This window comes from Homo sapiens, chromosome X (assembly GCF_000001405.40).
Source record: "Homo sapiens chromosome X, GRCh38.p14 Primary Assembly".
Classification (NCBI taxonomy): Eukaryota; Metazoa; Chordata; class Mammalia; order Primates; family Hominidae; genus Homo; species Homo sapiens.
Window position 1 is genome coordinate 62114600 of NC_000023.11, and position 144179 is coordinate 62258778.

A 144179-nucleotide genomic window follows, 5' to 3' on the forward strand; every position below is an offset into this window, starting at 1 on the left:
TTCTGAGTGATGATTGCATTCAAGTCACATGGTTGAACCCTCCTTTTGATGGAGCAGTTTTGAAACTGTCTTTTTGTAGAATCTGTAAGTGGATACGTGGACCTCTTTGAAGATTTCTTTGGAAACGGGAATATTTCCACAGAAAAACTAAACTGAAGCATTCTCAGAAACCGCTTTGTGATGTTTGTGTTCGAGCCACAGAGTTTAACATTGCTTTTCATAGAGCAGTTTTGAAATATTCTTTTGGCAGAATCTGCAAGTGGACATTTGGAGCGCTTTCAGGCCTGTGGTGGAAAAGGCCTGAAAGCCTTTTCCTTTATCTTCACAGAAAGACGAGAGAGAAGCATTGTCAGAAACTTCTTTGTGATGATTGCATTCAAGTCACAGAGTTGAAGATTCCTTTTGAAACAGCAGTTTCGAAACACTCTTTCTGTGGGATCCGCAAGGGGATATTTGGACCTCTTTGAAGATTTCGTTGGAAACGGGATAATCTTCACCTAAAAGCTAAACGGAAGCATTCTCAGAAACTTCTTTGGGATGTTTGCATTCACCTCACAGAGTTGAACTTTCCCTTTGATAGCGCAGCTTTGACACACTTTTTCTACAATGTGCAAGTGGCTATTTAGCGGGCTTGGAGGACTGTGTTGGAAAAGGAAATATCTTCTCCTAAAAACGACATAGAAGCATTCTCAGAAACTGCTCTGTGATGATTGCATTCAACTCCCAGAGTTGAACATTCCTTTTGATAGAGCAGTTTGCAAACACTCTTTTTGTAGAATCTGCAAGTGGAGATTTGGACCGCTTTGAGGCCTGTGGTAGTGAAGGAAAGAACTTCATATAAAAACCAGACGGTAGCACTCTCAGAAAATTCTTTGTGACGATGGAGTTTAACTCAGGGAGCTGAACATTCGTTATGATGGAGCAGTTTCCAAACACACGTTTTGTAGAATCTGTGAGGGGATATTTGGACCTCTCTGAGGATTTCGTTGGAAACGGGATCAACTTCCCATAACTGAACGGAAGCAAACTCAGAACATTCTTTGTGATGTTTGTATTCAACTCACAGAGTTGAACCTTCCTTTGATAGTTCAGGTTTGCAACACCCTTGTAGTAGAATCTGCAAGTGTATATTTTGACCACTTTGTAGCCTTCGTTTGAAACGTCTATATCTTCACATCAAACCTAGACAGAAGCATTCTTAGAAAGTTTTCTGCGATGACTGCATTCAACTCACAGAGTTGAACAATCCTTCTGATGGAGCAGTTTTGAAACCCTCTTTCTTTGGAATCTGCAAGGGAATATGTGGACCTCTTTGAAGATTTCACTGGAAACGGGATCATCTTCACATAAAAACTAAATATAAGCATTCTCGGAAACTACTTTGTGATGTTTGTATTCAACTCCCAGAGTTGAACTTTCCTTTTGAAAGAGCAGCTATGAAACACTCTTTTTCGAGAATCTGCAAGTGGACGTTTGGAGGGCTTTGAGGCCTGTGGTGGAAAAGGAAATATCTTCACACAAAAACCAGATAGAAGCATTCTCAGAAACTACTTTGTGAGGATGGCATTCAACTCATGGAGTTGAACAATCCTATTGATAGAGCAGATTGGAATCACTCTTTTCATAGAATCTGCAAATGGAGATTTGGACTGCTTTGAGGCCTACGGTAGTACAGGAAGGAACTTCATATAAAAGGCAAACGGAAGCATTCTCAGAATATTCTTTGTGATGATGGAGTTTCACTCACAGAGCTGAACATGCCTTTTGATGGAGCAGTTTCCAAATACACTTTTGGTAGAATCAGCAGGTGGATATTTGGAGCTCTCTGAGGATTTCGTTGGAAACGGGAATAATTTCCCATAACTAAACACAAACACTCTGAGAAAGTTCTTCATGATGAATGCATTTAACTCGCAGAGATGAACCTGCCTTTGAGAGTTCAGGTTCGAAACACTCTTTCTGTAGAATCTGCAAGTGGATATTTGGACCACTGGGTGGCCTTCGTTCGAAACGGGTATATGTTCACGTAAAAACTAAAGAGAAGCATTCTCAGAAACTTCTGAGTGATGATTGCATTCAAGTCACACAGTTGAACCCTCCTTTTGATGGAGCAGTTTTGAAACTGTCTTTTTGTAGAATCTGTAAGTGGATACGTGGACCTCTTTGAAGATTTCTTTGGAAACGGGAATATTTCCACAGAAAAACTAAACTGAAGCATTCTCAGAAACCGCTTTGTGATGTTTGTGTTCGAGCCACAGAGTTTAACATTGCTTTTCATAGAGCAGTTTTGAAATATTCTTTTGGCAGAATCTGCAAGTGGACATTTGGAGTGCTTTCAGGCCTGTGGTGGAAAAGGCCTGAAAGCCTTTTCCTTTATCTTCACAGAAAGACGAGAGAGAAGCATTGTCAGAAACTTCTTTGTGATGATTGCATTCAACTCACAGAGTTGAAGATTCCTTTTGAAACAGCAGTTTCGAAACACTCTTTCTGTGGGATCCGCAAGGGGATATTTGGACCTCTTTGAAGATTTCGTTGGAAACGGGATAATCTTCACCTAAAAGCTAAACGGAAGCATTCTCAGAAACTTCTTTGGGATGTTTGCATTCACCTCACAGAGTTGAACTTTCCCTTTGATAGCGCAGCTTTGACACACTTTTTCTACAATGTGCAAGTGGCTATTTAGCGGGCTAGAGGACTGTGTTGGAAAAGGAAATATCTTCTCCTAAAAACGACATAGAAGCATTCTCAGAAACTGCTCTGTGATGATTGCATTCAACTCCCAGGGTTGAACATTCCTTTTGATAGAGCAGTTTGCAAACACTCTTTTTGTAGAATCTGCAAGTGGAGATTTGGACCGCTTTGAGGCCTATGGTAGTAAAGGAAAGAACTTCATATAAAAACCAGACGGTAGCACTCTCAGAAAATTCTTTGTGACGATGGAGTTTAACTCAGGGAGCTGAACATTCGTTATGATGGAGCAGTTTCCAAACACACGTTTTGTAGAATCTGCAAGGGGATATTTGGACCTCTCTGAGGATTTCGTTGGAAACGGGATCAACTTCCCATAACTGAACGGAAGCAAACTCAGAACATTCTTTGTGATGTTTGTATTCAACTCACAGAGTTGAACCTTCCTTTGATAGTTCAGGTTTGCAACACCCTTGTAGTAGAATCTGCAAGTGTATATTTTGACCACTTTGTAGCCTTCGTTTGAAAGTTCTATATCTTCACATGAAACCTAGACAGAAGCATTCTCAGAAAGTTTTCTGCGATGACTGCATTCAACTCACAGAGTTGAACAATCCTTCTGATGGAGCAGTTTTGAAACCCTCTTTCTTTGGAATCTGCAAGGGGATATGTGGACCTCTTTGAAGATTTCACTGGAAACGGGATCATCTTCACATAAAAACTAAACAGAAGCATTCTCGGAAACTACTTTGTGATGTTTGTATTCAACTCCCAGAGTTGAACTTTCCTTTTGAAAGAGCAGCTATGAAACACTCTTTTTCGAGAATCTGCAAGTGGACGTTTGGAGGGCTTTGAGGCCTGTGGTGGAAAAGGAAATATCTTCACATAAAAACTAGATAGAAGCATTCTCAGAAACTACTTTGGAAGATGGCATTCAACTCATGGAGTTGAACAATCCTATTGATAGAGCAGATTGGAATCACTCTTTTTGTAGAATCTGCAAATGGAGATTTGGACTGCTTTGAGGCCTACGGTCGTATAGGAAGGAACTTCATATAACAGGCAAACGGAAGCATTCTCAGAATATTCTTTGTGATGATGGAGTTTCACTCACAGAGCTGAACATGCCTTTTGATGGAGCAGTTTCCAAATACACTTTTGGTAGAATCTGCAGGTGGATATTTGGAGCTCTCTGAGGATTTCGTTGGAAACGGGAATAATTTCCCATAACTAAACACAAACACTCTGAGAAAGTTCTTCATGATGAATGCATTTAACTCGCAGAGATGAACCTGCCTTTGAGAGTTCAGGTTCGAAACACTCTTTCTGTAGAATCTGCAAGTGGATATTTGGACCACTGGGTGGCCTTCGATCGAAACGGGTATATGTTCACGTAAAAACTAAAGAGAAGCATTCTCAGAAACTTCTGAGTGATGATTGCATTCAAGTCACACAGTTGAACCCTCCTTTTGATGGAGCAGTTTTGAAACTGTCTTTTTGTAGAATCTGTAAGTGGATACGTGGACCTCTTTGAAGATTTCTTTGGAAACGGGAATATTTCCACAGAAAAACTAAACTGAAACATTCTCAGAAACCGCTTTGTGATGTTTGTGTTCCAGCCACAGAGTTTAACATTGCTTTTCATAGAGCAGTTTTGAAATATTCTTTTGGCAGAATCTGCAAGTGGACATTTGGAGCGCTTTCAGGCCTGTGGTGGCAAAGGCCTGAAAGCCTTTTCCTTTATCTTCACAGAAAGACGAGAGAGAAGCATTGTCAGAAACTTCTTTGTGATGATTGCATTCAACTCACAGAGTTGAAGATTCCTTTTGAAACAGCAGTTTCGAAACACTCTTTCTGTGGGATCCGCAAGGGGATATTTGGACCTCTTTGAAGGTTTCGTTGGAAACGGGATAATCTTCACCTAAAAGCTAAACGGAAGCATTCTCAGAAACTTCTTTGGGATGTTTGCATTCACCTCACAGAGTTGAACTTTCCCTTTGATAGCGCAGCTTCGACACACTTTTTCTACAATGTGCAAGTGGCTATTTAGCGGGCTTGGAGGACTGTGTTGGAAAAGGAAATATCTTCTCCTAAAAACGACATAGAAGCATTCTCAGAAACTGCTCTGTGATGATTGCATTCAACTCCCAGAGTTGAACATTCCTTTTGATAGAGCAGTTTGCAAACACTCTTTTTGTAGAATCTGCAAGTGGAGATTTGGACCGCTTTGAGGCCTGTGGTAGTGAAGGAAAGAACTTCATATAAAAACCAGACGGTAGCACTCTCAGTAAAATTCTTTGTGACGATAGAGTTTAACTCAGAGAGCTGAACATTCGTTATGATGGAGCAGTTTCCAAACACACATTTTGTAGAATCTGCAAAGGGATATTTGGACCTCTCTGAGGATTTCGTTGGAAATGGGATCAACTTCCCATAACTGAACGGAAGCAAACTCAGAACATTCTTTGTGATGTTTGTATTCAACTCACAGAGTTGAACCTTCCTTTGATAGTTCAGGTTTGCAACACCCTTGTAGTAGAATCTGCAAGTGTATATTTTGACCACTTTGTAGCCTTCGTTTGAAACGTCTATATCTTCACATCAAACCTAGACAGAAGCATTCTCAGAAAGTTTTCTGCGATGACTGCATTCAACTCACAGAGTTGAGCAATCCTTTTGATGGAGCAGTTTTGAAACCCTCTTTCTTTGGAATCTGCAAGGGGATATGTGGACCTCTTTCAAGATTTCACTGGAAACGGGATCATCTTCACTTAAGAACTAAACAGAAGCATTCTCGGAAACTACTTTGTGATGTTTGTATTCAACTCCCAGAGTTGAACTTTCCTTTTGAAAGAGCAGCTATGAAACACTCTTTTTCGAGAATCTGCAAGCGGACGTTTGGAGGGCTTTGAGGCCTGCGGTGGAAAAGGAAATATCTTCCCATAAAAACTAGATAGAAGCATTCTCAGAAACGACTTTGTGAGGATGGCATTCAACTCATGGAGTTGAACAATCCTATTGATAGAGCAGATTGGAATCACTCTTTTTGTAGAATCTGCAAATGGAGATTTGGACTGCTTTGAGGCCTACGGTAGTATAGGAAGGAACTTCATATAAAAGGCAAACGGAAGCATTCTCAGAATATCTTTGTGATGATGGAGTTTCACTCACAGAGCTGAACATGCCTTTTGATGGAGCAGTTTCCAAATACACTTTTGGTAGAATCTACAGGTGGATATTTGGACCTCTCTGAGGATTTCATTGGAAAGGGCAATAATTTCCCTTAACTATACACAAACACGCTGAGAAAGTTCTTCATGTTGAATGCATTGAACTCGCAGAGATCAACCTGCCTTTGAGAGTTCAGGTTCGAAAAACTCTTTCTGTAGAATCTGCAAGTGGATATTTGGACCACTGGGTGGCCTTCGTTCGAAACGGGTATATGTTCACGTAAAAACTAAACAGAAGCGTGCTCAGAAACTTCTGAGTGATGATTGCATTCAAGTCACACGGTTGAACCCTCCTTTTGATTGAGCAGTTTTGAAACTGTCTTTTTGTAGAATCTGTAAGTGGATACGTGGACCTCTTTGAAGATTTCTTTGGAAACGGGAATATTTCCACAGAAAAACTAAACTGAAGCATTCTCAGAAACCGCTTTGTGATGTTTGTGTTCGAGCCACAGAGTTTAACATTGCTTTTCATAGAGCAGTTTTGAAATATTCTTTTGGCAGAATCTGCAAGTGGACATTTGGAGTGCTTTCAGGCCTGTGGTGGAAAAGGCCTGAAAGCCTTTTCCTTTATCTTCACAGAAAGACGAGAGAGAAGCATTGTCAGAAACTTCTTTGTGATGATTGCATTCAACTCACAGAGTTGAAGATTCCTTTTGAAACAGCAGTTTCGAAACACTCTTTCTGTGGGATCCGCAAGGGGATATTTGGACCTCTTTGAAGATTTCGTTGGAAACGGGATAATCTTCACTTAAAGCTAAACGGAAGCATTCTCAGAAACTTCTTTGGGATGTTTGCATTCACCTCACAGAGTTGAACTTTCCCTTTGATAGCGCAGCTTCGACACACTTTTTCTACAATGTGCAAGTGGCTATTTAGCGGGCTTGGAGGACTGTGTTGGAAAAGGAAATATCTTCTCCTAAAAACGACATAGAAGCATTCTCAGAAACTGCTCTGTGATGATTGCATTCAACTCCCAGAGTTGAACATTCCTTTTGATAGAGCAGTTTGCAAACACTCTTTTTGTAGAATCTGCAAGTGGAGATTTGGACCGCTTTGAGGCCAGTGGTAGTGAAGGAAAGAACTTCATATAAAAACCAGACGGTAGCACTCTCAGAAAATTCTTTGTGACGATGGAGTTTAACTCAGGGAGCTGAACATTCGTTATGATGGAGCAGTTTCCAAACACACGTTTTGTAGAATCTGCAAGGGGATATTTGGACCTCTCTGAGGATTTCGTTGGAAACGGGATCAACTTCCCATAACTGAACGGAAGCAAACTCAGAACATTCTTTGTGATGTTTGTATTCAATTCACAGAGTTGAACCTTCCTTTGATAGTTCAGGTTTGCAACACCCTTGTAGTAGAATCTGCAAGTGTATATTTTGACCACTTTGTAGCCTTCGTTTGAAACGTCTATATCTTCACATCAAACCTAGACAGAAGCATTCTCAGAAAGTTTTCTGCGATGACTGCATTCAACTCACAGAGTTGAACAATCCTTCTGATGGAGCAGTTTTGAAACCCTCTTTCTTTGGAATCTGCAAGGGGATATGTGGACCTCTTTGAAGATTTCACTGGAAACCGGATCATCTTCACATAAAAACTAAACAGAAGCATTCTCGGAAACTACTTTGTGATGTTTGTATTCAACTGCCAGAGGTGAACTTTCCTTTTGAAAGAGCAGCTATGAAACACTCTTTTTCGAGAATCTGCAAGTGGACGTTTGGAGGGCTTTGAGGCCTGTGGTGGAAAAGGAAATATCTTCACATAAAAACTAGATAGAAGCATTCTCAGAAACGACTTTGTGAGGATGGCATTCAACTCATGGAGTTGAACAATCCTATTGATAGAGCAGATTGGAATCACTCTTTTTGTAGAATCTGCAAATGGAGATTTGGACTGCTTTGAGGCCTACGGTAGTATAGGAAGGAACTTCATATAAAAGGCAAATGGAAGCATTCTCAGAATATTCTTTGTGATGATGGAGTTTCACTCACAGAGCTGAACATGCCTTTTCATGGAGCAGTTTCCAAATACACTTTTGGTAGAATCTGCAGGTGGATATTTGGACCTCTCTGAGGATTTCGTTGGAAACGGGAATAATTTCCCATACCTAAACACAAATACGCTGAGAAAGTTCTTCATGATGAATGCATTGAACTCGCAGAGATGAACCTGCCTTTGAGAGTTCAGGTTCGAAACACTCTTTCTGTAGAATCTGCAAGTGGATATTTGGACCACTGGGTGGCCTTCGTTCGAAACGGGTATATGTTCACGTAAAAACTAAAGAGAAGCGTTCTCAGAAACTTCTGAGTGATGATTGCATTCAAGTCACACAGTTGAACCCTCCTTTTGATTGAGCAGTTTTGAAACCGTCTTTTTGTAGAATCTGTAAGTGGATGCGTGGACCTCTTTGAAGATTTCTTTGGAAACGGGAATATTTCCACAGAAAAACTAAACTGAAGCATTCTCAGAAACTGCTTTGTGATGTTTGTGTTCGAGCCACAGAGTTTAACATTGCTTTTCATAGAGCAGTTTTGAAATATTCTTTTGGCAGAATCTGCAAGTGGACATTTGGAGCACTTTCAGGCCTGTGGTGGAAAAGGCCTGAAAGCCTTTTCCTTTATCTTCACAGAAAGACGAGAGAGAAGCATTGTCAGAAACTTCTTTGTGATGATTGCATTCAACTCACAGAGTTGAAGATTCCTTTTGAAACAGCAGTTTCGAAACACTCTTTCTGTGGGATCCGCAAGGGGATATTTGGACCTCTTTGAAGATTTCGTTGCCAAACGGGATAATCTTCACTTAAAAGCAAAACGGAAGCATTCTCAGAAACTTCTTTGGGATGTTTGCATTCACCTCACAGAGTTGAACTTTCCCTTTGATAGCGCAGCTTCGACACACTTTTTCTACAATGTGCAAGTGGATATTTAGCGGGCTTGGAGGACTGTGTTGGAAAAGGAAATATCTTCTCCTAAAAACGACATAGAAGCATTCTCAGAAACTGCTCTGTGATGATTGCATTCAACTCCCAGAGTTGAACATTCCTTTTGATAGAGCAGTTTGCAAACACTCTTTTTGTAGAATCTGCAAGTGGAGATTTGGACCGCTTTGAGGCCTGTGGTAGTGAAGGAAAGAACTTCATATAAAAACCAGACGGTAGCACTCTCAGAAAATTCTTTGTGACGATGGAGTTTAACTCAGGGAGCTGAACATTCGTTATGATGGAGCAGTTTCCAAACACACGTATTGTAGAATCTGCGAGGGGATATTTGGACCTCTCTGAGGATTTCGTTGGAAACGGGATCAACTTCCCATAACTGAACGGAAGCAAACTCAGAACATTCTTTGTGATGTTTGTATTCAACTCACAGAGTTGAACCTTCCTTTGATAGTTCAGGTTTGCAACACCCTTGTAGTAGAATCTGCAAGTGTATATTTTGACCACTTTGTAGCCTTCGTTTGAAACGTCTATATCTTCACATCAAACCTAGACAGAAGCATTCTCAGAAAGTTTTCTGCGATGACTGCATTCAACTCACAGAGTTGAACAATCCTTTTGATGGAGCAGTTTTGAAACCCTCTTTCTTTGGAATCTGCAAGGGGATATGTGGACCTCTTTGAAGATTTCACTGGAAACGGGATCATCTTCACATAAGAACTAAACAGAAGCATTCTCGGAAACTACTTTGTGATGTTTGTATTCACCTCCCAGAGTTGAACTTTCCTTTTGAAAGAGCAGCTATGAAACACTCTTTTTCTAGAATCTGCAAGTGGACGTTTGGAGGGCTTTGAGGCCTGTGGTGGAAAAGGAAATATCTTCACATAAAAACTAGATAGAAGCATTCTCAGAAACTACTTTGTGAGGATGGCATTCAACTCATGGAGTTGAACAATCCTATTGATAGAGCAGATTGGAATCACTCTTTTTGTAGAATCTGCAAATGGAGATTTGGACTGCTTTGAGGCCTATGGTAGAATAGGAAGGAACTTCATATAAAAGGCAAACGGAAGCATTCTCAGAATATTCTTTGTGATGATGGAGTTTCACTCACAGAGCTGAACATGCCTTTTGATGGAGCAGTTTCCAAATACACTTTTGGTAGAATCTGCAGGTGGATATTTGGACATCTCTGAGGATTTCGTTGGAAACGGGAATAATTTCCCATAACTGAACACAAACACGCTGAGAAAGTTCTTCATGTTGAATGCATTGAACTCGCAGAGATGAACCTGCCTTTGAGAGTTCAGGTTCGAAACACTCTTTCTGTAGAATCTGCAAGTGGATATTTGGACCACTGGGTGGCCTTCGTTCGAAACGGGTATATGTTCACGTAAAAACTAAAGAGAAGCATTCTCAGAATCTTCTGAGTGATGATTGCTTTCAAGTCACACAGTTGAACCCTCCTTTTGATTGAGCAGTTTTGAAACTGTCTTTTTGTAGAATCTGTAAGTGGATACGTGGACCTCTTTGAAGATTTCTTTGGAAACGGGAATATTTCCACAGAAAAACTAAACTGAAGTATTCTCAGAAACTGCTTTGTGATGTTTGTGTTCGAGCCACAGAGTTTAACATTGCTTTTCATAGAGCAGTTTTGTAATATTCTTTTCGCAGTATCTGCAAGCGGATATTTGGAGCGCTTTCAGGCCTGTGGTGGAAAAGGCCTGAAAGCCTTTTCCTTTATCTTCACAGAAAGACGAGAGAGAAGCATTGTCAGAAACTTCTTTGTGATGATTGCATTCAACTCACAGAGTTGAAGATTCCTTTTGAAACAGCAGTTTCGAAACACTCTTTCTGTGGGATCCGCAAGGGGATATTTGGACCTCTTTGAAGGTTTCGTTGGAAACGGGATAATCTTCACCTAAAAGCTAAACGGAAGCATTCTCAGAAACTTCTTTGGGATGTTTGCATTCACCTCACAGAGTTGAACTTTCCCTTTGATAGCGCAGCTTTGACACACTTTTTCTACAATGTGCAAGTGGCTATTTAGCGGGCTTGGAGGACTGTGTTGGAAAAGGAAATATCTTCTCCTAAAAACGACATAGAAGCATTCTCAGAAACTGCTCTGTGATGATTGCATTCAACTCCCAGAGTTGAACATTCCTTTTGATAGAGCAGTTTGCAAACACTCTTTTTGTAGAATCTGCAAGTGGAGATTTGGACCGCTTTGAGGCCTGTGGTAGTGAAGGAAAGAACTTCATATAAAAACCAGACGGTAGCACTCTCAGAAAATTCTTTGTGACGATGGAGTTTAACTCAGGGAGCTGAACATTCGTTATGATGGAGCAGTTTCCAAACACACGTTTTGTAGAATCTGCGAGGGGATATTTGGACCTCTCTGAGGATTTCGTTGGAAACGGGATCAACTTCCCATAACTGAACGGAAGCAAACTCAGAACATTCTTTGTGACGTCTGTATTCAACTCACAGAGTTGAACCTTCCTTTGATAGTTCAGGTTTGCAACACCCTTGTAGTAGAATCTGCAAGTGTATATTTTGACCACTTTGTAGCCTTCGTTTGAAACGTCTATATCTTCACATCAAACCTAGACAGAAGCATTCTCAGAAAGTTTTCTGCCATGACTGCATTCAACTCACAGAGTTGAACAATCCTTCTGATGGAGCAGTTTTGAAACCCTCTTTCTTTGGAATCTGCAAGGGGATATGTGGACCTCTTTGAAGATTTCACTGGAAACGGGATCATCTTCACATAAAAACTAAACAGAAGCATTCTCGGAAACTACTTTGTGATGTTTGTATTCAACTCCCAGAGTTGAACTTTCCTTTTGAAAGAGCAGCTATGAAACACTCTTTTTCGAGAATCTGCAAGTGGACGTTTGGAGGGCTTTGAGGCCTGTGGTGGAAAAGGAAATATCTTCACATAAAAACTAGATAGAAGCATTCTCAGAAACTACTTTGTGAGGATGGCATTCAACTCATGGAGTTGAACAATCCTATTGATAGAGCAGATTGGAATCACTCTTTTTATAGAATCTGCAAATGGAGATTTGGACTGCTTTGAGGACTACGGTAGTACAGGAAGGAACTTCATATAAAAGGCAAACGGAAGCATTCTCAGAATATTCTTTGTGATGATGGAGTTTCACTCACAGAGCTGAACATGCCTTTTGATGGAGCAGTTTCCAAATACACTTTTGGTAGAATCTGCAGGTGGATATTTGGACCTCTCTGAGGATTTCGTTGGAAACGGGAATAATTTCCCATAACTAAACACAAACACTCTGAGAAAGTTCTTCATGATGAATGCATTTAACTCGCAGAGATGAACCTGCCTTTGAGAGTTCAGGTTCGAAACACTCTTTCTGTAGAATCTGCAAGTGGATATTTGGACCACTGGGTGGCCTTCGTTCGAAACGGGTATATGTTCACGTAAAAACTAAAGAGAAGCATTCTCAGAAACTTCTGAGTGATGATTGCATTCAAGTCACACAGTTGAACCCTCCTTCTGATGGAGCAGTTTTGAAACTGTCTTTTTGTAGAATCTGTAAGTGGATGCGTGGACCTCTTTGAAGATTTCTTTGGAAACGGGAATATTTCCACAGAAAAACTAAACTGAAGCATTCTCAGAAACTGCTTTGTGATGTTTGTGTTCGAGCCACAGAGTTTAACATTGCTTTTCATAGAGCAGTTTTGAAATATTCTTTTCGCAGAATTTGCAAGTGGACATTTGGAGCGTTTTCAGGCCTGTGGTGGCAAAGGCCTGAAAGCCTTTTCCTTTATCTTCACAGAAAGACGAGAGAGAAGCATTGTCAGAAACTTCTTTGTGATGATTGCATTCAACTCACAGAGTTGAAGATTCCTTTTGAAACAGCAGTTTCGAAACACTCTTTCTGTGGGATCCGCAAGGGGATATTTGGACCTCTTTGAAGGTTTCGTTGGAAACGGGATAATCTTCACCTAAAAGCTAAACGGAAGCATTCTCAGAAACTTCTTTGGGATGTTTGCATTCACCTCACAGAGTTGAACTTTCCCTTTGATAGCGCAGCTTTGACACACTTTTTCTACAATGTGCAAGTGGCTATTTAGCGGGCTTGGAGGACTGTGTTGGAAAAGGAAATATCTTCTCCTAAAAACGACATAGAAGCATTCTCAGGAACTGCTCTGTGATGATTGCATTCAACTCCCATAGTTGAACATTCCTTTTGATAGAGCAGTTTGCAAACACTCTTTTTGTAGAATCTGCAAGTGGAGATTTGGACCGCTTTGAGGCCTGTGGTAGTAAAGGAAAGAACTTCATATAAAAACTAGACGGTAGCACTCTCAGAAAATTCTTTGTGACGATGGAGTTTAACTCAGAGAGCTGAACATTCGTTATGATGGAGCAGTTTCCAAACACACGTTTTGCAGAATCTGCAAGGGGATATTTGGACCTCTCTGAGGATTTCGTTGCAAACGGGATCAACTTCCCATAACTGAACGGAAGCAAACTCAGAACATTCTTTGTGATGTTTGTATTCAACTCACATAGTTGAACCTTCCTTTGATAGTTCAGGTTTGCAACACCCTTGTAGTAGAATCTGCAAGTGTATATTTTGACCACTTTGTAGCCTTCGTTTGAAACGTCTATATCTTCACATCAAACCTAGACAGAAGCATTCTCAGAAAGTTTTCTGCGATGACTGCATTCCACTCACAGAGTTGAACAATCCTTCTGATGGAGCAGTTTTGAAACCCTCTTTCTTTGGAATCTGCAAGGGGATATGTGGACCTCTTTGAAGATTTCACTGGAAACGGGATCATCTTCACATAAAAACTAAACAGAAGCATTCTCGGAAACTACTTTGTGATGTTTGTATTCAACTCCCAGAGTTGAACTTTCCTTTTGAAAGAGCAGCTATGAAACACTCTTTTTCGAAAATCTGCAAGTGGACGTTTGGAGGGCTTTGAGGCCTGTGGTGGAAAAGGAAATATCTTCACACAAAAACCAGATAGAAGCATTCTCAGAAACTACTTTGTGAGGATGGCATTCAACTCATGGAGTTGAACAATCCTATTGATAGAGCAGATTGGAATCACTCTTTTTATAGAATCTGCAAATGGAGATTTGGACTGCTTTGAGGCCTACGGTAGTACAGGAAGGAACTTCATATAAAAGGCAAACGGAAGCATTCTCAGAATATTCTTTGTGATGATGGAGTTTCACTCACAGAGCTGAACATGCCTTTTGATGGAGCAGTTTCCAAATACACTTTTGGTAGAATCAGCAGGTGGATATTTGGAGCTCTCTGAGGATTTCGTTGGAAACGGGAATAATTTCCCATAACTAAACACAAACACTCTGAGAAAGTTCTTCATGATGAATGCATTTAACTCGCAGAGATGAACCTGCCTTTGAGAGTTCAGGTTCGAAACACTCTTTCTGTAGAATCTGCAAGTGGATATTTGGACCACTGGGTGGCCTTCGTTCGAAACGGGTATATGTTCACGTAAAAACTAAAGAGAAGCATTCTCAGAAACTTGTGAGTGATGATTGCATTCAAGTCACACAGATGAACCCTCCTTTTGATGGAGCAGTTTTGAAACTGTCTTTTTGTAGAATCTGTAAGTGGATACGTGGACCTCTTTGAAGATTTCTTTGGAAACGGGAATATTTCCACAGAAAAACTAAACTGAAGCATTCTCAGAAACCGCTTTGTGATGTTTGTGTTCGAGCCACAGAGTTTAACATTGCTTTTCATAGAGCAGTTTTGAAATATTCTTTTCGCAGAATCTGCAAGTGGACATTTGGAGCGCTTTCAGGCCTGTGGTGGAAAAGGCCTGAAAGCCTTTTCCTTTATCTTCACAGAAAGACGAGAGAGAAGCATTGTCAGAAACTTCTTTGTGATGATTGCATTCAACTCACAGAGTTGAAGATTCCTTTTGAAACAGCAGTTTCGAAACACTCTTTCTGTGGGATCCGCAAGGGGATATTTGGACCTCTTTGAAGGTTTCGTTGGAAACGGGATAATCTTCACCTAAAAGCTAAACGGAAGCATTCTCAGAAACTTCTTTGGGATGTTTGCATTCACCTCACAGAGTTGAACTTTCCCTTTGATAGCGCAGCTTTGACACACTTTTTCTACAATGTGCAAGTGGCTATTTAGCGGGCTTGGAGGACTGTGTTGGAAAAGGAAATATCTTCTCCTAAAAACGACATAGAAGCATTCTCAGAAACTGCTCTGTGATGATTGCATTCAACTCCCAGAGTTGAACATTCCTTTTGATAGAGCAGTTTGCAAACACTCTTTTTGTAGAATCTGCAAGTGGAGATTTGGACCGCTTTGAGGCCTGTGGTAGTGAAGGAAAGAACTTCATATAAAAACCAGACGGTAGCACTCTCAGAAAATTCTTTGTGACGATGGAGTTTAACTCAGGGAGCTGAACATTCGTTATGACGGAGCAGTTTCCAAACACACGTTTTGTAGAATCTGCGAGGGGATATTTGGACCTCTCTGAGGATTTCGTTGGAAACGGGATCAACTTCCCATAACTGAACGGAAGCAAACTCAGAACATTCTTTGTGACGTTTGTATTCAACTCACAGAGTTGAACCTTCCTTTGATAGTTCAGGTTTGCAACACCCTTGTAGTAGAATCTGCAAGTGTATATTTTGACCACTTTGTAGCCTTCGTTTGAAACGTCTATATCTTCACATCAAACCTAGACAGAAGCATTCTCAGAAAGTTTTCTGCGATGACTGCATTCAACTCACAGAGTTGAACAATCCTTCTGATGGAGCAGTTTTGAAACCCTCTTTCTTTGGAATCTGCAAGGGGATATGTGGACCTCTTTGAAGATTTCACTGGAAACGGGATCATCTTCACATAAAAACTAAACAGAAGCATTCTCAGAAACTACTTTGTGATGTTTGTATTCAACTCCCAGAGTTGAACTTTCCTTTTGAAAGAGCAGCTATGAAACACTCTTTTTCGAGAATCTGAAAGTGGACGTTTGGAGGGCTTTGAGGCCTGTGGTGGAAAAGGAAATATCTTCACATAAAAACTAGATAGAAGCATTCTCACAAACGAATTTGTGAGGATGGCATTCAAATCATGGAGTTCAACAATCCTATTGATAGAGCAGATTGGAATCACTCTTTTTGTAGAATCTGCAAATGGAGATTTGGACTGCTTTGAGGCCTACGGTAGTATAGGAAGGAACTTCATATAAAAGGCAAACGGAAGCATTCTCAGAATATTCTTTGTGATGATGGAGTTTCACTCACAGAGCTGAACATGCCTTTTGATGGAGCAGTTTCCAAATACACTTTTGGTAGAATCTGCAGGTGGATATTTGGACCTCTCTGAGGATTTCGTTGGAAACGGGAATAATTTCCCATAACTAAACACAAACACTCTGAGAAAGTTCTTCATGATGAATGCATTTAACTCGCAGAGATGAACCTGCCTTTGAGAGTTCATGTTCGAAACACTCTTTCTGGAGAATCTGCAAGTGGATATTTGGACCACTGGCTGGCCTTCGTTCGAAACGGGTATATGTTCACGTAAAAACTAAAGAGAAGCATTCTCAGAAACTTCTGAGTGATGATTGCATTCAAGTCACACAGTTGAACCCTCCTTTTGATGGAGCAGTTTTGAAACTGTCTTTTTGTAGAATCTGTAAGTGGATACGTGGACCTCTTTGAAGATTTCTTTGGAAACGGGAATATTTCCACAGAAAAACTAAACTGAAGCATTCTCAGAAACCGCTTTGTGATGTTTGTGTTCGAGCCGCAGAGTTTAACATTGCTTTTCATAGAGCAGTTTTGAAATATTCTTTTCGCAGAATCTGCAAGTGGACATTTGGAGCGCTTTCAGGCCTGTGGTGGCAAAGGCCTGAAAGCCTTTTCCTTTATCTTCACAGAAAGACGAGAGAGAAGCATTGTCAGAAACTTCTTTGTGATGATTGCATTCAACTCACAGAGTTGAAGATTCCTTTTGAAACAGCAGTTTCGAAACACTCTTTCTGTGGGATCCGCAAGGGGATATTTGGACCTCTTTGAAGGTTTCGTTGGAAACGGGATAATCTTCACCTAAAAGCTAAACGGAAGCATTCTCAGAAACTTCTTTGGGATGTTTGCATTCACCTCACAGAGTTGAACTTTCCCTTTGATAGCGCAGCTTCGACACACTTTTTCTACAATGTGCAAGTGGATATTTAGCGGGCTTGGAGGACTGTGTTGGAAAAGGAAATATCTTCTCCTAAAAACGACATAGAAGCATTCTCAGAAACTGCTCTGTGATGATTGCATTCAACTCCCAGAGTTGAACATTCCTTTTGATAGAGCAGTTTGCAAACACTCTTTTTGTAGAATCTGCAAGTGGAGATTTGGACCGCTTTGAGGCCTGTGGTAGTGAAGGAAAGAACTTCATATAAAAACCAGACGGTAGCACTCTCAGAAAATTCTTTGTGACGATGGAGTTTAACTCAGGGAGCTGAACATTCGTTATGATGGAGCAGTTTCCAAACACACGTTTTGTAGAATCTGTGAGGGGATATTTGGACCTCTCTGAGGATTTCGTTGGAAACGGGATCAACTTCCCATAACTGAACGGAAGCAAACTCAGAACATTCTTTGTGATGTTTGTATTCAATTCACAGAGTTGAACCTTCCTTTGATAGTTCAGGTTTGCAACACCCTTGTAGTAGAATCTGCAAGTGTATATTTTGACCACTTTGTAGCCTTCGTTTGAAACGTCTATATCTTCACATCAAACCTAGACAGAAGCATTCTCAGAAAGTTTTCTGCGATGACAGCATTCAACTCACAGAGTTGAACAATCCTTCTGATGGAGCAGTTTTGAAACCCTCTTTCTTTGGAATCTGCAAGGGGATATGTGGACCTCTTTGAAGATTTCACTGGAAACGGGATCATCTTCACATAAAAACTAAACAGAAGCATTCTCGGAAACTACTTTGTGATGTTTGTATTCAACTCCCAGAGTTGAACTTTCCTTTTGAAAGAGCAGCTATGAAACACTCTTTTTCGAGAATCTGCAAGTGGACGTTTGGAGGGCTTTGAGGCCTGTGGTGGAAAAGGAAATATCTTCACATAAAAACTAGATAGAAGCATTCTCAGAAACTACTTTGTGAGGATGGCATTCAACTCATGGAGTTGAACAATCCTATTGATAGAGCAGATTGGAATCACTCTTTTTGTAGAATCTGCAAATGGAGATTTGGACTGCTTTGAGGCCTACGGTCGTATAGGAAGGAACTTCATATAAAAGGTAAACGGAAGCATTCTCAGAATATTCGTTGTGATGATGGAGTTTCACTCACAGAGCTGAACATGCCTTTTGATGGAGCAGTTTCCAAATACACTTTTGGTAGAATCTGCAGGTGGATATTTGCAGCTCTCTGAGGATTTCGTTGGAAACGGGAATAATTTCCCATAACTAAACACAAACACTCTGAGAAAGTTCTTCATGATGAATGCATTTAACTCGCAGAGATGAACCTGCCTTTGAGAGTTCAGGTTCGAAACACTCTTTCTGTAGAATCTGCAAGTGGATATTTGGACCACTGGGTGGCCTTCGTTCGAAACGGGTATATGTTCACGTAAAAACTAAAGAGAAGCATTCTCAGAAACTTCTGAGTGATGATTGCATTCAAGTCACACAGTTGAACCCTCCTTTTGATGGAGCAGTTTTGAAACTGTCTTTTTGTAGAATCTGTAAGTGGATACGTGGACCTCTTTGAAGATTTCCTTTGGAAACGGGAATATTTCCACAGAAAAACTAAACTGAAGCATTCTCAGAAACCGCTTTGTGATGTTTGTGTTCGAGCCGCAGAGTTTAACATTGCTTTTCATAGAGCAGTTTTGAAATATTCTTTTCGCAGAATCTGCAAGTGGACATTTGGAGCGCTTTCAGGCCTGTGGTGGAAAAGGCCTGAAAGCCTTTTCCTTTATCTTCACAGAAAGACGAGAGAGAAGCATTGTCAGAAACTTCTTTGTGATGATTGCATTCAACTCACAGAGTTGAAGATTCCTTTTGAAACAGCAGTTTCGAAACACTCTTTCTGTGGGATCCGCAGGGGGATATTTGGACCTCTTTGAAGATTTCGTTGGAAACGGGATAATCTTCACCTAAAAGCTAAACGGAAGCATTCTCAGAAACTTCTTTGGGATGTTTGCATTCACCTCACAGAGTTGAACTTTCCCTTTGATAGCGCAGCTTCGACACACTTTTTCTACAATGTGCAAGTGGATATTTAGCGGGCTTCGAGGACTGTGTTGGAAAAGGAAGTATCTTCTCCTAAAAACGACATAGAAGCATTCTCAGAAACTGCTCTGTGATGATTGCATTCAACTCCCAGAGTTGAACATTCCTTTTGATAGAGCAGTTTGCAAACACTCTTTTTGTAGAATCTGCAAGTGGAGATTTGGACCGCCTTGAGGCCTGTGGTAGTAAAGGAAAGAACTTCATATAAAAACTAGACGGTAGCACTCTCAGAAAATTCTTTGTGACGATGGAGTTTAACTCAGGGAGCTGAACATTCGTTATGATGGAGCAGTTTCCAAACACACGTTTTGTAGAATCTGCAAGGGGATATTTGGACCTCTCTGAGGATTTCGCTGGAAACGGGATCAACTTCCCATAACTGAACGGAAGCAAACTCAGAACATTCTTTGTGATGTTTGTATTCAACTCACAGAGTTGAACCTTCCTTTGATAGTTCAGGTTTGCAACACCCTTGTAGTAGAATCTGCAAGTGTATATTTTGACCACTTTGTAGCCTTCGTTTGAAACGTCTATATCTTCACATCAAACCTAGACAGAAGCATTCTCAGAAAGTTTTCTGCGATGACTGCATTCAACTCACACAGTTGAACAATCCTTCTGATGGAGCAGTTTTGAAACCCTCTTTCTTTGGAATCTGCAAGGGGATATGTGGACCTCTTTGAAGATTTCACTGGAAACGGGATCATCTTCACATAAAAACTAAACAGAAGCATTCTCGGAAACTACTTTGTGATGTTTGTATTCAACTCCCAGAGTTGAACTTTCCTTTTGAAAGAGCAGCTATGAAACACTCTTTTTCGAGAATCTGCAAGTGGACGTTTGGAGGGCTTTGAGGCCTGTGGTGGAAAAGGAAATATCTTCACATAAAAACTAGATAGAAGCATTCTCAGAAACGACTTTGTGAGGATGGCATTCAACTCATGGAGTTGAACAATCCTATTGATAGAGCAGATTGGAATCACTCTTTTTGTAGAATCTGCAAAGGGAGATTTGGACTGCTTTGAGGCCTACGGTAGTATAGGAAGGAACTTCATATAAAAGGCAAACGGAAGCATTCTCAGAATATTCTTTGTGATGATGGAGTTTCACTCACAGAGCTGAACATGCCTTTTGATGGAGCAGTTTCCAAATACACTTTTGGTAGAATCTGCAGGTGGATATTTGGACCTCTCTGAGGATTTCGTTGGAAACGGGAATAATTTCCCATAACTAAACACAAACACGCTGAGAACGTTCTTCATGATGAATGCATTGAACTCGCAGAGATGAACCTGCCTTTGAGAGTTCAGGTTCGAAACACTCTTTCTGTAGAATCTGCAAGTGGATATTTGGACCACTGGCTGGCCTTCGTTCGAAACGGGTATATGTTCACGTAAAAACTAAAGAGAAGCATTCTCAGAAACTTCTGAGTGATGATTGCATTCAAGTCACACAGTTGAACCCTCCTTTTGATGGAGCAGTTTTGAAACTGTCTTTTTGTAGAATCTGTAAGTGGATGCGTGGACCTCTTTGAAGATTTCTTTGGAAACGGGAATATTTCCACAGAAAAACTAAACTGAAGCATTCTCAGAAACCGCTTTGTGATGTTTGTGTTCGAGCCGCAGAGTTTAACATTGCTTTTCATAGAGCAGTTTTGAAATATTCTTTTGGCAGAATCTGCAAGTGGACATTTGGAGCGCTTTCAGGCCTGTGGTGGCAAAGGCCTGAAAGCCTTTTCCTTTATCTTCACAGAAAGACGAGAGAGAAGCATTGTCAGAAACTTCTTTGTGATGATTGCATTCAACTCACAGAGTTGAAGATTCCTTTTGAAACAGCAGTTTCGAAACACTCTTTCTGTGGGATCCGCAAGGGGATATTTGGACCTCTTTGAAGGTTTCGTTGGAAACGGGATAATCTTCACCTAAAAGCTAAACGGAAGCATTCTCAGAAACTTCTTTGGGATGTTTGCATTCACCTCACAGAGTTGAACTTTCCCTTTGATAGCGCAGCTTTGACACACTTTTTCTACAATGTGCAAGTGGCTATTTAGCGGGCTTGGAGGACTGTGTTGGAAAAGGAAATATCTTCTCCTAAAAACGACATAGAAGCATTCTCAGAAACTGCTCTGTGATGATTGCATTCAACTCCCAGAGTTGAACATTCCTTTTGATAGAGCAGTTTGCAAACACTCTTTTTGTAGAATCTGCAAGTGGAGATTTGGACCGCTTTGAGGCCTGTGGTAGTGAAGGAAAGAGCTTCATATAAAAACCAGACGGTAGCACTCTCAGAAAATTCTTTGTGACGATGGAGTTTAACTCAGGGAGCTGAACATTCGTTATGATGGAGCAGTTTCCAAACACACGTTTTGTAGAATCTGCAAGGGGATATTTGGACCTCTCTGAGGATTTCGTTGGAAACGGGATCAACTTCCCATAACTGAACGGAAGCAAACTCAGAACATTCTTTGTGACGTTTGTATTCAACTCACAGAGTTGAACCTTCCTTTGATAGTTCAGGTTTGCAACACCCTTGTAGTAGAATCTGCAAGTGTATATTTTGACCACTTTGTAGCCTTCGTTTGAAACGTCTATATCTTCACATCAAACCTAGACAGAAGCATTCTCAGAAAGTTTTCTGCGATGACTGCATTCAACTCACAGAGTTGAACAATCCTATTGATGGAGCAGTTTTGAAACCCTCTTTCTTTGGAATCTGCAAGGGGATATGTGGACCTCTTTGAAGATTTCACTGGAAACGGGATCATCTTCACATAAAAACTAAACAGAAGCATTCTCGGAAACTACTTTGTGATGTTTGTATTCAACTCCCAGAGTTGAACTTTCCTTTTGAAAGAGCAGCTATGAAACACTCTTTTTCGAGAATCTACAAGTGGACGTTTGGAGGGCTTTGAGGCCTGTGGTGGAAAAGGAAATATCTTCACATAAAAACTAGATAGAAGCATTCTCAGAAACGACTTTGTGAGGATGGCATTCAACTCATGGAGTTGAACAATCCTATTGATAGAGCAGATTGGAATCACTCTTTTTGTAGAATCTGCAAATGGAGATTTGCACTGCTTTGAGGCCTACGGTCGTATAGGAAGGAACTTCATATAAAAGGCAAACGGAAGCATTCTCAGAATATTCTTTGTGATGATGGAGTTTCACTCACAGAGCTGAACATGCCTTTTGATGGAGCAGTTTCCAAATACACTTTTGGTAGAATCTGCAGGTGGATATTTGGAGCTCTCTGAGGATTTCGTTGGAAACGGGAATAATTTCCCATAACTAAACACAAACACGCTGAGAAAGTTCTTCATGATGAATGCATTTAACTCGCAGAGATGAACCTGCCTTTGAGAGTTCAGGTTCGAAACACTCTTTCTGTAGAATCTGCAAGTGGATATTTGGACCACTGGCTGGCTTTCGTTCGAAACGGGTATATGTTCACGTAAAAACTAAAGAGAAGCGTTCTCATAAACTTCTGAGTGATGATTGCATTCAAGTCACACAGTTGAACCCTCCTTTTGATTGAGCAGTTTTGAAACTGTCTTTTTGTAGAATCTGTAAGTGGATGCGTGGACCTCTTTGAAGATTTCTTTGGAAACGGGAATATTTCCACAGAAAAACTAAACTGAAGCATTCTCAGAAACCGCTTTGTGATGTTTGTGTTCGAGCCACAGAGTTTAACATTGCTTTTCATAGAGCAGTTTTGAAATATTCTTTTCGCAGAATCTGCAAGTGGACATTTGGAGCGCTTTCAGGCCTGTGGTGGAAAAGGCCTGAAAGCCTTTTCCTTTATCTTCACAGAAAGACGAGAGAGAAGCATTGTCAGAAACTTCTTTGTGATGATTGCATTCAACTCACAGAGTTGAAGATTCCTTTTGAAACAGCAGTTTCGAAACACTCTTTCTGTGGGATCCGCAAGGGGATATTTGGACCTCTTTGAAGGTTTCGTTGGAAACGGGATAATCTTCACCTAAAAGCTAAACGGAAGCATTCTCAGAAACTTCTTTGGGATGTTTGCATTCACCTCACAGAGTTGAACTTTCCCTTTGATAGCGCAGCTTTGACACACTTTTTCTACAATGTGCAAGTGGCTATTTAGCGGGCTTGGAGGACTGTGTTGGAAAAGGAAATATCTTCTCCTAAAAACGACATAGAAGCATTCTCAGAAACTGCTCTGTGATGATTGCATTCAACTCCCAGAGTTGAACATTCCTTTTGATAGAGCAGTTTGCAAACACTCTTTTTGTAGAATCTGCAAGTGGAGATTTGGACCGCTTTGAGGCCTGTGGTAGTGAAGGAAAGAACTTCATATAAAAACCAGACGGTAGCCCTCTCAGAAAATTGTTTGCGACGATTGAGTTTAACTGAGAGAGCTGAACATTCGTTTTGGTGGAGCAGGTTCCAAACACACTTTTTGTAGAATCTGCAAGGGGATATTTGGACCTCTCTGAAGATTTCGTTGGAAACGGGTTCAACTTCCCATAACTGAACCGAAGCAAACTCAGAACATTCTTTGTGATGTTTGTATTCAACTCACAGAGTTGAACCTTCCTTTGATAGTTCAGGTTTGCAACACCCTTGTAGTAGAATCTGCAAGTGTATATTTTGACCACTTTGTAGCCTTCGTTTGAAACGTCTATATCTTCACATCAAACCTAGACAGAAGCACTCTCAGAAAGTTTTCTGCGATGACTGCATTCAACTCACAGAGTTGAACAATCCTTCTGATGGAGCAGTTTTGAAACCCTCTTTCTTTGGAATCTGCAAGGGGATATGTGGACCTCTTTGAAGATTTCACTGGAAACGGGATCATCTTCACATAAAAACTAAACAGAAGCATTCTCGGAAACTACTTTGTGATGTTTGTATTCAACTCCCAGAGTTGAACTTTCCTTTTGAAAGAGCAGCTATGAAACACTCTTTTTCGAGAATCTGCAAGTGGACGTTTGGAGGGCTTTGAGGCCTGTGGTGGAAAAGGAAATATCTTCACATAAAAACTAGATAGAAGCATTCTCAGAAACGACTTTGTGAGGATGGCATTCAACTCATGGAGTTGAACAATCCTATTGATAGAGCAGATTGGAATCACTCTTTTTGTAGAATCTGCAAATGGAGATTTGGACTGCTTTGAGGCCTAAGGTAGTATAGGAAGGAACTTCATATAAAAGGCAAACGGAAGCATTCTCAGAATATTCTTTGTGATGATGGAGTTTCACTCACAGAGCTGAACATGCCTTTTGATGGAGCAGTTTCCAAATACACTTTTGGTAGAATCTGCAGGTGGATATTTGGAGCTCTCTGAGGATTTCGTTGGAAACGGGAATAATTTCCCATAACTAAACACAAACACTCTGAGAAAGTTCTTCATGATGAATGCATTTAACTCGCAGAGATGAACCTGCCTTTGAGAGTTCAGGTTCGAAACACTCTTTCTGTAGAATCTGCAAGTGGATATTTGGACCACTGGTTGGCCTTCGTTCGAAACGGGTATATGTTCACGTAAAAACTAAAGAGAAGCATTCTCAGAAACTTCTGAGTGATGATTACATTCAAGTCACACAGTTGAACCCTCCTTTTGATTGAGCAGTTTTGAAACTGTCTTTTTGTAAAATCTGTAAGTGGATACGTGGACCTCTTTGAATATTTCTTTGGAAACGGGAATATTTCCACAGAAAAACTAAACTGAAGCATTCTCAGAAACTGCTTTGTGATGTTTGTGTTCGAGCCACAGAGTTTAACATTGCTTTTCATAGAGCAGTTTTGAAATATTCTTTTGGCAGAATCTGCAAGTGGACATTTGGAGCGCTTTCAGGCCTGTGGTGGAAAAGGCCTGAAAGCCTTTTCCTTTATCTTCACAGAAAGACGAGAGAGAAGCATTGTCAGAAACTTCTTTGTGATGATTGCATTCAACTCACAGAGTTGAAGATTCCTTTTGAAACAGCAGTTTCGAAACACTCTTTCTGTGGGATCCGCAAGGGGATATTTGGACCTCTTTGAAGGTTTCGTTGGAAACGGGATAATCTTCACCTAAAAGCTAAACGGAAGCATTCTCAGAAACTTCTTTGGGATGTTTGCATTCACCTCACAGAGTTGAACTTTCCCTTTGATAGCGCAGCTTTGACACACTTTTTCTACAATGTGCAAGTGGCTATTTAGCGGGCTTGGAGGACTGTGTTGGAAAAGGAAATATCTTCTCCTAAAAACGACATAGAAGCATTCTCAGAAACTGCTCTGTGATGATTGCATTCAACTCCCAGAGTTGAACATTCCTTTTGATAGAGCAGTTTGCAAACACTCTTTTTGTAGAATCTGCAAGTGGAGATTTGGACCGCTTTGAGGCCTGTGGTAGTGAAGGAAAGAACTTCATATAAAAACCAGACGGTAGCACTCTCAGAAAATTCTTTGTGACGATGGAGTTTAACTCAGGGAGCTGAACATTCGTTATGATGGAGCAGTTTCCAAACACACGTTTTGTAGAATCTGCAAGGGGATATTTGGACCTCTCTGAGGATTTCGTTGGAAACGGGATCAACTTCCCATAACTGAACGGAAGCAAACTCAGAACATTCTTTGTGATGTTTGTATTCAACTCACAGAGTTGAACCTTCCTTTGATAGTTCAGGTTTGCAACACCCTTGTAGTAGAATCTGCAAGTGTATATTTTGACCACTTTGTAGCCTTCGTTTGAAACGTCTATATCTTCACCTCAAACCTAGACAGAAGCATTCTCAGAAAGTTTTCTGCGATGACTGCATTCAACTCACAGAGTTGAACAATCCTTTTGATGGAGCAGTTTTGAAACCCTCTTTCTTTGGAATCTGCAAGGGGATATGTGGACCTCTTTGAAGATTTCACTGGAAACGGGATCATCTTCACATAAGAACTAAACAGAAGCATTCTCGGAAACTACTTTGTGATGTTTGTATTCAACTCCCAGAGTTGAACTTTCCTTTTGAAAGAGCAGCTATGAAACACTCTTTTTCGAGAATCTGCAAGTGGACGTTTGGAGGGCTTTGAGGCCTGTGGTGGAAAAGGAAATATCTTCACATAAAAACTAGATAGAAGCATTCTCAGAAACTACTTTGTGAGGATGGCATTCAACTCATGGAGTTGAACAATCCTATTGATAGAGCAGATTGGAATCACTCTTTTTGTAGAATCTGCAAATGGAGATTTGGACTGCTTTGAGGCCTACGGTAGTACAGGAAGGAACTTCATATAAAAGGCAAACGGAAGCATTCTCAGAATATTCTTTGTGATGATGGAGTTTCACTCACAGAGCTGAACATGCCTTTTGATGGAGCAGTTTCCAACTACACTTTTGGTAGAAACTGCAGGTGGATATTTGGAGCTCTCTGAGGATTTCGTTGGAAACGGGAATAATTTCCCATAACTAAACACAAACACTCTGAGAAAGTTCTTCATGATGAATGCATTTAACTCGCAGAGATGAACCTGCCTTTGAGAGTTCAGGTTCGAAACACTCTTTCTGTATAATCTGCAAGTGGATATTTGGACCACTGGGTGGCCTTCGTTCGAAACGGGTATATGTTCACGTAAAAACTAAAGAGAAGCATTCTCAGAAACTTGTGAGTGATGATTGCATTCAAGTCACACAGTTGAACCCTCCTTTTGATGGAGCAGTTTTGAAACTGTCTTTTTGTAGAATCTGTAAGTGGATACGTGGACCTCTTTGAAGATTTCTTTGGAAACGGGAATATTTCCACAGAAAAACTAAACTGAAGCATTCTCAGAAACCGCTTTGTGATGTTTGTGTTCGAGCCACACAGTTTAACATTGCTTTTCATAGAGCAGTTTTGAAATATTCTTTTGGCAGAATCTGCAAGTGGACATTTGGAGCGCTTTCAGGCCTGTGGTGGAAAAGGCCTGAAAGCCTTTTCCTTTATCTTCACAGAAAGACGAGAGAGAAGCATTGTCAGAAACTTCTTTGTGATGATTGCATTCAACTCACAGAGTTGAAGATTCCTTTTGAAACAGCAGTTTCGAAACACTCTTTCTGTGGGATCCGCAAGGGGATATTTGGACCTCTTTGAAGGTTTCGTTGGAAACGGGATAATCTTCACCTAAAAGCTAAACGGAAGCATTCTCAGAAACTTCTTTGGGATGTTTGCATTCACCTCACAGAGTTGAACTTTCCCTTTGATAGCGCAGCTTCGACACACTTTTTCTACAATGTGCAAGTGGATATTTAGCGGGCTTGGAGGACTGTGTTGGAAAAGGAAATATCTTCTCCTAAAAACGACATAGAAGCATTCTCAGAAACTGCTCTGTGATGATTGCATTCAACTCCCAGAGTTGAACATTCCTTTTGATAGAGCAGTTTGCAAACACTCTTTTTGTAGAATCTGCAAGTGGAGATTTGGACCGCTTTGAGGCCTGTGGTAGTGAAGGAAAGAACTTCATATAAAAACCAGACGGTAGCACTCTCAGAAAATTCTTTGTGACGATGGAGTTTAACTCAGGGAGCTGAACATTCGTTATGATGGAGCAGTTTCCAAACACACGTTTTGTAGAATCTGCAAGGGGATATTTGGACCTCTCTGAGGATTTCGTTGGAAACGGGATCAACTTCCCATAACTGAACGGAAGCAAACTCAGAACATTCTTTGTGATGTTTGCATTCATCTCACAGAGTTGAACCTTCCTTTGATAGTTGAGGTTTGCAACACCCTTGTAGTAGAATCTGCAAGTGTATATTTTGACCACATTGTAGCCTTCGTTTGAAACGTCTATATCTTCACATCAAACCTAGACAGAAGCATCCTCAGAAAGTTTTCTGCGATGACTGCATTCAACTCACAGAGTTGAACAATCCTTTTGATGGAGCAGTTTTGAAACCCTCTTTCTTTGGAATCTGCAAGGGGATATGTGGACCTCTTTGAAGATTTCACTGGAAACGGGATCATCTTCACATAAGAACTAAACAGAAGCATTCTCGGAAACTACTTTGTGATGTTTGTATTCAACTCCCAGAGTTGAACTTTCCTTTTGAAAGAGCAGCTATGAAACACTCTTTTTCGAGAATCTGCAAGTGGACGTTTGGAGGGCTTTGAGGCCTGTGGTGGAAAAGGAAATATCTTCACATAAAAACTAGATAGAAGCATTCTCAGAAACTACTTTGTGAGGATGGCATTCAACTCATGGAGTTGAACAATCCTATTGATAGAGCAGATTGGAATCACTCTTTTTGTAGAATCTGCAAATGGAGATTTGGACTGCTTTGAGGCCTACGGTCATATAGGAAGGAAATTCATATAAAAGGCAAACGGAAGCATTCTCAGAATATTCTTTGTGATGATGGAGTTTCACTCACAGAGCTGAACATGCCTTTTGATGGAGCAGTTTCCAAATACACTTTTGGTAGAATCTGCAGGTGGATATTTGGAGCTCTCTGAGGATTTCGTTGGAAACGGGAATAATTTCCCATAACTAAACACAAACACTCTGAGAAAGTTCTTCATGATGAATGCATTTAACTCGCAGAGATGAACCTGCCTTTGAGAGTTCAGGTTCGAAACACTCTTTCTGTAGAATCTGCAAGTGGATATTTGGACCACTGGGTGGCCTTCGTTCGAAACGGGTATACGTTCACGTAAAAGCTAAAGAGAAGCATTCTCAGAAACTTGTGAGTGATGATTGCATTCAAGTCACACAGTGGAACCCTCCTTTTGATGGAGCAGTTTTGAAACTGTCTTTTTGTAGAATCTGTAAGTGGATACGTGGACCTCTTTGAAGATTTCTTTGGAAACGGGAATATTTCCACAGAAAAACTAAACTGAAGCATTCTCAGAAACCGCTTTGTGATGTTTGTGTTCGAGCCACAGAGTTTAACATTGCTTTTCATAGAGCAGTTTTGAAATATTCTTTTGGCAGAATCTGCAAGTGGACATTTGGAGCGCTTTCAGGCCTGTGGTGGAAAAGGCCTGAAAGCCTTTTCCTTTATCTTCACAGAAAGACGAGAGAGAAGCATTGTCAGAAACTTCTTTTTGATGATTGCATTCAACTCACAGAGTTGAAGATTCCTTTTGAAACAGCAGTTTCGAAACACTCTTTCTGTGGGATCCGCAAGGGGATATTTGGACCTCTTTGAAGGTTTCGTTGGAAACGGGATAATCTTCACCTAAAAGCTAAACGGAAGCACTCTCAGAAACTTCTTTGGGATGTTTGCATTCACCTCTCAGAGTTGAACTTTCCCTTTGATAGCGCAGCTTTGACACACTTTTTCTACAATGTGCAAGTGGCTATTTAGCGGGCTTGGAGGACTGTGTTGGAAAAGGAAATATCTTCTCCTAAAAACGACATAGAAGCATTCTCAGAAACTGCTCTGTGATGATTGCATTCAACTCCCAGAGTTGAACATTCCTTTTGATAGAGCAGTTTGCAAACACTCTTTTTGTAGAATCTGCAAGTGGAGATTTGGACCGCTTTGAGGCCTGTGGTAGTGAAGGAAAGAACTTCATATAAAAACCAGACGGTAGCACTCTCAGAAAATTCTTTGTGACGATGGAGTTTAACTCAGGGAGCTGAACATTCGTTATGATGGAGCAGTTTCCAAACACACGTTTTGTAGAATCTGCAAGGGGATATTTGGACCTCTCTGAGGATTTCGTTGGAAACGGGATCAACTTCCCATAACTGAACGGAAGCAAACTCAGAACATTCTTTGTGATGTTTGTATTCAACTCACAGAGTTGAACCTTCCTTTGATAGTTCAGGTTTGCAACACCCTTGTAGTAGAATCTGCAAGTGTATATTTTGACCACTTTGTAGCCTTCGTTTGAAACGTCTATATCTTCACCTCAAACCTAGACAGAAGCATTCTCAGAAAGTTTTCTGCGATGACTGCATTCAACTCACAGAGTTGAACAATCCTTTTGATGGAGCAGTTTTGAAACCCTCTTTCTTTGGAATCTGCAAGGGGATATGTGGACCTCTTTGAAGATTTCACTGGAAACGGGATCATCTTCACATAAGAACTAAACAGAAGCATTCTCGGAAACTACTTTGTGATGTTTGTATTCAACTCCCAGAGTTGAACTTTCCTTTTGAAAGAGCAGCTATGAAACACTCTTTTTCGAGAATCTGCAAGTGGACGTTTGGAGGGCTTTGAGGCCTGTGGTGGAAAAGGAAATATCTTCACATAAAAACTAGATAGAAGCATTCTCAGAAACTACTTTGTGAGGATGGCATTCAACTCACGGAGTTGAACAATCCTATTGATAGAGCAGATTGGAAACACTCTTTTTGTAGAATCTGTAAATGGAGATTTGGACTGCTTTGAGGCCTACGGTAGTATAGGAAGGAACTTCATATAAAAAGCAAACGGAAGCATTCTCAGAATATTCTTTGTGATGATGGAGTTTCACTCACAGAGCTGAACATGCCTTTTGATGGAGCAGTTTCCAAATACACTTTTGGTAGAATCTGCAGGTGGATATTTGGAGCTCTCTGAGGATTTCGTTGGAAACAGGAATAATTTCCCATAACTAAACACAAACACTCTGAGAAAGTTCTTCATGATGAATGCATTTAACTCGCAGAGATGAACCTGCCTTTGAGAGTTCAGGTTCGAAACACTCTTTCTGTAGAATCTGCAAGTGGATATTTGGACCACTGGGTGGCCTTCGTTCGAAACGGGTATATGTTCACGTAAAAACTAAAGAGAAGCATTCTCAGAAACTTCTGAGTGATGATTGCATTCAAGTCACACGGTTGAACCCTCCTTTTGATTGAGCAGTTTTGAAACTGTCTTTTTGTAGAATCTGTAAGTGGATACGTGGACCTGTTTGAAGATTTCTTTGGAAACGGGAATATTTCCACAGAAAAACTAAACTGAAGCATTCTCAGAAACTGCTTTGTGATGTTTGTGTTCGAGCCACAGAGTTTAACATTGCTTCTCATAGAGCAGTTTTGAAATATTCTTTTCGCAGAATCTGCAAGTGGACATTTGGAGCGCTTTCAGGCCTGTGGTGGAAAAGGCCTGAAAGCCTTTTCCTTTATCTTCACAGAAAGACGAGAGAGAAGCATTGTCAGAAACTTCTTTGTGATGATTGCATTCAACTCACAGAGTTGAAGATTCCTTTTGAAACAGCAGTTTCGAAACACTCTTTCTGTGGGATCCGCAAGGGGATATTTGGACCTCTTTGAAGATTTCGTTGGAAACGGGATAATCTTCACCTAAAATCTAAACGGAAGCATTCTCAGAAACTTCTTTGGGATGTTTGCATTCACCTCACAGAGTTGTACTTTCCCTTTGATAGCGCAGCTTTGACACACTTTTTCTACAATGTGCAAGTGGATTTTTAGCGGGCTTGGAGGAATGTGGTGGAAAAGGAAATATCTTCTCCTAAAAACCACATAGAAGCATTCTCAGAAACTGCTCTGTGATGATTGCATTCAACTCCCAGAGTTGAACATTCCTTTTGATAGAGCAGTTTGCAAACACTCTTTTTGTAGAATCTGCAAGTGGAGATTTGGACCGCTTTGAGGCCTGTGGTAGTAAAGGAAAGAACTTCATATAAAAACTAGACGGTAGCACTCTCAGAAAATTCTTTGTGACGATGGAGTTTAACTCAGAGAGCTGAACATTCGTTATGATGGAGCAGTTTCCAAACACACGTTTTGTAGAATCTGCAAGGGGATATTTGGACCTCTCTGAGGATTTCGTTGGAAAAGGGATCAACTTCCCATAAATGAACGGAAGCAAACTCAGAACATTCTTTGTGATGTTTGTATTCAACTCACAGAGTTGAACCTTCCTTTGATAGTTCAGGTTTGCATCACCCTTGTAGTAGAATCTGCAAGTGTATATTTTGACCACTTTGTAGCCTTCGTTTGAAACGTCTATATCTTCACATCAAACCTAGACAGAAGCATTCTCAGAAAGTTTTCTGCGATGACTGCATTCAACTCACAGAGTTGAACAATCCTTTTGATGGAGCAGTTTTGAAACCCTCTTTCTTTGGAATCTGCAAGGGGATATGTGGACCTCTTTGAAGATTTCACTGGAAACGGGATAATCTTCACATAAGAACTAAACAGAAGCATTCTCGGAAACTACTTTGTGATGTTTGTATTCAACTCCCAGAGTTGAACTTTCCTTTTGAAAGAGCAGCTATGAAACACTCTTTTTCGAGAGTCTGCAAGTGGACGTTTGGAGGGCTTTGAGGCCTGTGGTGGAAAAGGAAATATCTTCACATAAAAACTAGATAGAAGCATTCTCAGAAACTACTTTGTGAGGATGGCATTCAACTCATGGAGTTGAACAGTCCTATTGATAGAGCAGATTGGAATCACTCTTTTTGTAGAATCTGCAAATGGAGATTTGGACTGCTTTGAGGCCTACGGTAGTATAGGAAGGAACTTCATATAAAAGGCAAACGGAAGCATTCTCAGAATATTCTTTGTGATGATGGAGTTTCACTCACAGAGCTGAACATGCCTTTTGATGGAGCAGTTTCCAAATACACTTTTGGTAGAATCTGCAGGTGGATATTTGGAGCTCTCTGAGGATTTCGTTGGAAACGGGAATAATTTCCCATAACTAAACACAAACACTCTGAGAAAGTTCTTCATGATGAATGCATTGAACTCGCAGAGATGAACCTGTCTTTGAGTGTTCAGGTTCGAAACACCCTTTCTGTAGAATCTGCAAGTGGATATTTGGACCACTGGGTGGCCTTCGTTCGAAACGGGTATATGTTCACGTAAAAACTAAAGAGAAGCATTCTCAGAAACTTCTGAGTGATGATTGCATTCAAGTCACACGGTTGAACCCTCCTTTTGATTGAGCAGTTTTGAAACTGTCTTTTTGTAGAATCTGTAAGTGGATACGTGGACCTGTTTGAAGATTTCTTTGGAAACGGGAATATTTCCACAGAAAAACTAAACTGAAGCATTCTCAGAAACTGCTTTGTGATGTTTGTGTTCGAGCCGCAGAGTTTAACATTGCTTTTCATAGAGCAGTTTTGAAATATTCTTTTGGCAGAATCTGCAAGTGGACATTTGGAGCGCTTTCAGGCCTGTGGTGGAAATGGCCTGAAAGCCTTTTCCTTTATCTTCACAGAAAGACGAGAGAGAAGAATTGTCAGAAACTTCTTTGTGATGATTGCATTCAACTCACAGAGTTGAAGATTCCTTTTGAAACAGCAGTTTCGAAACACTCTTTCTGTGGGATCCGCAAGGGGATATTTGGACCTCTTTGAAGATTTCGTTGGAAACGGGATAATCTTCACTTAAAGCTAAACGGAAGCATTCTCAGAAACTTCTTTGGGATGTTTGCATTCACCTGACAGAGTTGAACTTTCCCTTTGATAGCGCAGCTTTGACACACTTTTTCTACAATGTGCAAGTGGCTATTTAGCGGGCTTGGAGGACTGTGTTGGAAAAGGAAATATCTTCTCCTAAAAACGACATAGAAGCATTCTCAGAAACTGCTCTGTGATGATTGCATTCAACTCCCAGAGTTGAACATTCCTTTTGATAGAGCAGTTTGCAAACACTCTTTTTGTAGAATCTGCAAGTGGAGATTTGGACCGCTTTGAGGCCTGTGGTAGTGAAGGAAAGAACTTCATATAAAAACCAGACGGTAGCACTCTCAGAAAATTCTTTGTGACGATGGAGTTTAACTCAGGGAGCTGAACATTCGTTATGATGGAGCAGTTTCCAAACACACGTTTTGTAGAATCTGCGAGGGGATATTTGGACCTCTCTGAGGATTTCGTTGGAAACGGGATCAACTTCCCATAACTGAACGGAAGCAAACTCAGAACATTCTTTGTGATGTTTGTATTCAACTCACAGAGTTGAACCATCCTTTGATAGTTCAGGTTTGTAACACCCTTGTAGTAGAATCTGCAAGTGTATATTTTGACCACTTTGTAGCCTTCGTTTGAAACGTCTATATCTTCACATCAAACCTAGACAGAAGCATTCTCAGAAAGTTTTCTGCGATGACTGCATTCAACTCACAGAGTTGAACAATCCTTCTGATGGAGCAGTTTTGAAACCCTCTTTCTTTGGAATCTGCAAGGGGATATGTGGACCTCTTTGAAGATTTCACTGGAAACGGGATCATCTTCACATAAAAACTAAACAGAAGCATTCTCGGAAACTATTTTGTGATGTTTGTATTCAACTCCCAGAGTTGAACTTTCCTTTTGAAAGAGCAGCTATGAAACACTCTTTTTCGAGAATCTGCAAGTGGACGTTTGGAGGGCTTTGAGGCCTGTGGTGGAAAAGGAAATATCTTCACACAAAAACCAGATAGAAGCATTCTCAGAAACTACTTTGTGAGGATGGCATTCAACTCATGGAGTTGAACAATCCTATTGATAGAGCAGATTGGAATCACTCTTTTTGTAGAATCTGCAAATGGAGATTTGGACTGCTTTGAGGCCTACGGTAGTACAGGAAGGAACTTCATATAAAAGGCAAACGGAAGCATTCTCAGAATATTCTTTGTGATGATGGAGTTTCACTCACAGAGCTGAACATGCCTTTTGATGGAGCAGTTTCCAAATACACTTTTGGTAGAATCTGCAGGTGGATATTTGGAGCTCTCTGAGGATTTCGTTGGAAACGGGAATAATTTCCCATAACTAAACACAAACACGCTGAGAAAGTTCTTCATGATGAATGCATTTAACTCGCAGAGATGAACCTGCCTTTGAGAGTTCAGGTTCAAAACACTCTTTCTGCAGAATCTGCAAGTGGATATTTGGACCACTGGCTGGCCTTCATTCGAAACGGGTATATGTTCACGGAAAAACTAAAGAGAAGCGTTCTCAGAAACTTCTGAGTGATGATTGCATTCAAGTCACACAGTTGAACCCTCCTTTTGATTGAGCAGTTTTGAAACTGTCTTTTTGTAGAATCTGTAAGTGTATGCGTCGACCTCTTTGAAGATTTCTTTGGAAACGGGAATATTTCCACAGAAAAACTAAACTGAAGCATTCTCAGAAACTGCTTTGTGATGTTTGTGTTCGAGCCGCAGAGTTTAACATTGCTTTTCATAGAGCAGTTTTGAAATATTCTTTTGGCAGAATCTGCAAGTGGACATTTGGAGCGCTTTCAGGCCTGTGGTGGAAAAGGCCTGAAAGCCTTTTCCTTTATCTTCACAGAAAGACGAGAGAGAAGCATTGTCAGAAACTTCTTTGTGATGATTGCATTCAACTCACAGAGTTGAAGATTCCTTTTGAAACAGCAGTTTCGAAACACTCTTTCTGTGGGATCCGCAAGGGGATATTTGGACCTCTTTGAAGGTTTCGTTGGAAACGGGATAATCTTCACCTAAAAGCTAAACGGAAGCATTCTCAGAAACTTCTTTGGGATGTTTGCATTCACCTCACAGAGTTGAACTTTCCCTTTGATAGCGCAGCTTTGACACACTTTTTCTACAATGTGCAAGTGGCTATTTAGCGGGCTTGGAGGATTGTGTTGGAAAAGGAAATATCTTCTCCTAAAAACGACATAGAAGCATTCTCAGAAACTGCTCTGTGATGATTGCATTCAACTCCCAGAGTTGAACATTCCTTTTGATAGAGCAGTTTGCAAACACTCTTTTTGTAGAATCTGCAAGTGGAGATTTGGACCGCTTTGAGGCCTGTGGTAGTGAAGGAAAGAACTTCATATAAAAACCAGACGGTAGCACTCTCAGAAAATTCTTTGTGACGATGGAGTTTAACTCAGGGAGCTGAACATTCGTTATGATGGAGCAGTTTCCAAACACACGTTTTGTAGAATCTGCAAGGGGATATTTGGACCTCTCTGAGGATTTCGTTGGAAACGGGATCAACTTCCCATAACTGAACGGAAGCAAACTCAGAACATTCTCTGTGATGTTTGTATTCAACTCACAGAGTTGAACCTTCCTTTGATAGTTCAGGTTTGCAACACTCTTGTAGTAGAATCTGCAAGTGTATATTTTGACCACTTTGTAGCCTTCGTTTGAAACGTCTATATCTTCACATCAAACCTAGACAGAAGCATTCTCAGAAAGTTTTCTGCGATGACTGCATTCAACTCACAGAGTTGAACAATCCTTCTGATGGAGCAGTTTTGAAACCCTCTTTCTTTGGAATCTGCAAGGGGATATGTGGACCTCTTTGAAGATTTCACTGGAAACGGGATCATCTTCACATAAAAACTAAACAGAAGCATTCAAGGAAACTACTTTGTGATGTTTGTATTCAACTGCCAGAGGTGAACTTTCCTTTTCAAAGAGCAGCTATGAAACACTCTTTTTCGAGAATCTGCAAGTGGACGTTTGGAGGGCTTTGAGGCCTGTGGTGGAAAAGGAAATATCTTCACATAAAAACTAGATAGAAGCATTCTCAGAAACTACTTTGTGAGGATGGCATTCAACTCATGGAGTTGAACAATCCTATTGATAGAGCAGATTGGAATCACTCTTTTTGTAGAATCTGCAAATGGAGATTTGGACTGCTTTGAGGCCTACGGTCGTATAGGAAGGAACTTCATATAAAAGGCAAACGGAAGCATTCTCAGAATATTCTTTGTGATGATGGAGTTTCACTCACAGAGCTGAACATGCCTTTTGATGGAGCAGTTTCCAAATACACTTTTGGTAGAATCTGCAGGTGGATATTTGGAGCTCTTTGAGGATTTCGTTGGAAACGGGAATAATTTCCCATAACTAAACACAAACACTCTGAGAAAGTTCTTCATGATGAATGCATTTAACTCGCAGAGATGAACCTGCCTTTGAGAGTTCAGGTTCGAAACACTCTTTCTGTATAATCTGCAAGTGGATATTTGGACCACTGGGTGGCCTTCGTTCGAAACGGGTATATGTTCACGTAAAAACTAAAGAGAAGCGTTCTCAGAAACTTCTGAGTGATGATTGCATTCAAGTCACACGGTTGAACCCTCCTTTTGATTGAGCAGTTTTGAAACTGTCTTTTTGTAGAATCTGTAAGTGGATGCGTGGACATCTTTGAACATGTCTTTCGAAACGGGAATATTTCCTCAGAAAAACTAAACTGAAGCATTCTCAGCAAACTGCTTTGTGATGTTTGTGTTCGAGCCACAGAGTTTAACATTGCTTTTCATAGAGCAGTTTTGAAATATTCTTTTGGCAGAATCTACAAGTGGACATTTGGAGCGCTTTCAGGCCTGTGGTGGAAAAGGCCTGAAAGCCTTTTCCTTTATCTTCACAGAAAGACGAGAGAGAAGCATTGTCAGAAACTTCTTTGTGATGATTGCATTCAACTCACAGAGTTGAAGATTCCTTTTGAAACAGCAGTTTCGAAACACTCTTTCTGTGGGATCCGCAAGGGGATATTTGGACCTCTTTGAAGGTTTCGTTGGAAACGGGATAATCTTCACCTAAAAGCTAAACGGAAGCATTCTCAGAAACTTCTTTGGGATGTTTGCATTCACCTCACAGAGTTGAACTTTCCCTTTGATAGCGCAGCTTCGACACACTTTTTCTACAATGTGCAAGTGGCTATTTAGCGGGCTTGGAGGACTGTGTTGGAAAAGGAAATATCTTCTCCTAAAAACGACATAGAAGCATTCTCAGAAACTGCTCTGTGATGATTGCATTCAACTCCCAGAGTTGAACATTCCTTTTGATAGAGCAGTTTGCAAACACTCTTTTTGTAGAATCTGCAAGTGGAGATTTGGACCGCTTTGAGGCCTGTGGTAGTGAAGGAAAGAACTTCATATAAAAACCAGACGGTAGCACTCTCAGAAAATTCTTTGTGACGATGGAGTTTAACTCAGGGAGCTGAACATTCGTTATGATGGAGCAGTTTCCAAACACACGTTTTGTAGAATCTGCGAGGGGATATTTGGACCTCTCTGAGGATTTCGTTGGAAACGGGATCAACTTCCCATAACTGAACGGAAGCAAACTCAGAACATTCTTTGTGATGTTTGTATTCAACTCACAGAGTTGAACCTTCCTTTGATAGTTCAGGTTTGCAACACCCTTGTAGTAGAATCTGCAAGTGTATATTTTGACCACTTTGTAGCCTTCGTTTGAAACATGCTATATCTTCACATCAAACCTAGACAGAAGCATTCTCAGAAAGTTTTCTGCGATGACTGCATTCAACTCACAGAGTTGAACAATCCTTTTGATGGAGCAGTTTTGAAACCCTCTTTCTTTGGAATCTGCAAGGGGATATGTGGACCTCTTTGAAGATTTCACTGGAAACGGGATCATCTTCACATAAGAACTAAACAGAAGCATTCTCGGAAACTACTTTGTGATGTTTGTATTCAACTCCCAGAGTTGAACTTTCCTTTTGAAAGAGCAGCTATGAAACACTCTTTTTCGAGAATCTGCAAGTGGACGTTTGGAGGGCTTTGAGGCCTGTGGTGGAAAAGGAAATATCTTCACATAAAAACTAGATAGAAGCATTCTCAGAAACGACTTTGTGAGGATGGCATTCAACTCATGGAGTTGAACAGTCCTATTGATAGAGCAGATTGGAATCACTCTTTTTGTAGAATCTGCAAATGGAGATTTGGACTGCTTTGAGGCCTACGGTAGTATAGGAAGGAACTTCATATAAAAGGCAAACGGAAGCATTCTCAGAATATTCTTTGTGATGATGGAGTTTCACTCACAGAGCTGAACATTCCTGTTGATGGAGCAGTTTCCAAATACACTTTTGGTAGAATCTGCAGGTGGATATTTGGAGCTCTCTGAGGATTTCGTTGGAAACGGGAATAATTTCCCATAACTAAACACAAACACGCTGAGAAAGTTCTTCATGATGAATGCATTTAACTCGCAGAGATGAACCTGCCTTTGAGAGTTCAGGTTCGAAACACTCTTTCTGTGGAATCTGCAAGTGGATATTTGGACCACTGGCTGGCCTTCATTCCAAACGGGTATATGTTCACGTAAAAACTAAAGAGAAGCGTTCTCAGAAACTTCTGAGTGATGATTGCATTCAAGTCACACAGTTGAACCCTCCTTTTGATTGAGCAGTTTTGAAACTGTCTTTTTGTAGAATCTGTAAGTGGATGCGTGGACCTCTTTTGAAGATTTCTTTGGAAACGGGAATATTTCCACAGAAAAACTAAACTGAAGTATTCTCAGAAACTGCTTTGTGATGTTTGTGTTCGAGCCACAGAGTTTAACATTGCTTTTCATAGAGCAGTTTTGTAATATTCTTTTCGCAGAATCTGCAAGCGGATATTTGGAGCGCTTTCAGGCCTGTGGTGGAAAAGGCCTGAAAGCCTTTTCCTTTATCTTCACAGAAAGACGAGAGAGAAGCATTGTCAGAAACTTCTTTGTGATGATTGCATTCAACTCACAGAGTTGAAGATTCCTTTTGAAACAGCAGTTTCGAAACACTCTTTCTGTGGGATCCGCAAGGGGATATTTGGACCTCTTTGAAGATTTCGTTGGAAACGGGATAATCTTCACCTAAAAGCTAAACGGAAGCATTCTCAGAAACTTCTTTGGGATGTTTGCATTCACCTCACAGAGTTGAACTTTCCCTTTGATAGCGCAGCTTTGACACACTTTTTCTACAATGTGCAAGTGGCTATTTAGCGGGCTTGGAGGACTGTGTTGGAAAAGGAAATATCTTCTCCTAAAAACGACATAGAAGCATTCTCAGCAAACTGCTCTGTGATGATTGCATTCAACTCCCAGGAGTTGAACATTCCTTTTGATAGAGCAGTTTGCAAACACTCTTTTTGTAGAATCTGCAAGTGGAGATTTGGACCGCTTTGAGGCCTGTGGTAGTAAAGGAAAGAACTTCATATAAAAACTAGACGGTAGCACTCTCAGAAAATTCTTTGTGACGATGGAGTTTAACTCAGGGAGCTGAACATTCGTTATGATGGAGCAGTTTCCAAACACACGTTTTGTAGAATCTGCAAGGGGATATTTGGACCTCTCTGAGGATTTCGTTGGAAACGGGATCAACTTCCCATAACTGAACGGAAGCAAACTCAGAACATTCTTTGTGATGTTTGTATTCAACTCACAGAGTTGAACCTTCCTTTGATAGTTCAGGTTTGCAACACCCTTGTAGTAGAATCTGCAAGTGTATATTTTGACCACTTTGTAGCCTTCGTTTGAAAGTTCTATATCTTCACATGAAACCTAGACAGAAGCATTCTCAGAAAGTTTTCTGCGATGACTGCATTCAACTCACAGAGTTGAACAATCCTTCTGATGGAGCAGTTTTGAAACCCTCTTTCTTTGGAATCTGCAAGGGGATATGTGGACCTCTTTGAAGATTTCACTGGAAACGGGATCATCTTCACATAAAAACTAAACAGAAGCATTCTCGGAAACTACTTTGTGATGTTTGTATTCAACTCCCAGAGTTGAACTTTCCTTTTGAAAGAGCAGCTATGAAACACTCTTTTTCGAGAATCTGCAAGTGGACGTTTGGAGGGCTTTGAGGCCTGTGGTGGAAAAGGAAATATCTTCACACAAAAACCAGATAGAAGCATTCTCAGAAACTACTTTGTGAGGATGGCATTCAACTCATGGAGTTGAACAATCCTATTGATAGAGCAGATTGGAATCACTCTTTTTATAGAATCTGCAAATGGAGATTTGGACTGCTTTGAGGCCTACGGTAGTACAGGAAGGAACTTCATATAAAAGGCAAACGGAAGCATTCTCAGAATATTCTTTGTGATGATGGAGTTTCACTCACAGAGCTGAACATGCCTTTTGATGGAGCAGTTTCCAAATACACTTTTGGTAGAATCTGCAGGTGGATATTTGGAGCTCTCTGAGGATTTCGTTGGAAACGGGGAATAATTTCCCATAACTAAACACAAACACTCTGAGAAAGTTCTTCATGATGAATGCATTTAACTCGCAGAGATGAACCTGCCTTTGAGAGTTCAGGTTCGAAACACTCTTTCTGTAGAATCTGCAAGTGGATATTTGGACCACTGGGTGGCCTTCGTTCGAAACGGGTATATGTTCACGTAAAAACTAAAGAGAAGCATTCTCAGAAACTTCTGAGTGATGATTGCATTCAAGTCACACAGTTGAACCCTCCTTTTGATGGAGCAGTTTTGAAACTGTCTTTTTGTAGAATCTGTAAGTGGATACGTGGACCTCTTTGAAGATTTCTTTGGAAACGGGAATATTTCCACAGAAAAACTAAACTGAAGTATTCTCAGAAACCGCTTTGTGATGTTTGTGATCGAGCCACAGAGTTTAACATTGCTTTTCATAGAGCAGTTTTGAAATATTCTTTTGGCAGAATCTGCAAGTGGACATTTGGAGCGCTTTCAGGCCTGTGGTGGAAAAGGCCTGAAAGCCTTTTCCTTTATCTTCACAGAAAGACGAGAGAGAAGCATTGTCAGAAACTTCTTTGTGATGATTGCATTCAACTCACAGAGTTGAAGATTCCTTTTGAAACAGCAGTTTCGAAACACTCTTTCTGTGGGATCCGCAAGGGGATATTTGGACCTCTTTGAAGGTTTCGTTGGAAACGGGATAATCTTCACCTAAAAGCTAAACGGAAGCATTCTCAGAAACTTCTTTGGGATGTTTGCATTCACCTCACAGAGTTGAACTTTCCCTTTGATAGCGCAGCTTTGACACACTTTTTCTACAATGTGCAAGTGGCTATTTAGCGGGCTTGGAGGACTGTGTTGGAAAAGGAAATATCTTCTCCTAAAAACGACATAGAAGGATTCTCAGAAACTGCTCTGTGATGATTGCATTCAACTCCCAGAGTTGAACATTCCTTTTGATAGAGCAGTTTGCAAACACTCTTTTTGTAGAATCTGCAAGTGGAGATTTGGACCGCTTTGAGGCCTGTGGTAGTGAAGGAAAGAACTTCATATAAAAACCAGACGGTAGCACTCTCAGAAAATTCTTTGTGACGATGGAGTTTAACTCAGGGAGCTGAACATTCGTTATGATGGAGCAGTTTCCAAACACACGTTTTGTAGAATCTGCAAGGGGATATTTGGACCTCTCTGAGGATTTCGTTGGAAACGGGATCAACTTCCCATAACTGAACGGAAGCAAACTCAGAACATTCTTTGTGATGTTTGTATTCAACTCACAGAGTTGAACCTTCCTTTGATAGTTCAGGTTTGCAACACCCTTGTAGTAGAATCTGCAAGTGTATATTTTGACCACTTTGTAGCCTTCATTTGAAACGTCTATACCTTCACATCAAACCTAGACAGAAGCATTCTCAGAAAGTTTTCTGCGATGACTGCATTCAACTCACAGAGTTGAACAATCCTTCTGATGGAGCAGTTTTGAAACCCTCTTTCTTTGGAATCTGCAAGGGGATATGTGGACCTCTTTGAAGATTTCACTGGAAACGGGATCATCTTCACATAAAAACTAAACAGAAGCATTCTCGGAAACTACTTTGTGATGTTTGTATTCAACTCCCAGAGTTGAACTTTCCTTTTGAAAGAGCAGCTATGAAACACTCTTTTTCGAGAATCTGCAAGTGGACGTTTGGAGGGCTTTGAGGCCTGTGGTGGAAAAGGAAATATCTTCACACAAAAACCAGATAGAAGCATTCTCAGAAACTACTTTGTGAGGATGGCATTCAACTCATGGAGTTGAACAATCCTATTGATAGAGCAGATTGGAATCACTCTTTTTATAGAATCTGCAAATGGAGATTTGGACTGCTTTGAGGCCTACGGTAGTACAGGAAGGAACTTCATATAAAAGGCAAACGGGAAGCATTCTCAGAATATTCTTTGTGATGATGGAGTTTCACTCACAGAGCTGAACATGCCTGTTGATGGAGCAGTTTCCAAATACACTTTTGGTAGAATCTGCAGGTGGACATTTGGACCTCTCTGAGGATTTCGTTGGGAACGGGAATAATTTCCCATAACTAAACACAAACACGCTGAGAAAGTTCTTCATGATGAATGCATTTAACTCGCAGAGATGAACCTGCCTTTGAGAGTTCAGGTTCAAAACACTCTTTCTGTAGAATCTGCAAGTGGATATTTGGACCACTGGCTGGCCTTCGTTCGAAACGGGTATATGTTCACGTAAAAACTAAAGAGAAGCATTCTCAGAAACTTCTGAGTGATGATTGCATTCAAGTCACACAGTTGAACCCTCCTTTTGATTGAGCAGTTTTGAAACTGTCTTTTTGTAGAATCTGTAAGTGGATACGTGGACCTCTTTGAAGATTTCTTTGGAAACGGGAATATTTCCACAGAAAAACTAAACTGAAGCATTCTCAGAAACTGCTTTGTGATGTTTGTGTTCGAGCCACAGAGTTTAACATTGCTTTTCATAGAGCAGTTTTGAAATATTCTTTTGGCAGAATCTGCAAGTGGACATTTGGAGCGCTTTCAGGCCTGTGGTGGAAAAGGCCTGAAAGCCTTTTCCTTTATCTTCACAGAAAGACGAGAGAGAAGCATTGTCAGAAACTTCTTTGTGATGATTGCATTCAACTCACAGAGTTGAAGATTCCTTTTGAAACAGCAGTTTCGAAACACTCTTTCTGTGGGATCCGCAAGGGGATATTTGGACCTCTTTGAAGATTTCGTTGGAAACGGGATAATCTTCACCTAAAAGCTAAACGGAAGCATTCTCAGAAACTTCTTTGGGATGTTTGCATTCACCTCACAGAGTTGAACTTTCCCTTTGATAGCGCAGCTTTGACACACTTTTTCTACAATGTGCAAGTGGATATTTAGCGGGCTTGGAGGACTGTGTTGGAAAAGGAAATATCTTCTCCTAAAAACGACATAGAAGCATTCTCAGAAACTGCTCTGTGATGATTGCATTCAACTCCCAGAGTTGAACATTCCTTTTGATAGAGCGGTTTGGAAACACTCTTTTTGTAGAATCTGCAAGTGGAGATTTGGACCGCTTTGAGGCCTGTGTTAGTAAAGGAAACAACTTCATATAAAAACTAGACGGTAGCACTCTCAGAAATCTCTCTGTGACGATGGAGTTTAACTCTGGGAGCTGAACATTCGTTATGATGGAGCAGTTTCCAAACACACGTTTTGTAGAATCTGCAAGGGGATATTTGGACCTCTCTGAGGATTTCGTTGGAAACGGGATCAACTTCCCATAACTGAACGGAAGCAAACTCAGAACATTCTCTGCGATGTTTGTATTCAACCCACAGAGTTGAACCTTCCTTTGATAGTTCAGGTTTGCAACACCCTTTTAGTACAATCTGCAAGTGTATATTTTGACCACTTTGTAGCCTTCGTTTGAAACGTCTATATCTTCACATCAAACCTAGACAGAAGCATTCTCAGAAAGTTTTCTGCGATGACTGCATTCAACTCACAGAGTTGTACAATCCTTTTGATGGAGCAGTTTTGAAACCCTCTTTCTTTGGAATCTGCAAGGGGATATGTGGACCTCTTTGAAGATTTCCCTGGAAACGGGATCATCTTCACATAAGAACTAAACAGAAGCATTCTCGGAAACTACTTTGTGATGTTTGTATTCAACTCCCAGAGTTGAACTTTCCTTTTGAAAGAGCAGCTATGAAACACTCTTTTTCGAGAATCTGCAAGTGGACGTTTGGAGGGCTTTGAGGCCTGTGGTGGAAAAGGAAATATCTTCACATAAAAACTAGATAGAAGCATTCTCAGAAACGACTTTGTGAGGATGGCATTCAACTCATGGAGTTGAACAATCCCATTGAGAGAGCAGATTGGAATCACTCTTTTTGTAGAATCTGCAAATGGAGATTTGGACTGCTTTGGGGCCTACGGTAGTATAGGAAGGAACTTCATATAAAAGGCAAACGGAAGCATTCTCAGAATATTCTTTGTGATGATGGAGTTTCACTCACAGAGCTGAACATGCCTTTTGATGGAGCAGTTTCCAAATACACTTTTGGTAGAATCTGCAGGTGGATATTTGGACCTCTCTGAGGATTTCGTTGGAAACGGGAATAATTTCCCATAACTAAACACAAACACTCTGAGAAAGTTCTTCATGATGAATGCATTTAACTCGCAGAGATGAACTTGCCTTTGAGAGTTCAGGTTCGAAACACTCTTTCTGTAGAATCTGCAAGTGGATATTTGGACCACTGGCTGGCCTTCGTTCGAAACGGGTATATGTTCACGTAAAAACTAAAGAGAAGCATTCTCAGAAACTTCTGAGTGATGATTGCATTCAAGTCACACAGTTGAACCCGCCTTTTGATTGAGCAGTTTTGAAACTGTCTTTTTGTAGAATCTGTAAGTGGATACGTGGACCTCTTGGAAGATTTCCTTGGAAACGGGAATATTTCCACAGAAAAACTAAACTGAAGCATTCTCAGAAACTGCTTTGTGATGTTGGTGTTCGAGCCGCAGAGTTTAACATTGCTTTTCATAGAGCACTTTTGAAATATTCTTTTGGCAGAATCTGCAAGTGGACATTTAGAGCGTTTTCAGGCCTGTGGTGGAAAAGGCCTGAAAGCCTTTTCCTTTATCTTCACAGAAAGACGAGAGAGAAGCATTGTCAGAAACTTCTTTGTGATGATTGCATTCAACTCACAGAGTTGAAGATTCCTTTTGAAACAGCAGTTTCGAAACACTCTTTCTGTGGGATCCGCAAGGGGATATTTGGACCTCTTAGAAGGTTTCGTTGGAAACGGGATTATCTTCACCTAAAAGCTAAACGGAAGCATTCTCAGAAACTTCTTTGGGATGTTTGCATTCACCTCACAGAGTTGAACTTTCCCTTTGATAGCGCAGCTTCGACACACTTTTTCTACAATGTGCAAGTGGCTATTTAGCGGGCTTGGAGGACTGTGTTGGAAAAGGAAATATCTTCTCCTAAAAACGACATAGAAGCATTCTCAGAAACTGCTCTGTGATGATTGCATTCAACTCCCAGAGTTGAACATTCCTTTTGATAGAGCAGTTTGCAAACACTCTTTTTGTAGAATCTGCAAGTGGAGATTTGGACCGCTTTGAGGCCTGTGGTAGTGAAGGAAAGAACTTCATATAAAAACCAGACGGTAGCACTCTCAGAAAATTCTTTGTGACGATGGAGTTTAACTCAGAGAGCTGAACATTCGTTATGATGGAGCAGTTTCCAAACACACGTTTTGTAGAATCTGCAAGGGGATATTTGGACCTCTCTGAGGATTTCGTTGGAAACGGTATCAATTTCCCATAACTGAACGGAAGCAAACTCAGAACATTCTTTGTGATGTTTGTATTCAACTCACAGAGTTGAACCTTCCTTTGATAGTTCAGGTTTGCAACACCCTTGTAGTAGAATCTGCAAGTGTATATTTTGACCACTTTGTAGCCTTCGTTTGAAACGTCTATATCTTCACATCAAACCTAGACAGAAGCATTCTCAGAAAGTTTTCTGCGATGACTGCATTCAACTCACAGAGTTGAACAATCCTTCTGATGGAGCAGTTTTGAAACCCTCTTTCTTTGGAATCTGCAAGGGGATATGTGGACCTCTTTGAAGATTTAACTGGAAACGGGATCATCTTCACATAAAAACTAAACAGAAGCATTCTCGGAAACTACTTTGTGATGTTTGTATTCAGCTCCCAGAGTTGAACTTCCCTTTTGAAAGAGCAGCTATGAAGCACTCTTTTTCGAGAATCTGCAAGTGGACGTTTGGAGGGCTTTGAGGCCTGTGGTGGAAAAGGAAATATCTTCACATAAAAACTAGATAGAAGCATTCTCAGAAACGACTTTGTGAGGATGGCATTCAACTCATGGAGTTGAACAGTCCTATTGATAGAGCAGATTGGAATCACTCTTTTTGTAGAATCTGCAAATGGAGATTTGGACTGCTTTGAGGCCTACGGTAGTATAGGAAGGAACTTCATATAAAAGGCAAACGGAAGCATTCTCAGAATATTCTTTGTGATGATGGAGTTTCACTCACAGAGCTGAACATGCCTTTTGATGGAGCAGTTTCCAAATACACTTTTGGTAGAATCTGCAGGTGGAAATTTAGAGCTCTCTGAGGATTTCGTTGGAAACGGGAATAATTTCCCATAACTAAACACAAACACTCTGAGAAAGTTCTTCATGATGAATGCATTTAACTCGCAGAGATGAACCTGCCTTTGAGAGTTCAGGTTCGAAACACTCTTTCTGTATAATCTGCAAGTGGATATTTGGACCACTGGGTGGCCTTCGTTCGAAACGGGTATATGTTCACGTAAAAACTAAAGAGAAGCATTCTCAGAAACTTCTGAGTGATGATTGCATTCAAGTCACACAGTTGAACCCTCCTTTTGATGGAGCAGTTTTGAAACTGTCTTTTTGTAGAATCTGTAAGTGGATACGTGGACCTCTTTGAAGATTTCTTTGGAAACGGGAATATTTCCACAGAAAAACTAAACTGAAGCATTCTCAGAAACCGCTTTGTGATGTTTGTGTTCGAGCCACAGAGTTTAACATTGCTTTTCACAAAGCAGTTTTGAAATATTCTTTTGGCAGAATCTGCAAGTGGACATTTGGAGCGCTTTCAGGCCTGTGGTGGCAAAGGCCTGAACGCCTTTTCCTTTATGTTCACAGAAAGACGAGAGAGAAGCATTGTCAGAAACTTCTTTGTGATGATTGCATTCAACTCACAGAGTTGAAGATTCCTTTTGAAACAGCAGTTTCGAAACACTCTTTCTGTGGGATCCGCAAGGGGATATTTGGACCTCTTTGAAGCTTTCGTTGGAAACGGGATAATCTTCACCTAAAAGCTAAACGGAAGCATTCTCAGAAACTTCTTTGGGATGTTTGCATTCACCTCACAGAGTTGAACTTTCCCTTTGATAGCGCAGCTTTGACACACTTTTTCTACAATGTGCAAGTGGCTATTTAGCGGGCTTGGAGGACTGTGTTGGAAAAGGAAATATCTTCTCCTAAAAACGACATAGAAGCATTCTCAGAAACTGCTCTGTGATGATTGCATTCAACTCCCAGAGTTGAACATTCCTTTTGATAGAGCAGTTTGCAAACACTCTTTTTGTAGAATCTGCAAGTGGAGATTTGGACCGCTTTGAGGCCTGTGGTAGTGAAGGAAAGAACTTCATATAAAAACCAGACGGTAGCACTCTCAGAAAATTCTTTGTGACGATGGAGTTTAACTCAGGGAGCTGAACATTCGTTATGATGGAGCAGTTTCCAAACACACGTTTTGTAGAATCTGCAAGGGGATATTTGGACCTCTCTGAGGATTTCGTTGGAAACGGGATCAACTTCCCATAACTGAACGGAAGCAAACTCAGAACATTCTTTGTGATGTTTGTATTCAACTCACAGAGTTGAACCTTCCTTTGATAGTTCAGGTTTGCAACAGCCTTGTAGTAGAATCTGCAAGTGTATATTTTGACCACTTTGTAACCTTCGTTTAAAACGTCTATATCTTCACATCAAACCTAGACAGAAGCATTCTCAGAAAGTTTTCTGCGATGACTGCATTCAACTCACAGAGTTGAACAATCCTTCTGATGGAGCAGTTTTGAAACCCTCTTTCTTTGGAATCTGCAAGGGGATATGTGGACCTCTTTGAAGATTTCACTGGAAACGGGATCATCTTCACATAAAAACTAAACAGAAGCATTCTCGGAAACTACTTTGTGATGTTTGTATTCAACTCCCAGAGTTGAACTTTCCTTTTGAAAGAGCAGCTATGAAACACTCTTTTTCGAGAATCTGCAAGTGGACGTTTGGAGGGCTTTGAGGCCTGTGGTGGAAAAGGAAATATCTTCACATAAAACTAGATAGAAGCATTCTCAGAAACTACTTTGTGAGGATGGCATTCAACTCATGGAGTTGAACAATCCTATTGATAGAGCAGATTGGAATCACTCTTTTTGTAGAATCTGCAAATGGAGATTTGGACTGCTTTGAGGCCTACGGTCGTATAGGAAAGAACTTCATATAAAAGGCAAACGGAAGCATTCTCAGAATATTCTTTGTAATGATGGAGTTTCACTCACAGAGCGGAACATGCCTTTTGATGGAGCAGTTTCCAAATCCACTTTTGGTAGAATCTGCAGGTGGATATTTGGAGCTCTCTGAGGATTTCGTTGGAAACGGGAATAATTTCCCATAACTAAACACAAACACTCTGAGAAAGTTCTTCATGATGAATGCATTTAACTCGCAGAGATGAACCTGCCTTTGAGAGTTCATGTTCGAAACACTCTTTCTGTAGAATCTGCAAGTGGATATTTGGACCACTGGGTGGCCTTCGTTCGAAAGGGGTATATGTTCACGTAAAAACTAAAGAGAAGCATTCTCAGAAACTTCTGAGTGATGATTGCATTCAAGTCACACAGTTGAACCCTCCTTTTGATGGAGCAGTTTTGAAACTGTCTTTTTGTAGAATCTGTAAGTGGATACGTGGACCTCTTTGAAGATTTCTTTGGAAACGGGAATATTTCCACAGAAAAACTAAACTGAAGCATTCTCAGAAACTGCTTTGTGATGTTTGTGTTCGAGCCACAGAGTTTAACATTGCTTTTCATAGAGCAGTTTTGAAATATTCTTTTGGCAGAATCTGCAAGTGGACATTTGGAGCGCTTTCAGGCCTGTGGTGGAAAAGGCCTGAAAGCCTTTTCCTTTATCTTCACAGAAAGACGAGAGAGAAAGCATTGTCAGAAACTTCTTTGTGATGATTGCATTCAACTCACAGTAGTTGAAGATTCCTTTTGAAACAGCAGTTTCGAAACACTCTTTCTGTGGGATCCGCAAGGGGATATTTGGACCTCTTTGAAGGTTTCGTTGGAAACGGGATAATCTTCACCTAAAAGCTAAACGGAAGCATTCTCAGAAACTTCTTTGGGATGTTTGCATTCACCTCACAGAGTTGAACTTTCCCTTTGATAGCGCAGCTTCGACACACTTTTTCTACAATGTGCAAGTGGATATTTAGCGGGCTTGGAGGACTGTGTTGGAAAAGGAAATATCTTCTCCTAAAAACGACATAGAAGCATTCTCAGAAACTGCTCTGTGATGATTGCATTCAACTCCCAGAGTTGAACATTCCTTTTGATAGAGCAGTTTGCAAACACTCTTTTTGTAGAATCTGCAAGTGGAGATTTGGACCGCTTTGAGGCCTGTGGTAGTAAAGGAAAGAACTTCATATAAAAACTAGACGGTAGCACTCTCAGAAAATTCTTTGTGACGATGGAGTTTAACTCAGAGAGCTGAACATTCGTTATGATGGAGCAGTTTCCAAACACACGTTTTGTAGAATCTGCAAGGGGATATTTGGACCTCTCTGAGGATTTCGTTGGAAAAGGGATCAACTTCCCATAAATGAACGGAAGCAAACTCAGAACATTCTTTGTGATGTTTGTATTCAACTCACAGAGTTGAACCTTCCTTTGATAGTTCAGGTTTGCATCACCCTTGTAGTAGAATCTGCAAGTGTATATTTTGACCACTTTGTAGCCTTCGTTTGAAACGTCTATATCTTCACATCAAACCTAGACAGAAGCATTCTCAGAAAGTTTTCTGCGATGACTGCATTCAACTCACAGAGTTGAACAATCCTTCTGATGGAGCAGTTTTGAAACCCTCTTTCTTTGGAATCTGCAAGGGGATATGTGGACCTCTTTGAAGATTTCACTGGAAACGGGATCATCTTCACATAAAAACTAAACAGAAGCATTCTCGGGAAACTATTTTGTGATGTTTGCATTCAACTCCCAGAGTTGAACTTTCCTTTTGAAAGAGCAGCTATGAAACACTCTTTTTCGAGAATCTGCAAGTGGACGTTTGGAGGGCTTTGAGGCCTGTGGTGGAAAAGGAAATATCTTCACACAAAAACCAGATAGAAGCATTCTCAGAAACTACTTTGTGAGGATGGCATTCAACTCATGGAGTTGAACAATCCTATTGATAGAGCAGATTGGAATCACTCTTTTTATAGAATCTGCAAATGGAGATTTGGACTGCTTTGAGGCCTACGGTAGTACAGGAAGGAACTTCATATAAAAGGCAAACGGAAGCATTCTCAGAATATTCTTTGTGATGATGGAGTTTCACTCACAGAGCTGAACATGCCTTTTGATGGAGCAGTTTCCAAATACACTTTTGGTAGAATCTGCAGGTGGATATTTGGAGCTCTCCTGAGGATTTCGTTGGAAACGGGAATAATTTCCCATAACTAAACACAAAACACGCTGAGAAAGTTCTTCATGATGAATGCATTTAACTCGCAGAGATGAACCTGCCTTTGAGAGTTCAGGTTCGAAACACTCTTTCTGTAGAATCTGCAAGTGGATATTTGGACCACTGGCTGGCCTTCGTTCGAAACGGGTATATGTTCACGTAAAAACTAAAGAGAAGCGTTCACAGAAACTTCTGAGTGATGATTGCATTCAAGTCACACAGTTGAACCCTCGTTTTGATTGAGCAGTTTTGAAACTGTCTTTTTGTAGAATCTGTAAGTGGATGCGTGGACCTCTTTGAAGATTTCTTTGGAAACGGGAATATTTCCACAGAAAAACTAAACTGAAGCATTCTCAGAAACTGCTTTGTGATGTTTGTGTTCGAGCCACAGAGTTTAACATTGCTTTTCATAGAGCAGTTTTGAAATATTCTTTTGGCAGAATCTGCAAGTGGACATTTGGAGCGCTTTCAGGCCTGTGGTGGAAAAGGCCTGAAAGCCTTTTCCTTTATCTTCACAGAAAGACGAGAGAGAAGCATTGTCAGAAACTTCTTTGTGATGATTGCATTCAACTCACAGAGTTGATTTTCCTTTTGAAACAGCAGTTTCGAAACACTCTTTCTGTGGGATCCGCAAGGGGATATTTGGACCTCTTTGAAGATTTCGTTGGAAACGGGATAATCTTCACCTAAAAGCTAAACGGAAGCATTCTCAGAAACTTCTTTGGGATGTTTGCATTCACCTCACAGAGTTGAACTTTCCCTTTGATAGCGCAGCTTTGACACACTTTTTCTACAACGTGCAAGTGGCTATTTAGCGGGCTTGGAGGACTGTGTTGGAAAAGGAAATATCTTCTCCTAAAAACGACATAGAAGCATTCTCAGAAACTGCTCTGTGATGATTGCATTCAACTCCCAGAGTTGAACATTCCTTTTGATAGAGCAGTTTGCAAACACTCTTTTTGTAGAATCTGCAAGTGGAGATTTGGACCGCTTTGAGGCCTGTGGTAGTGAAGGAAAGAACTTCATATAAAAACCAGACGGTAGCACTCTCAGAAAATTCTTTGTGACGATGGAGTTTAACTCAGGGAGCTGAACATTCGTTATGATGGAGCAGTTTCCAAACACACGTTTTGTAGAATCTGCAAGGGGATATTTGGACCTCTCTGAGGATTTCGTTGGAAACGGGATCAACTTCCCATAACTGAACGGAAGCAAACTCAGAACATTCTTTGTGATGTTTGTATTCAACTCACAGAGTTGAACCTTCCTTTGATAGTTCAGGTTTGCAACACCCTTGTAGTAGAATCTGCAAGTGTATATTTTGACCACTTTGTAGCCTTCATTTGAAACGTCTATATCTTCACATCAAACCTAGACAGAAGCATTCTCAGAAAGTTTTCTGCGATGACTGCATTCAACTCACAGAGTTGAACAATCCTTCTGATGGAGCAGTTTTGAAACCCTCTTTCTTTGGAATCTGCAAGGGGATATGTGGACCTCTTTGAAGATTTCACTGGAAACGGGATCATCTTCACATAAAAACTAAACAGAAGCATTCTCGGAAACTACTTTGTGATGTTTGTATTCAACTCCCAGAGTTGAACTTTCCTTTGGAAAGAGCAGCTATGAAACACTCTTTTTCGAGAATCTGCAAGTGGACGTTTGGAGGGCTTTGAGGCCTGTGGTGGAAAAGGAAATATCTTCACACAAAAACCAGATAGAAGCATTCTCAGAAACTACTTTGTGAGGATGGCATTCAACTCATGGAGTTGAACAATCCTATTGATAGAGCAGATTGGAATCACTCTTTTTATAGAATCTGCAAATGGAGATTTGGACTGCTTTGAGGCCTACGGTAGTACAGGAAGGAACTTCATATAAAAGGCAAACGGAAGCATTCTCAGAATATTCTTTGTGATGATGGAGTTTCACTGACAGAGCTGAACATGCCTTTTGATGGAGCAGTTTCCAAATACACTTTTGGTAGAATCTGCAGGTGGATATTTGGAGCTCTTTGAGGATTTCGTTGGAAACGGGAATAATTTCCCATAACTAAACACAAACACGCTGAGAAAGTTCTTCATGATGAATGCATTTAACTCGCAGAGATGAACCTGCCTTTGAGAGTTCAGTTTCGAAACACTCTTTCTGTAGAATCTGCAAGTGGATATTTGGACCACTGGGTGGCCTTCGTTCGAAACGGGTATATGTTCACGTAAAAACTAAAGAGAAGCATTCTCAGAAACTTCTGAGTGATGATTGCATTCAAGTCACACAGTTGAACCCTCCTTTTGATGGAGCAGTTTTGAAACTGTCTTTTTGTAGAATCTGTAAGTGGATACGTGGACCTCTTTGAAGATTTCTTTGGAAACGGGAATATTTCCACAGAAAAACTAAACTGAAGCATTCTCAGAAACCGCTTTGTGATGTTTGTGTTCGAGCCGCAGAGTTTAACATTGCTTTTCATAGAGCAGTTTTGAAATATTCTTTTCGCAGAATCTGCAAGTGGACATTTGGAGCGCTTTCAGGCCTGTGGTGGAAAAGGCCTGAAAGCCTTTTCCTTTATCTTCACAGAAAGACGAGAGAGAAGCATTGTCAGAAACTTCTTTGTGATGATTGCATTCAACTCACAGAGTTGAAGATTCCTTTTGAAACAGCAGTTTTGAAACACTCTTTCTGTGGGATCCGCAAGGGGATATTTGGACCTCTTTGAAGGTTTCGTTGGAAACGGGATAATCTTCACCTAAAAGCTAAACGGAAGCATTCTCAGAAACTTCTTTGGGATGTTTGCATTCACCTCACAGAGTCGAACTTTCCCTTTGATAGCGCAGCTTCGACACACTTTTTCTAAAATGTGCAAGTGGATATTTAGCGGGCTTGCAGGACTGTGTTGGAAAAGGAAATATCTTCTCCTAAAAACCACATAGAAGCATTCTCAAGAACTGCTCTGTGATGATTGCATTCAACTCCCAGAGTTGAACATTCCTTTTGATAGAGCAGTTTGCAAACACTCTTTTTGTAGAATCTGCAAGTGGAGATTTGGACCGCTTTGAGGCCTGTGGTAGTAAAGGAAAGAACTTCATATAAAAACTAGACGGTAGCACTCTCAGAAAATTCTTTGTGACGATGGAGTTTAACTCAGAGAGCTGAACATTCGTTATGATGGAGCAGTTTCCAAACACACGTTTTGCAGAATCTGCAAGGGGATATTTGGACCTCTCTGAGGATTTCGTTGGAAACGGGATCAACTTCCCATAACTGAACGGAAGCAAACTCAGAACATTCTTTGTGATGTATGTTTGTATTCAACTCACAGAGTTGAACCTTCCTTTGAGAGTTCAGGTTTGCAACACCCTTGTAGTAGAATCTGCAAGAGTATATTTTGACCACTTTGTAGCCTTCGTTTGAAACGTCTATATCTTCACATCAAACCTAGACAGAAGCATTCTCAGAAAGTTTTCTGCGATGACTGCATTCAACTCACAGAGTTGAACAATCCTTTTGATGGAGCAGTTTTGAAACCCTCTTTCTTTGGAATCTGCAAGGGGATATGTGGACCTCTTTGAAGATTTCACTGGAAACGGGATCATCTTCACATAAGAACTAAACAGAAGCATTCTCGGAAACTACTTTGTGATGTTTGTATTCAACTCCCAGAGTTGAACTTTCCTTGTGAAAGAGCAGCTATGAAACACTCTTTTTCGAGAATCTGCAAGTGGACGTTTGGAGGGCTTTGAGGCCTGTGGTGGAAAAGGAAATATCTTCACATAAAAACTAGATAGAAGCATTCTCAGAAACGACTTTGTGAGGATGGCATTCAACTCATGGAGTTGAACAATCCTATTGATAGAGCAGATTGGAATCACTCTTTTTGTAGAATCTGCAAATGGAGATTTGGACTGCTTTGAGGCCTACGGTAGTATAGGAAGGAACTTCATATAAAAGGCAAACGGAAGCATTCTCAGAATATTCTTTGTGATGATGGAGTTTCACTCACAGAGCTGAACATGCCTTTTGATGGAGCAGTTTCCAAATACACTTTTGGTAGAATCTGCAGGTGGATATTTGGACCTCTCTGAGGATTTCGTTGGAAACGGCAATAATTTCCCATAACTAAACACAAACACGCTGAGAAAGTTCTTCATGTTGAATGCATTGAACTCGCAGAGATGAACCTGCCTTTGAGAGTTCAGGTTCGAAACACTCTTTCTGTAGAATCTGCAAGTGGATATTTGGACCACTGGGTGGCCTTCGTTCGAAACGGGTATATGTTCACGTAAAAACTAAAGAGAAGCATTCTCAGAAACTTCTGAGTGATGATTGCATTCAAGTCACACAGTTGAACCCGCCTTTTGATTGAGCAGCTTTGAAACTGTCTTTTTGTAGAATCTGGAAGTGGATACGTGGACCTCTTTGAAGATTTCTTTGGAAATGGGAATATTTCCACAGAAAAACTAAACTGAAGCATTCTCAGAAACTGCGTTGTGATGTTGGTGTTCGAGCCGCAGAGTTTAACATTGCTTTTCATAGAGCAGTTTTGAAATATTCTTTTGGCAGAATCTGCAAGTGGACATTTGGAGCGCTTTCAGGCCTGTGGTGGAAAAGGCCTGAAAGCCTTTTCCTTTATCTTCACAGAAAGACGAGAGAGAAGCATTGTCAGAAACTTCTTTGTGATGATTGCATTCAACTCACAGAGTTGAAGATTCCTTTTGAAACAGCAGTTTCGAAACACTCTTTCTGTGGGATCCGCAAGGGGATATTTGGACCTCTTTGAAGATTTCGTTGGAAACGGGATAATCTTCACCTAAAAGCTAAACGGAAGCATTCTCAGAAACTTCTTTGGGATGTTTGCATTCACCTCACAGAGTTGAACTTTCCCTTTGATAGCGCAGCTTCGACCCACTTTTTCTACAATGTGCAAGTGGATATTTAGCGGGCTTGGAGGACTGTGTTGGAAAAGGAAATATCTTCTCCTAAAAACAACATAGAAGCATTCTCAGAAACTGCTCTGTGATGATTGCATTCAACTCCCAGAGTTGAACATTCCTTTTGATAGAGCAGTTTGCAAACACTCTTTTTGTAGAATCTGCAAGTGGAGATTTGGACCGCTTTGAGGCCTGTGGTAGTGAAGGAAAGAACTTCATATAAAAACCAGACGGTAGCACTCTCAGAAAATTCTTTGTGACGATGGAGTTTAACTCAGAGAGCTGAACATTCGTTATGATGGAGCAGTTTCCAAACACACGTTTTGTAGAATCTGCAAGGGGATATTTGGACCTCTCTGAGGAATTCGTAGGAAACGGGATCAACTTCCCATAACTGAACGGAAGCAAACTCAGAACATTCTTTGTGATGTTTGTATTCAACTCACAGAGTTGAACCTTCCTTTGATAGTTCAGGTTTGCATCACCCTTGTAGTAGAATCTGCAAGTGTATATTTTGACCACTTTGTAGCCTTTGTTTGAAACGTCTATATCTTCACATGAAACCGAGACAGAAGCATTCTCAGAAAGTTTTCTGCGATGACTGCATTCAACTCACAGAGTTGAACAATCCTTTTGATGGAGCAGTTTTGAAACCCTCTTTCTTTGGAATCTGCAAGGGGATATGTGGACCTACTTTGAAGATTTCACTGGAAACGGGATCATCTTCACATAAGAACTAAACAGAAGCATTCTCGGAAACTACTTTGTGATGTTTGTATTCAACTCCCAGAGTTGAACTTTCCTTTTGAAAGAGCAGCTATGAAACACTCTTTTTCGAGAATCTGCAAGTGGACGTTTGGAGGGCTTTGAGGCCTGTGGTGGAAAAGGAAATATCTTCACATAAAAACTAGATAGAAGCATTCTCAGAAACTACTTTGTGAGGATGGCATTCAACTCATGGAGTTGAACAATCCTATTGATAGAGCAGATTGGAATCACTCTTTTTGTAGAATCTGCAAATGGAGATTTGGACTGCTTTGAGGCCTACGGTCATATAGGAAGGAAATTCATATAAAAGGCAAACGGAAGCATTCTCAGAATATTCTTTGTGATGATGGAGTTTCACTCACAGAGCTGAACATGCCTTTTGATGGAGCAGTTTCCAAATACACTTTTGGTAGAATCTGCAGGTGGATATTTGGAGCTCTCTGAGGATTTCGTTGGAAACGGGAATAATTTCCCATAACTAAACACAAACACTCTGAGAAAGTTCTTCATGATGAATGCATTTAACTCGCAGAGATGAACCTGCCTTTGAGAGTTCAGGTTCGAAACACTCTTTCTGTAGAATCTGCAAGTGGATATTTGGACCACTGGGTGGCCTTCGTTCGAAACGGGTATACGTTCACGTAAAAGCTAAAGAGAAGCATTCTCAGAAACTTGTGAGTGATGATTGCATTCAAGTCACACAGTGGAACCCTCCTTTTGATGGAGCAGTTTTGAAACTGTCTTTTTGTAGAATCTGTAAGTGGATACGTGGACCTCTTTGAAGATTTCTTTGGAAACGGGAATATTTCCACAGAAAAACTAAACTGAAGCATTCTCAGAAACCGCTTTGTGATGTTTGTGTTCGAGCCGCAGAGTTTAACATTGCTTTTCATAGAGCAGTTTTGAAATATTCTTTTGGCAGAATCTGCAAGTGGACATTTGGAGCGCTTTCAGGCCTGTGGTGGAAAAGGCCTGAAAGCCTTTTCCTTTATCTTCACAGAAAGACGAGAGAGAAGCATTGTCAGAAACTTCTTTGTGATGATTGCATTCAACTCACAGAGTTGAAGATTCCTTTTGAAACAGCAGTTTCGAAACACTCTTTCTGTGGGATCCGCAAGGGGATATTTGGACCTACTTTGAAGGTTTCGTTGGAAACGGGATAATCTTCACCTAAAAGCTAAACGGAAGCATTCTCAGAAACTTCTTTGGGATGTTTGCATTCACCTCACAGAGTTGAACTTTCCCTTTGATAGCGCAGCTTTGACACACTTTTTCTACAATGTGCAAGTGGCTATTTAGCGGGCTTGGAGGACTGTGTTGGAAAAGGAAATATCTTCTCCTAAAAACGACATAGAAGCATTCTCAGAAACTGCTCTGTGATGATTGCATTCAACTCCCAGAGTTGAACATTCCTTTTGATAGAGCAGTTTGCAAACACTCTTTTTGTAGAATCTGCAAGTGGAGATTTGGACCGCTTTGAGGCCTGTGGTAGTGAAGGAAAGAACTTCATATAAAAACCAGACGGTAGCACTCTCAGAAAATTCTTTGTGACGATGGAGTTTAACTCAGGGAGCTGAACATTCGTTATGATGGAGCAGTTTCCAAACACACGTTTTGTAGAATCTGCAAGGGGATATTTGGACCTCTCTGAGGATTTCGCTGGAAACGGGATCAACTTCCCATAACTGAACGGAAGCAAACTCAGAACATTCTTTGTGATGTTTGTATTCAACTCACAGAGTTGAACCTTCCTTTGATAGTTCAGGTTTGCAACACCCTTGTAGTAGAATCTGCAAGTGTATATTTTGACCACTTTGTAGCCTTCGTTTGAAACGTCTATATCTTCACATCAAACCTAGACAGAAGCATTCTCAGAAAGTTTTCTACGATGACTGCATTCAACTCACAGAGTTGAACAATCCTTCTGATGGAGCAGTTTTGAAACCCTCTTTCTTTGGAATCTGCAAGGGGATATGTGGACCTCTTTGAAGATTTCACTGGAAACGGGATCATCTTCACATAAAAACTAAACAGAAGCATTCTCGGAAACTACTTTGTGATGTTTGTATTCAACTCCCAGAGTTGAACTTTCCTTTTGAAAGAGCAGCTATGAAACACTCCTTTTCGAGAATCTGCAAGTGGACGTTTGGAGGGCTTTGAGGCCTGTGGTGGAAAAGGAAATATCTTCACATAAAAACTAGATAGAAGCATTCTCAGAAACGACTTTGTGAGGATGGCATTCAACTCATGGAGTTGAACAATCCTATTGATAGAGCAGATTGGAATCACTCTTTTTGTAGAATCTGCAAATGGAGATTTGGACTGCTTTGAGGCCTACGGTCGTGTATGAAGGAACTTCAGATAAAAGGCAAACGGAAGCATTCTCAGAATATTCTTTGTGATGATGGAGTTTCACTCACAGAGCTGAACATGCCTTTTGATGGAGCAGTTTCCAAATACACTTTTGGTAGAATCTGCAGGTGGATATTTGGAGCTCTCTGAGGATTTCTTTGGAAACGGGAATAATTTCCCATAACTAAACACAAACACTCTGAGAAAGTTCTTCATGATGAATGCATTTAACTCGCAGAGATGAACCTGCCTTTGAGAGTTCAGGTTCGAAACACTCTTTCTGTAGAATCTGCAAGTGGATATTTGGACCACTGGGTGGCCTTCGTTCGAAACGGGTATATGTTCACGTAAAAACTAAAGAGAAGCATTCTCAGAAACTTCTGAGTGATGATTGCATTCAAGTCACACAGTTGAACCCTCCTTTTGATGGAGCAGTTTTGAAACTGTCTTTTTGTAGAATCTGTAAGTGGATGCGTGGACCTCTTTGAAGATTTCTTTGGAAACGGGAATATTTCCACAGAAAAACTAAACTGAAGCATTCTCAGAAACTGCTTTGTGATGTTTGTGTTCGAGCCACAGAGTTTAACATTGCTTTTCATAGAGCAGTTTTGAAATATTCTTTTCGCAGAATCTGCAAGTGGACATTTGGAGCGCTTTCAGGCCTGTGGTGGCAAAGGCCTGAAAGCCTTTTCCTTTATCTTCACAGAAAGACGAGAGAGAAGCATTGTCAGAAACTTCTTTGTGATGATTGCATTCAACTCACAGAGTTGAAGATTCCTTTTGAAACAGCAGTTTCGAAACACTCTTTCTGTGGGATCCGCAAGGGGATATTTGGACCTCTTTGAAGGTTTCGTTGGAAACGGGATAATCTTCACCTAAAAGCTAAACGGAAGCATTCTCAGAAACTTCTTTGGGATGTTTGCATTCACCTCACAGAGTTGAACTTTCCCTTTGATAGCGCAGCTTTGACACACTTTTTCTACAATGTGCAAGTGGCTATTTAGCGGACTTGGAGGACTGTGTTGGAAAAGGAAATATCTTCTCCTAAAAACGACATAGAAGCATTCTCAGAAACTGCTCTGTGATGATTGCATTCAACTCCCAGAGTTGAACATTCCTTTTGATAGAGCAGTTTGCAAACACTCTTTTTGTAGAATCTGCAAGTGGAGATTTGGACCGCTTTGAGGCCTGGGGTAGTGAAGGAAAGAGCTTCATATAAAAACCAGACGGTAGCACTCTCAGAAAATTCTTTGTGACGATGGAGTTTAACTCAGGGAGCTGAACATTCGTTATGATGGAGCAGTTTCCAAACACACGTTTTGTAGAATCTGCAAGGGGATATTTGGACCTCTCTGAGGATTTCGTTGGAAACGGGATCAACTTCCCATAACTGAACGGAAGCAAACTCAGAACATTCTTTGTGATGTTTGTATTCAACTCACAGAGTTGAAACTTCCTTTGATAGTTGAGGTTTGCAACACCCTTGTAGTAGAATCTGCAAGTGTATATTTTGACCACTTTGTAGCCTTCGTTTGAAACGTCTATATCTTCACCTCAAACCTAGACAGAAGCATTCTCAGAAAGTTTTCTGCGATGACTGCATTCAACTCACAGAGTTGAACAATCCTTTTGATGGAGCAGTTTTGAAACCCTCTTTCTTTGGAATCTGCAAGGGGATATGTGGACCTCTTTGAAGATTTCACTGGAAACGGGATCATCTTCACATAAGAACTAAACAGAAGCATTCTCGGAAACTACTTTGTGATGTTTGTATTCAACTCCCAGAGTTGAACTTTCCTTTTGAAAGAGCGGCTATGAAACAATCTTTTTCGAGAATCTGCAAGTGGACGTTTGGAGGGCTTTGAGGCCTGTGGTGGAAAAGGAAATATCTTCACATAAAAACTAGATAGAAGCATTCTCAGAAACGACTTTGTGAGGATGGCATTCAACTCATGGAGTTGAACAATCCTATTGATAGAGCAGATTGGAATCACTCTTTTGGTAGAATCTGCAAATGGAGATTTGAACTGCTTTGAGGCCTACGGTCGTATAGGAAGGAACTTCATATAAAAGGCAAACGGAAGCATTCTCAGAATATTCTTTGTGATGATGGAGTTTCACTCACAGAGCTGAACATGCCTTTTGATGGAGCAGTTTCCAAATACACTTTTGGTAGAATCTGCAGGTGGATATTTGGACCTCTCTGAGGATTTCGTTGGAAATGGGAATAATTTCCCAAACCTAAACACAAACACTCTGAGAAAGTTCTTCATGATGAATGCATTGAACTCGCAGAGATGAACCTGCCTTTGAGAGTTCAGGTTCGAAACACTCTTTCTGTAGAATCTGCAAGTGGATATTTGGACCACTGGGTGGCCTTCGTTCGAAACGCGTATATGTTCACGTAAAAACTAAAGAGAAGCATTCTCAGAACTTCTGAGTGATGATTGCATTCAAGTCACACAGTTGAACCCTCCTTTTGATGGAGCAGTTTTGAAACTGTCTTTTTGTAGAATCTGTAAGTGGATACGTGGACCTCTTTGAAGATTTCTTTGGAAACGGGAATATTTCCACAGAAAAACTAAACTGAAACATTCTCAGAAACCGCTTTGTGATGTTTGTGTTCCAGCCACAGAGTTTAACATTGCTTTTCATAGAGCAGTTTTGAAATATTCTTTTGGCAGAATCTGCAAGTGGACATTTGGAGCGCTTTCAGGCCTGTGGTGGAAAAGGCCTGAAAGCCTTTTCCTTTATCTTCACAGAAAGACGAGAGAGAAGCATTGTCAGAAACTTCTTTGTGATGATTGCATTCAACTCACAGAGTTGAAGATTCCTTTTGAAACAGCAGTTTCGAAACACTCTTTCTGTGGGATCCGCAAGGGGATATTTGGACCTCTTTGAAGGTTTCGTTGGAAACGGGATAATCTTCACCTAAAAGCTAAACGGAAGCATTCTCAGAAACTTCTTTGGGATGTTTGCATTCACCTCACAGAGTTGAACTTTCCCTTTGATAGCGCAGCTTTGACACACTTTTTCTACAATGTGCAAGTGGCTATTTAGCGGGCTTGGAGGACTGTGTTGGAAAAGGAAATATCTTCTCCTAAAAACGACATAGAAGCATTCTCAGAAACTGCTCTGTGATGATTGCATTCAACTCCCAGAGTTGAACATTCCTTTTGATAGAGCAGTTTGCAAACACTCTTTTTGTAGAATCTGCAAGTGGAGATTTGGACCGCTTTGAGGCCTGTGGTAGTGAAGGAAAGAACTTCATATAAAAACCAGACGGTAGCACTCTCAGAAAATTCTTTGTGACGATGGAGTTTAACTCAGGGAGCTGAACATTCGTTATGATGGAGCAGTTTCCAAACACACGTTTTGTAGAATCTGCAAGGGGATATTTGGACCTCTCTGAGGATTTCGTTGGAAACGGGATCAACTTCCCATAACTGAACGGAAGCAAACTCAGAACATTCTTTGTGATGTTTGTATTCAACTCACAGAGTTGAACCTTCCTTTGATAGTTCAGGTTTGCAACACCCTTGTAGTAGAATCTGCAAGTGTATATTTTGACCACTTTGTAGCCTTCGTTTGAACGTCTATATCTTCACATCAAACCTAGACAGAAGCATTCTCAGAAAGTTTTCTGCGATGACTGCATTCAACTCACAGAGTTGAACAATCCTTCTGATGGAGCAGTTTTGAAACCCTCTTTCTTTGGAATCTGCAAGGGGATATGTGGACCTCTTTGAAGATTTCACTGGAAACGGGATCATCTTCACATAAAAACTAAACAGAAGCATTCTCGGAAACTACTTTGTGATGTTTGTATTCAACTCCCAGAGTTGAACTTTCCTTTGGAAAGAGCAGCTATGAAACACTCTTTTTCGAGAATCTGCAAGTGGACGTTTGGAGGGCTTTGAGGCCTGTGGTGGAAAAGGAAATATCTTCACACAAAAACCAGATAGAAGCATTCTCAGAAACTACTTTGTGAGGATGGCATTCAACTCATGGAGTTGAACAATCCTATTGATAGAGCAGATTGGAATCACTCTTTTTATAGTATCTGCAAATGGAGATTTGGACTGCTTTGAGGCCTACGGTAGTACAGGAAGGAACTTCATATAAAAGGCAAACGGAAGCATTCTCAGAATATTCTTTGTGATGATGGAGTTTCACTCACAGAGCTGAACATGCCTTTTGATGGAGCAGTTTCCAAATACACTTTTGGTAGAATCTGCAGGTGGATATTTGGAGCTCTCTGAGGATTTCGTTGGAAACGGGAATAATTTCCCATAACTAAACACAAACACTCTGAGAAAGTTCTTCATGATGAATGCATTTAACTCGCAGAGATGAACCTGTCTTTGAGAGTTCAGGTTCGAAACACTCTTTCTGTAGAATCTGCAAGTGGATATTTGGACCACTGGCTGGCCTTCGTTCGAAACGGGTATAAGTTCACGTAAAAACTAAAGAGAAGCATTCTCAGAAACTTCTGAGTGATGATTGCATTCAAGTCACACAGTTGAACCCTCCTTTTGATGGAGCAGTTTTGAAACTGTCTTTTTGTAGAATCTGTAAGTGGATACGTGGACCTCTTTGAAGATTTCTTTGGAAACGGGAATATTTCCACAGAAAAACTAAACTGAAACATTCTCAGAAACCGCTTTGTGATGTTTGTGTTCCAGCCACAGAGTTTAACATTGCTTTTCATAGAGCAGTTTTGAAATATTCTTTTCGCAGAATCTGCAAGTGGACATTTGGAGCGCTTTCAGGCCTGTGGTGGAAAAGGCCTGAAAGCCTTTTCCTTTATCTTCACAGAAAGACGAGAGAGAAGCATTGTCAGAAACTTCTTTGTGATGATTGCATTCAACTCACAGAGTTGAAGATTCCTTTTGAAACAGCAGTTTCGAAACACTCTTTCTGTGGGATCCGCAAGGGGATATTTGGACCTCTTTGAAGGTTTCGTTGGAAACGGGATAATCTTCACCTAAAAGCTAAACGGAAGCATTCTCAGAAACTTCTTTGGGATGTTTGCATTCACCTCACAGAGTTGAACTTTCCCTTTGATAGCGCAGCTTTGACACACTTTTTCTACAATGTGCAAGTGGCTATTTAGCGGGCTTGGAGGACTGTGTTGGAAAAGGAAATATCTTCTCCTAAAAACGACATAGAAGCATTCTCAGAAACTGCTGTGTGATGATTGCATTCAACTCCCAGGGTTGAACATTCCTTTTGATAGAGCAGTTTGCAAACACTCTTTTTGTAGAATCTGCAAGTGGAGATTTGGACCGCTTTGAGGCCTATGGTAGTAAAGGAAAGAACTTCATATAAAAACCAGACGGTAGCACTCTCAGAAAATTCTTTGTGACGATGGAGTTTAACTCAGGGAGCTGAACATTCGTTATGATGGAGCAGTTTCCAAACACACGTTTTGTAGAATCTGCAAGGGGATATTTGGACCTCTCTGAGGATTTCGTTGGAAACGGGATCAACTTCCCATAACTGAACGGAAGCAAACTCAGAACATTCTTTGTGATGTTTGTATTCAACTCACAGAGTTGAACCTTCCTTTGATAGTTCAGGTTTGCAACACCCTTGTAGTAGAATCTGCAAGTGTATATTTTGACCACTTTGTAGCCTTCGTTTGAAACGTCTATATCTTCACATCAAACCTAGACAGAAGCATTCTCAGAAAGTTTTCTGCGTTGACTGCATTCAACTCACAGAGTTGAACAATCCTTCTGATGGAGCAGTTTTGAAACCCTCTTTCTTTGGAATCTGCAAGGGGATATGTGGACCTCTTTGAAGATTTCACTGGAAACGGGATCATCTTCACATAAAAACTAAACAGAAGCATTCTCGGAAACTACTTTGTGATGTTTGTATTCAACTCCCAGAGTTGAACTTTCCTTTTGAAAGAGCAGCTATGAAACACTCTTTTTCGAGAATCTGCAAGTGGACGTTTGGAAGGCTTTGAGGCCTGTGGTGGAAAAGGAAATATCTTCACATAAAAACTAGATAGAAGCATTCTCAGAAACGACTTTGTGAGGATGGCATTCAACTCATGGAGTTGAACAATCCTATTGATAGAGCAGATTGGAATCACTCTTTTTGTAGAATCTGCAAATGGAGATTTGGACTGCTTTGAGGCCTACGGTAGTACAGGAAGGAACTTCATATAAAAGGCAAACGGAAGCATTCTCAGAATATTCTTTGTGATGATGGAGTTTCACTCACAGAGCTGAACATGCCTTTTGATGGAGCAGTTTCCAAATACACTTTTGGTAGAATCTGCAGGTGGATATTTGGAGCTCTCTGAGGATTTCGTTGGAAACGGGAATAATTTCCCATAACTAAACACAAACACGCTGAGAAAGTTCTTCATGATGAATGCATTTAACTCGCAGAGATGAACCTGCCTTTGAGAGTTCAGGTTCGAAACACTCTTTCTGTAGAATCTGCAAGTGGATATTTGGACCACTGGGTGGCCTTCGTTCGAAACGGGTATATGTTCACGTAAAAACTAAAGAGAAGCATTCTCAGAAACTTCTGAGTGATGATTGCATTCAAGTCACACAGTTGAACCCTCGTTTTGATTGAGCAGTTTTGAAACTGTGTTTTTGTAGAATCTGTAAGTGGATGCGTGGACCTCTTTGAAGATTTCTTTGGAAACGGGAATATTTCCACAGAAAAACTAAACTGAAGCATTCTCAGAAACCGCTTTGTGATGTTTGTGTTCGAGCCGCAGAGTTTAACATTGCTTTTCATAGAGCAGTTTTGAAATATTCTTTTGGCAGAATCTGCAAGTGGACATTTGGAGCGCTTTCAGGCCTGTGGTGGCAAAGGCCTGAAAGCCTTTTCCTTTATCTTCACAGAAAGACGAGAGAGAAGCATTGTCAGAAACTTCTTTGTGATGATTGCATTCAACTCACAGAGTTGAAGATTCCTTTTGAAACAGCAGTTTCGAAACACTCTTTCTGTGGGATCCGCAAGGGGATATTTGGACCTCTTTGAAGGTTTCGTTGGAAACGGGATAATCTTCACCTAAAAGCTAAACGGAAGCATTCTCAGAAACTTCTTTGGGATGTTTGCATTCACCTCACAGAGTTGAACTTTCCCTTTGATAGCGCAGCTTTGACACACTTTTTCTACAATGTGCAAGTGGCTATTTAGCGGGCTTGGAGGACTGTGTTGGAAAAGGAAATATCTTCTCCTAAAAACGACATAGAAGCATTCTCAGAAACTGCTCTGTGATGATTGCATTCAACTCCCAGAGTTGAACATTCCTTTTGATAGAGCAGTTTGCAAACACTCTTTTTGTAGAATCTGGAAGTGGAGATTTGGACCGCTTTGAGGCCTGTGGTAGTGAAGGAAAGAGCTTCATATAAAAACCAGACGGTAGCACTCTCAGAAAATTCTTTGTGACGATGGAGTTTAACTCAGGGAGCTGAACATTCGTTATGATGGAGCAGTTTCCAAACACACGTTTTGTAGAATCTGCAAGGGGATATTTGGACCTCTCTGAGGATTTCGTTGGAAACGGGATCAACTTCCCATAACTGAACGGAAGCAAACTCAGAACATTCTTTGCGATGTTTGTATTCAACTCACAGAGTTGAACCTTCCTTTGATAGTTCAGGTTTGCAACACCCTTGTAGTACAATCTGCAAGTGTATATTTTGACCACTTTGTAGTCTTCGTTTGAAACGTCTATATCTTCACATCAAACCTAGACAGAAGCATTCTCAGAAAGTTTTCTGCGATGACTGCATTCAACTCACAGAGTTGAACAATCCTTCTGATGGAGCAGTTTTGAAACCCTCTTTCTTTGGAATCTGCAAGGGGATATGTGGACCTCTTTGAAGATTTCACTGGAAACGGGATCATCTTCACATAAAAACTAAACAGAAGCATTCAAGGAAACTACTTTGTGATGTTTGTATTCAACTGCCAGAGGTGAACTTTCCTTTTCAAAGAGCAGCTATGAAACACTCTTTTTCGAGAATCTGCAAGTGGACGTTTGGAGGGCTTTGAGGCCTGTGGTGGAAAAGGAAATATCTTCACATAAAAACTAGATAGAAGCATTCTCAGAAACTACTTTGTGAGGATGGCATTCAACTCATGGAGTTGAACAATCCTATTGATAGAGCAGATTGGAATCACTCTTTTTGTAGAATCTGCAAATGGAGATTTGGACTGCTTTGAGGCCTACGGTCGTATAGGAAGGAACTTCATATAAAAGGCAAACGGAAGCATTCTCAGAATATTCTTTGTGATGATGGAGTTTCACTCACAGAGCTGAACATGCCTTTTGATGGAGCAGTTTCCAAATACACTTTTGGTAGAATCTGCAGGTGGATATTTGGAGCTCTTTGAGGATTTCGTTGGAAACGGGAATAATTTCCCAAAACTAAACACAAACACGCTGAGAAAGTTCTTCATGATGAATGCATTTAACTCGCAGAGATGAACCTGCCTTTGAGAGTTCAGGTTCGAAACACTCTTTCTGTATAATCTGCAAGTGGATATTTGGACCACTGGGTGGCCTTCGTTCGAAACGGGTATATGTTCACGTAAAAACTAAAGAGAAAGCATTCTCAGAAACTTCTGAGTGATGATTGCATTCAAGTCACACAGTTGAACCCTCCTTTTGATGGAGCAGTTTTGAAACTGTCTTTTTGTAGAATCTGTAAGTGGATACGTGGACCTCTTTGAAGATTTCTTTGGAAACGGGAATATTTCCACAGAAAAACTAAACTGAAGCATTCTCAGAAACCGCTTTGTGATGTTTGTGTTCGAGCCACAGAGTTTAACATTGCTTTTCATAGAGCAGTTTTGAAATATTCTTTTGGCAGAATCTGCAAGTGGACATTTGGAGCGCTTTCAGGCCTGTGGTGGAAAAGGCCTGAAAGCCTTTTCCTTTACCTTCACAGAAAGACGAGAGAGAAGCATTGTCAGAAACTTCTTTGCGATGATTGCATTCAACTCACAGAGTTGAAGATTCCTTTTGAAACAGCAGTTTCGAAACACTCTTTCTGTGGGATCCGCAAGGGGATATTTGGACCTCTTTGAAGGTTTCGTTGGAAACGGGATAATCTTCACCTAAAAGCTCAACGGAAGCATTCTCAGAAACTTCTTTGGGATGTTTGCATTCACCTCACAGAGTTGAACTTTCCCTTTGATAGCGCAGCTTTGACACACTTTTTCTACAATGTGCAAGTGGCTATTTAGCGGGCTTGGAGGACTGTGTTGGAAAAGGAAATATCTTCTCCTAAAAACGACATAGAAGCATTCTCAGAAACTGCTCTGTGATGATTGCATTCAACTCCCAGAGTTGAACATTCCTTTTGATAGAGCAGTTTGCAAACACTCTTTTTGTAGAATCTGCAAGTGGAGATTTGGACCGCTTTGAGGCCTGTGGTAGTGAAGGAAAGAACTTCATATAAAAACCAGACGGTAGCACTCTCAGAAAATTCTTTGTGACGATGGAGTTTAACTCAGGGAGCTGAACATTCGTTATGATGGAGCAGTTTCCAAACACACGTTTTGTAGAATCTGCAAGGGGATATTTGGACCTCTCTGAGGATTTCGTTGGAAACGGGATCAACTTCCCATAACTGAACGGAAGCAAACTCAGAACATTCTTTGTGATGTTTGTATTCAACTCACAGAGTTGAACCTTCCTTTGATAGTTGAGGTTTGCAACACCCTTGTAGTAGAATCTGCAAGTGTATATTTTGACCACTTTGTAGCCTTCGTTTGAAACGTCTATATCTTCACCTCAAACCTAGACAGAAGCATTCTCAGAAAGTTTTCTGCGATGACTGCATTCAACTCACAGAGTTGAACAATCCTTTTGATGGAGCAGTTTTGAAACCCTCTTTCTTTGGAATCTGCAAGGGGATATGTGGACCTCTTTGAAGATTTCACTGGAAACGGGATCATCTTCACATAAGAACTAAACAGAAGCATTCTCGGAAACTACTTTGTGATGTTTGTATTCAACTCCCAGAGTTGAACTTTCCTTTTGAAAGAGCAGCTATGAAACACTCTTTTTCGAGAATCTGCAAGTGGACGTTTGGAGGGCTTTGAGGCCTGTGGTGGAAAAGGAAATATCTTCACATAAAAACAAGATAGAAGCATTCTCAGAAACGACTTTGTGAGGATGGCATTCAACTCATGGAGTTGAACAATCCTATTGATAGAGCAGATTGGAATCACTCTTTTTGTAGAATCTGCAAATGGAGATTTGGACTGCTTTGAGGCCTACGGTCGTATGGGAAGGAACTTCATATAAAAGGCAAACGGAAGCATTCTCAGAATATTCTTTGTGATGATGGAGTTTCACTCACAGAGCTGAACATGCCTGTTGTTGGAGCAGTTTCCAAATACACTTTTGGTAGAATCTGCAGGTGGACATTTGGACCTCTCTGAGGATTTCGTTGGGAAAAGGAGTAATTTCCCATAACTAAACACAAACACTCTGAGAAAGTTCTTCATGATGAATGCATTTAACTCGCAGAGATGAACCTGCCTTTGAGAGTTCAGGTTCGAAACACTCTTTCTGTAGAATCTGCAAGTGGATATTTGGACCACTGGGTGGCCTTCGTTCGAAACGGGTATATGTTCACGTAAAAACTAAAGAGAAGCATTCTCAGAAACTTCTGAGTGATGATTGCATTCAAGTCACACGGGTTGAACCCTCCTTTTGATTGAGCAGTTTTGAAACTGTCTTTTTGTAGAATCTGTAAGTGGATACGTGGACCTCTTTGAAGATTTCTTTGGAAACGGGAATATTTCCACAGAAAAACTAAACTGAAGCATTCTCAGAAACCGCTTTGTGATGTTTGTGTTCGAGCCACAGAGTTTAACATTGCTTTTCATAGAGCAGTTTTGAAATATTCTTTTCGCAGAATCTGCAAGTGGACATTTGGAGCGCTTTCAGGCCTGTGGTGGAAAAGGCCTGAAAGCCTTTTCCTTTATCTTCACAGAAAGACGAGAGAGAAGCATTGTCAGAAACTTCTTTGTGATGATTGCATTCAACTCACAGAGTTGAAGATTCCTTTTGAAACAGCAGTTTCGAAACACTCTTTCTGTGGGATCCGCAAGGGGATATTTGGACCTCTTTGAAGGTTTCGTTGGAAACGGGATAATCTTCACCTAAAAGCTAAACGGAAGCATTCTCAGAAACTTCTTTGGGATGTTTGCATTCACCTCACAGAGTTGAACTTTCCCTTTGATAGCGCAGCTTTGACACACTTTTTCTACAATGTGCAAGGGGCTATTTAGCGGGCTTGGAGGACTGTGTTGGAAAAGGAAATATCTTCTCCTAAAAACGACATAGAAGCATTCTCAGAAACTGCTCTGTGATGATTGCATTCAACTCCCAGAGTTGAACATTCCTTTTGATAGAGCAGTTTGCAAACACTCTTTTTGTAGAATCTGCAAGTGGAGATTTGGACCGCTTTGAGGCCTGTGGTAGTGAAGGAAAGAACTTCATATAAAAACCAGACGGTAGCACTCTCAGAAAATTCTTTGTGACGATGGAGTTTAACTCAGGGAGCTGAACATTCGTTATGATGGAGCAGTTTCCAAACACACGTTTTGTAGAATCTGCGAGGGGATATTTGGACCTCTCTGAGGATTTCGTTGGAAACGGGATCAACTTCCCATAACTGAACGGAAGCAAACTCAGAACATTCTTTGTGATGTTTGTATTCAACTCACAGAGTTGAACCTTCCTTTGATAGTTCAGGTTTGCAACACCCTTGTAGTAGAATCTGCAAGTGTATATTTTGACCACTTTGTAGCCTTCGTTTGAAACGTCTATATCTTCACATCAAACCTAGACAGAAGCATTCTCAGAAAGTTTTCTGCGATGACAGCATTCAACTCACAGAGTTGAACAATCCTTCTGATGGAGCAGTTTTGAAACCCTCTTTCTTTGGAATCTGCAAGGGGATATGTGGACCTCTTTGAAGATTTCACTGGAAACGGGATCATCTTCACATAAAAACTAAACAGAAGCATTCTCGGAAACTACTTTGTGATGTTTGTATTCAACTCCCAGAGTTGAACTTTCCTTTTGAAAGAGCAGCTATGAAACACTCTTTTTCGAGAATCTGCAAGTGGACGTTTGGAGGGCTTTGAGGCCTGTGGTGGAAAAGGAAATATCTTCACATAAAAACTAGATAGAAGCATTCTCAGAAACGACTTTGTGAGGATGGCATTCAACTCATGGAGTTGAACAATCCTATTGATAGAGCAGATTGGAATCACTCTTTTTGTAGAATCTGCAAATGGAGATTTGGACTGCTTTGAGGCCTACGGTAGTATAGGAAGGAACTTCATATAAAAGGCAAACGGAAGCATTCTCAGAATATTCTTTGTGATGATGGAGTTTCACTCACAGAGCTGAACATGCCTTTTGATGGAGCAGTTTCCAAATACACTTTTGGTAGAATCTGCAGGTGGATATTTGGAGCTCTCTGAGGATTTCGTTGGAAACGGGAATAATTTCCCATAACTAAACACAAACACGCTGAGAAAGTTCTTCATGATGAATGCATTTAACTCGCAGAGATGAACCTGCCTTTGAGAGTTCAGGTTTGAAACACTCTTTCTGTAGAATCTGCAAGTGGATATTTGGACCACTGGCTGGCTTTCGTTCGAAACGGGTATATGTTCACGTAAAAACTAAAGAGAAGCGTTCTCAGAAACTTCTGAGTGATGATTGCATTCAAGTCACACAGTTGAACCCTCCTTTTGATTGAGCAGTTTTGAAACTGTCTTTTTGTAGAATCTGTAAGTGGATGCGTGGACCTCTTTGAAGATTTCTTTGGAAACGGGAATATTTCCACAGAAAAACTAAACTGAAGCATTCTCAGAAACTGCTTTGTGATCTTTGTGTTCGAGCCACAGAGTTTAACATTGCTTTTCATAGAGCAGTTTTGAAATATTCTTTTGGCAGAATCTGCAAGTGGACATTTGGAGCCCTTTCAGGCCTGTGGTGGAAAAGGCCTGAAAGCCTTTTCCTTAATCTTCACAGAAAGACGAGAGAGAAGCATTGTCAGAAACTTCTTTGTGATGATTGCATTCAACTCACAGAGTTGAAGATTCCTTTTGAAACAGCAGTTTCGAAACACTCTTTCTGTGGGGTCCACAAGGGGATATTTGGACCTCTTTGAAGGTTTCGTTGGAAACGGGATAATCTTCACCTAAAAGCTAAACGGAAGCATTCTCAGAAACTTCTTTGGGATGTTTGCATTCACCTCACAGAGTTGAACTTTCCCTTTGATAGCGCAGCTTTGACACACTTTTTCTACAATGTGCAAGTGGCTATTTAGCGGGCTTGGAGGACTGTGTTGGAAAAGGAAATATCTTCTCCTAAAAACGACATAGAAGCATTCTCAGAAACTGCTCTGTGATGATTGCATTCAACTCCCAGAGTTGAACATTCCTTTTGATAGAGCAGTTTGCAAACACTCTTTTTGTAGAATCTGCAAGTGGAGATTTGGACCGCTTTGAGGCCTGTGGTAGTGAAGGAAAGAGCTTCATATAAAAACCAGACGGTAGCACTCTCAGAAAATTCTTTGTGACGATGGAGTTTAACTCAGGGAGCTGAACATTCGTTATGATGGAGCAGTTTCCAAACACACGTTTTGTAGAATCTGCAAGGGGATATTTGGACCTCTCTGAGGATTTCGTTGGAAACGGGATCAACTTCCCATAACTGAACGGAAGCAAACTCAGAACATTCTTTGCGATGTTTGTATTCAACTCACAGAGTTGAACCTTCCTTTGATAGTTAAGGTTTGCAACACCCTTGTAGTAGAATCTGCAAGTGTATATTTTGACCACTTTGTAGCCTTCGTTTGAAACGTCTATATCTTCACATCAAACCTAGACAGAAGCATTCTCAGAAAGTTTTCTGCGATGACTGCATTCAACTCACGGAGTTGAACAATCCTTTTGATGGAGCAGTTTTGAAACCCTCTTTCTTTGGAATCTGCAAGGGGATATGTGGACCTCTTTGAAGATTTCACTGGAAACGGGATCATCTTCACATAAGAACTAAACAGAAGCATTCTCGGAAACTACTTTGTGATGTTTGTATTCAACTCCCAGAGTTGAACTTTCCTTTTGAAAGAGCAGCTATGAAACACTCTTTTTCGAGAATCTGCAAGTGGACGTTTGGAGGGCTTTGAGGCCTGTGGTGGAAAAGGAAATATCTTCACATAAAAACTAGAATAGAAGCATTCTCAGAAACGACTTTGTGAGGATGGCATTCAACTCATGGAGTTGAACAATCCTATTGATAGAGCAGATTGGAATCACTCTTTTTGTAGAATCTGCAAATGGAGATTTGCACTGCTTTGAGGCCTACGGTCGTATAGGAAGGAACTTCATATAAAAGGCAAACGGAAGCATTCTCAGAATATTCTTTGTGATGATGGAGCTTCACTGACAGAGCTGAACATGCCTTTTGATGGAGCAGTTTCCAAATACACTTTTGGTAGAATCTGCAGGTGGATATTTGGAGCTCTCTGAGGATTTCGTTGGAAACGGGAATAATTTCCCATAACTAAACACAAACACTCTGAGAAAGTTCTTCATGATGAATGCATTTAACTCGCAGAGATGAACCTGCCTTTGAGAGTTCAGGTTCGAAACACTCTTTCTGTATAATCTGCAAGTGGATATTTGGACCACTGGGTGGCTTCGTTCGAAACGGGTATATGTTCACGTAAAAACTAAAGAGAAAGCATTCTCAGAAACTTCTGAGTGATGATTGCATTCAAGTCACACAGTTGAACCCTCCTTTTGATGGAGCAGTTTTGAAACTGTCTTTTTGTAGAATCTGTAAGTGGATACGTGGACCTCTTTGAAGATTTCTTTGGAAACGGGAATATTTCCACAGAAAAACTAAACTGAAACATTCTCAGAAACCGCTTTGTGATGTTTGTGTTCCAGCCACAGAGTTTAACATTGCTTTTCATAGAGCAGTTTTGAAATATTCTTTTGGCAGAATCTGCAAGTGGACATTTGGAGCGCTTTCAGGCCTGTGGTGGAAAAGGCCTGAAAGCCTTTTCCTTTATCTTCACAGAAAGACGAGAGAGAAGCATTGTCAGAAACTTCTTTGTGATGATTGCATTCAACTCACAGAGTTGAAGATTCCTTTTGAAACAGCAGTTTCGAAACACTCTTTCTGTGGGATCCGCAAGGGGATATTTGCACCTCTTTGAAGGTTTCGTTGGAAACGGGATAATCTTCACCTAAAAGCTAAACGGAAGCATTCACAGAAACTTCTTTGGGATGTTTGCATTCACCTCACAGAGTTGAACTTTCCCTTTGATAGCGCAGCTTCGACACACTTTTTCTACAATCTGCAAGTGGATATTTAGCGGGCTTGGAGCACTGTGTTGGAAAAGGAAATATCTTCTCCTAAAAACGACATAGAAGCATTCTCAGAAACTGCTCTGTGATGATTGCATTCAACTCCCAGAGTTGAACATTCCTTTTGATAGAGCAGTTTGCAAACACTCTTTTTGTAGAATCTGCAAGTGGAGATTTGGACCGCTTTGAGGCCTGTGGTAGTGAAGGAAAGAGCTTCATATAAAAACCAGACGGTAGCACTCTCAGAAAATTCTTTGTGACGATGGAGTTTAACTCAGAGAGCTGAACATCCGTTATGATGGAGCAGTTTCCAAACACACGTTTTGTAGAATCTGCAAGGGGATATTTGGACCTCTCTGAGGATTTCGTTGGAAACGGGATCAACTTCCCATAACTGAACGGAAGCAAACTCAGAACATTCTTTGTGATGTTTGTATTCAACTCACAGAGTTGAACCTTCCTTTGATAGTTCAGGTTTGCAACACCCTTGTAGTAGAATCTGCAAGTGTATATTTTGACCACTTTGTAGCCTTCGTTTGAAACGTCTATATCTTCACATCAAACCTAGACAGAAGCATTCTCAGAAAGTTTGCTGTGATGACTGCATTCAACTCACAGAGTTGAACAATCCTTTTGATGGAGCAGTTTTGAAACCATCTTTCTTTGGAATCTGCAAGGGGATATGTGGACCTCTTTGAAGAATTCACTGGAAACGGGATCATCTTCACATAAAAACTAAACAGAAGATTCTCGGAAACTACTTTGTGATGTTTGTATTCAACTCCCAGAGTTGAACTTTCCTTTTGAAAGAGCAGCTATGAAACACTCTTTTTCGAGAATCTGCAAGTGGACATTTGGAGGGCTTTGAGGCCTGTGGTGGAAAAGGAAATATCTTCACATAAAAACTAGATAGAAGCATTCTCAGAAACGACTTTGTGAGGATGGCATTCAACTCATGGAGCTGAACAATCCTATTGATAGAGCAGATTGGAATCACTCTTTTTGTAGAATCTGCAAATGGAGATTTGGACTGCTTTGAGGCCTACGGTAGTATAGGAAGGAACTTCATATAAAAGGCAAACGGAAGCATTCTCAGAATATTCTTTGTGATGATGGAGTTTCACTCACAGAGCTGAACATGCCTTTTGATGGAGCAGTTTCCAAATACACTTTTGGTAGAATCTGCAGGTGGATATTTGGAGCTCTCTGAGGATTTCGTTGGAAAAGGGAATAATTTCCCATAACTAAACACAAACACTCTGAGAAAGTTCTTCATGATGAATGCATTTAACTCGCAGAGATGAACCTGCCTTTGAGAGTTCAGGTTCGAAACACTCTTTCTGTAGAATCTGCAAGTGGATATTTGGACCACTGGCTGGCCTTCGTTCGAAACGGGTATATGTTCACGTAAAAACTAAAGAGAAGCATTCTCAGAAACTTGTGAGTGATGATTGCATTCAAGTCACACAGTTGAACCCTCCTTTTGATGGAGCAGTTTTGAAACTGTCTTTTTGTAGATTCTGTAAGTGGATACGTGGACCTCTTTGAAGATTTCTTTGGAAACGGGAATATTTCCACAGAAAAACTAAACTGAAGCATTCTCAGAAACCGCTTTGTGATGTTTGTGTTCGAGCCACAGAGTTTAACATTGCTTTTCATAGAGCAGTTTTGAAATATTCTTTTCGCAGAATCTGCAAGTGGACATTTGGAGCGCTTTCAGGCCTGTGGTGGAAAAGGCCTGAAAGCCTTTTCCTTTATCTTCACAGAAAGACGAGAGAGAAGCATTGTCAGAAACTTCTTTGTGATGATTGCATTCAACTCACAGAGTTGAAGATTCCTTTTGAAACAGCAGTTTCGAAACACTCTTTCTGTGGGATCCGCAGGGGGATATTTGGACCTCTTTGAAGATTTCGTTGGAAACGGGATAATCTTCACCTAAAAGCTAAACGGAAGTATTCTCAGAAACTTCTTTGGGATGTTTGCATTCACCTCACAGAGTTGAACTTTCCCTTTGATAGCGCAGCTTCGACACACTTTTTCTACAATGTGCAAGTGGATATTTAGCGGGCTTGGAGGACTGTGTTGGAAAAGGAAATATCTTCTCCTAAAAACGACATAGAAGCATTCTCAGAAACTGCTCTGTGATGATTGCATTCAACTCCCAGAGTTGAACATTCCTTTTGATAGAGCAGTTTGCAAACACTCTTTTTGTAGAATCTGCAAGTGGAGATTTGGACCGCTTTGAGGCCTGTGGTAGTGAAGGAAAGAACTTCATATAAAAACCAGACGGTAGCACTCTCAGAAAATTCTTTGTGACGATGGAGTTTAACTCAGGGAGCTGAACATTCGTTATGATGGAGCAGTTTCCAAACACACGTTTTGTAGAATCTGCGAGGGGATATTTGGACCTCTCTGAGGATTTCTTTGGAAACGGGATCAACTTCCCATAACTGAACGGAAGCAAACTCAGAACATTCTTTGTGATGTTTGTATTCAATTCACAGAGTTGAACCTTCCTTTGATAGTTCAGGTTTGCAACACCCTTGTAGTAGAATCTGCAAGTGTATATTTTGACCACTTTGTAGCCTTCGTTTGAAACGTCTATATCTTCACATCAAACCTAGACAGAAGCATTCTCAGAAAGTTTTCTGCGATGACTGCATTCAACTCACAGAGTTGAACAATCCTTTTGATGGAGCAGTTTTGAAACCCTCTTTCTTTGGAATCTGCAAGGGGATATGTGGACCTCTTTGAAGATTTCACTGGAAACGGGATCATCTTCACATAAGAACTAAACAGAAGCATTCTCGGAAACTACTTTGTGATGTTTGTATTCAACTCCCAGAGTTGAACTTTCCTTTTGAAAGAGCAGCTATGAAACACTCTTTTTTGAGAATCTGCAAGCGGACGTTTGGAGGGCTTTGAGGCCTGTGGTGGAAAAGGAAATATCTTCACATTAAAACTAGATAGAAGCATTCTCAGAAACGACTTTGTGAGGATGGCATTCAACTCATGGAGTTGAACAATCCTATTGATAGAGCAGATTGGAATCAGTCTTTTTGTAGAATCTGCAAATGGAGATTTGGACTGCTTTGTGGCCTATGGTAGTATAGGAAGGAACTTCATATAAAAGGCAAACGGAAGCATTCTCAGCAATATTCTTTGTGATGATGGAGTTTCACTCACAGAGCTGAACATGCCTTTTGATGGAGCAGTTTCCAAATACACTTTTGGTAGAATCTGCAGGTGGATATTTGGAGCTCTCTGAGGATTTCGTTGGAAACGGGAATAATTTCCCATAACTAAACACAAACACGCTGAGAAAGTTCTTCATGATGAATGCATTGAACTCGCAGAGATGAACCTGCCTTTGAGAGTTCAGGTTCGAAACACTCTTTCTGTAGAATCTGCAAGTGGATATTTGGACCACTGGCTGGCCTTCGTTCGAAACGGGTATATGTTCACGTAAAAACTAAAGAGAAGCGTTCTCAGAAACTTCTGAGTGATGATTGCATTCAAGTCACACAGTTGAACCCTCCTTTTGATTGAGCAGTTTTGAAACTGTCTTTTTGTAGAATCTGTAAGTGGATGCGTGGACCTCTTTGAAGATTTCTTTGGAAACGGGAATATTTCCACAGAAAAACTAAACTGAAGCATTCTCAGAAACTGCTTTGTGATGTTTGTGTTCGAGCCACAGAGTTTAACATTGCTTTTCATAGAGCAGTTTTGAAATATTCTTTTGGCAGAATCTGCAAGTGGACATTTGGAGCGCTTTCAGGCCTGCGATGGAAAAGGCCTGAAAGCCTTTTCCTTTATCTTCACAGAAAGACGAGAGAGAAGCATTGTCAGAAACTTCTTTGTGATGATTGCATTCAACTCACAGAGTTGAAGATTCCTTTTGAAACAGCAGTTTCGAAACACTCTTTCTGTGGGATCCGCAAGGGGATATTTGGACCTCTTTGAAGATTTCGTTGGAAACGGGATAATCTTCACCTGAAAGCTAAACGGAAGCATTCTCAGAAACTTCTTTGGGATGTTTGCATTCACCTCACAGAGTTGAACTTTCCCTTTGATAGCGCAGCTTCGACACACTTTTTCTATAATGTGCAAGTGGATATTTAGCGGGCTTGGAGGACTGTGTTGGAAAAGGAAATATCTTCTCCTAAAAACGACATAGAAGCATTCTCAGAAACTGCTCTGTGATGATTGCATTCAACTCCCAGAGTTGAACATTCCTTTTGATAGAGCAGTTTGCAAACACTCTTTTTGTAGAATCTGCAAGTGGAGATTTGGACCGCTTTGAGGCCTGTGGTAGTGAAGGAAAGAACTTCATATAAAAACCAGACGGTAGCACTCTCAGAAAATTCTTTGTGACGATGGAGTTTAACTCAGAGAGCTGAACATTCGTTATGATGGAGCAGTTTCCAAACACACGTTTTGTAGAATCTGCAAGGGGATATTTGGTCCTCTCTGAGGATTTCGTTGGGAACGGGATCAACTTCCCATAACTGAACGGAAGCAAACTCAGAACATTCTTTGTGATGTTTGTATTCAACTCACAGAGTTGAACCTTCCTTTGATAGTTCAGGTTTGCAACACCCTTGTAGTAGAATCTGCAAGTGTATATTTTGACCACTTTGTAGCCTTCGTTTGAAACGTCTATATCTTCACCTCAAACCTAGACAGAAGCATTCTCAGAAAGTTTTCTGCGATGACTGCATTCAACTCACAGAGTTGAACAATCCTTCTGATGGAGCAGTTTTGAAACCCTCTTTCTTTGGAATCTGCAAGGGGATATGTGGACCTCTTTGAAGATTTCACTGGAAACGGGATCATCTTCACATAAAAACTAAACAGAAGCATTCTCGGAAACTACTTTGTGATGTTTGTATTCAACTCCCAGAGTTGAACTTTCCTTTTGAAAGAGCAGCTATGAAACACTCTTTTTCGAGAATCTGCAAGTGGACGTTTGGAGGGCTTTGAGGCCTGTGGTGGAAAAGGAAATATCTTCACACAAACACCAGATAGAAGCATTCTCATAAACTGCTTTGTGAGGATGGCATTCAACTCATGGAGTTCAACAATCCTATTGATAGAGCAGATTGGAATCACTCTTTTTGTAGAATCTGCAAATGGAGATTTGGACTGCTTTGAGGCCTACGGTAGTACAGGAAGGAACTTCATATAAAAGGCAAACGGAAGCATTCTCAGAATGTTCTTTGTGATGATGGAGTTTCACTCACAGAGCTGAACATGCCTGTTGATGGAGCAGTTTCCAAATACACTTTTGGTAGAATCTGCAGGTGGATATTTGGAGCTCTCTGAGGATTTCATTGGAAACGGGAATAATTTCCCATAACTAAACACAAACACTCTGAGAAAGTTCTTCATGATGAATGCATTTAACTCGCAGAGATGAACCTGCCTTTGAGAGTTCAGGTTCGAAACACTCTTTCTGTAGAATCTGCAAGTGGATATTTGGACCACTGGCTGGCCTTCGTTCGAAACGGGTATATGTTCACGTAAAAACTAAAGAGAAGCGTTCTCAGAAACTTCTGAGTGATGATTGCTTTCAAGTCACACAGTTGAACCCTCCTTTTGATTGAGCAGTTTTGAAACTGTCTTTTTGTAGAATCTGTAAGTGGATGCGTGGACCTCTTTGAAGATTTCTTTGGAAACGGGAATATTTCCACAGAAAAACTAAACTGAAGCATTCTCAGAAACTGCTTTGTGATGTTTGTGTTCGAGCCGCAGAGTTTAACATTGCTTTTCATAGAGCAGTTTTGAAATATTCTTTTGGCAGAATCTGCAAGTGGACATTTGGAGCGCTTTCAGGCCTGTGATGGAAAAGACCTGAAAGCCTTTTCCTATATCTTCACAGAAAGACGAGAGAGAAGCATTGTCAGAAACTTCTTTGTGATGATTGCATTCAACTCACAGAGTTGAAGATTCCTTTTGAAACAGCAGTTTCGAAACACTCTTTCTGTGGGATCCGCAAGGGGATATTTGGACCTCTTTGAAGGTTTCGTTGGAAACGGGATAATCTTCACCTAAAAGCTAAACGGAAGCATTCTCAGAAACTTCTTTGGGATGTTTGCATTCACCTCACAGAGTTGAACTTTCCCTTTGATAGCGCAGCTTTGACACACTTTTTCTACAATGTGCAAGTGGCTATTTAGCGGGCTTGGAGGACTGTGTTGGAAAAGGAAATATCTTCTCCTAAAAACGACATAGAAGCATTCTCAGAAACTGCTCTGTGATGATTGCATTCAACTCCCAGAGTTGAACATTCCTTTTGATAGAGCAATTTGCAAACACTCTTTTTGTAGAATCTGCAAGTGGAGATTTGGACCGCTTTGAGGCCTGTGGTAGTAAAGGAAAGAACTTCATATAAAAAGTAGACGGTAGCACTCTCAGAAAATTCTTTGTGACGATGGAGTTTAACTCAGGGAGCTGAACATTCGTTATGATGGAGCAGTTTCCAAACACACGTTTTGTAGAATCTGCAAGGGGATATGTGGACCTCTCTGAGGATTTCGTTGGAAACGGGATCAACTTCCCATAACTGAACGGAAGCAAACTCAGAACATTTTTTGTGATGTTTGTATTCAACTCACAGAGTTGAACCTTCCTTTGATAGTTCAGGTTTGCAACACCCTTGTAGTAGAATCTGCAAGTGTATATTTTGACCACTTTGTAGCCTTCGTTTGAAACGTCTATATCTTCACATCAAACCTAGACAGAAGCATTCTCAGAAAGTTTTCTGCGATGACTGCATTCAACTCACAGAGTTGAACAATCCTTCTGATGGAGCAGTTTTGAAACCCTCTTTCTTTGGAATCTGCAAGGGGATATGTGGACCTCTTTGAAGATTTCACTGGAAACGGGATCATCTTCACATAAAAACTAAACAGAAGCATTCTCGGAAACTACTTTGTGATGTTTGTATTCAACTCCCAGAGTTGAACTTTCCTTTTGAAAGAGCAGCTATGAAACACTCTTTTTCGAGAATCTGCAAGTGGACGTTTGGAGGGCTTTGAGGCCTGTGGTGGAAAAGGAAATATCTTCACATAAAAACTAGATAGAAGCATTCTCAGAAACTACTTTGTGAGGATGGCATTCAACTCATGGAGTTGAACAATCCTATTGATAGAGCAGATTGGAATCACTCTTTTTGTAGAATCTGCAAATGGAGATTTGGACTGCTTTGAGGCCTACGGTAGTATAGGAAGGAACTTCATATAAAAGGCAAACGGAAGCATTCTCAGAATATTCTTTGTGATGACGGAGTTTCACTCACAGAGCTGAACATGCCTTTTCATGGAGCAGTTTCCAAATACACTTTTGGTACAATCTGCAGGTGGATATTTGGAGCTCTCTGAGGATTTCGTTGGAAACGGGAATAATTTCCCATAACTAAACACAAACACTCTGAGAAAGTTCTTCATGATGAATGCATTTAACTCGCAGAGATGAACCTGCCTTTGAGAGTTCAGGTTCGAAACACTCTTTCTGTAGAATCTGCAAGTGGATATTTGGACCACTGGCTGGCCTTCGTTCGAAACGGGTATATGTTCACGTAAAAACTAAAGAGAAGCATTCTCAGAAACTTCTGAGTGATGATTGCATTCAAGTCACACAGTTGAACCTTCCTTTTGATGGAGCAGTTTTGAAACTGTCTTTTTGTAGAATCTGTAAGTGGATACTTGGACCTCTTTGAAGATTTCTTTGGAAACGGGAATATTTCCACAGAAAAACTAAACTGAAGCATTCTCAGAAACCGCTTTGTGATGTTTGTGTTCGAGCCACAGAGTTTAACATTGCTTTTCATAGAGCAGTTTTGAAATATTCTTTTGGCAGAATCTGCAAGTGGACATTTGGAGCGCTTTCAGGCCTGTGGTGGAAAAGGCCTGAAAGCCTTTTCCTTTATCTTCACAGAAAGACGAGAGAGAAGCATTGTCAGAAACTTCTTTGTGATGATTGCATTCAACTCACAGAGTTGAAGATTCCTTTTGAAACAGCAGTTTCAAAACACTCTTTCTGTGGGATCCGCAAGGGGATATTTGGACCTCTTTGAAGGTTTCGTTGGAAACGGGATAATCTTCACCTAAAAGCTAAACGGAAGCATTCTCAGAAACTTCTTTGGGATGTTTGCATTCACCTCACAGAGTTGAACTTTCCCTTTGATAGCGCAGCTTCGACACACTTTTTCTAAAGTGTGCAAGTGGACCTTTAGCGGGCTTGGAGGACTGTGTTGGAAAAGGAAATATCTTCTCCTAAAAACGACATAGAAGCATTCTCAGAAACTGCTCTGTGATGATTGCATTCAACTCCCAGAGTTGAACATTCCTTTTGATAGAGCAGTTTGCAAACACTGTTTTTGTAGAATCTGCAAGTGGAGATTTGGACCGCTTTGAGGCCTGTGGTAGTAAAGGAAAGAACTTCATATAAAAACCAGACGGTAGCACTCTCAGTAAAATTCTTTGTGACGATAGAGTTTAACTCAGAGAGCTGAACATTCGTTATGATGGAGCAGTTTCCAAACACACATTTTGTAGAATCTGCAAAGGGATATTTGGACCTCTCTGAGGATTTCGTTGGAAATGGGATCAACTTCCCATAACTGAACGGAAGCAAACTCAGAACATTCTTTGTGATGTTTGTATTCAACTCACAGAGTTGAACCTTCCTTTGATAGTTCAGGTTTGCAACACCCTTGTAGTAGAATCTGCAAGTGTATATTTTGACCACTTTGTAGCCTTCGTTTGAAACATCTATATCTTCACATCAAACCTAGACAGAAGCATTCTCAGAAAGTTTTCTGCGATGACTGCATTCAACTCACAGAGTTGAACAATCCTTCTGATGGAGCAGTTTTGAAACCCTCTTTCTTTGGAATCTGCAAGGGGATATGTGGACCTCTTTGAAGATTTCACTGGAAACGGGATCATCTTCACATAAAAACTAAACAGAAAGCATTCTCGGAAACTACTTTGTGATGTTTGTATTCAACTCCCAGAGTTGAACTTTCCTTTTGAAAGAGCAGCTATGAAACACTCTTTTTCGAGAATCTGAAAGTGGACGTTTGGAGGGCTTTGAGGCCTGTGGTGGAAAAGGAAATATCTTCACATAAAAACTAGATAGAAGCATTCTCAGAAACTACTTTGTGAGGATGGCATTCAACTCATGGAGTTGAACAATCCTATTGATAGAGCAGATTGGAATCACTCTTTTTGTAGAATCTGCAAATGGAGATTTGGACTGCTTTGAGGCCTACGGTAGTACAGGAAGGAACTTCATATAAAAGGCAAACGGAAGCATTCTCAGAATATTCTTTGTGATGATGGAGTTTCACTCACAGAGCTGAACATGCCTTTTGATGGAGCAGTTTCCAAATACACTTTTGGTAGAATCTGCAGGTGGACATTTGGACCACTCTGAGGATTTCGTTGGAAACGGGAATAATTTCCCATAACTAAACACAAACACTCTGAGAAAGTTCTTCATGATGAATGCATTTAACTCGCAGAGATGAACCTGCCTTTGAGAGTTCAGGTTCGAAACACTCTTTCTGTAGAATCTGCAAGTGGATATTTGGACCACTGGGTGGCCTTCGTTCGAAACGGGTATATGTTCACGTAAAAACTAAAGAGAAGCATTCTCAGAAACTTCTGAGTGATGATTGCATTCAAGTCACACAGTTGAACCCTCCTTTTGATGGAGCAGTTTTGAAACTGTCTTTTTGTAGAATCTGTAAGTGGATACGTGGACCTCTTTGAAGATTTCTTTGGAAACGGGAATATTTCCACAGAAAAACTAAACTGAAGCATTCTCAGAAACCGCTTTGTGATGTTTGTGTTCGAGCCACAGAGTTTAACATTGCTTTTCATAGAGCAGTTTTGAAATATTCTTTTGGCAGAATCTGCAAGTGGACATTTGGAGCGCTTTCAGGCCTGTGGGTGGAAAAGGCCTGAAAGCCTTTTCCTTTACCTTCACAGAAAGACGAGAGAGAAGCATTGTCAGAAACTTCTTTGTGATGATTGCATTCAACTCACAGAGTTGAAGATTCCTTTTGAAACAGCAGTTTCGAAACACTCTTTCTGTGGGATCCGCAAGGGGATATTTGGACCTCTTTGAAGGTTTCGTTGGAAACGGGATAATCTTCACCTAAAAGCTAAACGGAAGCATTCTCAGAAACTTCTTTGGGATGTTTGCATTCACCTCACAGAGTTGAACTTTCCCTTTGATAGCGCAGCTTTGACACACTTTTTCTACAATGTGCAAGTGGCTATTTAGCGGGCTTGGAGGACTGTGTTGGAAAAGGAAATATCTTCTCCTAAAAACGACATAGAAGCATTCTCAGAAACTGCTCTGTGATGATTGCATTCAACTCCCAGAGTTGAACATTCCTTTTGATAGAGCAGTTTGCAAACACTCTTTTTGTAGAATCTGCAAGTGGAGATTTGGACCGCTTTGAGGCCTGTGGTAGTGAAGGAAAGAACTTCATATAAAAACCAGACGGTAGCACTCTCAGAAAATTCTTTGTGACGATGGAGTTTAACTCAGGGAGCTGAACATTCGTTATGATGGAGCAGTTTCCAAACACACGTTTTGTAGAATCTGCAAGGGGATATTTGGACCTCTCTGAGGATTTCGTTGGAAACGGGATCAACTTCCCATAACTGAACGGAAGCAAACTCAGAACATTCTTTATGATGTTTGAATTCAACTCACAGAGTTGAACCTTCCTTTGATAGTTCAGGTTTGCAACACCCTTGTAGTAGAATCTGCAAGTGTATATTTTGACCACTTTGTAGCATTCGTTTGAAACGTCTATATCTTCACATCAAACCTAGACAGAACCATTCTCAGAAAGTTTTCTGCGATGACTGCATTCAACTCACAGAGGTGAACAATCCTTTTGATGGAGCAGTTTTGAAACCCTCTTTCTTTGGAATCTGCAAGGGGATATGTGGACCTCTTTGAAGATTTCACTGGAAACGGGATCATCTTCACATAAGAACTAAACAGAAGCATTCTCGGAAACTACTTTGTGATGTTTGTATTCAACTCCCAGAGTTGAACTTTCCTTTTGAAAGAGCAGCTATGAAACACTCTTTTTCGAGAATCTGCAAGTGGACGTTTGGAGGGCTTTGAGGCCTGTGGTGGAAAAGGAAATATCTTCACATAAAAACTAGATAGAAGCATTCTCAGAAACTACTTTGTGAGGATGGCATTCAACTCATGGAGTTGAACAATCCTATTGATAGAGCAGATTGGAATCACTCTTTTTGTAGAATCTGCAAATGGAGATTTGGACTGCTTTGAGGCCTACGGTAGTATAGGAAGGAACTTCATATAAAAGGCAAACGGAAGCATTCTCAGAATATTCTTTGTGATGATGGAGTTTCACTCACAGAGCTGAACATGCCTTTTGATGGAGCAGTTTCCAACTACACTTTTGGTAGAAACTGCAGGTGGATATTTGGAGCTCTCTGAGGATTTCGTTGGAAACGGGAATAATTTCCCATAACTAAACACAAACACTCTGAGAAAGTTCTTCATGATGAATGCATTTAACTCGCAGAGATGAACCTGCCTTTGAGAGTTCAGGTTCGAAACACTCTTTCTGTAGAATCTGCAAGTGGATATTTGGACCACTGGGTGGCCTTCGTTCAAAACGGGTATATGTTCACGTAAAAACTAAAGAGAAGCATTCTCAGAAACTTCTGAGTGATGATTGCATTCAAGTCACACAGTTGAACCCTCCTTTTGATGGAGCAGTTTTGAAACTGTCTTTTTGTAGAATCTGTAAGTGGATACGTGGACCTCTTTGAAGATTTCTTTGGAAACGGGAATATTTCCACAGAAAAACTAAACTGAAGCATTCTCAGAAACTGCTTTGTGATGTTTGTGTTCGAGCCACAGAGTTTAACATTGCTTTTCATAGAGCAGTTTTGAAATATTCTTTTGGCAGAATCTACAAGTGGACATTTGGAGCGCTTTCAGGCCTGTGGTGGAAAAGGCCTGAAAGCCTTTTCCTTTATCTTCACAGAAAGACGAGAGAGAAGCATTGTCAGAAACTTCTTTGTGATGATTGCATTCAACTCACAGAGTTGAAGATTCCTTTTGAAACAGCAGTTTCGAAACACTCTTTCTGTGGGATCCGCAAGGGGATATTTGGACCTCTTTGAAGGTTTCGTTGGAAACGGGATAATCTTCACCTAAAAGCTAAACGGAAGCATTCTCAGAAACTTCTTTGGGATGTTTGCATTCACCTCTCAGAGTTGAACTTTCCCTTCGATAGCGCAGCTTTGACACACTTTTTCTACAATGTGCAAGTGGCTATTTAGCGGACTTGGAGGACTGTGTTGGAAAAGGAAATATCTTCTCCTAAAAACGACATAGAAGCATTCTCAGAAACTGCTCTGTGATGATTGCATTCAACTCCCAGAGTTGAACATTCCTTTTGATAGAGCAGTTTGCAAACACTCTTTTTGTAGAATCTGCAAGTGGAGATTTGGACCGCTTTGAGGCCTGTGGTAGTGAAGGAAAGAACTTCATATAAAAACCAGACGGTAGCACTCTCAGAAAATTCTTTGTGACGATGGAGTTTAACTCAGGGAGCTGAACATTCGTTATGATGGAGCAGTTTCCAAACACACGTTTTGTAGAATCTGCAAGGGGATATTTGGACCTCTCTGAGGATTTCGTTGGAAACGGGATCAACTTCCCATAACTGAACGGAAGCAAACTCAGAACATTCTTTGTGATGTTTGTATTCAACTGACGGAGTTGAACCTTCCTTTGATAGTTCAGGTTTGCAACACCCTTGTAGTAGAATCTGCAAGTGTATATTTTGACCACTTTGTAGCCTTCGTTTGAAACGTCTATATCTTCACATCAAACCTAGACAGAAGCATTCTCAGAAAGTTTTCTGCGATGACTGCATTCAACTCACAGAGTTGAACAATCCTTCTGATGGAGCAGTTTTGAAACCCTCTTTCTTTGGAATCTGCAAGGGGATATGTGGACCTCTTTGAAGATTTCACTGGAAACGGGATCATCTTCACATAAAAACTAAACAGAAGCATTCTCGGAAACTACTTTGTGATGTTTGTATTCAACTCCCAGAGTTGAACTTTCCTTTTGAAAGAGCAGCTATGAAACACTCTTTTTCGAGAATCTACAAGTGGACGTTTGGAGGGCTTTGAGGCCTGTGGTGGAAAAGGAAATATCTTCACATAAAAACTAGATAGAAGCATTCTCAGAAACTACTTCGTGAGGATGGCATTCAACTCATGGAGTTGAACAATCCTATTGATAGAGCAGATTGGAATCACTCTTTTTGTAGAATCTGCAAATGGAGATTTGGACTGCTTTGAGGCCTACGGTAGTATAGGAAGGAACTTCATATAAAAGGCAAACGGAAGCATTCTCAGAATATTCTTTGTGATGATGGAGTTTCACTCACAGAGCTGAACATGCCTTTTGATGGAGCAGTTTCCAAATACACTTTTGGTAGAATCTGCAGGTGGATATTTGGAGCTCTCTGAGGATTTCGTTGGAAACGGGAATAATTTCCCATAACTAAACACAAACACTCTGAGAAAGTTCTTCATGATGAATGCATTTAACTCGCAGAGATGAACCTGCCTTTGAGAGTTCAGGTTCGAAACACTCTTTCTGTATAATCTGCAAGTGGATATTTGGACCACTGGGTGGCCCTTCGTTCGAAACGGGTATATGTTCACGTAAAAACTAAAGAGAAGCATTCTCAGAAACTTCTGAGTGATGATTGCATTCAAGTCACACAGTTGAACCCTCCTTTTGATGGAGCAGTTTTGAAACTGTCTTTTTGTAGAATCTGTAAGTGGATACGTGGACCTCTTTGAAGATTTCTTTGGAAACGGGAATATTTCCACAGAAAAACTAAACTGAAGCATTCTCAGAAACTGCTTTGTGATGTTTGTGTTCGAGCCACAGAGTTTAACATTGCTTTTCATAGAGCAGTTTTGAAATATTCTTTTCGCAGAATCTGCAAGTGGACATTTGGAGCGCTTTCAGGCCTGTGGTGGAAAAGGCCTGAAAGCCTTTTCCTTTATCTTCACAGAAAGACGAGAGAGAAGCATTGTCAGAAACTTCTTTGTGATGATTGCATTCAACTCACAGAGTTGAAGATTCCTTTTGAAACAGCAGTTTCGAAACACTCTTTCTGTGGGATCCGCAAGGGGATATTTGGACCTCTTTGAAGGTTTCGTTGGAAACGGGATAATCCTCACCTAAAAGCTAAACGGAAGCATTCTCAGAAACTTCTTTGGGATGTTTGCATTCACCTCACAGAGTTGAACTTTCCCTTTGATAGCGCAGCTTTGACACACTTTTTCTACAATGTGCAAGTGGCTATTTAGCGGGCTTGGAGGACTGTGTTGGAAAAGGAAATATCTTCTCCTAAAAACGACATAGAAGCATTCTCAGAAACTGCTCTGTGATGATTGCATTCAACTCCCAGAGTTGAACATTCCTTTTGATAGAGCAGTTTGCAAACACTCTTTTTGTAGAATCTGCAAGTGGAGATTTGGACCGCTTTGAGGCCTGTGGTAGTGAAGGAAAGAACTTCATATAAAAACCAGACGGTAGCACTCTCAGAAAATTCTTTGTGACGATGGAGTTTAACTCAGGGAGCTGAACATTCGTTATGATGGAGCAGTTTCCAAACACACGTTTTGTAGAATCTGCGAGGGGATATTTGGACCTCTCTGAGGATTTCGTTGGAAACGGGATCAACTTCCCATAACTGAACGGAAGCAAACTCAGAACATTCTTTGTTATGTTTGTATTCAACTCACAGAGTTGAACCTTCCTTTGATAGTTCAGGTTTGCAAAACCCTTGTAGTAGAATCTGCAAGTGTATATTTTGACCACTTTGTAGCCTTCGTTTGAAACGTCTATATCTTCACATCAAACCTAGACAGAAGCATTCTCAGAAAGTTTTCTGCGATGACTGCATTCAACTCACAGAGTTGAACAATCCTTCTGATGGAGCAGTTTTGAAACCCTCTTTCTTTGGAATCTGCAAGGGGATATGTGGACCTCTTTGAAGATTTCACTGGAAACGGGATCATCTTCACATAAAAACTAAACAGAAGCATTCTCGGAAACTGTTTTGTGATGTTTGTATTCAACTCCCAGAGTTGAACTTTCCTTTTGAAAGAGCAGCTATGAAACACTCTTTTTCGAGAATCTGCAAGTGGACGTTTGGAGGGCTTTGAGGCCTGTGGTGGAAAAGGAAATATCTTCACATAAAAACTAGATAGAAGCATTCTCAGAAACTACTTTGTGAGGATGGCATTCAACTCATGGAGTTGAACAATCCTATTGATAGAGCAGATTGGAATCACTCTTTTTGTAGAATCTGCAAATGGAGATTTGGACTGCTTTGAGGCCTACGGTCGTATAGGAAGGAACTTCAGATAAAAGGCAAACGGAAGCATTCTCAGAATATTCTTTGTGATGATGGAGTTTCACTCACAGAGCTGAACATGCCTTTTGATGGAGCAGTTTCCAAATACACTTTTGGTAGAATCTGCAGGTGGATATTTGGAGCTCTTTGAGGATTTCGTTGGAAACGGGAATAATTTCCCATAACTAAACACAAACACGCTGAGAAAGTTCTTCATGATGAATGCATTTAACTCGCAGAGATGAACCTGCCTTTGAGAGTTCAGGTTCGAAACACTCTTTCTGTAGAATCTGCAAGTGGATATTTGGACCACTGGGTGGCCTTCGTTCGAAACGGGTATATGTTCACGTAAAAACTAAAGAGAAGCATTCTCAGAAACTTCTGAGTGATGATTGCATTCAAGTCACACGGTTGAACCCTCCTTTTGATGGAGCAGTTTTGAAACTGTCTTTTTGTAGAATCTGTAAGTGGATACGTGGACCTCTTTGAAGATTTCTTTGGAAACGGGAATATTTCCACAGAAAAACTAAACTGAAGCATTCTCAGAAACCGCTTTGTGATGTTTGTGTTCCAGCCACAGAGTTTAACATTGCTTTTCATAGAGTAGTTTTGAAATATTCTTTTCGCAGAATCTGCAAGTGGACATTTGGAGCGCTTTCAGGCCTGTGGTGGAAAAGGCCTGAAAGCCTTTTCCTTTATCTTCACAGAAAGACGAGAGAGAAGCATTGTCAGAAACTTCTTTGTGATGATTGCATTCAACTCACAGAGTTGAAGATTCCTTTTGAAACAGCAGTTTCGAAACACTCTTTCTGTGGGATCCGCAAGGGGATATTTGGACCTCTTTGAAGGTTTCGTTGGAAACGGGATAATCTTCACCTAAAAGCTAAACGGAAGCATTCTCAGAAACTTCTTTGGGATGTTTGCATTCACCTCACAGAGTTGAACTTTCCCTTTGATAGCGCAGCTTTGACACACTTTTTCTACAATGTGCAAGTGGCTATTTAGCGGGCTTGGAGGACTGTGTTGGAAAAGGAAATATCTTCTCCTAAAAACGACATAGAAGCATTCTCAGAAACTGCTCTGTGATGATTGCATTCAACTCCCAGAGTTGAACATTCCTTTTGATAGAGCAGTTTGCAAACACTCTTTTTGTAGAATCTGCAAGTGGAGATTTGGACCGCTTTGAGGCCTGTGGTAGTGAAGGAAAGAACTTCATATAAAAACCAGACGGTAGCACTCTCAGAAAATTCTTTGTGACGATGGAGTTTAACTCAGGGAGCTGAACATTCGTTATGATGGAGCAGTTTCCAAACACACGTTTTGTAGAATCTGCAAGGGGATATTTGGACCTCTCTGAGGATTTCGTTGGAAACGGGATCAACTTCCCATAACTGAACGGAAGCAAACTCAGAACATTCTTTGTGATGTTTGTATTCAACTCACAGAGTTGAACCTTCCTTTGATAGTTCAGGTTTGCAACACCCTTGTAGTAGAATCTGCAAGTGTATATTTTGATCACTTTGTAGCCTTCGTTTGAAACGTCTATATCTTCACATCAAACCTAGACAGAAGCATTCTCAGAAAGTTTTCTGCGATGACTGCATTCAACTCACAGAGTTGAACAATCCTTCTGATGGAGCAGTTTTGAAACCCTCTTTCTTTGGAATCTGCAAGGGGATATGTGGACCTCTTTGAAGATTTCACTGGAAACGGGATCATCTTCACATAAAAACTAAACAGAAGCATTCTCGGAAACTACTTTGTGATGTTTGTATTCAACTGCCAGAGTTGAACTTTCCTTTTGAAAGAGCAGCTATGAAACACTCTTTTTCGAGAATCTGCAAGTGGACGTTTGGAGGGCTTTGAGGCCTGTGGTGGAAAAGGAAATATCTTCACACAAAAACCAGATAGAAGCATTCTCAGAAACTGCTTTGTGAGGATGGCATTCAACTCATGGAGTTGAACAATCCTATTGATAGAGCAGATTGGAATCACTCTTTTTGTAGAATCTGCAAATGGAGATTTGGACTGCTTTGAGGCCTACGGTAGTACAGGAAGGAACTTCATATAAAAGGCAAACGGAAGCATTCTCAGAATATTCTTTGTGATGATGGAGTTTCACTCACAGAGCTGAACATGCCTTTTGATGGAGCAGTTTCCAAATACACTTTTGGTAGAATCTGCAGGTGGATATTTGGAGCTCTCTGAGGATTTCGTTGGAAACGGGAATAATTTCCCATAACTAAACACAAACACGCTGAGAAAGTTCTTCATGATGAATGCATTTAACTCGCAGAGACGAACCTGCCTTTGAGAGTTCAGGTTCGAAACACTCTTTCTGCAGAATCTGCAAGTGGATATTTGGACCACTGGCTGGCCTTCATTCGAAACGTTTATATGTTCACGGAAAAACTAAAGAGAAGCGTTCTCAGAAACTTCTGAGTGATGATTGCATTCAAGTCACACAGTTGAACCCTCCTTTTGATTGAGCAGTTTTGAAACTGTCTTTTTGTAGAATCTGTAAGTGTATGCGTCGACCTCTTTGAAGATTTCTTTGGAAACGGGAATATTTCCACAGAAAAACTAAACTGAAGCATTCTCAGAAACTGCTTTGTGATGTTTGTGTTCGAGCCACAGAGTTTAACATTGCTTTTCATAGAGCAGTTTTGAAATATTCTTTTCGCAGAATCTGCAAGTGGACATTTGGAGCGCTTTCAGGCCTGTGGTGGCAAAGGCCTGAAAGCCTTTTCCTTTATCTTCACAGAAAGACGAGAGAGAAGCATTGTCAGAAACTTCTTTGTGATGATTGCATTCAACTCACAGAGTTGAAGATTCCTTTTGAAACAGCAGTTTCGAAACACTCTTTCTGTGGGATCCGCAAGGGGATATTTGGACCTCTTTGAAGGTTTCGTTGGAAACGGGATAATCTTCACCTAAAAGCTAAACGGAAGCATTCTCAGAAACTTCTTTGGGATGTTTTGCATTCACCTCACAGAGTTGAACTTTCCCTTTGATAGCGCAGCTTTGACACACTTTTTCTACAATGTGCAAGTGGCTATTTAGCGGGCTTGGAGGACTGTGTTGGAAAAGGAAATATCTTCTCCTAAAAACGACATAGAAGCATTCTCAGAAACTGCTCTGTGATGATTGCATTCAACTCCCAGAGTTGAACATTCCTTTTGATAGAGCAGTTTGCAAACACTCTTTTTGTAGAATCTGGAAGTGGAGATTTGGACCGCTTTGAGGCCTGGGGTAGTGAAGGAAAGAGCTTCATATAAAAACCAGACGGTAGCACTCTCAGAAAATTCTTTGTGACGATGGAGTTTAACTCAGGGAGCTGAACATTCGTTATGATGGAGCAGTTTCCAAACACACGTTTTGTAGAATCTGCAAGGGGATATTTGGACCTCTCTGAGGATTTCGTTGGAAACGGGATCAACTTCCCATAACTGAACGGAAGCATTCTCAGAAAGTTTTCTGCGATGACTGCATTCAACTCACAGAGTTGAACAATCCTTCTGATGGAGCAGTTTTGAAACCCTCTTTCTTTGGAATCTGCAAGGGGATATGTGGACCTCTTTGAAGATTTCACTGGAAACGGGATCATCTTCACATAAAAACTAAACAGAAGCATTCTCGGAAACTACTTTGTGATGTTTGTATTCAACTCCCAGAGTTGAACTTTCCTTTTGAAAGAGCAGCTATGAAACACTCCTTTTCGAGAATCTGCAAGTGGACGTTTGGAGGGCTTTGAGGCCTGTGGTGGAAAAGGAAATATCTTCACATAAAAACTAGATAGAAGCATTCTCAGAAACGACTTTGTGAGGATGGCATTCAACTCATGGAGTTGAACAATCCTATTGATAGAGCAGATTGGAATCACTCTTTTTGTAGAATCTGCAAATGGAGATTTGGACTGCTTTGAGGCCTACGGTCGTATAGGAAGGAACTTCAGATAAAAGGCAAACGGAAGCATTCTCAGAATATTCTTTGTGATGATGGAGTTTCACTCACAGAGCTGAACATGCCTTTTGATGGAGCAGTTTCCAAATACACTTTTGGTAGAATCTGCAGGTGGATATTTGGAGCTCTCTGAGGATTTCGTTGGAAACGGGAATAATTTCCCATAACTAAACACAAACACTCTGAGAAAGTTCTTCATGATGAATGCATTTAACTCGCAGAGATGAACCTGCCTTTGAGAGTTCAGGTTCGAAACACTCTTTCTGTAGAATCTGCAAGTGGATATTTGGACCACTGGGTGGCCTTCGTTCGAAACGGGTATATGTTCACGTAAAAACTAAAGAGAAGCATTCTCAGAAACTTCTGAGTGATGATTGCATTCAAGTCACACAGTTGAACCCTCCTTTTGATGGAGCAGTTTTGAAACTGTCTTTTTGTAGAATCTGTAAGTGGATACGTGGACCTCTTTGAAGATTTCTTTGGAAACGGGAATATTTCCACAGAAAAACTAAACTGAAGCATTCTCAGAAACCGCTTTGTGATGTTTGTGTTCGAGCCACAGAGTTTAACATTGCTTTTCATAGAGCAGTTTTGAAATATTCTTTTCGCAGAATCTGCAAGTGGACATTTGGAGCGCTTTCAGGCCTGTGGTGGAAAAGGCCTGAAAGCCTTTTCCTTTATCTTCACAGAAAGACGAGAGAGAAGCATTGTCAGAAACTTCTTTGTGATGATTGCATTCAACTCACAGAGTTGAAGAGTCCTTTTGAAACAGCAGTTTCGAAACACTCTTTCTGTGGGATCCGCAAGGGGATATTTGGACCTCTTTGAAGGTTTCTTTGGAAACGGGATAATCTTCACCTAAAAGCTAAACGGAAGCATTCTCAGAAACTTCTTTGGGATGTTTGCATTCACCTCACAGAGTTGAACTTTCCCTTTGATAGCGCAGCTTCGACACACTTTTTCTACAATGTGCAAGTGGATATTTAGCGGGCTTGGAGGACTGTGTTGGAAAAGGAAATATCTTCTCCTAAAAACGACATAGAAGCATTCTCAGAAACTGCTCTGTGATGATTGCATTCAACTCCCAGAGTTGAACATTCCTTTTGATAGAGCAGTTTGCAAACACTCTTTTTGTAGAATCTGCAAGTGGAGATTTGGACCGCTTTGAGGCCTGTGGTAGTGAAGGAAAGAACTTCATATAAAAACCAGACGGTAGCACTCTCAGAAAATTCTTTGTGACGATGGAGTTTAACTCAGGGAGCTGAACATTCGTTATGATGGAGCAGTTTCCAAACACACGTTTTGTAGAATCTGCAAGGGGATATTTGGACCTCTCTGAGGATTTCGTTGGAAACGGGATCAACTTCCCATAACTGAACGGAAGCAAACTCAGAACATTCTTTGTGATGTTTGTATTCAATTCACAGAGTTGAACCTTCCTTTGATAGTTCAGGTTTGCAACACCCTTGTAGTAGAATCTGCAAGTGTATATTTTGACCACTTTGTAGCCTTCGTTTGAAACGTCTATATCTTCACATCAAACCTAGACAGAAGCATTCTCAGAAAGTTTTCTGCAATGACTGCATTCAACTCACAGAGTTGAACAATCCTTTTGATGGAGCAGTTTTGAAACCCTCTTTCTTTGGAATCTGCAAGGGGATATGTGGACCTCTTTGAAGATTTCACTGGAAACGGGATCATCTTCACATAAGAACTAAACAGAAGCATTCTCGGAAACTACTTTGTGATGTTTGTATTCAACTCCCAGAGTTGAACTTTCCTTTTGAAAGAGCAGCTATGAAACACTCTTTTTCGAGAATCTGCAAGTGGACGTTTGGAGGGCTTTGAGGCCTGTGGTGGAAAAGGGAATATCTTCACATAAAAACTAGATAGAAGCATTCTCAGAAACGACTTTGTGAGGATGGCATTCAACTCATGGAGTTGAACAATCCTATTGATAGAGCAGATTGGAATCACTCTTTTTGTAGAATCTGCAAATGGAGATTTGGACTGCTTTGAGGCCTACGGTAGTATAGGAAGGAACTTCATATAAAAGGCAAACGGAAGCATTCTCAGAATATTCTTTGTGATGATGGAGTTTCACTCACAGAGCTGAACATACCTTTTGATGGAGCAGTTTCCAAATACACTTTTGGTAGAATCTGCAGGTGGATATTTGGAGCTCTCTGAGGATTTCGTTGGAAACGGGAATAATTTCCCATAACTAAACACAAACACGCTGAGAAAGTTCTTCATGATGAATGCATTTAACTCGCAGAGATGAACCTGCCTTTGAGAGTTCAGGTTCGAAACACTCTTTCTGTAGAATCTGCAAGTGGATATTTGGACCACTGGCTGGCCTTCGTTCGAAATGGGTATATGTTCACGTAAAAACTAAAGAGAAGCGTTCTCAGAAACTTCTGAGTGATGATTGCTTTCAAGTCACACAGTTGAACCCTCCTTTTGATTGAGCAGTTTTGAAACTGTCTTTTTGTAGAATCTGTAAGTGGATGCGTGGACCTCTTTGAAGATTTCTTTGGAAACGGGAATATTTCCACAGAAAAACTAAACTGAAACATTCTCAGAAACCGCTTTGTGATGTTTGTGTTCCAGCCACAGAGTTTAACATTGCTTTTCATAGAGCAGTTTTGAAATATTCTTTTGGCAGAATCTGCAAGTGGACATTTGGAGCGCTTTCAGGCCTGTGGTGGAAAAGGCCTGAAAGCCTTTTCCTTTATCTTCACAGAAAGACGAGAGAGAAGCATTGTCAGAAACTTCTTTGTGATGATTGCATTCAACTCACAGAGTTGAAGATTCCTTTTGAATCAGCAGTTTCGAAACACTCTTTCTGTGGGATCCGCAAGGGGATATTTGGACCTCTTTGAAGGTTTCGTTGGAAACGGGATAATCTTCACCTAAAAGCTAAACGGAAGCATTCTCAGAAACTTCTTTGGGATGTTTGCATTCACCTCACAGAGTTGAACTTTCCCTTTGATAGCGCAGCTTTGACACACTTTTTCTACAATGTGCAAGTGGCTATTTAGCGGGCTTGGAGGACTGTGTTGGAAAAGGAAATATCTTCTCCTAAAAACGACATAGAAGCATTCTCAGAAACTGCTCTGTGATGATTGCATTCAACTCCCAGAGTTGAACATTCCTTTTGATAGAGCAGTTTGCAAACACTCTTTTTGTAGAATCTGCAAGTGGAGATTTGGACCGCTTTGAGGCCTGTGGTAGTGAAGGAAAGAACTTCATATAAAAACCAGACGGTAGCACTCTCAGAAAATTCTTTGTGACGATGGAGTTTAACTCAGGGAGCTGAACATTCGTTATGATGGAGCAGTTTCCAAACACACGTTTTGTAGAATCTGCAAGGGGATATTTGGACCTCTCTGAGGATTTCGTTGGAAACGGGATCAACTTCCCATAACTGAACGGAAGCAAACTCAGAACATTCTTTGTGATGTTTGTATTCAATTCACAGAGTTGAACCTTCCTTTGATAGTTCAGGTTTGCAACACCCTTGTAGTAGAATCTGCAAGTGTATATTTTGACCACTTTGTAGCCTTCGTTTGAAACGTCTATATCTTCACATCAAACCTAGACAGAAGCATTCTCAGAAAGTTTTCTACGATGACTGCATTCAACTCACAGAGTTGAACAATCCTTCTGATGGAGCAGTTTTTAAACCCTCTTTCTTTGGAATCTGCAAGGGGATATGTGGACCTCTTTGAAGATTTCACTGGAAACGGGATCATCTTCACATAAAAACTAAACAGAAGCATTCTCGGAAACTACTTTGTGATGTTTGTATTCAACTCCCAGAGTTGAACTTTCCTTTTGAAAGAGCAGCTATGAAACACTCTTTTTCGAGAATCTGCAAGTGGACGTTTGGAGGGCTTTGAGGCCTGTGGTGGAAAAGGAAATATCTTCACATAAAAACTAGATAGAAGCATTCTCAGAAACGACTTTGTGAGGATGGCATTCAACTCATGGAGTTGAACAATCCTATTGATAGAGCAGATTGGAATCACTGTTTTTGTAGAATCTGCAAATGGAGATTTGGACTGCTTTGAGGCCTACGGTCGTATAGGAAGGAACTTCATATAAAAGGCAAACGGAAGCATTCTCAGAATATTCTTTGTGATGATGGAGTTTCACTCACAGAGCTGAACATGCCTTTTGATGGAGCAGTTTCCAAATACACTTTTGGTAGAATCTGCAGGTGGATATTTGGAGCTCTCTGAGGATTTCGTTGGAAACGGGAATAATTTCCCATAACTAAACACAAACACGCTGAGAAAGTTCTTCATGATGAATGCATTTAACTCGCAGAGATGAACCTGCCTTTGAGAGTTCAGGTTCGAAACACTCTTTCTGTAGAATCTGCAAGTGGATATTTGGACCACTGGGTGCCCTTCGTTCGAAACGGGTATATGTTCACGTAAAAACTAAAGAGAAGCGTTCTCATAAACTTCTGAGTGATGATTGCATTCAAGTCACACAGTTGAACCCTCCTTTTGATTGAGCAGTTTTGAAACTGTCTTTTTGTAGAATCTGTAAGTGGATGCGTGGACCTCTTTGAAGATTTCTTTGGAAACGGGAATATTTCCACAGAAAAACTAAACTGAAGCATTCTCAGAAACTGCTTTGTGATGTTTGTGTTCGAGTCACAGAGTTTAACATTGCTTTTCATAGAGCAGTTTTGAAATATTCTTTTGGCAGAATCTGCAAGTGGACATTTGGAGCGCTTTCAGGCCTGTGGTGGAAAAGGCCTGAAAGCCTTTTCCTTTATCTTCACAGAAAGACGAGAGAGAAGCATTGTCAGAAACTTCTTTGTGATGATTGCATTCAACTCACAGAGTTGAAGATTCCTTTTGAAACAGCAGTTTCGAAACACTCTTTCTGTGGGATCCGCAAAGGGATATTAGGATCTCTTTGAAGGTTTCGTTTGAAACTGGATAATCGTCACCTAAAAGCAAAACGGAAGCATTCTCAGAAACTTCTTTGGGATGTTTGCATTCACCTCACAGAGTTGAACTTTCCCTTTGATAGCGCAGCTTCGACACACTTTTTCTACAATGTGCAAGTGGATATTTAGCGGGCTTGGAGGACTGTGTTGGAAAAGGAAATATCTTCTCCTAAAAACGACATAGAAGCATTCTCAGAAACTGCTCTGTGATGATTGCATTCAACTCCCAGAGTTGAACATTCCTTTTGATAGAGCAGTTTGCAAACACTCTTTTTGTAGAATCTGCAAGTGGAGATTTGGACCGCTTTGAGGCCTGTGGTAGTGAAGGAAAGAACTTCATATAAAAACCAGACGGTAGCACTCTCAGAAAATTCTTTGTGACGATGGAGTTTAACTCAGGGAGCTGAACATTCGTTATGATGGAGCAGTTTCCAAACACACGTTTTGTAGAATCTGCGAGGGGATATTTGGACCTCTCTGAGGATTTCGTTGGAAACGGGATCAACTTCCCATAACTGAACGGAAGCAAACTCAGAACATTCTTTGTGATGTTTGTATTCAATTCACAGAGTTGAACCTTCCTTTGATAGTTCAGGTTCGCAACACCCTTGTAGTAGAATCTGCAAGTGTATATTTTGACCACTTTGTAGCCTTCGTTTGAAACGTCTATATCTTCACATCAAACCTAGACAGAAGCATTCTCAGAAAGTTTTCTGCGATGACTGCATTCAACTCACAGAGTTGAACAATCCTTTTGATGGAGCAGTTTTGAAACCCTCTTTCTTTGGAATCTGCAAGGGGATATGTGGACCTCTTTGAAGATTTCACTGGAAACGGGATCATACTTCACATAAGAACTAAACAGAAGCATTCTCGGAAACTATTTTGTGATGTTTGTATTCAACTCCCCAGAGTTGAACTTTCCTTTTGAAAGAGCAGCTATGAAACACTCTTTTTCGAGAATCTGCAAGTGGACGTTTGGAGGGCTTTGAGGCCTGTGGTGGAAAAGGAAATATCTTCACACAAAAACCAGATAGAAGCATTCTCAGAAACTACTTTGTGAGGATGGCATTCAACTCATGGAGTTGAACAATCCTATTGATAGAGCAGATTGGAATCACTCTTTTTGTAGAATCTGCAAATGGAGATTTGGACTGCTTTGAGGCCTACGGTAGTACAGGAAGGAACTTCATATAAAAGACAAACGGAAGCATTCTCAGAATATTCTTTGTGATGATGGAGTTTCACTCACAGAGCTGAACATGCCTTTTGATGGAGCAGTTTCCAAATACACTTTTGGTAGAATCTGCAGGTGGATATTTGGAGCTCTCTGAGGATTTCGTTGGAAACGGGAATAATTTCCCATAACTAAACACAAACACTCTGAGAAAGTTCTTCATGATGAATGCATTGAACTCGCAGAGATGAACCTGCCTTTGAGAGTTCAGGTTCGAAACACTCTTTCTGTAGAATCTGCAAGTGGATATTTGGACCACTGGGTGGCCTTCGTTCTAAACGGGTATATGTTCACGTAAAAACTAAAGAGAAGCATTCTCAGAAACTTCTGAGTGATGATTGCATTCAAGTCACACAGTTGAACCCTCCTTTTGATGGAGCAGTTTTGAAACTGTCTTTTTGTAGAATCTGTAAGTGGATACGTGGACCTCTTTGAAGATTTCTTTGGAAACGGGAATATTTCCACAGAAAAACTAAACTGAAACATTCTCAGAAACCGCTTTGTGATGTTTGTGTTCCAGCCACAGAGTTTAACATTGCTTTTCATAGAGCAGTTTTGAAATATTCTTTTGGCAGAATCTGCAAGTGGACATTTGGAGCGCTTTCAGGCCTGTGGTGGAAAAGGCCTGAAAGCCTTTTCCTTTATCTTCACAGAAAGACGAGAGAGAAGCATTGTCAGAAACTTCTTTGTGATGATTGCATTCAACTCACAGAGTTGAAGATTCCTTTTGAATCAGCAGTTTCGAAACACTCTTTCTGTGGGATCCGCAAGGGGATATTTGGACCTCTTTGAAGGTTTCGTTGGAAACGGGATAATCTTCACCTAAAAGCTAAACGGAAGCATTCTCAGAAACTTCTTTGGGATGTTTGCATTCACCTCACAGAGTTGAACTTTCCCTTTGATAGCGCAGCTTTGACACACTTTTTCTACAATGTGCAAGTGGCTATTTAGCGGGCTTGGAGGACTGTGTTGGAAAAGGAAATATCTTCTCCTAAAAACGACATAGAAGCATTCTCAGAAACTGCTCTGTGATGATTGCATTCAACTCCCAGAGTTGAACATTCCTTTTGATAGAGCAGTTTGCAAACACTCTTTTTGTAGAATCTGCAAGTGGAGATTTGGACCGCTTTGAGGCCTGTGGTAGTAAAGCAAAGAACTTCATATAAAAAGTAGACGGTAGCACTCTCAGAAAATTCTTTGTGACGATGGAGTTTAACTCAGGGAGCTGAACATTCGTTATGATGGAGCAGTTTCCAAACACACGTTTTGTAGAATCTGCAAGGGGATATTTGGACCTCTCTGAGGATTTCGTTGGAAACGGGATCAACTTCCCATAACTGAACGGAAGCAAACTCAGAACATTCTTTGTGATGTTTGTATTCAACTCACAGAGTTGAACCTTCCTTTGATAGTTCAGGTTTGCAACACCCTTGTAGTAGAATCTGCAAGTGTATATTTTGACCACTTTGTAGCCTTCGTTTGAAACGTCTATATCTTCACATCAAACCTAGACAGAAGCATTCTCAGAAAGTTTTCTGCGATGACTGCATTCAACTCACAGAGTTGAACAATCCTTTTGATGGAGCAGTTTTGAAACCCTCTTTCTTTGGAATCTGCAAGGGGATATGTGGACCTCTTTGAAGATTTCACTGGAAAGGGGATCATCTTCACATAAGAACTAAACAGAAGCATTCTCGGAAACTACTTTGTGATGTTTGTATTCAACTCCCAGAGTTGAACTTTCCTTTTGAAAGAGCAGCTATGAAACACTCTTTTTCGAGAATCTGCAAGTGGACGTTTGGAGGGCTTTGAGGCCTGTGGTGGAAAAGGAAATATCTTCACATAAAAAGTAGATAGAAGCATTCTCAGAAACGACTTTGTGAGGATGGCATTCAACTCATGGAGTTGAACAGTCCTATTGATAGAGGAGATTGGAATCACTCTTTTTGTAGAATCTGCAAATGGAGATTTGGACTGCTTTGAGGCCTACGGTAGTATAGGAAGGAACTTCATATAAAAGGCAAACGGAAGCATTCTCAGAATATTTTGTGTGATGATGGAGTTTCACTCACAGAGCTGAACATGCCTTTTGATGGAGCAGTTTCCAAATACACTTTTGGTAGAATCTGCAGGTGGATATTTGGAGCTCTCTGAGGATTTCGTTGGAAACGGGAATAATTTCCCATAACTAAACACAAACACGCTGAGAAAGTTCTTCATGATGAATGCATTTAACTCGCAGAGATGAACCTGCCTTTGAGAGTTCAGATTCGAAACACTCTTTCTGTAGAATCTGCAAGTGGATATTTGGACCACTGTCTGGCCTTCGTTCGAAACGGGTATATGTTCAAGTAAAAACTAAAGAGAAGCGTTCTCAGAAACTTCTGAGTGATGATTGCATTCAAGTCACACAGTTGAACCCTCCTTTTGATTGAGCAGTTTTGAAACTGTCTTTTTGTAGAATCTGTAAGTGGATGCGTGGACCTCTTTGAAGATTTCTTTGGAAACGGGAATATTTCCACAGAAAAACTAAACTGAAGCATTCTCAGAAACTGCTTTGTGATGTTTGTGTTCGAGCCACAGAGTTTAACATTGCTTTTCATAGAGCAGTTTTGAAATATTCTTTTGGCAGAATCTGCAAGTGGACATTTGGAGCGCTTTCAGGCCTGTGGTGGAAAAGGCCTGAAAGCCTTTTCCTTTATCTTCACAGAAAGACGAGAGAGAAGCATTGTCAGAAACTTCTTTGTGATGATTGCATTCAACTCACAGAGTTGAAGATTCCTTTTGAAACAGCAGTTTCGAAACACTCTTTCTGTGGGATCCGCAAGGGGATATTTGGACCTCTTTGAAGCTTTCGTTGGAAACGGGATAATCTTCACCTAAAAGCTAAACGGAAGCACTCTCAGAAACTTCTTTGGGATGTTTGCATTCACCTCACAGAGTTGAACTTTCCCTTTGATAGCGCAGCTTTGACACACTTTTTTTCTACAATGTGCAAGTGGATATTTAGCGGGCGTGGAGGACTGTGTTGGAAAAGGAAATATCTTCTCCTAAAAACGACATAGAAGCATTCTCAGAAACTGCTCTGTGATGATTGCATTCAACTCCCAGAGTTGAACATTCCTTTTGATAGAGCAGTTTGCAAACACTCTTTTTGTAGAATCTGCAAGTGGAGATTTGGACCGCTTTGAGGCCTGTGGTAGTGAAGGAAAGAACTTCATATAAAAACCAGACGGTAGCACTCTCAGAAAATTCTTTGTGACGATGGAGTTTAACTCAGGGAGCTGAACATTCGTTATGATGGAGCAGTTTCCAAACACACGTTTTGTAGAATCTGCGAGGGGATATTTGGACCTCTCTGAGGATTTCGTTGGAAACGGGATCAACTTCCCATAACTGAACGGAAGCAAACTCAGAACATTCTTTGTGATGTTTGTATTCAACTCACAGAGTTGAACCTTCCTTTGATAGTTCAGGTTTGCAACACCCTTGTAGTAGAATCTGCAATTGTATATTTTGACCACTTTGTAGCCTTCGTTTGAAACGTCTATATCTTCACATCAAACCTAGACAGAAGCATTCTCAGAAAGTTTTCTGCGATGACTGCATTCAACTCACAGAGTTGAACAATCCTTCTGATGGAGCAGTTTTGAAACCCTCTTTCTTTGGAATCTGCAAGGGGATATGTGGACCTCTTTGAAGATTTCACTGGAAACGGGATCATCTTCACATAAAAACTAAACAGAAGCATTCTCGGAAACTATTTTGTGATGTTTGTATTCAACTCCCAGAGTTGAACTTTCCTTTTGAAAGAGCAGCTATGAAACACTCTTTTTCGAGAATCTGCAAGTGGACGTTTGGAGGGCTTTGAGGCCTGTGGTGGAAAAGGAAATATCTTCACACAAAAACCAGATAGAAGCATTCTCAGAAACGACTTTGTGAGGATGGCATTCAACTCATGGAGTTGAACAATCCTATTGATAGAGCAGATTGGAATCACTCTTTTTGTAGAATCTGCAAATGGAGATTTGGACTGCTTTGAGGCCTACGGTAGTACAGGAAGGAACTTCATATAAAAGGCAAACGGAAGCATTCTCAGAATATTCTTTGTGATGATGGAGTTTCACTCACAGAGCTGAACATGCCTTTTGATGGAGCAGTTTCCAAATACACTTTTGGTAGAATCTGCAGGTGGATATTTGGAGCTCTCTGAGGATTTCGTTGGAAACGGGAATAATTTCCCATAACTAAACACAAACACTCTGAGAAAGTTCTTCATGATGAATGCATTTAACTCGCAGAGATGAACCTGCCTTTGAGAGTTCAGGTTCGAAACACTCTTTCTGTATAATTTGCAAGTGGATATTTGGACCACTGGGTGGCCTTCGTTCGAAACGGGTATATGTTCACGTAAAAACTAAAGAGAAGCATTCTCAGAAACTTCTGAGTGATGATTGCATTCAAGTCACACAGTTGAACCCTCCTTTTGATGGAGCAGTTTTGAAACTGTCTTTTTGTAGAATCTGTAAGTGGATACGTGGACCTCTTTGAAGATTTCTTTGGAAACGGGAATATTTCCACAGAAAAACTAAACTGAAGCATTCTCAGAAACCGCTTTGTGATGTTTGTGTTCGAGCCACAGAGTTTAACATTGCTTTTCATAGAGCAGTTTTGAAATATTCTTTTCGCAGAATCTGCAAGTGGACATTTGGAGCGCTTTCAGGCCTGTGGTGGAAAAGGCCTGAAAGCCTTTTCCTTTATCTTCACAGAAAGACGAGAGAGAAGCATTGTCAGAAACTTCTTTGTGATGATTGCATTCAACTCACAGAGTTGAAGATTCCTTTTGAAACAGCAGTTTCGAAACACTCTTTCTGTGGGATCCGCAAGGGGATATTTGGACCTCTTTGAAGGTTTCGTTGGAAACGGGATAATCTTCACCTAAAAGCTAAACGGAAGCATTCTCAGAAACTTCTTTGGGATGTTTGCATTCACCTCACAGAGTTGAACTTTCCCTTTGATAGCGCAGCTTTGACACACTTTTTCTACAATGTGCAAGTGGCTATTTAGCGGACTTGGAGGACTGTGTTGGAAAAGGAAATATCTTCTCCTAAAAACGACATAGAAGCATTCTCAGAAACTGCTCTGTGATGATTGCATTCAACTCCCAGAGTTGAACATTCCTTTTGATAGAGCAGTTTGCAAACACTCTTTTTGTAGAATCTGCAAGTGGAGATTTGGACCGCTTTGAGGCCTGTGGTAGTAAAGGGAAGAACTTCATATAAAAACCAGACGGTAGCACTCTCAGAAAATTCTTTGTGACGATGGAGTTTAACTCAGGGAGCTGAACATTCGTTATGATGGAGCAGTTTCCAAACACACGTTTTGTAGAATCTGCAAGGGGATATTTGGACCTCTCTGAGGATTTCGTTGGAAACGGGATCAACTTCCCATAACTGAACGGAAGCAAACTCAGAACATTCTTTGTGATGTTTGTATTCAACTCACAGAGTGGAACCTTCCTTTGATAGTTCAGGTTTGCAACACCCTTGTAGTAGAATCTGCAAGTGTATATTTTGACCACTTTGTAGCCTTCGTTTGAAACGTCTATATCTTCACCTCAAACCTAGACAGAAGCATTCTCAGAAAGTTTTCTGCGATGACTGCATTCAACTCACAGAGTTGAACAATCCTTCTGATGGAGCAGTTTTGAAACCCTCTTTCTTTGGAATCTGCAAGGGGATATGTGGACCTCTTTGAAGATTTCACTGGAAACGGGATCATCTTCACATAAAAACTAAACAGAAGCATTCTCGGAAACTACTTTGTGATGTTTGTATTCAACTCCCAGAGTTGAACTTTCCTTTTGAAAGAGCAGCTATAAAACACTCTTTTTCGAGAATCTGCAAGTGGACGTTTGGAGGGCTTTGAGGCCTGTGGTGGAAAAGGAAATATCTTCACACAAAAACCAGATAGAAGCATTCTCAGAAACTACTTTGTGAGGATGGCATTCAACTCATGGAGTTGAACAATCCTATTGATAGAGCAGATTGGAATCACTCTTTTTATAGAATCTGCAAATGGAGATTTGGACTGCTTTGAGGCCTACGGTAGTACAGGAAGGAACTTCATATAAAAGGCAAACGGAAGCATTCTCAGAATATTCATTGTGATGATGGAGTTTCACTCACAGAGCTGAACATGCCTTTTGATGGAGCAGTTTCCAAATACACTTTTGGTAGAATCTGCAGGTGGATATTTGGAGCTCTCTGAGGATTTCGTTGGAAACGGGAATAATTTCCCATAACTAAACACAAACACGCTGAGAAAGTTCTTCATGTTGAATGCATTGAACTCGCAGAGATGAACCTGCCTTTGAGAGTTCAGGTTCGAAACACTCTTTCTGTAGAATCTGCAAGTGGATATTTGGACCACTGGGTGGCCTTCGTTCGAAACGGGTATATGTTCACGTAAAAACTAAAGAGAAGCATTCTCAGAAACTTCTGAGTGATGATTGCATTCAAGTCACACAGTTGAACCCTCCTTTTGATGGAGCAGTTTTGAAACTGTCTTTTTGTAGAATCTGTAAGTGGATGCGTGGACCTCTTTGAAGATTTCTTTGGAAACGGGAATATTTCCACAGAAAAACTAAACTGAAGCATTCTCAGAAACTGCTTTGTGATGTTTGTGTTCGAGCCACAGAGTTTAACATTGCTTTTCATAGAGCAGTTTTGAAATATTCTTTTCGCAGAATCTGCAAGTGGACATTTGGAGCGCTTTCAGGCCTGTGGTGGAAAAGGCCTGAAAGCCTTTTCCTTTATCTTCACAGAAAGACGAGAGAGAAGCATTGTCAGAAACTTCTTTGTGATGATTGCATTCAACTCACAGAGTTGAACATTCCTTTTGAAACAGCAGTTTCGAAACACTCTTTCTGTGGGATCCGCAAGGGGATATTTGGACCTCTTTGAAGGTTTCGTTGGAAACGGGATAATCCTCACCTAAAAGCTAAACGGAAGCATTCTCAGAAACTTCTTTGGGATGTTTGCATTCACCTCACAGAGTTGAACTTTCCCTTTGATAGCGCAGCTTTGACACACTTTTTCTACAATGTGCAAGTGGCTATTTAGCGGGCTTGGAGGACTGTGTTGGAAAAGGAAATATCTTCTCCTAAAAACGACATAGAAGCATTCTCAGAAACTGCTCTGTGATGATTGCATTCAACTCCCAGAGTTGAACATTCCTTTTGATAGAGCAGTTTGCAAACACTCTTTTTGTAGAATCTGCAAGTGGAGATTTGGACCGCTTTGAGGCCTGTGGTAGTGAAGGAAAGAACTTCATATAAAAACCAGACGGTAGCACTCTCAGAAAATTCTTTGTGACGATGGAGTTTAACTCAGGGAGCTGAACATTCGTTATGATGGAGCAGTTTCCAAACACACGTTTTGTAGAATCTGCGAGGGGATATTTGGACCTCTCTGAGGATTTCGTTGGAAACGGGATCAACTTCCCATAACTGAACGGAAGCAAACTCAGAACATTCTTTGTGATGTTTGTATTCAACTCACAGAGTTGAACCTTCCTTTGATAGTTCAGGTTTGCAACACCCTTGTAGTAGAATCTGCAAGTGTATATTTTGACCACTTTGTAGCCTTCGTTTGAAACGTCTATATCTTCACATCAAACCTAGACAGAAGCATTCTCAGAAAGTTTTCTGCGATGACTGCATTCAACTCACAGAGTTGAACAATCCTTCTGATGGAGCAGTTTTGAAACCCTCTTTCTTTGGAATCTGCAAGGGGATATGTGGACCTCTTTGAAGATTTCACTGGAAACGGGATCATCTTCACATAAAAACTAAACAGAAGCATTCTCGGAAACTATTTTGTGATGTTTGCATTCAACTCCCAGACTTGAACTTTCCTTTTGAAAGAGCAGCTATGAAACACTCTTTTTCGAGAATCTGCAAGTGGACGTTTGGAGGGCTTTGAGGCCTGTGGTGGAAAAGGAAATATCTTCACACAAAAACCAGATAGAAGCATTCTCAGAAACTACTTTGTGAGGATGGCATTCAACTCATGGAGTTGAACAATCCTATTGATAGAGCAGATTGGAATCACTCTTTTTATAGAATCTGCAAATGGAGATTTGGACTGCTTTGAGGCCTACGGTAGTACAGGAAGGAACTTCAGATAAAAGGCAAACGGAAGCATTCTCAGAATATTCTTTGTGATGATGGAGTTTCACTCACAGAGCTGAACATGCCTTTTGATGGAGCAGTTTCCAAATACACTTTTGGTAGAATCTGCAGGTGGATATTTGGAGCTCTCTGAGGATTTCGTTGGAAACGGGAATAATTTCCCATAACTAAACACAAACACTCTGAGAAAGTTCTTCATGATGAATGCATTTAACTCGCAGAGATGAACCTGCCTTTGAGAGTTCAGGTTCGAAACACTCTTTCTGTATAATCTGCAAGTGGATATTTGGACCACTGGGTGGCCTTCGTTCGAAACGGGTATATGTTCACGTAAAAACTAAAGAGAAGCATTCTCAGAAACTTCTGAGTGATGATTGCATTCAAGTCACACAGTTGAACCCTCCTTTTGATGGAGCAGTTTTGAAACTGTCTTTTTGTAGAATCTGTAAGTGGATACGTGGACCTCTTTGAAGATTTCTTTGGAAACGGGAATATTTCCACAGAAAAACTAAACTGAAGCATTCTCAGAAACTGCTTTGTGATGTTTGTGTTCGAGCCACAGAGTTTAACATTGCTTTTCATAGAGCAGTTTTGAAATATTCTTTTGGCAGAATCTGCAAGTGGACATTTGGAGCGCTTTCAGGCCTGTGGTGGAAAAGGCCTGAAAGCCTTTTCCTTTATCTTCACAGAAAGACGAGAGAGAAGCATTGTCAGAAACTTCTTTGTGATGATTGCATTCAACCCACAGAGTTGAAGATTCCTTTTGAAACAGCAGTTTCGAAACACTCTTTCTGTGGGATCCGCAAGGGGATATTTGGACCTCTTTGAAGATTTCGTTGGAAACGGGATAATCTTCACCTAAAAGCTAAACGGAAGCATTCTCAGAAACTTCTTTGGGATGTTAGCATTCACCTCACAGAGTTGAACTTTCCCTTTGATAGCGCAGCTTCGACACACTTTTTCTACAATGTGCAAGTGGATATTTAGCGGGCTTGGAGGACTGTGTTGGAAAAGGAAATATCTTCTCCTAAAAACGACATAGAAGCATTCTCAGAAACTGCTCTGTGATGATTGCATTCAACTCCCAGAGTTGAACATTCCTTTTGATAGAGCAGTTTGCAAACACTCTTTTTGTAGAATCTGCAAGTGGAGATTTGGACCGCTTTGAGGCCTGTGGTAGTGAAGGAAAGAACTTCATATAAAAACCAGACGGTAGCACTCTCAGAAAATTCTTTGTGACGATGGAGTTTAACTCAGGGAGCTGAACATTCGTTATGATGGAGCAGTTTCCAAACACACGTTTTGTAGAATCTGCGAGGGGATATTTGGACCTCTCTGAGGATTTCTTTGGAAACGGGATCAACTTCCCATAACTGAACGGAAGCAAACTCAGAACATTCTTTGTGATGTTTGTATTCAACTCACAGAGTTCAACCTTCCTTTGATAGTTCAGGTTTGCAACACCCTTGTAGTAGAATCTGCAAGTGTATATTTTGACCACTTTGTAGCCTTCGTTTGAAACGTCTATATCTTCACATCAAACCTAGACAGAAGCATTCTCAGAAAGTTTTCTGCGATGACTGCATTCAACTCACAGAGTTGAACAATCCTTCTGATGGAGCAGTTTTGAAACCCTCTTTCTTTGGAATCTGCAAGGGGATATGTGGACCTCTTTGAAGATTTCACTGGAAACGGGATCATCTTCACATAAAAACTAAACAGAAGCATTCTCGGAAACTACTTTGTGATGTTTGTATTCAACTCAAAGAGTTGAACTTTCCTTTTGAAAGAGCAGCTATGAAACACTCTTTTTCGAGAATCTGCAAGTGGACGTTTGGAGGGCTTTGAGGCCTGTGGTGGAAAAGGAAATATCTTCACACAAAAACCAGATAGAAGCATTCTCAGAAACTACTTTGTGAGGATGGCATTCAACTCATGGAGTTGAACAATCCTATTGATAGAGCAGATTGGAATCACTCTTTTTATAGAATCTGCAAATGGAGATTTGGACTGCTTTGAGGCCTACGGTAGTACAGGAAGGAACTTCATATAAAAGGCAAACGGAAGCATTCTCAGAATATTCTTTGTGATGATGGAGTTTCACTCACAGAGCTGAACATGCCTTTTGATGGAGCAGTTTCCAAATACACTTTTGGTAGAATCTGCAGGTGGATATTTGGAGCTCTCTGAGGATTTCGTTGGAAACGGGAATAATTTCCCATAACTAAACACAAACACGCTGAGAAAGTTCTTCATGATGAATGCATTGAACTCGCAGAGATGAACCTGCCTTTGAGAGTTCAGGTTCGAAACACTCTTTCTGTAGAATCTGCAAGTGGATATTTGGACCACTGGGTGGCCTTCTTTCGAAACGGGTATATGTTCACGTAAAAACTAAAGAGAAGCGTTCTCAGAAACTTCTGAGTGATGATTGCATTCAAGTCACACAGTTGAACCCTCCTTTTGATTGAGCAGTTTTGAAACTGTCTTTTTGTAGAATCTGTAAGTGGATGCGTGGACCTCTTTTGAAGATTTCTTTGGAAACGGGAATATTTCCACAGAAAAACTAAACTGAAGCATTCTCAGAAACCGCTTTGTGATGTTTGTGTTCGAGCCACAGAGTTTAACATTGCTTTTCATAGAGCAGTTTTGAAATATTCTTTTCGCAGAATCTGCAAGTGGACATTTGGAGCGCTTTCAGGCCTGTGGTGGAAAAGGCCTGAAAGCCTTTTCCTTTATCTTCACAGAAAGACGAGAGAGAAGCATTGTCAGAAACTTCTTTGTGATGATTGCATTCAACTCACAGAGTTGAAGATTCCTTTTGAAACAGCAGTTTCGAAACACTCTTTCTGTGGGATCCGCAAGGGGATATTTGGACCTCTTTGAAGCTTTCGTTGGAAACGGGATAATCTTCACCTAAAAGCTAAACGGAAGCACTCTCAGAAACTTCTTTGGGATGTTTGCATTCACCTCACAGAGTTGAACTTTCCCTTTGATAGCGCAGCTTTGACACACTTTTTCTACAATGTGCAAGTGGATATTTAGCGGGCGTGGAGGACTGTGTTGGAAAAGGAAATATCTTCTCCTAAAAACGACATAGAAGCATTCTCAGAAACTGCTCTGTGATGATTGCATTCAACTCCCAGAGTTGAACATTCCTTTTGATAGAGCAGTTTGCAAACACTCTTTTTGTAGAATCTGCAAGTGGAGATTTGGACCGCTTTGAGGCCTGTGGTAGTAAAGGAAAGAACTTCATATAAAAACTAGACGGTAGCACTCTCAGAAAATTCTTTGTGACGATGGAGTTTAACTCAGAGAGCTGAACATTCGTTATGATGGAGCAGTTTCCAAACACACGTTTTGCAGAATCTGCAAGGGGATATTTGGACCTCTCTGAGGATTTCGTTGGAAACGGGATCAACTTCCCATAAGTGAACGGAAGCAAACTCAGAACATTCTTTGTGATGTTTGTATTCAACTCACAGAGTTGAACCTTCCTTTGATAGTTCAGGTTTGCAACACCCTTGTAGTAGAATCTGCAAGTGTATATTTTGACCACTTTGTAGCCTTCGTTTGAAACGTCTATATCTTCACATCAAACCTAGACAGAAGCATTCTCAGAAAGTTTTCTGCGATGACTGCATTCTACTCACAGAGTTGAGCAATCCTTTTGATGGAGCAGTTTTGAAACCCACTTTCTTTGGAATCTGCAAGGGCATATGTGGACCTCTTTGAAGATTTCACTGGAAACGGGATCATCTTCACATAAGAACTAAACAGAAGCATTCTCGGAAACTACTTTGTGATGTTTGTATTCAACTCCCAGAGTTGAACTTTCCTTTTGAAAGAGCAGCTATGAAACACTCTTTTTCGAGAATCTGCAAGTGGATGTTTGGAGGGCTTTGAGGCCTGTGGTGGAAAAGGAAATATCTTCACATAAAAACTAGATAGAAGCATTCTCAGAAACGACTTTGTGAGGAAGGCATTCAACTCATGGAGTTGAACAATCCTATTGATAGAGCAGATTGGAATCACTCTTTTTGTAGAATCTGCAAATGGAGATTTGGACTGCTTTGAGGCCTACGGTAGTATAGGAAGGAACTTCATGTAAAAGGCAAACGGAAGCATTCTCAGAATATTCTTTGTGATGATGGAGTTTCACTCACAGAGCTGAACATGCCTTTTGATGGAGCAGTTTCCAAATACACTTTTGGTAGAATCTGCAGGTGGATATTTGGACCTCTCGGAGGATTTCGTTGGAAACGGGAATAATTTCCCATAACTAAACACAAACACTCTGAGAAAGTTCTTCATGATGAATGCATTTAACTCGCAGAGATGAACCTGCCTTTGAGAGTTCAGGTTCCAAACACTCTTTCTGTAGAATCTGCAAGTGGATATTTGGACCACTGGGTGGCCTTCGTTCGAAACGGGTATATGTTCACGTAAAAACTAAAGAGAAGCATTCTCAGAAACTTCTGAGTGATGATTGCATTCAAGTCACACAGTTGAACCCTCCTTTTGATGGAGCAGTTTTGAAACTGTCTTTTTGTAGAATCTGTAAGTGGATACGTGGACCTCTTTGAAGATTTCTTTGGAAACGGGAATATTTCCACAGAAAAACTAAACTGAAGCATTCTCAGAAACTGCTTTGTGATGTTTGTGTTCGAGCCACAGAGTTTAACATTGCTTTTCATAGAGCAGTTTTGAAATATTCTTTTCGCAGAATCTGCAAGTGGACATTTGGAGCGCTTTCAGGCCTGTGGTGGCAAAGGCCTGAAAGCCTTTTCCTTTATCTTCACAGAAAGACGAGAGAGAAGCATTGTCAGAAACTTCTTTGGGATGATTGCATTCAACTCACAGAGTTGAAGATTCCTTTTGAAACAGCAGTTTCGAAACACTCTTTCTGTGGGATCCGCAAGGGGATATTTGGACCTCTTTGAAGGTTTCGTTGGAAACGGGATAATCTTCACCTAAAAGCTAAACGGAAGCATTCTCAGAAACTTCTTTGGGATGTTTGCATTCACCTCACAGAGTTGAACTTTCCCTTTGATAGCGCAGCTTTGACACACTTTTTCTACAATGTGCAAGTGGCTATTTAGCGGGCTTGGAGGACTGTGTTGGAAAAGGAAATATCTTCTCCTAAAAACGACATAGAAGCATTCTCAGAAACTGCTCTGTGATGATTGCATTCAACTCCCAGAGTTGAACATTCCTTTTGATAGAGCAGTTTGCAAACACTCTTTTTGTAGAATCTGCAAGTGGAGATTTGGACCGCTTTGAGGCCTGTGGTAGTGAAGGAAAGAACTTCATATAAAAACCAGACGGTAGCACTCTCAGAAAATTCTTTGTGACGATGGAGTTTAACTCAGGGAGCTGAACATTCGTTATGATGGAGCAGTTTCCAAACACACGTTTTGTAGAATCTGCAAGGGGATATTTGGACCTCTCTGAGGATTTCGTTGGAAACGGGATCAACTTCCCATAACTGAACGGAAGCAAACTCAGAACATTCTTTGTGATGTTTGTATTCAATTCACAGAGTTGAACCTTCCTTTGATAGTTCAGGTTTGCAACACCCTTGTAGTAGAATCTGCAAGTGTATATTTTGACCACTTTGTAGCCTTCGTTTGAAACGTCTATATCTTCACATCAAACCTAGACAGAAGCATTCTCAGAAAGTTTTCTGCGATGACTGCATTCAACTCACAGAGTTGAACAATCCTTCTGATGGAGCAGTTTTGAAACCCTCTTTCTTTGGAATCTGCAAGGGGATATGTGGACCTCTTTGAAGATTTCACTGGAAACGGGATCATCTTCACATAAAAACTAAACAGAAGCATTCTCGGAAACTATTTTGTGATGTTTGCATTCAACTCCCAGAGTTGAACTTTCCTTTTGAAAGAGCAGCTATGAAACACTCTTTTTCGAGAATCTGCAAGTGGACGTTTGGAGGGCTTTGAGGCCTGTGGTGGAAAAGGAAATATCTTCACACAAAAACCAGATAGAAGCATTCTCAGAAACTACTTTGTGAGGATGGCATTCAAATCATGGAGTTGAACAATCCTATTGATAGAGCAGATTGGAATCACTCTTTTTATAGAATCTGCAAATGGAGATTTGGACTGCTTTGAGGCCTACGGTAGTACAGGAAGGAACTTCATATAAAAGGCAAACGGAAGCATTCTCAGAATATTCTTTGTGATGATGGAGTTTCACTCACAGAGCTGAACATGCCTTTTGATGGAGCAGTTTCCAAATACACTTTTGGTAGAATCTGCAGGTGGATATTTGGAGCTCTCTGAGGATTTCGTTGGAAACGGGAATAATTTCCCATAACTAAACACAAACACTCTGAGAAAGTTCTTCATGATGAATGCATTTAACTCGCAGAGATGAACCTGCCTTTGAGAGTTCAGGTTCGAAATACTCTTTCTGTATAATCTGCAAGTGGATATTTGGACCACTGGGTGGCCTTCGTTCGAAACGGGTATATGTTCACGTAAAAACTAAAGAGAAGCATTCTCAGAAACTTCTGAGTGATGATTGCATTCAAGTCACACAGTTGAACCCTCCTTTTGATGGAGCAGTTTTGAAACTGTCTTTTTGTAGAATCTGTAAGTGGATACGTGGACCTCTTTGAAGATTTCTTTGGAAACGGGAATATTTCCACAGAAAAACTAAACTGAAGCATTCTCAGAAACGGCTTTGTGATGTTTGTGTTCGAGCCACAGAGTTTAACATTGCTTTTCATAGAGCAGTTTTGAAATATTCTTTTGGCAGAATCTGCAAGTGGACATTTGGAGCACGTTCAGGCCTGTGGTGGAAAAGGCCTGAAAGCCTTTTCCTTTACCTTCACAGAAAGACGAGAGAGAAGCATTGTCAGAAACTTCTTTGTGATGATTGCATTCAACTCACAGAGTTGAAGATTCCTTTTGAAACAGCAGTTTCGAAACACTCTTTCTGTGGGATCCGCGAGGGGATATTTGGACCTCTTTGAAGATTTCGTTGGAAACGGGATAATCTTCACCTAAAAGCTAAACGGAAGCATTCTCAGAAACTTCTTTGGGATGTTTGCATTCACCTCACAGAGTTGAACTTTCCCTTTGATAGCGCAGCTTTGACACACTTTTTCTACAATGTGCAAGTGGCTATTTAGCGGGCTTGGAGGACTGTGTTGGAAAAGGAAATATCTTCTCCTAAAAACGACATAGAAGCATTCTCAGAAACTGCTCTGTGATGATTGCATTCAACTCCCAGAGTTGAACATTCCTTTTGATAGAGCAGTTTGCAAACACTCTTTTTGTAGAATCTGCAAGTGGAGATTTGGACCGCTTTGAGGCCTGTGGTAGTGAAGGAAAGAACTTCATATAAAAACCAGACGGTAGCACTCTCAGAAAATTCTTTGTGACGATGGAGTTTAACTCAGGGAGCTGAACATTCGTTATGATGGAGCAGTTTCCCAACACACGTTTTGTAGAATCTGCAAGGGGATATTTGGACCTCTCTGAGGATTTTGTTGGAAACGGGATCAACTTCCCATAACTGAACGGAAGCAAACTCAGAACATTCTTTGTGATGTTTGTATTCAACTCACAGAGTTGAACCTTCCTTTGATAGTTCAGGTTTGCAACACCCTTGTAGCAGAATCTGCAAGTGTATATTTTGACCACTTTGTAGCCTTCGTTTGAAACGTCTATATCTTCACATCAAACCTAGACAGAAGCATTCTCAGAAAGTTTTCTGCGATGACTGCATTCAACTCACAGAGTTGAACAATCCTTCTGATGGAGCAGTTTTGAAACCCTCTTTCTTTGGAATCTGCAAGGGGATATGTGGACCTCTTTGAAGATTTCACTGGAAACGGGATCATCTTCACATAAAAACTAAACAGAAGCATTCTCGGAAACTACTTTGTGATGTTTGTATTCAACTGCCAGATTTGAACTTTCCTTTTGAAAGAGCAGCTATGAAACACTCTTTTTCGAGAATCTGCAAGTGGACGCTTGGAGGGCTTTGAGGCCTGTGGTGGAAAAGGAAATATCTTCACATAAAAACTAGATAGAAGCATTCTCAGAAACGACTTTGTGAGGATGGCATTCAACTCATGGAGTTGAACAATCCTATTGATAGAGCAGATTGGAATCACTCTTTTTGTAGAATCTGCAAATGGAGATTTGGACTGCTTTGAGGCCTACGGTCGTATAGGAAGGAACTTCATATAAAAGGCAAACGGAAGCATTCTCAGAATATTCTTTGTGATGATGGAGTTTCACTCACAGAGCTGAACATGCCTTTTGATGGAGCAGTTTCCAAATACACTTTTGGTAGAATCTGCAGGTGGATATTTGGACCTCTCTGAGGATTTCGTTGGAAACGGGAATAATTTCCCATAACTAAACACAAACACTCTGAGAAAGTTCTTCATGATGAATGCATTTAACTCGCAGAGATGAACCTGCCTTTGAGAGTTCAGGTTCGAAACACTCTTTCTGTAGAATCTGCAAGTGGATATTTGGACCACTGGCTGGCCTTCGTTCGAAACGGGTATATGTTCACGTAAAAACTAAAGAGAAGCATTCTCAGAAACTTGTGAGTGATGATTGCATTCAAGTCACACAGTTGAACCCTCCTTTTGATGGAGCAGTTTTGAAACTGTCTTTTTGTAGAATCTGTTAGTGGATACGTGGACCTCTTTGAAGATTTCTTTGGAAACGGGAATATTTCCACAGAAAAACTAAACTGAAGCATTCTCAGAAACTGCTTTGTGATGTTTGTGTTCGAGCCGCAGAGTTTAACATTGCTTTTCATAGAGCAGTTTTGAAATATTCTTTTGGCAGAATCTGCAAGTGGACATTTGGAGCGCTTTCAGGCCTGTGGTGGAAATGGCCTGAAAGCCTTTTCCTTTATCTTCACAGAAAGACGAGAGAGAAGCATTGTCAGAAACTTCTTTGTGATGATTGCATTCAACTCACAGAGTTGAAGATTCCTTTTGAAACAGCAGTTTCGAAACACTCTTTCTGTGGGATCCGCAAGGGGATATTTGGACCTCTTTGAAGATTTCGTTGGAAACGGGATAATCTTCACTTAAAGCTAAACGGAAGCATTCTCAGAAACTTCTTTGGGATGTTTGCATTCACCTCACAGAGTTGAACTTTCCCTTTGATAGCGCAGCTTCGACACACTTTTTCTACAATGTGCAAGTGGATATTTAGCGGGCTTGGAGGACTGTGTTGGAAAAGGAAATATCTTCTCCTAAAAACGACATAGAAGCATTCTCAGAAACTGCTCTGTGATGATTGCATTCAACTCCCAGAGTTGAACATTCCTTTTGATAGAGCAGTTTGCAAACACTCTTTTTGTAGAATCTGCAAGTGGAGATTTGGACCGCTTTGAGGCCTGTGGTAGTGAAGGAAAGAGCTTCATATAAAAACCAGACGGTAGCACTCTCAGAAAATTCTTTGTGACGATGGAGTTTAACTCAGGGAGCTGAACATTCGTTATGATGGAGCAGTTTCCAAACACACGTTTTGTAGAATCTGCGAGGGGATATTTGGACCTCTCTGAGGATTTCGTTGGAAACGGGATCAACTTCCCATAACTGAACGGAAGCAAACTCAGAACATTCTTTGTGATGTTTGTATTCAACTCACAGAGTTGAACCTTCCTTTGATAGTTCAGGTTTGCAACACCCTTGTAGTAGAATCTGCAAGTGTATATTTTGACCACTTTGTAGCCTTCGTTTGAAACGTCTATATCTTCACATCAAACCTAGACAGAAGCATTCTCAGAAAGTTTTCTGCGATGACTGCATTCAACTCACAGAGTTGAACAATCCTTCTGATGGAGCAGTTTTGAAACCCTCTTTCTTTGGAATCTGCAAGGGGATATGTGGACCTCTTTGAAGATTTCACTGGAAACGGGATCATCTTCACATAAAAACTAAACAGAAGCATTCTCGGAAACTATTTTGTGATGTTTGCATTCAACTCCCAGAGTTGAACTTTCCTTTTGAAAGAGCAGCTATGAAACACTCTTTTTCGAGAATCTGCAAGTGGACGTTTGGAGGGCTTTGAGGCCTGTGGTGGAAAAGGAAATATCTTCACACAAAAACCAGATAGAAGCATTCTCAGAAACTACTTTGTGAGGATGGCATTCAACTCACGGAGTTGAACAATCCTATTGATAGAGCAGATTGGAAACACTCTTTTTGTAGAATCTGTAAATGGAGATTTGGACTGCTTTGAGGCCTACGGTAGTATAGGAAGGAACTTCATATAAAAAGCAAACGGAAGCATTCTCAGAATATTCTTTGTGATGATGGAGTTTCACTCACAGAGCTTAACATGCCTTTTGTTGGAGCAGTTTCCAAATACACTTTTGGTAGAATCTGCAGGTGGATATTTGGAGCTCTCTGAGGATTTCGTTGGAAACGGGAATAATTTCCCATAACTAAACACAAACACTCTGAGAAAGTTCTTCATGATGAATGCATTTAACTCGCAGAGATGAACCTGCCTTTGAGAGTTCAGGTTCGAAACACTCTTTCTGTAGAATCTGCAAGTGGATATTTGGACCACTGGCTGGCCTTCGTTCGAAACGGGTATATGTTCACGTAAAAACTAAAGAGAAGCATTCTCAGAAACTTCTGAGTGATGATTGCATTCAAGTCACACGGTTGAACCCTCCTTTTGATGGAGCAGTTTTGAAACTGTCTTTTTGTAGAATCTGTAAGTGGATACGTGGACCTCTTTGAAGATTTCTTTGGAAACGGGAATATTTCCACAGAAAAACTAAACTGAAGCATTCTCAGAAACTGCTTTGTGATGTTTGTGTTCGAGCCACAGAGTTTAACATTGCTTTTCATAGAGCAGTTTTGAAATATTCTTTTCGCAGAATCTGCAAGTGGACATTTGGAGCGCTTTCAGGCCTGTGGTGGAAAAGGCCTGAAAGCCTTTTCCTTTATCTTCACAGAAAGACGAGAGAGAAGCATTGTCAGAAACTTCTTTGTGATGATTGCATTCAACTCACAGAGTTGAAGATTCCTTTTGAAACAGCAGTTTCGAAACACTCTTTCTGTGGGATCCGCAAGGGGATATTTGGACCTCTTTGAAGCTTTCGTTGGAAACGGGATAATCTTCACCTAAAAGCTAAACGGAAGCATTCTCAGAAACTTCTTTGGGATGTTTGCATTCACCTGACAGAGTTGAACTTTCCCTTTGATAGCGCAGCTTTGACACACTTTTTCCACAATGTGCAAGTGGCTATTTAGCGGGCTTGGGGGACTGTGTTGGAAAAGGAAATATCTTCTCCTAAAAACGACATAGAAGCATTCTCAGAAACTGCTCTGTGATGATTGCATTCAACTCCCAGAGTTGAACATTCCTTTTGATAGAGCAGTTTGCAAACACTCTTTTTGTAGAATCTGCAAGTGGAGATTTGGACCGCTTTGAGGCCTGTGGTAGTGAAGGAAAGAACTTCATATAAAAACCAGACGGTAGCACTCTCAGAAAATTCTTTGTGACGATGGAGTTTAACTCAGGGAGCTGAACATTCGTTATGATGGAGCAGTTTCCAAACACACGTTTTGTAGAATCTGCAAGGGGATATTTGGACCTCTCTGAGGATTTCGTTGGAAACGGGATCAACTTCCCATAACTGAACGGAAGCAAACTCAGAACATTCTTTGTGATGTTTGTATTCAACTCACAGAGTTGAACCATCCTTTGATAGTTCAGGTTTGTAACACCCTTGTAGTAGAATCTGCAAGTGTATATTTTGACCACTTTGTAGCCTTCGTTTGAAACGTCTATATCTTCACATCAAACCTAGACAGAAGCATTCTCAGAAAGTTTTCTGCGATGACTGCATTCAACTCACAGAGTTGAACAATCCTATTGATGGAGCAGTTTTGAAACCCTCTTTCTTTGGAATCTGCAAGGGGATATGTGGACCTCTTTGAAGATTTCACTGGAAACGGGATCATCTTCACATAAAAACTAAACAGAAGCATTCTCGGAAACTACTTTGTGATGTTTGTATTCAACTCCCAGAGTTGAACTTTCCTTTTGAAAGAGCAGCTATGAAACACTCTTTTTCGAGAATCTGCAAGTGGACGTTTGGAAGGCTTTGAGGCCTGTGGTGGAAAAGGAAATATCTTCACATAAAAACTAGATAGAAGCATTCTCAGAAACGACTTTGTGAGGATGGCATTCAACTCATGGAGTTGAACAATCCTATTGATAGAGCAGATTGGAATCACTCTTTTTGTAGAATCTGCAAATGGAGATTTGGACTGCTTTGAGGCCTACGGTAGTATAGGAAGGAACTTCATATAAAAGGCAAACGGAAGCATTCTCAGAATATTCTTTGTGATGACGGAGTTTCACTCACAGAGCTGAACATGCCTTTTCATGGAGCAGTTTCCAAATACACTTTTGGTAGAATCTGCAGGTGGATATTTGGAGCTCTCTGAGGATTTCGTTGGAAACGGGAATAATTTCCCATAACTAAACACAAACACGCTGAGAAAGTTCTTCATGATGAATGCATTTAACTCGCAGAGATGAACCTGCCTTTGAGAGTTCAGGTTCAAAACACTCTTTCTGTAGAATCTGCAAGTGGATATTTGGACCACTGGCTGGCCTTCGTTCGAAACGGGTATATGTTCACGTAAAAACTAAAGAGAAGCATTCTCAGAAACTTCTGAGTGATGATTGCATTCAAGTCACACAGTTGAACCCTCCTTTTGATGGAGCAGTTTTGAAACTGTCTTTTTGTAGAATCTGTAAGTGCATACGTGGACCTCTTTGAAGATTTCTTTGGAAACGGGAATATTTCCACAGAAAAACTAAACTGAAGCATTCTCAGAAACCGCTTTGTGATGTTTGTGTTCGAGCCACAGAGTTTAACATTGCTTTTCATAGAGCAGTTTTGAAATATTCTTTTGGCAGAATCTGCAAGTGGACATTTGGAGCGCTTTCAGGCCTGTGGTGGAAAAGGCCTGAAAGCCTTTTCCTTTATCTTCACAGAAAGACGAGAGAGAAGCATTGTCAGAAACTTCTTTGTGATGATTGCATTCAACTCACAGAGTTGAAGATTCCTTTTGAAACAGCAGTTTCGAAACACTCTTTCTGTGGGATCCGCAAGGGGATATTTGGACCTCTTTGAAGGTTTCGTTGGAAACGGGATAATCTTCACCTAAAAGCTAAACGGAAGCATTCTCAGAAACTTCTTTGGGATGTTTGCATTCACCTCACAGAGTTGAACTTTCCCTTTGATAGCGCAGCTTTGACACACTTTTTCTACAATGTGCAAGTGGCTATTTAGCGGGCTTGGAGGACTGTGTTGGAAAAGGAAATATCTTCTCCTAAAAACGACATAGAAGCATTCTCAGAAACTGCTCTGTGATGATTGCATTCAACTCCCAGAGTTGAACATTCCTTTTGATAGAGCAGTTTGCAAACACTCTTTTTGTAGAATCTGCAAGTGGAGATTTGGACCGCTTTGAGGCCTGTGGTAGTGAAGGAAAGAACTTCATATAAAAACCAGACGGTAGCACTCTCAGAAAATTCTTTGTGACGATGGAGTTTAACTCAGGGAGCTGAACATTCGTTATGATGGAGCAGTTTCCAAACACACGTTTTGTAGAATCTGCGAGGGGATATTTGGACCTCTCTGAGGATTTCGTTGGAAACGGGATCAACTTCCCATAACTGAACGGAAGCAAACTCAGAACATTCTTTGTGATGTTTGTATTCAACTCACAGAGTTGAACCTTCCTTTGATAGTTCAGGTTTGCAACACCCTTGTAGTAGAATCTGCAAGTGTATATTTTGACCACTTTGTAGCCTTCGTTTGAACGTCTATATCTTCACATCAAACCTAGACAGAAGCATTCTCAGAAAGTTTTCTGCGATGACTGCATTCAACTCACAGAGTTGAACAATCCTTCTGATGGAGCAGTTTTGAAACCCTCTTTCTTTGGAATCTGCAAGGGGATATGTGGACCTCTTTGAAGATTTCACTGGAAACGGGATCATCTTCACATAAAAACTAAACAGAAGCATTCTCGGAAACTATTTTGTGATGTTTGTATTCAACTCCCAGAGTTGAACTTTCCTTTTGAAAGAGCAGCTATGAAACACTCTTTTTCGAGAATCTGCAAGTGGACGTTTGGAGGGCTTTGAGGCCTGTGGTGGAAAAGGAAATATCTTCACACAAAAACCAGATAGAAGCATTCTCAGAAACGACTTTGTGAGGATGGCATTCAACTCATGGAGTTGAACAATCCTATTGATAGAGCAGATTGGAATCACTCTTTTTGTAGAATCTGCAAATGGAGATTTGGACTGCTTTGAGGCCTACGGTCGTATAGGAAGGAACTTCATATAAAAGGCAAACGGGAAGCATTCTCAGAATATTCTTTGTGATGATGGAGTTTCACTCACAGAGCTGAACATGCCTTTTGATGGAGCAGTTTCCAAATACACTTTTGGTAGAATCTGCAGGTGGATATTTGGAGCTCTCTGAGGATTTCGTTGGAAACGGGAATAATTTCCCATAACTAAACACAAACACGCTGAGAAAGTTCTTCATGATGAATGCATTTAACTCGCAGAGATGAACCTGCCTTTGAGAGTTCAGGTTCGAAACACTCTTTCTGTAGAATCTGCAAGTGGATATTTGGACCACTGGGTGGCCTTCGTTCGAAACGGGTATATGTTCACGTAAAAACTAAAGAGAAGCATTCTCAGAAACTTCTGAGTGATGATTGCATTCAAGTCACACAGTTGAACCCTCCTTTTGATGGAGCAGTTTTGAAACTGTCTTTTTGTAGAATCTGTAAGTGGATACGTGGACCTCTTTGAAGATTTCTTTGGAAACGGGAATATTTCCACAGAAAAACTAAACTGAAGCATTCTCAGAAACTGATTTGTGATGTTTGTGTTCGAGCCACAGAGTTTAACATTGCTTTTCATAGAGCAGTTTTGAAACATTCTGTTCGCAGAATCTGCAAGAGGACATTTGGAGCGCTTTCAGGCCTGTGGTGGAAAAGGAAATATCTTCACATAAAGACGAGAGAGAAGCATTGTCAGAAACTTCTTTGTGATGATTGCATTCAACTCACAGAGTTGAAGATTCCTTTTGAAACAGCAGTTTCGAAACACTCTTTCTGTGGGATCCGCAAGGGGATATTTGGACCTCTTTGAAGATTTCGTTGGAAACGGGATAATCTTCACCTAAAAGCTAAACGGAAGCATTCTCAGAAACTTCTTTGGGATGTTTGCATTCACCTCACAGAGTTGAACTTTCCCTTTGATAGCGCAGCTTCGACACACTTTTTCTACAATGTGCAAGTGGCTATTTAGCGGGCTTGGAGGACTGTGTTGGAAAAGGAAATATCTTCTCCTAAAAACGACATAGAAGCATTCTCAGAAACTGCTCTGTGATGATTGCATTCAACTCCCAGAGTTGAACATTCCTTTTGATAGAGCAGTTTGCAAACACTCTTTTTGTAGAATCTGCAAGTGGAGATTTGGACCGCTTTGAGGCCTGTGGTAGTGAAGGAAAGAGCTTCATATAAAAACCAGACGGTAGCACTCTCAGAAAATTCTTTGTGACGATGGAGTTTAACTCAGGGAGCTGAACATTCGTTATGATGGAGCAGTTTCCAAACACACGTTTTGTAGAATCTGCAAGGGGATATTTGGACCTCTCTGAGGATTTCGTTGGAAACGGGATCAACTTCCCATAACTGAACGGAAGCAAACTCAGAACATTCTCTGCGATGTTTGTATTCAACCCACAGAGTTGAACCTTCCTTTGATAGTTCAGGTTTGCAACACCCTTTTAGTACAATCTGCAAGTGTATATTTTGACCACTTTGTAGCCTTCGTTTGAAACGTCTATATCTTCACATCAAACCTAGACAGAAGCATTCTCAGAAAGTTTTCTGCGATGACTGCATTCAACTCACAGAGTTGAACAATCCTTCTGATGGAGCAGTTTTGAAACCCTCTTTCTTTGGAATCTGCAAGGGGATATGTGGACCTCTTTGAAGATTTCACTGGAAACGGGATCATCTTCACATAAAAACTAAACAGAAGCATTCTCGGAAACTACTTTGTGATGTTTGTATTCAACTCCCAGAGTTGAACTTTCCTTTTGAAAGAGCAGCTATGAAACACTCTTTTTCGAGAATCTGCAAGTGGACGTTTGGAGGGATTTGAGGCCTGTGGTGGAAAAGGAAATATCTTCACATAAAAACTAGATAGAAGCATTCTCAGAAACGACTTGGTGAGGATGGCATTCAACTCATGGAGTTGAACAATCCTATTGATAGAGCAGATTGGAATCACTCTTTTTGTAGAATCTGCAAATGGAGATTTGGACTGCTTTGAGGCCTACGGTCGTATAGGAAGGAACTTCATATAAAAGGCAAACGGAAGCATTCTCAGAATATTCTTTGTGATGATGGAGTTTCACTCACAGAGCTGAACATGCCTTTTGATGGAGCAGTTTCCAAATACACTTTTGGTAGAATCTGCAGGTGGATATTTGGAGCTCTCTGAGGATTTCGTTGGAAATGGGAATAATTTCCCATAACTAAACACAAACACTCTGAGAAAGTTCTTCATGATGAATGCATTTAACTCGCAGAGATGAACCTGCCTTTGAGAGTTAATGTTCGAAACACTCTTTCTGTAGAATCTGCAAGTGGATATTTGGACCACTGGCTGGCCTTCGTTCGAAACGGGTATATGTTCACGTAAAAACTAAAGAGAAGCATTCTCAGAAACTTCTGAGTGATGATTGCATTCAAGTCACACAGTTGAACCCTCCTTTTGATGGAGCAGTTTTGAAACTGTCTTTTTGTAGAATCTGTAAGTGGATACGTGGACCTCTTTGAAGATTTCTTTGGAAACGGGAATATTTCCACAGAAAAACTAAACTGAAGCATTCTCAGAAACCGCTTTGTGATGTTTGTGTTCGAGCCACAGAGTTTAACATTGCTTTTCGTAGAGCAGTTTTGAAATATTCTTTTCGCAGAATCTGCAAGTGGACATTTGGAGCGCTTTCAGGCCTGTGGTGGAAAAGGCCTGAAAGCCTTTTCCTTTATCTTCACAGAAAGACGAGAGAGAAGCATTGTCAGAAACTTCTTTTTGATGATTGCATTCAACTCACAGAGTTGAAGATTCCTTTTGAAACAGCAGTTTCGAAACACTCTTTCTGTGGGATCCGCAAGGGGATATTTGGACCTCTTTGAAGGTTTCGTTGGAAACGGGATAATCTTCACCTAAAAGCTAAACGGAAGCATTCTCAGAAACTTCTTTGGGATGTTTGCATTCACCTCACAGAGTTGAACTTTCCCTTTGATAGCGCAGCTTTGACACACTTTTTCTACAATGTGCAAGTGGCTATTTAGCGGGCTTGGAGGACTGTGTTGGAAAAGGAAATATCTTCTCCTAAAAACGACATAGAAGCATTCTCAGAAACTGCTCTGTGATGATTGCATTCAACTCCCAGAGTTGAACATTCCTTTTGATAGAGCAGTTTGCAAACACTCTTTTTGTAGAATCTGCAAGTGGAGATTTGGACCGCTTTGAGGTCTGTGGTAGTGAAGGAAAGAGCTTCATATAAAAACCAGACGGTAGCACTCTCAGAAAATTCTTTGTGACGATGGAGTTTAACTCAGGGAGCTGAACATTCGTTATGATGGAGCAGTTTCCAAACACACATTTTGTAGAATCTGCAAGGGGATATTTGGACCTCTCTGAGGATTTCGTTGGAAACGGGATCAACTTCCCATAACTGAACGGAAGCAAACTTCGTAACATTCTTTGTGATGTTTGTATTCAACTCACAGAGTTGAACCTTCCTTTGATAGTTCAGGTTTGCAACACCCTTGTAGTAGAATCTGCAAGTGTATATTTTGACCACTTTGTAGCCTTCGTTTGAAACGTCTATATCTTCACATCAAACCTAGACAGAAGCATTCTCAGAAAGTTTTCTGCGATGACTGCATTCAACTCACAGAGTTGAACAATCCTTTTGATGGAGCAGTTTTGAAACCCTCTTTCTTTGGAATCTGCAAGGGGATATGTGGACCTCTTTGAAGATTTCACTGGAAACGGGATCATCTTCACATAAGAACTAAACAGAAGCATTCTCGGAAACTACTTTGTGATGTTTGTATTCAACTCCCAGAGTTGAACTTTCCTTTTGAAAGAGCAGCTATGAAACACTCTTTTTCGAGAATCTGCAAGTGGACGTTTGGAGGGCTTTGAGGCCTGTGGTGGAAAAGGAAATATCTTCACATAAAAACTAGATAGAAGCATTCTCAGAGACTACTTTGTGAGGATGGCATTCAACTCATGGAGTTGAACAATCCTATTGATAGAGCAGATTGGAATCACTCTTTTTGTAGGATCTGCAAATGGAGATTTGGACTGCTTTGAGGCCTACAGTAGTACAGGAAGGAACTTCATATAAAAGGCAAACGGAAGCATTCTCAGAATATTCTTTGTGATGATGGAGTTTCACTCACAGAGCTGAACATGCCTTTTGATGGAGCAGTTTCCAAATACACTTTTGGTAGAATCTGCAGGTGGATATTTGGACCTCTCTGAGGATTTCGTTGGAAACGGGAATAATTTCCCATACCTAAACACAAACACGCTGAGAAAGTTCTTCATGATGAATGCATTGAACTCGCAGAGATGAACCTGCCTTTGAGAGTTCAGGTTCGAAACACTCTTTCTGTAGAATCTGCAAGTGGATATTTGGACCACTGGGTGGCCTTCGTTCGAAACGGGTATATGTTCACGTAAAAACTAAAGAGAAGCGTTCTCAGAAACTTCTGAGTGATGATTGCACTCAAGTCACACGGTTGAACCCTCCTTATGATTGAGCAGTTTTGAAACTGTCTTTTTGTAGAATCTGTAAGTGGATGCGTGGACCTCTTTGAAGATTTCTTTCGAAACGGGAATATTTCCACAGAAAAACTAAACTGAAGCATTCTCAGAAACTGCTTTGTGATGTTTGTGTTCGAGCCACAGAGTTTAACATTGCTTTTCATAGAGCAGTTTTGAAATATTCTTTTGGCAGAATCTGCAAGTGGACATTTGGAGCGCTTTCAGGCCTGTGGTGGAAAAGGCCTGAAAGCCTTTTCCTTTATCTTCACAGAAAGACGAGAGAGAAGCATTGTCAGAAACTTCTTTGTGATGATTGCATTCAACTCACAGAGTTGAAGATTCCTTTTGAAACAGCAGTTTCGAAACACTCTTTCTGTGGGATCCGCAAGGGGATATTTGGACCTCTTTGAAGATTTCGTTGCCAACGGGATAATCTTCACTTAAAAGCAAAACGGAAGCATTCTCAGAAACTTCTTTGGGATGTTTGCATTCACCTCACAGAGTTGAACTTTCCCTTTGATAGCGCAGCTTCGACACACTTTTTCTACAATGTGCAAGTGGATATGTAGCGGGCTTGGAGGACTGTGTTGGAAAAGGAAATATCTTCTCCTAAAAACGACATAGAAGCATTCTCAGAAACTGCTCTGTGATGATTGCATTCAACTCCCAGAGTTGAACATTCCTTTTGATAGAGCAGTTTGCAAACACTCTTTTTGTAGAATCTGCAAGTGGAGATTTGGACCGCTTTGAGGCCTGTGGTAGTAACGGAAAGAACTTCATATAAAAACTAGACGGTAGCACTCTCAGAAAATTCTTTGTGACGATGGAGTTTAACTCAGAGAGCTGAACGTTCGTTATGATGGAGCAGTTTCCAAACACAAGTTTTGTAGAATCTGCAAGGGGATATTTGGACCTCTCTGAGGATTTCGTTGGAAACGGGATCAACTTCCCATAACTGAACGGAAGCAAACTCAGAACATTCTTTGTGATGTTTGTATTCAACACACAGAGTTGAACCTTCCTTTGATAGTTCAGGTTTGCATCACCCTTGTAGTAGAATCTGCAAGTGTATATTTTGAACACTTTGTAGCCTTCGTTTGAAACGTCTATATCTTCACCTCAAACCTAGACAGAAGCATTCTCAGAAAGTTTTCTGCGATGACTGCATTCAACTCACAGAGTTGAACAATCCTTTTGATGGAGCAGTTTTGAAACCCTCTTTCTTTGGAATCTGCAAGGGGATATGTGGACCTCTTTGAAGATTTCACTGGAAACGGGATCATACTTCACATAAGAACTAAACAGAAGCATTCTCGGAAACTATTTTGTGATGTTTGTATTCAACTCCCCAGAGTTGAACTTTCCTTTTGAAAGAGCAGCTATGAAACACTCTTTTTCGAGAATCTGCAAGTGGACGTTTGGAGGGCTTTGAGGCCTGTGGTGGAAAAGGAAATATCTTCACACAAAAACCAGATAGAAGCATTCTCAGAAACTACTTTGTGAGGATGGCATTCAACTCATGGAGTTGAACAATCCTATTGATAGAGCAGATTGGAATCACTCTTTTTATAGAATCTGCAAATGGAGATTTGGACTGCTTTGAGGCCTACGGTAGTACAGGAAGGAACTTCATATAAAAGGCAAACGGAAGCATTCTCAGAATATTCTTTGTGATGATGGAGTTTCACTCACAGAGCTGAACATGCCTTTTGATGGAGCAGTTTCCAAATACACTTTTGGTAGAATCTGCAGGTGGATATTTGGAGCTCTCTGAGGATTTCGTTGGAAAAGGGAATAATTTCCCATAACTAAACACAAACACTCTGAGAAAGTTCTTCATGATGAATGCATTTAACTCGCAGAGATGAACCTGCCTTTGAGAGTTCAGGTTCGAAACACTCTTTCTGTATAATCTGCAAGTGGATATTTGGACCACTGGGTGGCCTTCGTTCGAAACGGGTATATGTTCACGTAAAAACTAAAGAGAAGCATTCTCAGAAACTTCTGAGTGATGATTGCATTCAAGTCACACAGTTGAACCCTCCTTTTGATGGAGCAGTTTTGAAACTGTCTTTTTGTAGAATCTGTAAGTGGATACGTGGACCTCTTTGAAGATTTCTTTGGAAACGGGAATATTTCCACAGAAAAACTAAACTGAAGCATTCTCAGAAACCGCTTTGTGATGTTTGTGTTCGAGCCACAGAGTTTAACATTGCTTTTCATAGAGCAGTTTTGAAATATTCTTTTCGCAGAATCTGCAAGTGGACATTTGGAGCGCTTTCAGGCCTGTGGTGGAAAAGGCCTGAAAGCCTTTTCCTTTATCTTCACAGAAAGACGAGAGAGAAGCATTGTCGGAAACTTCTTTGAGATGATTGCATTCAACTCACAGAGTTGAAGATTCCTTTTGAAACAGCAGTTTCGAAACACTCTTTCTGTGGGATCCGCAAGGGGATATTTGGACCTCTTTGAAGATATCGTTGGAAACGGGATAATCTTCACCTAAAAGCTAAACGGAAGCATTCTCAGAAACTTCTTTGGGATGTTTGCATTCACCTCACAGAGTTGAACTTTCCCTTTGATAGCGCAGCTTTGACACACTTTTTCTACAATGTGCAAGTGGATATTTAGCGGGCTTGGAGGACTGTGTTGGAAAAGGAAATATCTTCTCCTAAAAACGACATAGAAGCATTCTCAGAAACTGCTCTGTGATGATTGCATTCAACTCCCAGAGTTGAACATTCCTTTTGATAGAGCAGTTTGCAAACACTCTTTTTGTAGAATCTGCAAGTGGAGATTTGGACCGCTTTGAGGCCTGGGGTAGTGAAGGAAAGAACTTCATATAAAAACCAGACGGTAGCACTCTCAGAAAATTCTTTGTGACGATGGAGTTTAACTCAGGGAGCTGAACATTCGTTATGATGGAGCAGTTTCCAAACACACGTTTTGTAGAATCTGCAAGGGGATATTTGGACCTCTCTGAGGATTTCGTTGGAAACGGGATCAACTTCCCATAACTGAACGGAAGCAAACTCAGAACATTCTTTGTGATGTTTGTATTCAACTCACAGAGTTGAACCTTCCTTTGATAGTTCAGGTTTGCAACACCCTTGTAGTAGAATCTGCAAGTGTATATTTTGACCACTTTGTAGCCTTCGTTTGAAACGTCTATATCTTCACATCAAACCTAGACAGAAGCATTCTCAGAAAGTTTTCTGCGATGACTGCATTCAACTCACAGAGTTGAACAATCCTTTTGATGGAGCAGTTTTGAAACCCTCTTTCTTTGGAATCTGCAAGGGGATATGTGGACCTCTTTCAAGATTTCACTGGAAACGGGATCATCTTCACATAAGAACTAAACAGAAGCATTCTCGGAAACTACTTTGTGATGTTTGTATTCAACTCCCAGAGTTGAACTTTCCTTTTGAAAGAGCAGCTATGAAACACTCTTTTTCGAGAATCTGCAAGTGGACGTTTGGAGGGCTTTGAGGCCTGTGGTGGAAAAGGAAATATCTTCACATAAAAACTAGATAGAAGCATTCTCAGAAACGACTTTGTGAGGATGGCATTCAACTCATGGAGTTGAACAATCCTATTGATAGAGCAGATTGGAATCACTCTTTTTGTAGAATCTGCAAATGGAGATTTGCACTGCTTTGAGGCCTACGGTCGTATAGGAAGGAACTTCATATAAAAGGCAAACGGAAGCATTCTCAGAATATTCTTTGTGATGATGGAGTTTCACTCACAGAGCTGAACATGCCTTTTGATGGAGCAGTTTCCAAATACACTTTTGGTAGAATCTGCAGGTGGATATTTGGAGCTCTCTGAGGATTTCGTTGGAAACGGGAATAATTTCCCATAACTAAACACAAACACGCTGAGAAAGTTCTTCATGATGAATGCATTTAACTCGCAGAGATGAACCTGCCTTTGAGAGTTCAGGTTCGAAACACTCTTTCTGTAGAATCTGCAAGTGGATATTTGGACCACTGGGTGGCCTTCGTTCGAAACGGGTATATGTTCACGTAAAAACTAAAGAGAAGCATTCTCAGAAACTTCTGAGTGATGATTGCATTCAAGTCACACAGTTGAACCCTCCTTTTGATGGAGCAGTTTTGAAACTGTCTTTTTGTAGAATCTGTAAGTGGATACGTGGACCTCTTTGAAGATTTCTTTGGAAACGGGAATATTTCCACAGAAAAACTAAACTGAAGCATTCTCAGAAACTGCTTTGTGATGTTTGTGTTCGAGCCACAGAGTTTAACATTGCTTTTCATAGAGCAGTTTTGAAATATTCTTTTCACAGAATCTGCAAGTGGACATTTGGAGCGCTTTCAGGCCTGTGGTGGAAAAGGCCTGAAAGCCTTTTCCTTTATCTTCACAGAAAGACGAGAGAGAAGTATTGTCAGAAACTTCTTTGTGATGATTGCATTCAACTCACAGAGTTGAAGATTCCTTTTGAAACAGCAGTTTCGAAACACTCTTTCTGTGGGATCCGCAAGGGGATATTTGGACCTCTTTGAAGGTTTCGTTGGAAACGGGATAATCTTCACCTAAAAGCTAAACGGAAGCATTCTCAGAAACTTCTTTGGGATGTTTGCATTCACCTCACAGAGTTGAACTTTCCCTTTGATAGCGCAGCTTTGACACACTTTTTCTACAATGTGCAAGTGGCTATTTAGCGGGCTTGGAGGACTGTGTTGGAAAAGGAAATATCTTCTCCTAAAAACGACATAGAAGCATTCTCAGAAACTGCTCTGTGATGATTGCATTCAACTCCCAGAGTTGAACATTCCTTTTGATAGAGCAGTTTGCAAACACTCTTTTTGTAGAATCTGCAAGTGGAGATTTGGACCGCTTTGAGGCCTGTGGTAGTGAAGGAAAGAACTTCATATAAAAACCAGACGGTAGCACTCTCAGAAAATTCTTTGTGACGATGGAGTTTAACTCAGAGAGCTGAACATTCGTTATGATGGAGCAGTTTCCAAACACACGTTTTGCAGAATCTGCAAGGGGATATTTGGACCTCTCTGAGGATTTCGTTGCAAACGGGATCAACTTCCCATAACTGAACGGAAGCAAACTCAGAACATTCTTTGTGATGTTTGTATTCAACTCACAGAGTTGAACCTTCCTTTGATAGTTCAGGTTGGCAACACCCTTGTAGTAGAATCTGCAAGTGTATATTTTGACCACTTTGTAGCCTTCGTTTGAAACGTCTATATCTTCACATCAAACCTAGACAGAAGCGTTCTCAGAAAGTTTTCTGCGATGACTGCATTCAACTCACAGAGTTGAACAATCCTTTTGATGGAGCAGTTTTGAAACCCTCTTTCTTTGGAATCTGCAAGGGGATATGTGGACCTCTTTGAAGATTTCACTGGAAACGGGATCATCTTCTCATAAGAACTAAACAGAAGCATTCTCGGAAACTACTTTGTGATGTTTGTATTCAACTCCCAGAGTTGAACTTTCCTTTTGAAAGAGCAGCTATGAAACACACTATTTCGAGAATCTGCAAGCGAACGTTTGGAGGGCTTTGAGGCCTGTGGTGGAAAAGGAAATATCTTCACATAAAAACTAGATAGAAGCATTCTCAGAAACGACTTTGTGAGGATGGCATTCAACTCATGGAGTTGAACAATCCCATTGAGAGAGCAGATTGGAATCACTCTTTTTGTAGAATCTGCAAATGGAGATTTGGACTGCTTTGGGGCCTACGGTAGTATAGGAAGGAACTTCATATAAAAGGCAAACGGAAGCATTCTCAGAATATTCTTTGTGATGATGGAGTTTCACTCACAGCAGCTGAACATGCCTTTTGATGGAGCAGTTTCCAAATACACTTTTGGTAGAATCTGCAGGTGGATATTTGGACCTCTCTGAGGATTTCGTTGGAAACGGGAATAATTTCCCATAACTAAACACAAACACGCTGAGAAAGTTCTTCATGATGAATGCATTGAACTCGCAGAGATGAACCTGCCTCTGAGAGTTCAGGTTCGAAACACTCTTTCTGTAGAATCTGCAAGTGGATATTTGGACCACTGGGTGGCCTTCGTTCGAAACGGTTATATGTTCACGTAAAAACTAAAGAGAAGCGTTCTCAGAAACTTCTGAGTGATGATTGCATTCAAGTCACACAGTTGAACCCTCCTTTTGATTGAGCAGTTTTGAAACTGTCTTTTTGTAGAATCTGTAAGTGGATGCGTGGACCTCTTTGAAGATTTCTTTGGAAACGGGAATATTTCCACAGAAAAACTAAACTGAAGCATTCTCAGAAACCGCTTTTTGATGTTTGTGTTCGAGCCACAGAGTTTAACATTGCTTTTCATAGAGCAGTTTTGAAATATTCTTTTCGCAGAATCTGCAAGTGGACATTTGGAGCGCTTTCAGGCCTGTGGTGGAAAAGGCCTGAAAGCCTTTTCCTTTATCTTCACAGAAAGACGAGAGAGAAGCATTGTCAGAAACTTCTTTGTGATGATTGCATTCAACTCACAGAGTTGAAGATTCCTTTTGAAACAGCAGTTTCGAAACACTCTTTCTGTGGGATCCGCAAGGGGATATTTGGACCTCTTTGAAGATTTCGTTGGAAACGGGATAATCTTCACCTAAAAGCTAAACGGAAGCATTCTCAGAAACTTCTTTGGGATGTTTGCATTCACCTCACAGAGTTGAACTTTCCCTTTGATAGCGCAGCTTCGACACACTTTTTCTACAATGTGCAAGTGGCTATTTAGCGGGCTTGGAGGACTGTGTTGGAAAAGGAAATATCTTCTCCTAAAAACGACATAGAAGCATTCTCAGAAACTGCTCTGTGATGATTGCATTCAACTCCCAGAGTTGAACATTCCTTTTGATAGAGCAGTTTGCAAACACTCTTTTTGTAGAATCTGCAAGTGGAGATTTGGACCGCTTTGAGGCCTGTGGTAGTGAAGGAAAGAACTTCATATAAAAACCAGACGGTAGCACTCTCAGAAAATTCTTTGTGACGATGGAGTTTAACTCAGGGAGCTGAACATTCGTTATGATGGAGCAGTTTCCAAACACACGTTTTGTAGAATCTGCGAGGGGATATTTGGACCTCTCTGAGGATTTCGTTGGAAACGGGATCAACTTCCCATAACTGAACGGAAGCAAACTCAGAACATTCTTTGTGATGTTTGTATTCAACTCACAGAGTTGAACCTTCCTTTGATAGTTCAGGTTTGCAACACCCTTGTAGTAGAATCTGCAAGTGTATATTTTGACCACTTTGTAGCCTTCGTTTGAAACATGCTATATCTTCACATCAAACCTAGACAGAAGCATTCTCAGAAAGTTTTCTGCGATGACTGCATTCAACTCACAGAGTTGAACAATCCTTCTGATGGAGCAGTTTTGAAACCCTCTTTCTTTGGAATCTGCAAGGGGATATGTGGACCTCTTTGAAGATTTCACTGGAAACGGGATCATCTTCACATAAAAACTAAACAGAAGCATTCTCGGAAACTATTTTGTGATGTTTGTATTCAACTCCCAGAGTTGAACTTTCCTTTTGAAAGAGCAGCTATGAAACACTCTTTTTCGAGAATCTGCAAGTGGACGTTTGGAGGGCTTTGAGGCCTGTGGTGGAAAAGGAAATATCTTCACACAAAAACCAGATAGAAGCATTCTCAGAAACTGCTTTGTGAGGATGGCATTCAACTCATGGAGTTGAACAATCCTATTGATAGAGCAGATTGGAATCACTCTTTTTGTAGAATCTGCAAATGGAGATTTGGACTGCTTTGAGGCCTACAGTAGTACAGGAAGGAACTTCATATAAAAGGCAAACGGAAGCATTCTCAGAATATTCTTTGTGATGATGGAGTTTCACTCACAGAGCTGAACATGCCTTTTGATGGAGCAGTTTCCAAATACACTTTTGGTAGAATCTGCAGGTGGATATTTGGAGCTCTCTGAGGATTTCGTTGGAAACGGGAATAATTTCCCATAACTAAACACAAACACTCTGAGAAAGTTCTTCATGATGAATGCATTTAACTCGCAGAGATGAACCTGCCTTTGAGAGTTCAGGTTCGAAACACTCTTTCTGTAGAATCTGCAAGTGGATATTTGGACCACTGGCTGGCCTTCGTTCGAAACGGGTATATGTACACGTAAAAACTAAAGAGAAGCATTCTCAGAAACTTCTGAGTGATGATTGCATTCAAGTCACACAGTTGAACCCTCCTTTTGATGGAGCAGTTTTGAAACTGTCTTTTTGTAGAATCTGTAAGTGGATACGTGGACCTCTTTGAAGATTTCTTTGGAAACGGGAATATTTCCACAGAAAAACTAAACTGAAGCATTCTCAGAAACTGCTTTGTGATGTTTGTGTTCGAGCCGCAGAGTTTAACATTGCTTTTCATAGAGCAGTTTTGAAATATTCTTTTGGCAGAATCTGCAAGTGGACATTTGGAGCGCTTTCAGGCCTGTGGTGGAAATGGCCTGAAAGCCTTTTCCTTTATCTTCACAGAAAGACGAGAGAGAAGCATTGTCAGAAACTTCTTTTTGATGATTGCATTCAACTCACAGAGTTGAAGATTCCTTTTGAAACAGCAGTTTCGAAACACTCTTTCTGTGGGATCCGCAAGGGGATATTTGGACCTCTTTGAAGGTTTCGTTGGAAACGGGATAATCTTCACCTAAAAGCTAAACGGAAGCATTCTCAGAAACTTCTTTGGGATGTTTGCATTCACCTCACACAGTTGAACTTTCCCTTTGATAGCGCAGCTTTGACACACTTTTTCTACAATGTGCAAGTGGCTATTTAGCGGGCTTGGAGGACTGTGTTGGAAAAGGAAATATCTTCTCCTAAAAACGACATAGAAGCATTCTCAGAAACTGCTCTGTGATGATTGCATTCAACTCCCAGAGTTGAACATTCCTTTTGATAGAGCAGTTTGCAAACACTCTTTTTGTAGAATCTGCAAGTGGAGATTTGGACCGCTTTGAGGCCTGTGGTAGTGAAGGAAAGAGCTTCATATAAAAACCAGACGGTAGCACTCTCAGAAAATTCTTTGTGACGATGGAGTTTAACTCAGAGAGCTGAACATTCGTTATGATGGAGCAGTTTCCAAACACACGTTTTGTAGAATCTGCAAGGGGATATTTGGACCTCTCTGAGGATTTCGTTGGAAACGGGATCAACTTCCCATAACTGAACGGAAGCAAACTCAGAACATTCTTTGTGATGTTTGTATTCAACTCACAGAGTTGAACCATCCTTTGATAGTTCAGGTTTGTAACACCCTTGTAGTAGAATCTGCAAGTGTATATTTTGACCACTTTGTAGCCTTCGTTTGAAACGTCTATATCTTCACATCAAACCTAGACAGAAGCATTCTCAGAAAGTTTTCTGCGATGACTGCATTCAACTCACAGAGTTGAACAATCCTTCTGATGGAGCAGTTTTGAAACCCTCTTTCTTTGGAATCTGCAAGGGGATATGTGGACCTCTTTGAAGATTTCACTGGAAACGGGATCATCTTCACATAAAAACTAAACAGAAGCATTCTCGGAAACTACTTTGTGATGTTTGTATTCAACTCCCAGAGTTGAACTTTCCTTTTGAAAGAGCAGCTATGAAACACTCTTTTTCGAGAATCTGCAAGTGGACGTTTGGAGGGCTTTGAGGCCTGTGGTGGAAAAGGAAATATCTTCACATAAAAACTAGAATAGAAGCATTCTCAGAAACGACTTTGTGAGGATGGCATTCAACTCATGGAGTTGAACAATCCTATTGATAGAGCAGATTGGAATCACTCTTTTTGTAGAATCTGCAAATGGAGATTTGGACTGCTTTGAGGCCTACGGTCGTATAGGAAGGAACTTCATATAAAAGGCAAACGGAAGCATTCTCAGAATATTCTTTGTTATGATGGAGTTTCACTCACAGAGCGGAACATGCCTTTTGATGGAGCAGTTTCCAAATCCACTTTTGGTAGAATCTGCAGGTGGATATTTGGAGCTCTCTGAGGATTTCGTTGGAAACGGGAATAATTTCCCATAACTAAACACAAACACTCTGAGAAAGTTCTTCATGATGAATGCATTTAACTCGCAGAGATGAACCTGCCTTTGAGAGTTCATGTTCGAAACACTCTTTCTGTAGAATCTGCAAGTGGATATTTGGACCACTGGGTGGCCTTCGTTCGAAACGGGTATATGTTCACGTAAAAACTAAAGAGAAGCATTCTCAGAAACTTCTGAGTGATGATTGCATTCAAGTCACACAGTTGAACCCTCCTTTTGATGGAGCAGTTTTGAAACTGTCTTTTTGTAGAATCTGTAAGTGGATACGTGGACCTCTTTGAAGATTTCTTTGGAAACGGGAATATTTCCACAGAAAAACTAAACTGAAGCATTCTCAGAAACCGCTTTGTGATGTTTGTATTCGAGCCACAGAGTTTAACATTGCTTTTCATAGAGCAGTTTTGAAATATTCTTTTGGCAGAATCTGCAAGTGGACATTTGGAGCGCTTTCAGGCCTGTGGTGGAAAAGGCCTGAAAGCCTTTTCCTTTATCTTCACAGAAAGACGAGAGAGAAGCATTGTCAGAAACTTCTTTGTGATGATTGCATTCAACTCACAGAGTTGAAGATTCCTTTTGAAACAGCAGTTTCGAAACACTCTTTCTGTGGGATCCGCAAGGGGATATTTGGACCTCTTTGAAGCTTTCGTTGGAAACGGGATAATCTTCACCTAAAAGCTAAACGGAAGCATTCTCAGAAACTTCTTTGGGATGTTTGCATTCACCTCACAGAGTTGAACTTTCCCTTTGATAGCGCAGCTTTGACACACTTTTTCTACAATGTGCAAGTGGCTATTTAGCGGGCTTGGAGGACTGTGTTGGAAAAGGAAATATCTTCTCCTAAAAACGACATAGAAGCATTCTCAGAAACTGCTCTGTGATGATTGCATTCAACTCCCAGAGTTGAACATTCCTTTTGATAGAGCAGTTTGCAAACACTCTTTTTGTAGAATCTGCAAGTGGAGATTTGGACCGCTTTGAGGCCAGTGGTAGTGAAGGAAAGAACTTCATATAAAAACCAGACGGTAGCACTCTCAGAAAATTCTTTGTGAGGATGGAGTTTAACTCAGGGAGCTGAACATTCGTTATGATGGAGCAGTTTCCAAACACACCTTTTGTAGAATCTGCAAGGGGATATTTGGACCTCTCTGAGGATTTCGTTGGAAACGGGATCAACTTCCCATAACTGAACGGAAGCAAACTCAGAACATTCTTTGTGATGTTTGTATTCAACTCACAGAGTTGAACCTTCCTTTGATAGTTCAGGTTTGCAACACCCTTGTAGTAGAATCTGCAAGTGTATATTTTGACCACTTTGTAGCCTTCGTTTGAAACGTCTATATCTTCACATCAAACCTAGACAGAAGCATTCTCAGAAAGTTTTCTGCGATGACTGCATTCAACTCACAGAGTTGAACAATCCTTCTGATGGAGCAGTTTTGAAACCCTCTTTCTTTGGAATCTGCAAGGGGATATGTGGACCTCTTTGAAGATTTCACTGGAAACGGGATCATCTTCACATAAAAACTAAACAGAAGCATTCTCGGAAACTACTTTGTGATGTTTGTATTCAACTCCCAGAGTTGAACTTTCCTTTTGAAAGAGCAGCTATGAAACACTCTTTTTCGAGAATCTGCAAGTGGACGTTTGGAGGGCTTTGAGGACTGTGGTGGAAAAGGAAATATCTTCACACAAAAACCAGATAGAAGCATTCTCAGAAACTACTTTGTGAGGATGGCATTCAACTCATGGAGTTGAACAATCCTATTGATAGAGCAGATTGGAATCACTCTTTTTATAGAATCTGCAAATGGAGATTTGGACTGCTTTGAGGCTTACGGTAGTACAGGAAGGAACTTCATATAAAAGGCAAACGGAAGCATTCTCAGAATATTCTTTGTGATGATGGAGTTTCACTCACAGAGCTGAACATGCCTTTTGATGGAGCAGTTTCCAAATACACTTTTGGTAGAATCTGCAGGTGGATATTTGGAGCTCTCTGAGGATTTCGTTGGAAACGGGAATAATTTCCCATAACTAAACACAAACACTCTGAGAAAGTTCTTCATGATGAATGCATTTAACTCGCAGAGATGAACCTGCCTTTGAGAGTTCAGGTTCGAAACACTCTTTCTGTAGAATCTGCAAGTGGATATTTGGACCACTGGGTGGCCTTCTTTCGAAACGGGTATATGTTCACGTAAAAACTAAAGAGAAGCATTCTCAGAAACTTCTGAGTGATGATTGCATTCAAGTCACACAGTTGAACCCTCCTTTTGATGGAGCAGTTTTGAAACTGTCTTTTTGTAGTATCTGTAAGTGGATACGTGGACCTCTTTGAAGATTTCTTTGGAAACGGGAATATTTCCACAGAAAAACTAAACTGAAGCATTCTCAGAAACCGCTTTGTGATGTTTGTGTTCGAGCCACAGAGTTTAACATTGCTTTTCATAGAGCAGTTTTGAAATATTCTTTTCGCAGAATCTGCAAGTGGACATTTGGAGCGCTTTCAGGCCTGTGGCGGAAAAGGCCTGAAAGCCTTTTCCTTTATCTTCACAGAAAGACGAGAGAGAAGCATTGTCAGAAACTTCTTTGTGATGATTGCATTCAACTCACAGAGTTGAAGATTCCTTTTGAAACAGCAGTTTCGAAACACTCTTTCTGTGGGATCCGCAAGGGGATATTTGGACCTCTTTGAAGGTTTCGTTGGAAACGGGATAATCTTCACCTAAAAGCTAAACGGAAGCATTCTCAGAAACTTCTTTGGGATGTTTGCATTCACCTCACAGAGTTGAACTTTCCCTTTGATAGCGCAGCTTTGACACACTTTTTCTACAATGTGCAAGTGGCTATTTAGCGGGCTTGGAGGACTGTGTTGGAAAAGGAAATATCTTCTCCTAAAAACGACATAGAAGCATTCTCAGAAACTGCTCTGTGATGATTGCATTCAACTCCCAGAGTTGAACATTCCTTTTGATAGAGCAGTTTGCAAACACTCTTTTTGTAGAATCTGCAAGTGGAGATTTGGACCGCTTTGAGGCCTGTGGTAGTGAAGGAAAGAACTTCATATAAAAACCAGACGGTAGCACTCTCAGAAAATTCTTTGTGACGATGGAGTTTAACTCAGGGAGCTGAACATTCGTTATGATGGAGCAGTTTCCAAACACACGTTTTGTAGAATCTGCAAGGGGATATTTGGACCTCTCTGAGGATTTCGTTGGAAACGGGATCAACTTCCCATAACTGAACGGAAGCAAACTCAGAGCATTCTTTGCGATGTTTGTATTCAACTCACAGAGTTGAACCTTCCTTTGATAGTTCAGGTTTGCAACACCCTTGTAGTAGAATCTGCAAGTGTATATTTTGACCACTTTGTAGCCTTCGTTTGAAACGTCTATATCTTCACATCAAACCTAGACAGAAGCATTCTCAGAAAGTTTTCTGCGATGACTGCATTCAACTCACAGAGTTGAACAATCCTTCTGATGGAGCAGTTTTGAAACCCTCTTTCTTTGGAATCTGCAAGGGGATATGTGGACCTCTTTGAAGATTTCACTGGAAACGGGATCATCTTCACATAAAAACTAAACAGAAGCATTCTCGGAAACTATTTTGTGATGTTTGTATTCAATTCCCAGAGTTGAACTTTCCTTTTGAAAGAGCAGCTATGAAACACTCTTTTTCGAGAATCTGCAAGTGGACGTTTGGAGGGCTTTGAGGCCTGTGGTGGAAAAGGAAATATCTTCACACAAAAACCAGATAGAAGCATTCTCAGAAACGACTTTGTGAGGATGGCATTCAACTCATGGAGTTGAACAATCCTATTGATAGAGCAGATTGGAATCACTCTTTTTGTAGAATCTGCAAATGGAGATTTGGACTGCTTTGAGGCCTACGGTAGTATAGGAAGGAACTTCATATAAAAGGCAAACGGAAGCATTCTCAGAATATTCTTTGTGATGATGGAGTTTCACTGACAGAGCTGAACATGCCTTTTGATGGAGCAGTTTCCAAATACACTTTTGGTAGAATCTGCAGGTGGATATTTGGAGCTCTCTGAGGATTTCGTTGGAAACGGGAATAATTTCCCATAACTAAACACAAACACTCTGAGAAAGTTCTTCATGATGAATGCATTTAACTCGCAGAGATGAACCTGCCTTTGAGAGTTCAGGTTCGAAACACTCTTTCTGTATAATCTGCAAGTGGATATTTGGACCACTGGGTGGCCTTCGTTCGAAACGGGTATATGTTCACGTAAAAACTAAAGAGAAGCATTCTCAGAAACTTCTGAGTGATGATTGCATTCAAGTCACACAGTTGAACCCTCCTTTTGATGGAGCAGTTTTGAAACTGTCTTTTTGTAGAATCTGTAAGTGGATACGTGGACCTCTTTGAAGATTTCTTTGGAAACGGGAATATTTCCACAGAAAAACTAAACTGAAACATTCTCAGAAACCGCTTTGTGATGTTTGTGTTCCAGCCACAGAGTTTAACATTGCTTTTCATAGAGCAGTTTTGAAATATTCTTTTGGCAGAATCTGCAAGTGGACATTTGGAGCGCTTTCAGGCCTGTGGTGGAAAAGGCCTGAAAGCCTTTTCCTTTATCTTCACAGAAAGACGAGAGAGAAGCATTGTCAGAAACTTCTTTGTGATGATTGCATTCAGCTCACAGAGTTGAAGATTCCTTTTGAAACAGCAGTTTCGAAACACTCTTTCTGTGGGATCCGCAAGGGGATATTTGGACCTCTTTGCAGGTTTCGTTGGAAACGGGATAATCTTCACCTAAAAGCTAAACGGAAGCATTCTCAGAAACTTCTTTGGGATGTTTGCATTCACCTCACAGAGTTGAACTTTCCCTTTGATAGCGCAGCTTTGACACACTTTTTCTACAATGTGCAAGTGGCTATTTAGCGGGCTTGGAGGACTGTGTTGGAAAAGGAAATATCTTCTCCTAAAAACGACATAGAAGCATTCTCAGAAACTGCTCTGTGATGATTGCATTCAACTCCCAGAGTTGAACATTCCTTTTGATAGAGCAGTTTGCAAACACTCTTTTTGTAGAATCTGCAAGTGGAGATTTGGACCGCTTTGAGGCCTGTGGTAGTGAAGGAAAGAACTTCATATAAAAACCAGACGGTAGCACTCTCAGAAAATTCTTTGTGACGATGGAGTTTAACTCAGGGAGCTGAACATTCGTTATGATGGAGCAGTTTCCAAACACACGTTTTGTAGAATCTGCAAGGGGATATTTGGACCTCTCTGAGGATTTCGTTGGAAACGGGATCAACTTCCCATAACTGAACGGAAGCAAACTCAGAACATTCTTTGTGATGTTTGTATTCAATTCACAGAGTTGAACCTTCCTTTGATAGTTCAGGTTTGCAACACCCTTGTAGTAGAATCTGCAAGTGTATATTTTGACCACTTTGTAGCCTTCGTTTGAAACGTCTATATCTTCACATCAAACCTAGACAGAAGCATTCTCAGAAAGTTTTCTGCGATGACTGCATTCAACTCACAGAGTTGAACAATCCTTCTGATGGAGCAGTTTTGAAACCCTCTTTCTTTGGAATCTGCAAGGGGATGTGTGGACCTCTTTGAAGATTTCACTGGAAACGGGATCATCTTCACATAAAAACTAAACAGAAGCATTCTCGGAAACTATTTTGTGATGTTTGTATTCAACTCCCAGAGTTGAACTTTCCTTTTGAAAGAGCAGCTATAAAACACTCTTTTTCGAGAATCTGCAAGTGGACGTTTGGAGGGCTTTGAGGCCTGTGGTGGAAAAGGAAATATCTTCACACAAAAACCAGATAGAAGCATTCTCAGAAACGACTTTGTGAGGATGGCATTCAACTCATGGAGTTGAACAATCCTATTGATAGAGCAGATTGGAATCACTCTTTTTGTAGAATCTGCAAATGGAGATTTGGACTGCTTTGAGGCCTACGGTAGTATAGGAAGGAACTTCATATAAAAGGCAAACGGAAGCATTCTCAGAATATTCTTTGTGATGATGGAGTTTCACTCACAGAGCTGAACATGCCTTTTGATGGAGCAGTTTCCAAATACACTTTTGGTAGAATCTGCAGGTGGATATTTGGAGCTCTCTGAGGATTTCGTTGGAAACGGGAATAATTTCCCATAACTAAACACAAACACGCTGAGAAAGTTCTTCATGATGAATGCATTTAACTCGCAGAGATGAACCTGCCTTTGAGAGTTCAGGTTCGAAACACTCTTTCTGTGGAATCTGCAAGTGGATATTTGGACCACTGGCTGGCCTTCATTCCAAACGGGTATATGTTCACGTAAAAACTAAAGAGAAGCGTTCTCAGAAACTTCTGAGTGATGATTGCATTCAAGTCACACAGTTGAACCCTCCTTTTGATTGAGCAGTTTTGAAACTGTCTTTTTGTAGAATCTGTAAGTGGATGCGTGGACCTCTTTGAAGATTTCTTTGGAAACGGGAATATTTCCACAGAAAAACTAAACTGAAGCATTCTCAGAAACTGCTTTGTGATGTTTGTGTTCGAGCCACAGAGTTTAACATTGCTTTTCATAGAGCAGTTTTGAAATATTCTTTTCGCAGAATCTGCAAGTGGACATTTGGAGCGCTTTCAGGCCTGTGGTGGCAAAGGCCTGAAAGCCTTTTCCTTTATCTTCACAGAAAGACGAGAGAGAAG

At 40.7% G+C, this 144179-nt stretch overlaps 1 annotated feature.

The window, feature by feature from the left end:
• Positions 1-144179: part of a centromere (Linear centromere model derived predominantly from reads generated in PMID: 17803354. This region does not represent an actual centromere sequence, as long-range ordering of repeats and unmapped WGS contigs is not provided by the model. For details of model production, see http://arxiv.org/abs/1307.0035.) that runs on past both edges of the window.